Below are 144,179 nucleotides of genomic sequence, written 5' to 3'. Positions count from 1 at the left end.
TGAAGAGCGTGATAAGTAAGTGATAAGTGATAACGTTGCCTCAATACTAAATCAATGCTGACGCTGCGATAAACTTTATTAAAATGTTGCACCGGTGTATATGTCGGCGGCCGATCGTAAGATCAGGCAGATCGTAATGTTCCTGTGTAATGTTTTGACGATAGTGACATTAAACCAATATATAGGTAGGATAGGTCCGTTAGGTTGCTTTAGATGCCCGAAGGGTAAACTGCCCAGAAATAGACTCAGATCCGTCGACTCAGGGAACGGGTCAAAGATTTTCACGTTTCACGATATGCCTGATCTTACGATCGGCCGCCGACATATACACAGCTTTAGACGACAACTGTGCGCGCATGTGTCAGGTGTAGGTCGCACGCGCAGGTCGCGCGCCGCGCCGCGCGTCGACGCGTCGCCGCGGGGGCCGGGATTGTCCCCTGTACCTGCAGCGCGACCTCGCGCGCTTAATTATTTGTTATGATTCCGCGCTAAGATAAAACGTCGTATGGTATGTCCTTGTGTTATAGAAACATACAGTTTTTAGTATAACAAGGCAGTGCTGTAGGTAAGTATGGGTATTGAAATTGATAGGAATGCGCGGTAATAATGCTGTCAAAAGATAATTTATTTTGATATGATTTAATTAGGTACTTTTTTTAGGGTTCCGTACCCAAAGGGTAAAAACGGGACCCTATTACTAAGACTCCGCTGTCCGTCCGTCCGTCCGTCCGTCCGTCCGTCTGTCACCAGGCTGTATCTCACAAACCGTGATAGCTAGATAGTTGAAATTTTTACAGATGATGTATTTCTGTTGCCGCTATAACAACAAATACTAAAAACAGAATAACATAAAGATTTAAGTGGGGCTCCCATACAACAAACGTGATTTTTGACCGAAGTTAAGCAACGTCGGGCGGGGTCAGTACTTGGATGGGTGACCGTTTTTTTGCTTGTTTTGCTCTATTTTTTGTTGATGGTGCGGAACCCTCCGTGCGCGAGTCCGACTCGCACTTGGCCGGTTTTGTAACTGTTCAACTCTCTTCTAGTTCGTGAAGAAATTTATGTTTGTTCAATAATCAATAATGTGCTTATTTACTTCGGAGCTTTTATTTGACTAATCCTGTAATATCTGTTTTTTATCTCTTTTATCTTAACCTCCGGCTACATGATCACTAATCACAAGTTGTAGGTCAAACACAAATAGGTAGGTACCTAAATCTTCTGTAATCTTTTTGATGACAAAGTGACAAAATGTTATGACAAACTGCTAATGTTATCTTATTAAGGCTATTGGCAGCAGCATCTTAGTTCTTATTTACAACATATTACGAGCAAAAAAACCACTTGGCAACGGGCAAACCAGAAGCAGCGGTCAAACCGGTCCACCTGGGATTTAATCGCTGCAATACGCATCGTAAAGTAATCGTGTCTAATGGTCGCGGGCCATAAGAACAAGCTGGTGTACATTATTGTAAACACATGATATAAAATAACAACATGAAATACAAAATGTATTAAAATGTATAAGATAGGACCTATACCTACAGTAAACTTTGTTTCCAGAAAAATATTTGTTGCGATGCGTGGATGTTGCTATTAACCTTTTGGACGCCAATGACCGATATATACACACCGCAGGTCCAACGCCAAAGACGTATTAATCGGTCATAGACCACAGAGCAACATAGACCTAGGTGCATATGCATAAAGTTCAATTTCAGTTTTGACACTTCGGTGACGTGGCGTCTGAGATACAACTTTTGTGTTTGACACGGCGTCGAAAAGGTTAAACGATGTGTGGTCCAGGGAAGACTGGATGGTAAGTACCAGGCCACGGACAAAACCAGCAATGAGATGGAAGGATTCGGTTAAAGCTAGAGGTTGGCTTAAGAATTAAACTTGCTGTTGCATATTTTGTACCTTATAGAACTGCCTTTAAATTGTAATTTGTAATGTGATGAAGTCCGATTACCGAAGAATGCCTGTCCTGCTAAACCAGTTCTGAGGATGTTGTTTGCTGACCTTCGGCCCTGTACCTAACTACTTGGGTAGGTACAGGTGATTTTAATCGCATACCGGTGCGATCAAACGAACCAGTAAATATGTACCTACTTTAAATCGGCCCGAGGCGATCGATTGCGATTGTTAATCACGCGTGGTCACTATCGCGATTGACCTTGGACATATTAATAAATATATTAAAACGGGTCACTCACGTTGTTTAAGTTGAAAATTGCTCGACAACATTTTTTTGACCGTGTAGAAACCCCAGTCCAACGATTTTCCCTAATTATGTGATTGAAAGCGATTGACAGAAATTTTGATTGACACTCTCTCTCCAAAGCAAACGATTGATCGTTTCGCTGTGCCATTGACAATCGCTTTATATTGTTTCATTTTTGTCTATCTTCAATTAGGCAGGGCTAAAGGGAAAGATAAAAAACCTAAAACATTGACACATCGATTGAAAGTGCATCAATCGTACTTCAATCAGGTTTATCTCGTCATACTTGTGTACACCCATCAGTGGCATGACTTTATGAATTAATTCATTTATAATGTGCCCATGCAATTTGGCAGCTCGTTGTACGTACACTCGTAAGTACATCCCGTTGGCTATAGCGATTGGTTACGACTCTCGGTGTCACTTTACCACAGCACTTTACATTAGTTTGAACAAGAACCCGATTTGTATTCGTACGCGCAACATACGTGGAATACAAGTATGTATGTACTTACATATTACTCGTACTCGGGGCTCACCCCGTGCTACTGTTATTAAATAGAGCCAGTACCTACTTGTCTACCTATTTATAAAATCTCACGTGTCCAGTGTTGTGCGGTAATTTCGCAGGCATTTAAATATTGTGATACTCATTCGCGAGGTAACAACAGTGACTAATGATTTACTAGTGCTATTATGATTTACTAGGCAATACCATGCAATACCTATTACTTCTGCAAGTAAGTTGCGGTCGAACCATCCAATTAATTAAACAATTATTTTTTACTCTCGCTGCACTTACTCTTGGCAAATCTGATCACTCCGACGTTTGCCTGCCGATCTGTCAAATACAGTTTAGGCCTCCCGGACATGTTCATTTCATCAGTGGCCTGCTCGGCACTTGATACTTCAACGTTCTTCCTCTCGCGTAACTTTGTAAGTGAGAACTAGTGAGAAGTTAACTGCAGTCGTCAAGTACAGCCGTGCCGGTATTTGACGTCACAACCCGCATGCCCTGCGCAGGGCCAGAGGCCATTGCCCGGGAATCCCCGTTGATGCAACGAAAATGCATATTTGCTCTGTTTGTTTAGGAAGGCAGTGTTAATAAAGTATTCAAGTACTCATTTATTGCTTTACAAATACCTAACTAGCGTATGCTTGCGTATGCATTCTTGACTTAAAACTCATTCAAAGCTCAATAATTGACTAAAGCACAGAAATACTCTTATAACATAGCACTTCAGGAATTTTAAGGAATTAAAACCATTTCTTCTGTCTTCAACACAGCAGTGAAACACTGAATAGGCAATTGCTGAATCAATGAATCACATAATAGTGATTTGATAGGCCTTGTTATATCCATCAGCTGACACTATTAGGGTCAATTAAGATTCTGTGTGTATCGGAAAAAATCTGTAGCCCCATGTGGGTCCGTGCGTCATACAAAGTGATAGTGGCGAAGTGTTGCAATGTTTGACGTTAATCCGTCGCGGATGCAGCTGCAACTGGGTCGCGGATCGCTAACATCGTGTTTGCTTTTGTACAGTCAAGGTTGCCTAATACGTGCATAGATTTTTACGCATGACCGAAATTTCTAGAATTCAAGTTTTGACTGACAGTTAACGTTTGTTGATATAAGTAGGTACTTACCTAATGATTACCCGCTTATTTCTGACTCAGCCAAACTTAATTAAACAAACGCCCAAAACTTTTCTCTCGAAGCTTCGACCTCCGGCAAGGATTACAAGAACCGTTATGACGTGCGACGCTGCAATTGTTGCGTACGCGAACCAGACGGATGTCCGCTCAGCCTAGAAATTCAAGAAATGTTTCACATACACCACTGTGTCATCCCTAATATAACATGGCCCTGAGGTTCGTAACAACTAAGTGAAACGCAGGTGAACCGTTATACTGGTCCTCATAAGTACCTAAGTCGGCAAGATTTGTAAATAGCGAACAAGCACGTGTTGGCAATGGCACCACTTTCACCGAGTTTTTCACTTGGAATTATTTCACCACGATAACTTAACATTGCTCGGACTTTAATAACGGGTTTTTATATTAACCTATTGTTTGGTTGCACTTTTTGTTACCGTTTAAAGTGTCTGTGGTTTACCTGCGTTATCCATTCATTGAGACATTTAAGACTGTCTAAGTATATTCCGTTACCTTTTGCTTAACTAAATAAAATATTATCACTTACCTACATATTAGACTGGCTTTGTTGTTTCTATCAAGAAAGTCGTATAAGCAATAATGTTCACACCAACTATTCTGGAAATTATACACTTTACATAACTGTTTACAAAAAAAACTCCCTGACATAAAGTCAGTCGGGTCAAGCACTTTCGATCCCTTTCCTTACCTACTGGGAAGTGGTGACGATGAAAGGACTAGACTAGATACAGTTGACTCGTAGGTGCACATACCCCGTATTAGGTGCATTCGCTCCGACTGACATACCTACCTATAAGTTAATTATTTAACTGTTACATTTAGTGGTTTAAGTAGATTTAATTACCTATAATAGTAAGTAATGATCTTATGATATTTATTGGCGACCAAACGCATCGCGTTGGCGTCGACGACCTGCGCCGGCGCCGCCCGGACGCGGTCAAGGTCGCGCGATAGCGAGTACATTACAGCCTTACGGTGAAAACATCGTATAGTGAAAACCACATTTAAACAATACTTTACATCGTAATATTTACTCTACTTAGAGCTACCTACTTACAGACTTCATTACTTTTTATGTATGTCAGGCAGATCACAAACTTAACGTTCCTTCGTTAACTATATTCTTTAATAATAAAAAATCATAAAATGAAGTGAATAGATAATCATGCTCGTAAAGTTTGTCATTAAAATATGTATGTCATAATAAATGTCATAACAATTCCTTAGATAAAATGAGTTAAATATGTGTTGTTTTAGATTCTCGATGCATCTAACAATCTACTTTGCAGACAACATGCAGACAACGATTTTTAAGATAACAATCCAGCAACGGCAGCAACTTAAGTAAACTGATCACTTTGTTTTGCAACTGTTGACATTTAATAAATATGTATGTTTAAAACATTTGATGATGCGCGGAACAAGTTTTGTTCACATTAAAATGTTAAAAGTATTCAATTAATTCTGAATTAATTATAATTTAACCAGTTTCTCTTGTTTTGGTAGTACGACCTCGTCTGTTAATTGTAACGGTTCTAATATTCGTTTTTTAAAGATTGGTAATAAGATAATATATTGCGCCTTAAGCCCGCAGACAGGTTATTACGTGATACTGCCGTATTCGAACTTCAAGATATTCACAAGAGACGACACGTACTAGATCCATTCTACATACGTTATAGTTTAGATTTCAACTAGTTCTCTTTTGCAGCGCAATTCGGGCAATCGTGTTAGATATCTATTAGATGTGAATTAGATCTCTAAGTAATATCTTGCGGAAATCGTTCAAGAGTATCTCCAGAATCGCGGAAATGTCAAATTTGACAGGTTAGATCTTAAACATATCGTTATCGTATCTTGGCGATGTCTAAAAGATATATAACAGATGTTTATTACAAAATTCGAATCAGGCCGATAATTTTACTATCAAATCAAATCAAATCGTGGAAGTAGATGAGAGAGAAAAGAGAGGTTCTCTCATTGAGAGTTGATGGAATCTAAAATGACTACATCAATTATTATTAAAAAGTACACGTTGAGGGGTCCCTAAGGGGTCTTAATAAGGTTTTATTACCTATAGCATAATTATCATTACAACAGTGCGTGGCAATACATTAACCTATAAATAGTTTTGGATTCATAGACGCCATGCGAATATTTTCACAAGCTTTACATCGCTCAATCGCCCACTGATTAAGCGCGTTCGTCGGAAGCCGGGAAAACTAAAGGAAGTTTATTCAATAACCATATTGTCCGAAAAACGATTATCATGAAGATATGAGGCACGAGCTAGGCACATGCTTGCTCACCGCGGGAACTCCGCTGCGTCATAGTATCATTACAGGCAGCGCGCCGCGCACGAGCGGTGTAATTGCAATGCCCTGCAATCCCTGCATTATCACTATCAGTATTATCACCGATGTGATGCATTTTCTCACGAACTTATCACAGACAAACTGTCGCGTTAAATTATAATAAAGCGCTCTTTCTGTGTAAGAAGCCATTAGTGGTGGGCACTAATGACTCTTTGTTTCAGGTTACATTCATTGAGACGAGCACATGAATGGACGTAACTTGGGCGTGCGGTGCGGCCGCACTTCATTCATAAAAAAAAGAAAAGGAAAGGTGTATGTTGAAGTGAATACCTACCTTTTATCGTTGTTAAAATTAAATGAGTAGTGGGCATATTTCCATTGTAACACCTCTTTAATACATCAGATTACATACTTAACTTTGTTTATATTTGTAAGCGACCGCTTTTTAATATTACGGAAGTAATAAATTTATATCAAAAGTGTAACTTGCCTATAAAATAGTGTCGGTGGGTACGTAAAGGAAAACTTAAGTATCATATTGCATCATATTTTGGTAACATCTATTACCAACGTATTATTCCATCACTAAGCAGTTTTTTGGGCGGTCTGATTCATTCGCTATAATTTCTTTCTGGTTAGTCACGCTTGTGTGCCTCTGTGCCTGGTACGGATCCTTGTCAAAAGCTTTGACGTTTGTAGTTGGTATGTGGTTGGTATACAGTTCATGTATCAATTTATATATAGTATTTATGTAGTATACCTATAACTAGAGATATCGGTAGGATCCTCTTTGCAGTATAACCGACACGTGTTCGTGCCTGGCGTGTTAAAAAACACTCGAAAATATTTAATTATACAGGGTGAAATATACTAGGTACAATGAACAGGGCCCTTATTCGACATGTACAACTGTCAGATTTCGCGTCATTTGAAATTCAACTGCTGAAGTTCATTTGAAGTTCATCAAGTGCTGAAGTTCATTTGGTACAAACAATAATTTAACAAAAAACAACTTTGTTTTATTATTACTTTAAGGTTTATAATGGTTTGGTTTGGTTGTCACCTAACTGTGGATTGCTAATGTCAAATTTTGACAAGTAATGATTCCAAAGGTAGACTTGGTTCTCTATGACCTTCGGCACCATCTTGGAGTTTTTGACGTGCGAAAGGGTAATTTATAGCAAAGAGTAAAACTTTTTTTTTTCAGTACGTAAGTTTACATGAATTAATGACATCTTGTGAGCGATAGACCAACGAATGCGCTGTAGGCGATGCGGCGGCGAGTAGTGGAACTTACGTGACAATTTCCATCAATCAAAAAGGGACTACATTGCTGATGGTCGATAAAGGCTATTAATAATTGAATTTTAACAGCAAGAATATTGACAAGCGATCTTTTTGTTGAACCCACACCTACACGTCAAATAATGCTTGCTCCACACATTCTCTTATAACGCTCAAAATTGTAAAAAAAATTAAAGAATTTACTCATCACCTCTCTCAACTCAAGCTGCCTATTTCTAATCCACGTTAACAAACCACAAGTTGTACCTTAACACATTTCGTAAACCATATATTCAGAAAAGTCCGTATTTTATTTCTAAGTGGAACATGAATATAGCTGGTCAAGCAGATCTTGACAGTAAAAAAGGCGCGAAATTCAAATTTTCTATGGGACGATATCCCTTCGCGCCTACATTTTTCAAATTTGCCGCCTTTTCTACTGACAAGATCTGCTTGACCAGCTATAGCTTGTATTACCTTTTTGGCATAAAAATAATCTAAATTAGTCAAAATATTTTGACTAAATATTGCACTACTACTACCTACTATATAGGTACCTACCTTAGTAACTTGGTAACTTTGTGTCACCAACTATTTTGATGCTACCTACAAAGAGCATCAAAATAGTTGGTGACTGACAGGTCAGGCTCCGGTCTTGGTAAGTAATGTAGCCAAATACTGGTAAGTAATATAGTCATAAGACCTACTGTATTTGGCTATATTACTTACCAAGACCTAAAAGTACCTATTGTTTAATATGTATCTACACAGAGATGATTTTTAATTAAAGGAAATTAAATACATATATGTTATTCAACTACAAATAAAAAAATTAGATCTATACTTGGTCAACCAGAACTTGACAGTAGAAAAAGGCGGCAAATTTGAAAAATGTAGTTGTAGGCGCGAAGGGATATCGTCCCATAGAAAATTTGAATTTCGCGCCTTTTTTGACTGACAAGATTTGGTTGACCAGCTATATTTCAGTTTACACATTTTTTTTCGTTTAATTTTAATAAAACATTAAAGTTTTTAAGCATTAAACTTTATTTAATTTTCTTCACTATAGATTATTTTCTGATATTCAAGTAGGTATGGTGTTTCAGGTTGGTAACAGGAAATAAGAAAACCACGCTGGTGGTCCACATCTGTAAGTTTAAATATGAAACATGATAAAAACACTTAAATTAAAAACTTAATGTCTTCCCAGCTTTGCTCGAAAACATATAAAAACTCAAAAATGCGCGTTTTCCCAGATATAAAACCTAGCTAGATCGATTTTGCGCCCCCGAAAACCCCCATATAGCAAATTTCATCTAAATCGTTAGAGTCGTTCCCGAGATCCCCGAAATATATATACATATAAATAAATAAATAAATATACAAGAATTGCTCGTTTAAAGGTATAAGATATATATTATTAAAAACTTATAAATAAATTATTTGCCCTAAATCGTGGTAGTGACCTACCAAGTGCGGTAGGGTGCCCAGAAAGGCTGCAGGCTGACCGCTTGCCCCGCTGGATAACAATGCTGATCCGCATCATCAGAAGCATACAGATATAAAGCGCTTTGACAGCTCCTCATAGAGGCAACGCGCGCTAGGCCGCACGCCATAAATCTAAGCTAAAGTCTTAAATTCGAGATCATGAACATGAAATATTTGTTCGCTATAATAGTAAAATCATAGGTCTAATACCTATGATTTTAATATTATAGCGAAAAGTTAGCAGGAGACGGCCGTGCCGTGGTCGTGGTAGGTACAGCATGCGTGGACCAGACAAGCAAACCCTGAATTATTTACCTACCTATTTTACTATACCTTTGTTCACCATTGTGTTCACCTATGTATATTTACTCTTCTTTCCAAGATAATCATTTTTTTTTCAAGATGTAACCCGTATAATCGGGCTGTATAATTTGCCTCAATTTTTTTACACAATGTTGTATGTAATTTTAATTCGATAATTAATGATGTTTTACATATTTATCATATACTATTTTTCCAATTTTTCTTGTATATTACGTTGTTTATTTCGATTGACGTGTTTATTATTTTCGTTACTATGACAGCGGTTTTTTTTTGGCATTTAGCCAGTGTCATGTCGATATAAAAACACTTTAAAAATGCAACGGAAAGGTTGAGTCCTCCATACAATGACATTATTATAACCCAAACAAGAACCATCCAAAGGGGAATGGGGGAAATTGCGATAGGTATTTGCTTCTCTATCACTCTTGCATATCCGAGCGAAATTTAATGGTGGCACATAACGAAATTGGTTTCGCGGAAGGAAACCGTCTTTATTCATCAATGTTATATTTATTAGGAACAAACGTTGACTGCCGACTGTCCTATATATTACACTACTCTTTGCTGCCGACTTCTAGCGCTGGCGGTACACCGCGAAAATCAGTAAAATGCTGCAAATGGTGTTAAAGGTCTGAAAATCGGTACGATTGATCTTTAGGACATTTGAAACAATTTGACCCGAAGCGCCAACAAATAAAAAAAAACGAGAGGAGTTATGACGTCATGATTCTTTTGTATGAAAAAAAAAATTAGAAACCTATCGTGTGTGGTATTCAACGAAAGGGCTTTCTGAGCCAATGCTAAAAATATATCACATCGTTACATTTCAGTCATTTTGTTTAAATTATAATAAAAATAGTTTTCAAAACATACCAAGTTTGGGCTTCTCCAGATACAATACCGTTAATTTTTTTTTGTAAAATATACCTCAAATTATCCGTAATATCCTCATATCTAACCCTAATAAAGCAATTTTGAAATTATTTACATTTAAATTTTTTTTTTAATTTTTCAATTTTACAAAGTGTAATAATAGCCCTGCCGAATATAATGTCCGAATATTATGTCCGAATGAATAAATACGAGTAATAATGTCATTCGGGTAAAATAAGAGTATTGAAACTTGGTTTTTCTACTCCCGTACTTTTATTTGTCATTTAAAGGGTCGTGCACACACCTTTAAACCCCCTATAGTTCTTATCTTATAGTTAGCAGTATCTTTTTGGCACTTTTACGATACTTCGTGTAATCACCACTTAAAAAATATTGTATGGAATACATTGTTGCCAACCTAATTTTAATTGTCATTTCTGACAGACGAGTGAACCATAGACATGTTTTGGTTACTGGTACGATTTTTTTTTTCATCTTTATAGGGCTGTATCTCCTAAACCGTGCGTCGTAGAGCAAAAATAATCAAATTTTCGTTCCCCTTTAAGAAATCCCTAAGTAAGATTTAAAAAACAAAAAAAGAAAAAAAGGAAGAGAAATATTTACAGGGCTGTATCTCCTAAACCGTGCGTCGTAGCGCAAAAGTAATAAAATTTTCGTTCCCCTTAAAAGTCCCACCCACTGAACAACCTATCACATTAGGACATGAAACAATCATCATCATCCATTTTTATTATTATTTCATTGCATTTCAAAGTAAGCGCTTGGTCGTAGAAAAAGTATTGTATGCAACGTTGTTTAACTTTCAAAAAATACTCGTGGCGTCTTTATTAAATTTACTTACTCACGCCACTCGCCTTTTTTGACCTCTCTTAAACAACGGTTGCATAAAATACTACTGCATGTTCCTTTGGTAATATCTAAGCTTTAAGTAAGAAAAAGTTCTAATGAGTGGGGGTGGAGAACTCGGGAGAGGGGGGGCGTTTAAGGTGAGTTTTTTCAGTTAATTCTTTCTTAATTCTTACATAGACAATTTTTACTACGACTTATAGATTCCGAGATATAAGCGACTTTCTGAAAAAAACGTTATATATTAATTTTATGCTTTCTTTTTAAATATTTAATTGAGAGATTCATAATCACACTTTGTAAAACTGAAAAATTAAAAAAAAAACCTAAATGTAAATAATTTCAAAATTGCTTTATTAGGATTAGATATGAGGATATTAAGTATAAAATTTGAGGTATATTTTACAAAACATTTTTTAACGGTATTGTATCTGGAGAAACCCAAACTTGGTATGTTTTGAAAATTATTTATTGTATTATTTAAAAAAAAATACTGAAATGTAATGATGTGATATATTTTTGGAATCGGCTCAGAAAGCCCTTTCGTTTAATACCACACACGATAGGTACAATATTTTTTTAAATTCCATAAAAAAAAAGATGACGTCATAACTCCTCTCGTTTTTTTTATTTGTTGGTGCTTCAGGTCAAATTGTTTCAAATGTTCGTACCGATTTTCATACCTTTAACATCATTTGCAGCATTTTACTGAATTTCTCGGTGTACCGCCAGCGCTATATATATTATACTACTCTTTGCCTTTTCTTTAAACTTTTTTTTGACAAGTTTTCACAGACAATTAAAAATTTGACATTGATACATCAAGGCGGTTTGTTTACAAAGGGGCCTACCGGGAAGTGCGAAAATCGAAACTCAGCTATTTGCCTCTTTATCGCTCGAATATGCAAGAGTGATTGAGAGGTTAGATAACAAAATTTCGAATTTCTGACTGTATTTTTCTTTAAATATTTTCAAATACAATTAAGTTGCGTTGTTTTATCACAAAGTTAAAAAGACTTAAAAGACTACTGTCTGTATCATCACCATCAGATCAGCTCGATGATACCATAAAAATATTGTATTGTCACCCATATTCATGAATCTAGTATTAAACTGGATTGGGCATGAGTGGTGGGGATAACTGACAGAACGGGATAGACTTATGTATCTTTCAGTAGGAGTAGCAGCGAAAGCGCTATTATTGTTTGTCCTTGTCACAGTCTCACATTTTTTTTTATTCCTCACCGTAAATTAGCATGGATGATTGGTCGAATTTATTTGTTGCCCACCATAACAAATAAATTCTACCTATCATAGCGTCGCATTGCGTATGTTTTGTCCCTCACGGCGGCACGCGTAGACCACTTCTATAGGATGACACCTTCTATGCCCATATTACATATTATGTACTTATGTAAATTTTCAGCTTCATTGAACACCCGGGAAGTGGGTCAAATTTAATTTGCATGATTTGATTGGAACCGGGACAGATGAAACTAACTAAAAGCTTGTAAAAATGTGGCTTTCCAATTTCTATTGCAACTTCAGATGAAAACGTCCTTATTGAAGCATAAGGACCCTTAATTTATGGAAAGCCACATACAACAACCAATTCGAGGCTACTAGGCGGCAAAATACGACTCAATACGAGTAGGTAGGTCAAATAAGAGTAATAAAATACGGATTTATATTTGGCCAAATATACTTTATTGTGACAAAGTTATTCTTCCTCGCGTTATCCCGATTTTGCCACGGATCATGAGAACCTATGGTTCGCTTGACAATTAATCCCAAGAATTGGCGTAGGCACTAGTTTTTCCGAAAGCAACTGCCATCTGACCTTCCAACCCAGAGGGTAAACTAGGCCTTATTGGGATCTGTTAGGCTGTTAAAGTTTAAAGTTAGCTACTCGTAAGTCTCGTAACACAACATATAAGTTTCACATTATAACAAAAATTACTTACATATATATTATGTACCGAAACATATTACTTTTCTAAAAAAAGGACTGAAATCTAGTGCTGCGAAGAAACGGTATTTTTGTTCGGCTTTTTTGTTGCTATTTTGGCATATGGATACATGGTAGAAGAAGTAAGTGTATGGAATCCTCCTCCATTTTGCGTGGTCCGACGCACCTGGCCGGGTTTTCGCGATTTTCCGTCAATGTTCAATACCTTATTTCTTACGAACACCTAAAATAATAAGTTTAAAATTAATCTCAATGTCTCCAGTTTGCTGTTCATTCAAACTGACAAAATCCAAATTTCTGAGGCAATATACGACCGCTGTCTTATATAAGCCATTAAATATCAACATGAATAACCCCACGTTGCGTTGTTATAAATTTAATTAAATAAATAATTATTTTATTATTTAATTTATATCAACTAATTAGGCATAGCGTCCAATTTAGAATATGGCACAGGCACTAGTTCTTACGAATTTTACCTTAATTTATTAATCAAAGGACCTAGGTAAAAGTGAGAAGAGGTTGATATGCAGATGCAACCAGCTAGTCGCCGACGCACCGCTTCCCCCGGGATTAGCCCTTAAGCCTGCACCTAACAGACTGGCTCATAGGGGGCTATGAGCTCGCCGTTGCGTCAATTTTCATTTTTAGAAAAAAAACTAGTCTACTAACTACTAACAACACTATCTCTCCCTGTTTCACTGCCATCTAACCCAGAGGACAAAAATATAGCTTATTGTGGCTACTCCGTCTTCCTCATGACTCATGATATTTTACTTCACCATAAAGTAATTGGTGTAATATCAAATGATATTTTTCGCACAAGTTACAAGAAGTTCATTGCTAAGAACCACGACGATTGGTTTAAAATTTAAACTTTATATATAATTTGTTACCTAGTAATTATAATAAATCTGTTTTCTTTTTGACATTTAGTGGTATATGTATTGCTGTATGTTTATTGTCAAGTTTTTTTTAATTCTGGACAATTGTCATATATTCGTTTTCATGATAGATCTACACCAACGCAACTGCATGTCATGTTCTTGCGGTTTATTTTTATAACGCCAAGATCAAAATTTGACTGTTAACTCCATCTTGCGTCGAGTAGAGGAATCAAAAAACTATAGAAAATAGAAATGCAGTTTACTCTATGCCATAGAATCCCCTTTTAAATGTCATAAATCCAAACATGGCGGCCATACCAATAGACAATCAAGTCTAGCGATGAAATGATTTGTTTACATGAGATTCACTGACAGATAATGATCTTTACCTATTCGACAACCCACGATAGTTCAGATTCAAATGAACTTCAACATGCGACGTCAAAATTGGCATGTCGAATAAGGCCCCAGGTTATGTGATTCAATTCGTTAGCACTACAATAGCTTTCTGCTGGACCCAAAGTGGTACAGAAAAGCTCTATCTCTCCTCTCTGTTGCCGAAATAGATCTCAAGGTTTATTTCAAATCCTCTACCTGCGAGGAAAATGAGTAGTATTTCTTCGGGACACAGTTACCTGTGTGGGAATTCACGAAGAATGTCCTCGAATGTGCAATAGTGATACAGTGAATGAAATTTCAAATTCGCGGTAGTCCCGCTGGCATTATCTACACTTTCAGTAAATACTTTTTCACCTCAGCAGCTCGAACAAGGGTACTTTGCTACTTAAAAACAATGAGCAAAATCGCATTTTGCTCACTGAGTGAGACAAAATAAGCAAAATGCGATTTTGCTCACTGTTTTTAAGTAGCAAAGTACCCTTGTTCGAGCTGCTGAGGTGAAAACTTAATTGTTGGTATATCTTAAGAAAACATGAGTAAATAGGTAAGTGATGAAAAAGGAATACATTTTTCGGGTTCTCTAATATGTTCTCACTGCAGTCACTGCTGAGGTGAAAAGTTTTGTGAACTACACGAGATCAAAGTTATTTACATCTCGTGCGCTTTTGAGTCCATTACTACGCTCAAGATTCTAAATTAGAATCTTTAGTATAGAATCTTTCGCTTGCACGGGACTCAAAATAAGCACTCGAAGAAATATCAAACTTTGATCTCTTGTTGTACAAATAACTATTTTGTCACTTGCCAAAATGCATGCTGGACTTTTACATTCTCCGAAGTTGGAGTTTACAGACATGAATAACAAACATATAAAATAAAAAAAATACGGTCGAATTGGTAACCTCCTCCTTTTTTTAAGTCGGTTAAAAATGACTAACATTCCGAGAATATTTTCGGTGACTTGTGGTTACAGTAGGTATTGCAGTATGTAACAGTGTCATAGGGAATTTCAGTATTAACGATCACGTAAGCGTTGGGGGTAGTTGAGTCATTGTAACGGTCTGTTAACGGTAAATTTTATCTTACTCACCAGAAACACTTGCCTAAGAGCCTTGAGTTTACCAGACAGCGAGACAGAACGTCCGGAGATTCCGGAGTGTAGTTACTAGGTATAGCTACACAAGCACAAGCAATATTAAGTACCTACTAAAACATATTAGCAAAGTAATCTGATTCTTGGGGGTAACTCCAGCCAGCAGATCCTGCAAGGACTAGGAAGGGGAGACTACAAGTGGGAGGCGATGTTGATACAAAGTAGCACTAAGTATAAATCAAATAATGCAATGGATTTCTCATTTTTCTTACTATAATTCTAGTGACAGCGGTAAATAGTTGTGGAAAATACACCCTTACCCTCTTGTTCTATGTAGGTGTAAATAGTGTCAACTCTATTTTCGCACGTCGTACAATTCGTCGAACCGTCTCTCTATCAGAAAGAAATAATTAGTCGCGCGCTTCGAGATGTTCCAAATGCAACCGTAAACTCATAGGTATAGAGTTATAAACATAAACAAGTGATGTTGTACCGGGTCACACTATATCATAATAAGGACATATTGTTTTATTGTTATCACTGTTATCAGTTTCCGGTCTGTATTTAGATGGCTGGCGCGCATTCCAAAAACAGTTGATATTTATAATTAGGTCTCTAACATAATGTAGTGACACCCACATTGTGTTTTAATCCAGTGCCAGAAAAAGAGCGCGTAAAAGTAACGGAGCTATCATATAGAGAGGTCGTGTCACACGTGGCGGGGCGGGGAACAAAGAAAAATACGCATAATGTTGTTGCGTACGCAAAAAACAAAGTTTTGTCTGGCAGTTTAGGGGACAACTGAAAGGCAAACGCATCTGGAACAAGTGAATTTCATCTTGGTTCTATCTACTATAACTAGGTAAGTATACAGCTCTCATTTTTAATTCTTGTAGGTTAATACTCGTATGTTTTTCATAAGGTTGGGCCTTGGTTGCCTGATAATAGTGATAATACCTAAATGATATTTGATTTGATTTTGACTGACTGACGTTTTTTGTTTATTTAAACATTGCACAATAAATAACATTCTCTTATAACCTAATTTCGTCCATACATTGTGTTTAAAAATGAGATAAACTACTGTTTTCTTTCAATAAAATCACTTTGTAAAAATTTTTGGTTAAAAGTAGGTATGGAGGAAGGAAGGAAGCAAGCTTGTTTATTCACAATGTTAGCCAAAGCTGGTTTACGTAATTAATATTTTTTTAAAGTTTAATTATAATTGGTAACCGAGAAATATTCAGGCGTACAATATTTGTGCTTGTATTGCTCCCGGACCTCTCACTCATCCACCAATCATCGTTAGCGCCGTTAGCGGTTTTCAAGGTCGTATCAAATTAAAATCAAAACCGCAACGAGTTGTGTAATCTAAATCGGGCTCCTGGATAAAGTATCATTGATATCATTATGAAAGTTTTTATATGCATTAGTTATACATATAATAATTTTACTTATATATTTCTTTCAGTTAACATAATTTATAATTATGGACCTCCAGGTCTTTCTTTTGTTGTATTTTTCTTTTGCAGTACATCTTTTGTATTGCATTTTTGATGTGTTTATGTGACTGTTTGGTTCTCTAAATAAATGAAAAAAAAAGTGTAGAAACCTAATCATATTGACCGACTATTCCAGGAGATCATCGCTCGTCAGAAGTGAACATTAGAATTAGAACGCGTATACATCCATGTTCGTGCCTCACCGTGAATGTGCTGCTACGTCCCGTCATCCGCAGCCTGTGAGAGGCAGATGTGGTCTGTTATGTTATTAGGCTGTATATAATATAAATACATATTTTAAGTCACAATCACAATAGCTAGCTTTTTGCTTACTTTAGCGTGATGCATGTAAAAGAGCGAAGTGACAATAAAACAGTAGGCCTAAATGTTAGGTTCTCGTATTTTTGACGTTTGATAATCTATAGCTACACAAAGTAAATAAGGAAAACGTACTGGTGCTCGACGCGGTCCCAGTACATGTCATCTTGAAATTTAAGCCATTGTCAATAGAGGTGACAGCAGGGTGTCATATATTGGGCACTAGAATGTCGAGCACTCGTACGTTTACCTTAAACAAATGAAAAGCAGATTTTATTAGTTCCAACTTTATAATATTATGTAATCGAGTACGATATTAGATATACTATTAAGAATCTGAAATCATTTACATTGAATAACGGTCGATGTCGCAGAGGTCGATTCGAATTTGACAATTTGTTATGGGTTTGGACTGGTTTTGATACCACCTTGACGATCGTCTTGGTGATTGGCGCGTATTTCACAGTATCTTTCACTTCATTTTGCGTGCACCAATCAGCGTGAGCGATTTTCACCGTCTTATCAAAATAATACATACAAATTATTAAAAAAAAAATTAAATTTGTTGTTATTGCAAGTAGAAACAGTGTCATATACTAAGAAAAGCCTGGCCACTAGATGCTTGGGCCACTTTTTCTTAGTAGGTATATGACATTTATTTCAGTTTAACAAAAGGCACGTATTTAACCGGTTAACTAATTAATCGATTTTGGGTAGTTTAAAAAAATAGAAATGGCTACTAAAATTAATAGTTTGGCAACAAAAACGGAGTCTTAAAATATATCAATATGAGCTGTATTTTAAAGCCGTTACAGCATTTGAATATTTTTAGGCAGGTACCAAGTATTTATTTGGCAACTGAATTAATATATTGGAGACTATTTATGAAGCACGTTTTAAAAAGAAAACTGCTATCTATTAATTCAAAAATGAAGTTCTTTTAAAATATTTTGTTTGGTCATTACACGGTCAACCTAACACGCTCCTCCTCGCTTCGCTCGTCGTCGCACCTATCTGTTGTCTCTAGCAGAACACAGTGGTAACTATTTAAATTAGTAATTAAAAATTTAAAGATCTAATGGTATAATGACAATTAGGCGTTTCATGATTAGAAATTTCGACTATAAGTATACTAACCATTGCGTATTAGTAAATTAATTTGAGGTGTTTTGTGTAAAAAGTGACCAATATTCATTAAATTTAACTGTTTTCGTGTTAAAATACTACCTAGCTGAAAACGATATGCTCAGTTATGATTAGTTGATTACTTAGGCGTGAACAACTAGATGACAACTAAATTTTATGATCGCTTTACAATATTATTTGCCAATTTCTTATTTTAGATGCCAACCTATCACTAAGTTCCCTATAATTTTTTTAGGTGGCTTGATTTTGCTGCCAGTTTTTTTAATAATATGATGCTTATATTTGAGGCTAAAATAATTTTTTTGGCGCCTAAATATTAATGCACAGCCAAATTATATTATTATATGCCCAATGAAAGTTCCTGTTTAATATTTTAGTTGCCCGGTTAATAATAAGCCTTAACAAAATAAGTTCAAAGCCGTTACAAATTGTTAAATCTAAATCGAGCTCACTTTTAATTTTAACACAGTGTGAAAAAATATGACTTTCGTTATCGCATTACTGCCGCGTTTAGAATCAAGGCGCTGTAGGCCTAGCACATGATTGGCGCGACTGTAGGTACCTCGCGGCGACATAGACTACCCGTCTTTTTCTAACTATGTAAATAAAAGAGGGACGGGTAGTCTGTCTCGCCGCGAGATACTGTCGCGCCAATCATGTGCTAGCCCGGCTGATCTCACATTTAAAACTTTCAATCAGTCACTCAATTTATGAAGGAGATTAACGGTGACTCCACCCCCGCCGTGTCAACGCTGCAATAGTTGGTAATGCTGCTGCAGGCGTCATCCGAATGTCAACCTATAGGTACTTACATTTTCTGTTAAAGTCAATATAAAAAATAATGACTCCAAGGCCGATTCGGCCACGGCGACTGCTTCAACTCCGTCGCTGTCTCTGGTGTGCTCGCAAGTGGCTGACGTAGCCGATATAAAAAATAGGCCAGAGCAATATCAGGGATTTAGATAGTAATGGAGCAATTTAGAATAGGTTAAGTTACTCTACTCTACCAGTAGAGTAAAATATATGAAAACTGCCAATAATAGCCATTGGTAAACTCATTCAATTGTTTACCGTTATTTTCGCTAAACTAATTCCAATTTCTAACTGGTGGCCTAGCCAAGATGACAATCAATCGTTGATAGAATATGCCAATCGAAACTTAAACAATGTATGGAAATAAAATAAGTAAAGTCTATTTTTTTATTCGGTAGACTGAAATGACAGTTAATAGTATGAAATGACATTTCATGTTCATACTATTAACTGTCATTTCAGTCTACCGAATAAAAAAACAGACTTTAGTCACTTGACTTTTCGTAGCATCTGTCATCCCGATACACGGAAGAAAGAATGAGCGCGCCGCGGTGTCCCGATACATCTTTTCTTTTAGTTTGTCGATGTACAATTGTCATCTTGGCTAGTCTCCTGGTTTCCAATAATTACAGCTGTTATGCGCTGTGTGGTTGAATTAAAGTGCCTAAGTACCTATAAAAATATTACAGTTTTCGTCCTAACCGGTTTAATAGAAGGAAAAGACTGTTTAGTGAAAACTGTTAGTTAACACGGATCGAATGGATCGATAGTGACCGGTTTAAAAAATAACTGCAGTATGATATACCTAGACGTTAATTTGCCAAATAATGAAATAAGTTTTAGTCAAACATTCGAGACACATGGATAATAATTATCTAGATATAGCTTTCGTGTCGCTAAACGTTTTGCTGACGTGGAATACATAATAAAGGGTGAGGTATTGATGGAATTAAATCAATCTTTGAACAAAAACTCATTTATTACATTTAAGTATTGATACAGCAGTTTACATCGTTGTTTAGAAATGTAGGTATACATCTTAATAAATACAAGAATATTTTGGCAAAAAAAAAATTACAGGCCAATGATAATGAATGACAATAAGTTGTAATCTCGCAGGATAACCAAAATTACCTAGTCTAGTGATAAATCATAAATACTGTCACAAAGCTATAACCTTATTATTCCTACAGACTATGATTTTAAAGGTATTCAATTTTATATATGGACTAATAACAAATAAAAAACACGTAATAATTATATGATGTTGTCAATATTTCCCTTGCCTTAATACGAGATACGAGCCTTTAAATACGCATTTTTTTTTGTAGAAAAATTACATTTTGCTTCTGAAATTTTAGATTAAGTAATTTTTTTTTAATTCTTTGACTGCATGCAGATTTTTCATCAATAAATATAAATATAAAATATAAATATTATAGGACATTCTTACACAAATTGACTAAGCCCCACGGTAAGCTCAAGAAAGCTTGTGTTGTGTTGTGGGTACTCAGACAACGATATATAATATACAAATACTTAAATACATAGAAAACAACCATGACTCAGGAACAAATATCTGTGCTCATCACACAAATAAATGCCCTTACTGGGATTCAAACCCAGGACCGTCGACCGCGGCTTCACAGGCAGGGTCACTACCCACTAGGCCAGACCGGTCGTCAAATACCTACCGTCCGTGTGTGTTCCTTTATTTAAATTAATTTTAAACTATTGATTCCATGACATATTCCATACTATAGACAGACAGACGAATGGACAAACTTTGTAAGTGTTCCGTTTGTTACCCTTCGGGTCCGAAACCCTGAAAAAATATTTTTTGTTCATATTTTAGTAAAATAACCACAAAGTATATTTGAGAAGAACAAGTCAGTCTGTAATTTGGCAAATAGAAATTAAAAACGGATTTTTTTTATTTATTTCGCAAACAGTAAGCATTTCGGCCATAATATTCAGTAAAATTATGTCTAATAATAATACAAATAAACGTGCATAAGAATATTTGAATTTCAGCCAGCGACGATTTTACTATGGGATTCCGGCGAGGCCCTTTCTAAGCGAGTACCGTAAGGTCGGGGTACTTTAGCCCTTACAAGGTTACCTTGTCCACCCATGAAAACCCATTTATTGAAATAATATATTCTTAAAAACGACACTAAACGCTTAAACAAAAACAGATTAATCACATAATGCCGTTTTTAACCTTGGAGGCTAAATTACTGCGACCTTACGGTAAACTTTGCACACCTCATTACAGAAAACAATACAAATACATAATACAGAAAAGAAGAGGTCAAACAACAGGCAGTCTTATCGCTAAAAAGCCTACTATACCTATTATACCTACATAGGTACTTATGCAAAAGGTTTGTTCGCTAGCATCATCGTGCCTACACACTTCACTTTATCTTGCTTTGCTTTATTGATTCAGCTCGCACCATGTGAGTCTCATAAATAGCTACTTGTATCAATAAGTATAAAATAAAATAATTATATAGAGAATAACTAAGACGCTAATTGTTTCTTTTTTTTCTGTTATAATGACGCCTCTAAGTGTTTTGCTATAATGCATGATGATGATGCGCTGTTTGCTCCTGGTTTTAAGATACATATTATTAGAATCCAGATGTTGGGAGTACAAGCTACAAGTTCTCCAGGATGACTCAAGACATTGAAGAATAATTACTCTGGCGAGCGCTATAAATCACAACGTTGCGATAGAGCAGTGGTTCCTAACCTTTTCAGTCCCGTCACCCCTATGACTTACTAGGGAACCTGATTTTACCCCTCCTCCCAATGGTAATAAAAAAATAAAACGTGTATGTTTGTTGTATTGTTATATTAGGTTAGCTTATTACCCCCGTAAAATACCAGTTTTACCCCCACGGGGGTAATTACCCCAAGGTTAGGAACCACTGCGATAGAGGCAAGACAACGCTTTAAAGGTAGGTAGGTATTATGTAATAAGGGTGCTGATAACTAGGGGCTCGATTCGGATTTTGTAATAGACATCTATTAGATATCTTTTAGACATCGCCAAGATACGATAACGATATGTTTAAGATCTAACCTGTCAAATTTGACATTTCCGCGATTTTGGAGATACTCTTGAATGATTTCCACAAGATATTACTTAGAGATCTAATTCACATCTAATAGATATCTAACACGATCTATCGTAAAAGTGACATTGGTTGTCCGAATTGCGCTGCAAAAGAGAACTAGTTGAAATCTAAACTATAACGTATCTAGAATGGATCTAGTACGTGTCGTCTCTTGTGAATATCTTGAAGTTCGAATACGGCAGTACCTATAGCTACCAAAAGCAAGTAAGTTTTACTGATTGAATACCTACCAAAACCAAAGTAAAATTATAAAGTTCATATTCTAAAGAAACCATAACAGTGAAAAGTATGTAAAAGTCCTATTTATTTTTAATTATTTGCATTTTATTAATGTATTTACTCACATCATTTGTCCTGTCACGTTTCAAATATAAATAGTTAACAAAATGAAGATATAAAATAGGTACCGTTATTTCATACGTTCAGAAAGAACTAAACACAAACAATACCCTTATTTGATTAGACTCAAGACAGGCAAAATTTGGAAAAACATAACCATGTAAGTAAATACCTACCTACCTAAGGGCTAAATAGTAGTTTTAATTTAAATGTCAAAGATATATTTTACCTTTAACCATTTTAAAATTTCACAAGTTTATCTTGAATCTTGAATGCCTTTACAAATATTTAAAAATGCGTCACTTGAACGTTACATATTACATACGATCTTCGCACATTTACTATTACAGACGAATACAACTCATGAAAAGTTTGCCGAAAGTAATTGAAACAATTATTTTGTTGAAGTATTTAACCTGAATGTACTATAAATTGTACATTTCAAAAACAAATACACACAGAAGAAAACCATACTCAAGTGAAATATTTCACTCTGAGACATTCACCATAACAGTAAGTATGCACAGATGCACGTTTACACTGCAGATAAACAAAACTCATACAAAATGTATCAACAACAAAAACAACCTGAACAAGAAAAAATACCTTAAACACGTTTTATACAATATCATAAATATACGAAATATAGGTAGGTACGTTACTTACGTCAAACTGACGACACTTACGACAAAATCCTGTTCACACCAGATTTTCACGCGGTGATTCAAAAGAAAAATATTTAAATCATATATTATTACATACTAAGCTGATATTATAAATAAAATAAAAATAATTCGGGTCAATATTATGTTTGCAAACCTGGCGGCGAAATGATTCAGTCTGCAAGCATTCATTATAATACTTACTTATGATCAAGTTTTAATAAAATAAAAAGATGCGCACTACGATGTGATCCTGGGCTATAACGTGTGTGAATTATGGATCGATGGCGCGTGGACTCTCAACTCAACGTCAATTTCTCAAGTAAAACGTCGTATCGACCAGTAATTATGTTGTTCAAACGACTTTACAGATTTATTGTAAACGTCGTCGTGGGAAGCCGCGTGCCCATCGATGGCAATTAAGTTGCGGCTTCTATGATGCAACGTTACAGAATAAATCATAAATATGTATAACTTGCTACTTGCTCATAATGTTTGTCAACAATAAGTTACAATTAAATCCAAAAAGAAGGGATTAAAAATTTAGGTACTTTTTTAAATAGATCATAAAGAATAATTAAGAATTAACAATGCAATTTACTTCAAAAATGAAAATCAAATCGGCTTCTAATAAAATATTTAAATTGTGAGAGACGATATACTTTCTGGGTAGTTACAGTACAAACACGTGTAAGATAAGTCTAACCTCAGTGTGGCGACACTTTAGAATTCTATTTTTTACGCTATCGTGAGTATCGTATGATCTTTCAACAGTGCATGTCAATATTAATTACACATTTTACCTCTACTATTTTACGTTTATTGCATACTATCCTACCTACACTATCGCATTGAGTAGCTAATTAACAATATACAGTGTGTATCAACTCTTGAAATTAAATAAATCAATAATTATTTATAATATAATAGTGTCTTCAGCTACTTCGTCAACGTCTGGATGTATTTTAAAACCATTATACGCGATACAATCCGATTGCATAGTTTTATTTAATCACTTATACATATAAAAAATAGTTTTGGGACGAGTATTTTAATGGGTTTTAGTTTGAACAAATCAGTCAGTCTTTGGTGTCAACCAGACGGCTGAGCGTCGTTCGCTATTCTTTTTATCGTAATCATATCTCATCTTAGTACGACTTGAGACTTTTTGGAAGCAGGCGGTTTTGTCTAAGTACAAGCTGCACAAATAAACTAGGTATGGTTTATCGTTCTGTATCATTTTCGCGGAACGTTGGCACTTGGGAAATCCTAAGTGTAATGAATGAGCACCAACTCATTGAGAACGCGTGAACTGCAGCCACAAAATTTGCGTTTTCTTAGTATCGACTAATGTATTATATAGTAGACTATAGAGTAACATGTGTTATAACAATGGCGACGCGAGTTCAATAAAAGGCTCTGACCAAAATAGGTGTGCACTGATCACTTGATCAGGCACATAAAATTTACATTGAATATGTAACTAAAATCTACTAATCATATTAGTACTTGATGTAGTATGGTTCTTTACTTAAATTTAATTGACATAATGCCAAATCGTATTCTCCGCCAGTCAACCATAGGGCCATACAGATATATGTATATGATAGTTGTATCTAAACTGAAATATATTATTCATAATAAATATGTGATGTCCCACGGGTAAAGGTACCTTATGGCGGTTGGCGCTTACGCTAGTATTAACGCCGCTCCAATATTATTGTGGCGCTATGCAACGTAAGCGCCTTTTACCGTGGAACGTCACATATATTTAGAGAGCCATAATAATTTTGCAACGTTTACGTAAAATATTTATCATAATTCATGCAACTTTAGAACAAACAACATGAACGCGCCTCTGATGAAACTCTCTGCACTTCATTTTTGCGGGACTTAACTTTTCAATAACTAAATATTTTGTTTGATAGTGAAATAGATTGATTATTATTAGTGTTGAAATCGTCATTAAGTAACTCATTAAAAAAAGGAACCGATTTTACATAACAACTTTTTGTTTAGTTCGTGTTCAACGAACTAAACAAAAAAAATGTTATGTTACTCGTTGATATGGTTAGAATGTTTATTTTCGATTCTCTTTTCGTGCTTAAAAATCCGAAAATCCTTGAATGTTTCGAAAATTGTATGCCAAGGGGTGTAACGCTTAATGGGGTGACAGCAAAACGCCTCGGATGTCTGAGCCATAGGTATATGGCTCGACAGTACAGGACAGGCATGAGTACAGGAGAAACTAAGCAAAAACAAATGGTTAATAGGGCGAAGACCACCCATACGATACATTTATCGCGGCCCCCTTTAGCACTTACCACTAATTGTCAGTCATCGAGACAGGTAATATGAATGATTGCATTGCAAGTCACTCGTTACCAGTATTCTAATAACTTGAGTTTATTATCTGTGGTGAGGTATATTACGGTAATAAAACATGTTCGACTAATCTATTTAAATGCGATAGTGTAGGTAGCGACTAGGGGACTTAACTGGCCATTGTACCTTATTACGAGGAGATAAGGAATGATAATAAATTGTTTTGTACAACAAGAGCATAGCCTCAGCTAAAGAGTCATGGTGTAGGTCAGGTAGGCAAGTTACAAAGGGGTCTTAGACAATATACCGATATAAAAAGGATATCCTTTATCTTACCTGACATTACGGTAACTTTTGCCGAAAATTCATTCAGTTATATGCGATGAATTAATCTAACCTACTAACTAATATAATATAAACAATACAATACACAAATATATTTTTTTTTTCATTGAAATTTGCTTCTATGTGTTTAAATTGAAGCAAGTCATTGACCGCGTTGAGCGTTACATAACAACTGTCGTGTCGGTCATTATGTTGCCATGTTTACCTTAACGAGTCTCGACTCGTTCGCGTCGATCGAAATATTACTATTCCCTACCTTATATGTAGTTGTCAAAACAACTTTTTAGTCTATTCCCCAAAAAAGCATTTGTGCATACACGCAGTTTTTTTTGTGGCACTTTTTCGATACTTCGTATAATTACCACTTAAAAAATATTGTATGAAATAGGTAAATTGTTGCCTACCTTATTTTAAATTTTTTAAATGTCATCTCTGACAAATAAGTGAACCATAGACATGTTTTTAATTTCATTCATTCTTTTCCCACCCGTACCCTCCATTCTTTGCTACTAGGTACTTGAATGTTATTGTGGTTGTCGAATAAAAACTTATCTTTTGTGTTAAAAAACAGTGTGTCTTTCAAGTTAAAATGGATGAAGACGAAATTTAAACTTATAGTGTCTACTCTACGCCTGAAGAAATATCAGATAGGCTGATAGGCCAACAAGTCATGACATGAAAAATGCTTTTTTGGGGAATAGACTAAAGACTTGTCTTGACAACTATAAGGTAGGGTTTTAAAGATGTGTGCACGACCCTTTATACAATTTTATTGTGACAAATAAAAGTACAGGAGTAGAAAAAAAATACGCAACCCTCTTCTTCCTCCTCTCCATCTTTAGGGTTATAATAGGTATTTACGAGCATATGAAAAAAGTGTACATTATGATTATCTCTGTTTATTTTCCACTTGATTTATAAGGGACTCTACCAAACTAGAATAGGTACAGAATATACGCGAATTAGACCTGCGATACTTATTCAACCCAGAGCACCCACAAAATAAGGTAAAGGGCCCCAAGTTCGTGTTAGTACGTTATTTCGTTAGTTTTGTTTCTGGCGCAAATAATAAGGAATTCAAGTATTGTTTATTTAAATTATACATATGAAAAAAATCTGTATTATTTAATCTCTTCAATAAAATAATAACCAATATTTTAGTGATTAAACTGAGAGTAATACGACGGTCGAAACTATCAGACGGCCGCGAACAGCTGTGTTATATGCGTGCACTTTTTTTAGGCGTAAGGTGCGCGCTCTCACTTGTTAAGCTTATAGGAAGGAAAAGCTAAACCCATTCGAATAAAAGTTTTTGGGAGTGTTTCTGTGGGTTCCTTAGTAATTGATTTGATAAGAAAAAATATTGAATATATGCATAGAAATACCTTAAAATTGCAATAAATCAACTCACGAAATAGCGGTCATTTTATTTTTCGTGTGTCTCCTATTTCGTGCCACTAACGAATCAAGGATTTTCTAGATACATTTTGAGTGCTTGTTTTTAAATAGAACAACGAAGATAATTAAAAAAATAAATTAGAAAACAATTAATGTATTTTATGAAGTTTCGTATGAGCGAAATTCGGTATATGTTTTTTTCACTAGAATTCTCATAAAACGAGTTTGAATGTGACCCGAGTTTAAATTTTTAAGGTATATTCCACGTATATTCTCATATTAACTACTAGCACAATTTTATTTATAATTCAATTTATTTGATTTATTTTTGTGTATGTTTATATAACTGGTCAACCAAATCTTGTCAGTAAAAAAAGGCGCGAAATTCAAATTTTCTATGGGACGATATCCCTTCGCGCGTACATTTTTCAAATTTGCCGCCTTTTTCTACTGTCAAGATCTGGTTAACCAAGTATATTTAACGTATAAGATAGTTAATTTTTTTTCTGTATTTTTATTTTTTGAATTTTTATTTTTATTTTTTTAATTTTTTTTTATTTATATAGTTCGGCTTTTAATCAAGTAATAAAGTATCCATATGGTTTACGAAGTCTTAATTCAACTATTAAAGACGACGAGTACAAAAAACTTTAAGCTAGCTCTCAATATTTAACATTTTTTTTATATTATTATTAATTTGACCTTACAATTACTGGTAAGTAGGTAAGACCGTTAAATAATTAAAATGATTATCAGCAAATTATCACCAATTACTCTAAGAAAACTTTATTCCGAAACAGGGGACACGAATTCACGAACTTAGGAGCTGAGCTAAATTTGTATCACGAAATGGGAGCCAAATAAGAGGTTCACGAAAAAATTCATATAAAAATAAGTTTCAACTAAAACCCTATAGTTCATACATTAAATTATTAACAAAGAACTCAAAAGCTTTCAAGGTATTGATATGCTTAGTAATATTTAAAAAAAATGCTTAGTAATATACAAACTCTCAAGAGCCTTAACCTGCCGAAACAGGGGCCCTTTACCTTATGTGTGAAATCGACAGATGAAAAGCGAGCCTCTTTTACAAGACAGCTATGAATTCAATGAAGAATATTATAGTTCTTAGCAGTTATGTTGTAACTTCAACCCTAATTATGAAATTATTTCTTGGTCAACTTATATCACGAATTAGAGCTTCTAGTACCTAATATTTTCTGATGTAAATGCTACCAACAAATACAAGATCCTGCATTGAATTAATTAACAGAATTGATCTTGATTTCGATTTTATTTTATTTTTCCTTTGAAGAATAATTGATTAGAATGATTAGGTACATATTTGTCATTATATTAGCTAATATATACCTAGCGTATGTAGCTAACATCAGGTGAACTTTTCAGCTTGGGATGGCGACGTTACAAAAACTTCACCTGATATTAGCCACCTGCTTAACATTCTTAAAATAATAAATACCTAGAACAGAAACATTCAAGTTCGCTTCAAATTTAAATTACATTCTAAGTCACACATTAATATTTCTTAAGTTTTATAAAGACTCACTTTTGGTTAACCAATCAGCTCTCTTTTAACATTTAGTATTTAGGTAGTACAAATAATATGAATGTCTTAATTAGGTCCCTTAGATCTCTTTAAAGCGAATAGTTAGTTGGGATTCTAGCAGCGTCTGTGATTGGTTTACCATACCATTACGAAGGATGTTCACGCTTATAAAGTCCAGAAAAAATCCAACTGGTTTTATTAACACATGGTTTACGATCACATTTTGAGCGAAACACGTATTAGCACTTTCACCGAAAAGTAAACTTATATTAACACCATTTTACGAAAGAATTAGTCTAAATTTGAGCGTGAATCGAGCGTAGACCGACTTGCGTACGTCCGCTCTATAACCCGTCAGCAGCGGACTGGCTTTAGAGGGGGGAAGGGAAGGCGCAGTTTTGGCGCCATCTCTTTGAAACTACATTCGACAAGTCTCCAGTTCATATAAAGCACCTGTCCCTCCAAGTCTCGTATTATTCTCAAGCGAGACTCCGCTTCGCCTGTAACGGCAGCTATTAGCCTAAGCTAACTCATATCGTACTAAAGTATATTCAATATGTCTAGTGAAAAATTCATTTTTATCGCGTCGGTGTGCGTGGTGGCGATATTCGTCAGCAGATCAACGGCAGGACCGGCGCCAAAGGTTGTCAACATTGAGGACGTCCTAAACCGGACTGTCTGTCCCTTCAAAGTGGACATCGACATAAACGAGGATCGAGTGCCGCGGCGGATAAAAATGATACGCTGCGCCGAGCAACCCAACCACTGGTGCAGGGCGAACGCGATTCCCGACCACGAATGCTGTCATCACAAGCACTCCAACCACGAGATGGAATGTGTGGAAGTGCGGGACAAGGCGCTAGTGTACTACAAGAGCTCAGATCGGACGGACTACATGGACGTGACAGTGGGCTGCACCTGTATGATAGGGACGGTGAACACAGTGCACGCGGGATCATAGGGCCTCCGCCGCGGCCGGCGCCGACACCGCCGCTGCCGCGCTCTGCACATGGTACAGAGTTCCTATTCGCACTCTCGCAAATGCAGTCGGCGACATAAGACTAAAAAAATCGTGACAAAATCATGAAAACAGTGCGTGATATCAGTGGATGATAAATAAGGTAGAGGACCAGTCAAAGCAGCTACTTTTAATTAAATATGTCAAAACAATTTGGTGCCTACAAAGTGACACTGAATCCACCTAGGTAGTTTAAATGAGTTTTAGTTAATTTTAAAATGTAATTGAAAGCGCAAAAACATGTTTTATCTTGTTTTTTTTTCAGTATATTTCCGTAAGTTTTATTTAACGACCGCTGTGAAACAATTTAATTTATTTGAGTATTGAAATTGTACATAGGCTGAGAATGAAGTGAACGCTTGTTTGTCCGAATGTGTCGGTAATTTATTTATTTATTAATTAACTAGGACAATTTTATGGTTGTGATTTAAATGGACTTGGCCGCGGTCTAGCGAAGTATACATAGGATTCATGTGAGGTTGCTTAATTTATTAAAAGTATTATGTTAGAGTATTAAATTATTGTTATGTTTGTAAGTTAGGTGAGTGTTAAGTGTGTTGTTAGTCAGCTAGTGTGAAGTTGTAATTGTGACCAGTGAACTCGCAGGCCGAGCCAAAGTCCAGATGCCCTTTTTATAAGATTATTGTAATAGGAATAATAAATTGTTTTTTTACCAAACTATATTTTCTTACATTTCTTACCTGCACCATTTCTCCACCGTAGCCAACTTTTCCTTGTGAAAAAAAACTTTATATTATTAAAAGATCAACTGACTCAAAGGTTGAAAAATATCATTTGGAAATGCTATATTTTATTAGTTAGTGGGATTCATTTTAAATAAAATCAAGAAAATGTTTGACCAAGTTGGCAATATGGACAAAAGCAAGAGGATAAAATCATTTTACAAAGTTGAACCTAAAATGGCCATCCGCTTATTAGATAAATTGTTATTTAATAATCACTGGGTAGTTCCAAGTGGTAAGATCATATAGTTTTTAATCGTCTTTTAAGATTATACGTCAGTCATCTGCAAGTGTGCTAAACTATCAAAAATAAAAATAAATCAATGAAAAAGTAATGGTTTCATCGTCATCGCAATGCATTAATCGTTCTCATCTACTTATAGGTATTATTATATGAATTAGCCAGATTTCTCTTAGTATGAGAGTTCTTTACTAGTTTTAAGTACGTTGCCTATAAACGGCAGGTACTGTGCCATAAGGGCAGCTGAAAACACCGCAGTTTTTCAAGGGTAGTATTAACTACCCCTAATTACTATTTCACAACAGTTGTTCTGATATTGATTTTAAAGATGCCGGTCAGCTACATGATTCACCAACACATGAGTCACGCTCTCTCGCAGTTACAACTGGCGCGAGTCAGAACTACGGACGAAGTCATTAAATATCGCTAGTCACTAAAGTTTAAAATGTAACGTCTCAAAAATATGTACGTAGATATTGGTATGTAAGCTAATACAATACAATACAAATACTCTTTATTGCACACCTCAATAAAAGAAGACAATACAAAAGAAAACAGAAATACAAGCAGAGGTAAACAACAGGCGGTCTTATCGCTAAAAAGCGATCTCATCCAGACAACTTTTGGGTAGCGGAAATTAATAAATTTACATATATCAGTAGGTGTTGCAAATGCAATGAAAGAAACCTATCACTAAATACATCGAAAACAGACAAATTACCATGGGCACCTTGCCGAGGGGCCTAGGGTTAGAAGGTAGGTTTTAGGGTTTTTTTTTTATTAGGTTTAGTTTTAGTTATTTTATTTTATAAGGTACTTAAGTATTAAGTTTGTACTATTTACGTTAAATAAACGTTTTGTTAACCATGCAAATATGTAAAAATAAACAAAGTAAAAATACATTACAATACATACTCATATAAGTATATAATATCTGGGTGACGTGAAGAAATACACCCCAAAAAAAGAAAGTAAAAATGAACAAAATAAAGAAATTGTGGGCCCGATTCGGATTTTGAAATAGACATCTACTAGATATCTTTTAGACGTCACCAAGATACGATAACGATATGTTTAAGATCTAACCTGTCAAATTTGACATTTTTGCGCGATTCTGGAGATACTCTTGAACGATTTCCACAAGATATGACATCCCAATTCACATTTAATAGATATCTAACTCTATCTAACGTAAAAGTGACATGGTTGCCCGAATTGCGCTGCAAAAGAGAACTAGTTGATATCTAAACTATAACGTATCTAGAATGGACCTAGTACTTGTCGTCTCTTGTGAATATCTTGAAGTTCGAATACGGCAGTGTGTATGTAAAATGTTGCCAAGACGTGACCGCCATATGGCTCGCAGCGTCAAAAAGTTATCAGATCTCATGTAGAGCCAAGCTTCTAACTTCACAAACTCTACACCTTAATCAAAATATGTGGCGTGGCCATTTCGTTACTACAAGAACTATTGTAACTACCTATAACCAGGGCCGAATTAACCCTAAGGCAGAGTAGGCAACTGCCTATGGGCCCCGCCTCGGCTAGGGGGCCCCGGCGGCCCCGAGCTCGTAAAAAAAATATTTGTTCCAAATAGCCAAAATTTATTAAACAAAATTATGGTAGGTACCTATACTCATACCTAATGTCCAATATCAGTTTCTCAGACACAGAAACATTACATGATTATGAACCTAAATTATGTTATTTTATAGCTTTTAAAGTCTGTAATGTCGAGCTCGAATTTCAGGCTCTCGAAGGCCTAAAACCTCATCAATGGAAAGTCAGTAATGTGGAGATTGCTGAGCTCGACCTTCAGCCTCACTTTTTACATCAATTTTTGGTTTGTCTTCCAAATTTCCTCTTCGTCAGCTTAGCCTTTGGCCTCGCTGCGCCAAGCTCGGCCTGCGGCCTCGCTTTTTAATACAATGGATATTGGTTGGCGTCTGTAATCTAGCTGAGCTTATCCTGAAACACAGCTTTGACCTCGCATGAAAGCACGCTTCACCTGGGGAACTACGGATTTTTAGGCCCGGCCCGGCCTTTTTAACACGCTTTCACAAAAAATTTCGCGCTCGCTGCGCTCGCGTTTTTTGCTGCTTTTCAGGTTGACTCTGTACCTACATGCTAGCTGGACTGGTGAATGAAGTGTCATTTAAAAATGGAGTCTATATTATTAGGTTCATTTTAATCATGTGGCTCGGCGTAATATGGTCTTATGGTCGGACGATCGCTGTTCAGCCTGGCAAAATATTTAACTACCTACCTATTGAGAAAAAAAGGGCTCACCCCACACTTGACGCAAAAAGGAATCGGCAAAAACTGATAGAAAAAAGCTTTATGTCCACGCAATAAGAGCGAAAACGACACCGCTCGGCATATTCGGATGCCTCAGCTGAAGGTTGAAATTAAAATCGCAAACTTACATACTTGTACTGAACAACTGAATTTACTGTAAGGGGGCCCCCAGCATTGCACTGCCTAGGGGCCCCGACATGCCTAATCCGGCCCTGCCTATAACAGAAAAAGTAATGAACATTGAGTACGAGGGGTGTTCAAAATATTCTCGGTATGAGAATGAAAACAAACAAGTACGAAAAGTTTGATATTTTTATTTTTCAATATACTCCCCCCTATGTTCATACACTTAAAAGATCGATCAATTATTTTTTTTAATCCTGCATAAAAATATTTTTTATCTTTGGTGTAAAAATGCTCCTCCACTGCCGCCTTCAATGCTTCATCATCGGAAAATTTATTTCCACGCAGATCCTTTTTAAGATTGGGGAACAAAAAGAAGTCGCTGGGGGCTAAGTCCGGACTATACGGTGGGTGAGTAACAGTTTCAAACCCACATTCAACAATAGCTGCCTTGGCAATATGAGCAGTATGGACGGGGGCGTTGTCATGCAGAAGCATAACACCTTTGGTTAACTTTCCTCGCCTCTTTTCTTTGATTGCATCCTTTATAGGTTATAGGTTATAGGTATTCGCGGGCTTGGTTTCCGCAACTCGACGTCATATTATTGCGCCTATTTTGCGTGATAGGTTGGCGGCCTATTCCTGCCAACCCAGCTCTACCAGGAAGCCTAGCAGACCCTTGACGTTGCCGACGACTTCTGGGAGCGACCCCGGTGAGCCGAGGTGTTGTGCCCGGTATTCTGCCACCCCTGGGCATTCGAGAATGACGTGGGCGGCTGTCTCCTCTGCCTCCATGCACGCCCTGCAGAGGGGGCTATCTGTAACACGTAGGGTTAGTAGGTGTTTGTTAAATGAGGCGTGGCCGGTTATGGCCCCAGCTATAAGCCGGAGCTGTGGTCTCTTCAGCTGTCGCGGCCTCCGTGACAGATTGGGGTTGAGTGTCGGGAGGGCTTCCTTCGCCTGCCTGCAGGTGCCTAGGTTAGACCAGTATTGTTGGTGTTTTACCTTGGTGTTATGACGCAGCATGTTCCGGAGCCAGGCAAATGGCAGAGGTATAATTGGCTCAGGTCCTGCCACCTTCAGTTCCGAGCCACCTCTCGCCAGGATGTCGGCTGCATCGTTACCTCGTGAGTTGCTGTGTCCTTTGATCCACTGCAGAGTTACGCCATTGGTGGTACATACCTCTGACAGAGCTTTGTGGCATTCGTAAATTAGCCCTGAAGTGAGAGTATAACTTTGTAGAGCTTGCAGTACTGATCGACTATCAGAGAGTATGCGGATGGGGTAGTCCAATACTTCCCTTGAGACGATTGCGTGTGCTGCCATTATGATGCCCATACATTCCGCCTGGAAGACTGTGTTATGGGCACCAAGTGGTGTTGAGATGTGTATGTTTAGGTCCTCTGAGAAAACCCCAGCGCCAGTGCCTGACCTTGTCTTTGATCCGTCCGTGAAGATTCTCAGCTCCCTTGGGTTGAGTCCTTCATGGGGTTCTTCATGTAATTGTATTTTGTATTTCTTGTCAAAGACGAACTGCTTGGGTATCCTGTCAGTCACCGCTTCTATGAGCGGTTCCCTACCTATGGCCTCGTAGAGGATTTCGGTGTGTGGCACCCTAGGCGGTCTCCAGAGATTAGATTTTTTAAGACGTACCGCCGCAGCTAGCGCTTCCTGTTGTATAAAGAGGTGCAGCGGCGGCAGGCCCAGTAAGGCTTCCAGGGCCGCGGTTGGTGTTGTCCTCATGCAGCCCGTTGTCGCCATACAGGCCAGCCTCTGGAGTCGTTGTAGTTTAGCCTCAACTGTGGATAGTTTGGTGCGTGGCCACCATACTATCGCTCCGTAGCTTATTATTGGTCTTATAACTGCCTGGTAAAGCCATAGAGTTAGCCTGGGAGTTAATCCCCAGGTTCTACCCACCATTCTACGACATTGCCAGAACGCGACTGTAGCTTTGTCAATTTTGCCATTTAAGTGATTACTCCAATTTAGCTTGTTGTCAAGTATTACCCCTAAATACTTTACCTCTGCAGATAGTTGGAGTTCTGTATTGAACAGTTTGGGAAGGCGGTAGTTTCCCAAATTGCGTTTGTTGGTGAACATTACCAGCTCCGTCTTGTGGGGATTGACTGTGAGTTCGTTGTTGATGCACCAGCGCTCCACGATGGCTAGTGCAGAGCGGGTAACGTCGCATACCGTACCTGTGTGGTTGCCGCTCGTTAGTATCACTATATCGTCAGCATAGCCGATTGTGTAGTAGCGATTGTTGTTTAGTGCCGTGATTAGGTCGTTCACTACTAGGTTCCATAGAAGTGGCGATAGAACGCCCCCTTGGGGGCATCCCTTTGCCACTGATGCCTGCTGTGTCTCGCCTGTCCCAAGTTTTATGACCCTCTGGCTCAACATGTTGTTTATCCACTGGGTCATAACTGTATTCGCTCCATGTCTTACCAGTGCTGCTGCAATGCTGCTGAACCTAGTCCCGTCGAAGGCCCCTTCTATATCTATAAAGGTTCCTAAGCACATGGACCTGCTTTTAATCGCCACCTCAATTTTGCTTACCACTGCATGTAGTGCCGATTCTGTAGACTTGCCAGGGCTGTAGGCATGTTGGTTGGGATGTAGGGGCACGTTACTCAGCACCCTCTCCCTCAGATACCTGTCGCACAACCTCTCCAATGTTTTAAGCATGAAGGAGGTCAGGCTGATGGGCCTGAAGGATTTGGGATCCGAGTAGTCGCTTTTACCTGGTTTCGGTATGAAGATGACTTTGACCTCTCTCCACCGCTTTGGCACGTACCTGTGAGCCAGACAGGCGCGCAGAACGGTGGTCAGCTTCAGAGTGAGATGCCTACCGCCCCATTTTAGAAGCGCAGGGAAGATCCCATCCATTCCTGGAGATTTGAAGGAGTCAAAGCTGTTTATGGCCCATTGCGTGCGCTGTGGGCTGATTACCTCGTGTGTCTCTAGCCACTCGTCCTCCGACGGAGTGGTCTCCTCTGCCTCCCAACTTACTGGGTGCGATATCACGCAGTCCGGGAAGTGTGTTTGCACCAGGACCCGTTCCGCCTCCTCCGGTGAGTTGGTGAGAGAGCTGTCAGGCTTACGCAGGGATCCCAAGGTTATGGTTGAGTTGTTGGAGAGGACCTTCCTTACCCTGTTAGCCTGCATGGTGGTTTCAATGTCTGTACAGAATTTGCGCCAGGAGTTTGTGCTCCTGTACCTGAGTCGTTTCTTGTACTTGGCCTTTGTGGACTTGTAGTTATCCCAGTCCTCATCAGTGCCAGTGTTCATTGCTCTGTTTAGTTGTCTCCTCATCTTACCCCTGAGTCTCTCCAGCTCAGGTCCCCACCAGTTGCTCTTCCTTCCACTGCTTGTTGATGGGGTGGTTAAGGGACATGCCTGATGGTAGCACTCCAAGATGGTGTTTGTGAGGGCGCTTACCTGTTCTTCTATTTCAGCTGTGCCTAGTATCTCCAGGGGACACTCCTGCTGTTCTAGTATTGTGTTTAGTCGCAGGGTATAGAGATCGCGGTTGGTCCTGCGTGGGTCCCTTCTAGGCTCAGCTGTGAGTGTTTTTACCTGAATGTCGAATCGAATCCACCTGTGGTCTGAGCACGACACCTCCTCCGATACATGCCAGCCTGTGATGTGCTTCGATGCTTCTTCAGATGATAGGGTCAGGTCAATGATTGTCCTGCTACGTCTGTTTATGAATGTCGGTTCCGAACCTGTGTTAAGGAGGTTAAGGTTTGTAGTAAATAGGTACTCGACAAGCTTCTTACCTCTCTCGTTACCTGTTTCCATGCCCCATAGGGGGTGATGAGCGTTCGAGTCGGTTGCCACGATGAGTTCGAGCCCCTCCTCTTCGCAGTAGTTGACCAGCCTTGTCATGTCATGCGGTGGTGGGTCGTCCGCCTCCGGCATATACACAGAGGCTACGACCATCTTCTGCAGGCTGGTGTCTTGCGCGCCGTGCAGCCTTATGGCGCACACATCTCTAGAACAGAAGCTCGTTAGAGGTTGCACATGTAAATCTTTAGTTGTGTATATGCAGGCCCGGGGATTATCCGGACCCAAGTAGACTGTTAGCTTACCTCCTAAGTTACGGAGACCGCAGACAGAGCCTCTTCTGACCCACGGTTCCTGGATCAGGATTACGGCTGTAGTGTTGACCTCCAACCACTTCCGGATCTGAGCCGTCGCCGTTTCGCTGTGGTGGAGGTTGACTTGGAGGAACTTACCAATTGGCGAAGGGAGCTCCTCCACAAGGATCACCCTCCTCCGCCGACATCGGCTCCTCCCCCTCCTTGCCGATGGCCAGCTTACCTAGCCCCTGCGCGCATTCCCCTTCACTCTCCGAGGAGTCACGAAGAAGTTCTTCTTCGTCCTTCTCGGAGACGGAATGAGACTGCACTGGGGCTTGCGACTCAGGCTCCTGGACTACTTCCACAGGTGCCTGTGTCGCCGGGTGAGTGTCCATGGGCTCGGCAGGTGTATCAGCTGCACTGTCGGTGTCGACAGCGCTGCTGGGGGGCGGTTGCTCCCTGAATTTCCCCCGTGCCCCCTCAAACTTCACGTACACCGAGCCCAGCATAAAGCCGAGCCGGCGTCCGCGGTCTACCAAGGGCTGCACGACTGTCTCCGGCACACTGACGACAGCGAACGTTTCCGTTCCCTGCACCTCTCGCCGGTTGAGCAGCCAGCGGTCTATTTCCGCCCACGGGTTCTGGTACCGGAGAGCTCGGCCTACCTCGCCAAAGTCCTCCCAGACACCCGGGAACAGGATCCCGCAGCGTACCCTTCTGGGCACCTCGCTCTGGCGCTTGACTACCACCTTCTCCCCCTTGTCGAGGGTGATGGTAGCCACGCTGCGCTTGAGCCACACCAGTGTAGCCTGGTTCTCGCACCACAGTCTCAGGGAGCCGTTAGCCCATACAGGCTTGCCCCTGAAGAGTGGGCCTACGGGAAGGCTTGCAGTGGGTTGTCTAGCTTCCTGCGAGAGCAGGGCTAGCAGTTGCCTCTGGACCTCATCCGACTGCTGTGAGGTCAGGTGACCCGAGGTGGCAGTGGTCACCGCCACCAGCAGGTCAGCCTTTGCAGCCTCTGCGTAGTCGGCAGGGGGGGTTTCTCCAGGCAGTCCAGTCCTCTGCCTCTTAGGCTCGCCTCTGGGAGATATGGTCTCGTCAAGACGAGCCCTCTTGGCAGAAGACTGGGCTCCCTGCTTACTCTCCCCCTTGGTCTTGGCCTTCACCCTCTTTTCCTGGGGAGGGGCACGGTTCGCTGCTGGTGACCCAGCTGCTGCCTGCGCCTGGCCTTTCCCAGGGGCGCCTGGACGGTGTTGTTGAGAGCGGCTTGCCTCTCTCTTCGCCTCCGTCTCTGCTTCCTGTTAAGCTTGTGCGGCTTAGCCGCAGCTGTAACAGGGGGAGGCGGGGGTACAGGAGTTGTCACCCGTTTATCGGGCTTCCATCTCCGCGCCTTCCTGGACACTTGTACGGTCCATCCCGCCTCCAGCTGAGCAGAAACGGGGTCCAGCACCGGTTCCATCACTAGGGTCTGCTCCGTGGCAGGGGGCTTACCCCCTGGCGGAACAGCACCTGTGGATGTCCCCGGTGTTGGCAGTAGGGCCTGGCGCTGCGGCACCGGGCCCCCTGGTCTGGGTGTCAGCGCAACAGGTATGCGTGCCTTCGGTTTCCCGGCGGCTCTTCCTCCTGTTGCGGCCTGCCCCTTGCGAGGCGGTACTGTCGAGCCAGCTCCGCCCCGGGGCCGGTGTGTATTGTGTGTGTGTCTGTTTGTAGTGGTGCCTGGCAGGGTTGCCTGAGCCTCCCTGTAGGCACGTGTTGAGGAGGGGGGAACTGTCGGGACAGCTCCTGCTCCGTGTTGTGTTGTGTGTTGTTGTGTGTGGGTGGAGGTTACCGGAACAGCCGAAACTGCCCCGTTACCCTCCGGTGTTGGGGTACCTTCCAGTACCCGCGGGGTTTGGGATCTTATATCATCCATGTTGTTGTTTGTGTAATTTTCACCTCTCGAGCTTCCCACCCTCCATGGAGCCCGCACCTTTGGGGATGTCACTTTGGACACCAGGACTACCCAAGAGGTATAGGTGTGTTGAGGTGAGACTCATGCGCGACATCGGGAGCTGCAGACACGTGGCTGAGAGAGACGATCCTATCTCCCCCAGTGGTTCCACGCGCCCTTGCCCCGTCAGCATGGCTGAGCCCCTGGCATCCTCCCAGAGGACGCCCCTCCCCACACCTCGCCTGCGGACCGTACCACCTCGACCGTACGGGACGCGTGTCCAATACCCTGCAGTGGCTAGTTGCAGGGCCACCGTTTCGCCGGAAATTCGGACCAAAAAGGACATATTGGCCTACAGGGGATAACTAACCCCGACCCCCTGCAGGCCTCGGCCCCCAGGACTCCTGCATCCCCGCTTACGGCGCTCTACTGCGCAGGACTTACGCAGGCAGGTGAGTGTAGTCCGCCTAAGTCACCTACACCTTAGGCGGAACCGGGAGGTCCGTATAGCATAGCTAGCAATATGACCGAAATCCTATTGCTAGCCATGTCATACAGACACTCCAGAGTGTGTCATACCCCGCTCGGGTTTTTAGGTCCTCATGGGTTATGACGGAGGTCCGCATAGCATAGCTAGCAAATTGATCGGGATCATATTGCTAGCCACGCCGTACAGGACTCTCCAGAGTGTGTCGTACCCCACTCGGGTTTTTAGGTCCTCATGGGTTACGACGTCGCCTTCATACTCAGCTACTGGTGGTCCGGGGCAGATGGAATGTGCGACGCCCGACCGACCACCAGCATTACCAGGGTGTACGACCCACCCCACAAGTGGGATGGGTTCGTCCATGGCCTGCGGCGGCAGAGCCATAGACGACGGGGACGTGTATGATAGACTTGAGGGGGTAGGCATTGTGAGCCCAGCGTCGCACACCTGAACTACGTACCTACCCCCACCTACACCCCCTTGCATCCTTTAATTGACGTAGAATGTTAGCGTAGTACTGTCCTGTGATATTTACACCTTTTTCTTTATAATCGATCAGTAATACTCCTTCACAATCCCAAAATATCGTGGCCATGACCTTGCCAGCTGAAGGGATGACCTTGAACTTCTTGGGATGAGCTGAACCCTTAATGTGCCACTGCATGGACTCTTGTTTACTCTCTGGGTCATAATGATGAACCCAGATTTCATCTCCAGTAACTATTCTTTGCAGCACCTCATCAGGATTTTCACCGCACAGGTCAATAAAATCGGAACAACAAGCTACACGCATGTCTTTTTGAAGCCGAGTCAGCATTCGCGGAACCCATCTTGCACTTTTGACATATTAAGATGGTCATGGATAATATCATGTACGGTACCAATAGAGAGATTGGTTACTTGTGCTATAGATTTTACCTTCACTCGACCATCTTCCAATATAAGTTTTTCCACTTTATCAATATTTTCTTGTGAAGTAGCTACTACAGGCCGGCCAGGTCTAGGGTCGTCTTCAACACTCTCCCTTCCACGTTTAAACTCGCTTGACCACTTTTGAATGGTAGATAAAGAAGGAGCAGACTCACGGTAAACACAATCCATTTCCTCTTTTATGGTTTTTTGATTTTTACCCTGTTTTGTCAAGAATTTTATCACGCATCGATGTTCTAATTTAGTTAACATTGTCAATTCCCACATGATGTTCATGTTTGTTCAGCAATTGCAGAAAAACAAAAGAACATCTCGGTTCGAATTATACTTTTTTTTAATGTCAATGAATAAACCTTAGCGGCCAGTAACGAAAGAAATTTTAGAAGAGGTTGTAAGATATCAATACCGAGAATATTTTGAACGCCCCTCGTACATTTTTCACCCATGTGAGTGGAGCAAAACTGCCAAGCCACGTATTTTAACTAAAGGTGTAAAGTTTGTGAAGTTAGGGCGTGTAGAGGCATGTAGTTGTTTGAGTTTGTATCATGTGTGTGGTTGTAGTTTTTCGTGCAGTTGTGGCGTGATAAAATATCAGTTTTTACCATGTTTACTCGTACCTTAAAAACTTGTCAATTTCAGGGGCCTTACCATGATGTCTTTTTGCGATTCTGTAACTGAATTGCTAAGGGATGGAGTTATGGGATTTATGTAGCTCCGTCCTTTAGCAATTCAGTTTAGGTCCTAAACAGAATCGCAATAAGACATCATGGTAAGGCCCTAGAACGCGATTTTGTGTCGCGTAGGGCGGTTATTCACAAAGCTGACCGAACGCAGCCCAAATGGTAGACCAGTAGACATCTGTATCAAATTAACCGGAGTTGTTATGAATTTAAAGCTCAAACTACACTGACGATGAACGCAAAGTCAAGAACCGATAGGTATATCGAATAACGTGTAAATACATAAGGCAATCGTAGTACGCATCGACCACGTCTTACTACGCCACTTTGATAGCCGCTTGTATTCGTTGGAGAAGGGCAATTTGTTTAGCAATACGACATCGATATTGCTTTCTATCATCCATAATTTAGAGAAAAACCGGCTGCCACATAATACTTATAAAACCTTGTAATCTTTCAAAGAGTTTTCATTGAAGTAAGATGCAAGACTTAAAGGTAGATTCCGAAGTTAGCACCGACTCTCATGGCACTCATGATTTGAGCCCTTCGCCAAGTTGGTGACTTCGACGACTATTTTTTTTATTAAAACACTTACGGGTACTTACCATTTAACTTTTGGTTCCAAGCTGTCCCGTATATCAGAAACTCCTCGATCTTCTGATGCGCCCGGTGCACATCAAACGCATTTCAAAGGCACAGGGACATCAATAGCACTTTTACACACTATCACTGTTTTAACAACACCAATAACATTTTAACTCACTTATCTATCATGTAGCTACTCTCTAAGAAACTTTAACGGTTGTTGCTCGTGTTTATTTAATTTATCTTGTGTAGGTGTATTTATTAAACATTTGGTTGGGAAAATGGAACTTCCTCTTCATTGGTATCCTGTAGGCGCGGGTCGAAACTGCTTTCCACATCGCTGTAGACCTATACCCGTTTGTGTAATTAAATACGAGTATGTGCGTTCCCTAAACCTTAAAAATAACATAAATAACTAATAGGTACAACGACGTTGGCCAGAGTATTTTAACTGCTGAAAAACACTTCAATTGAAACATTTAACTAAAATAGCCGGACGATTGCAAAAATTACAACTACCTCCAGTACACTAGGCCTCCTCTGGCATCAACAGTACACTGCCCAAAGAGGGGAGCGGGGCGATTTTATACTGCACAACGATGAGTGTACCGAGGTCACCGGGTGAGACATCCCCAGTACGGTTACCATCAGTTTGTCACTGACATAAACGCCGTCTAGAACGTAATTTACTTTCTATACATCTCGTTTGCACTAATATGCGAGTGCGAGCGAGATGTATAGAAAGTAAATTACGTTCTCGACGGCGTTTATGTCAGTGACAAACTGATGGTAACCGGTCTACCTACATAGGTCGTCGCCCATCCCCAGTAAAACAGGCGCCGCCTCTAACGCATGTGTCACCGCGAGGGCCACTCGGCGCATACACTCACAGATCACGATTTCAGTTACTTAGTTTCCTGTTTTTGCCATTGCAGCGTTCACAACAAGTTGCAACGAACGTTACGAGTATGAGGTATGCTCAAAATTGAGTGTGAGCGAGAATGGGTTCCGAAATACCCATCGGACTTACAATGAAAAGAATAATATACCAGACGAAAACTACTGATCACTTTGAGTGAGTATTGAAAAAGTTTTTAGCGTACCAATTTGTTAGGGCAGGATATTTGTAAGTACGATGATATCCACTATCCACCCAAGCGTGTCCGCCGACGGCGGCAGTCGCACAATTGGGTAGTCATAAAAATTGTTATTTGCATGGGTCGAGGTTCTAAAACTCCGGCAACAAGACTCGCAATAAATATTTGTATAGTAAAGCGATCACCGATGACTTGCGTGGTTAGTGATACGGTTGCTAAGCCACCGGACCTGTAGACGAGGTGACTGACAGCAAATTGCGCGCTTGTCTGCCTCGTGACCTTCGAGCTGCTCAAGGGCTCCTAATCAGGTCACCCGGGTTCCGTAGTTACTGACTAACTGCCTTAATACATATCTAATAATTTAATGGATTTAAGTGCACTATGAAATAATGTTAGGTTAGGTTAGGGTTCCGCTAGCCAGACAAGAGTTTACATAATGCCTAGTTCAACTGGTATTTTAACGCGCCGCATGCCTAAAAAGTTAAGCTGCTTGGTAATTAATGTTTTTTTTTCTTTCTTGTTTGTCGACTGGTATTTTCTAAAGTTCAAATAACGAATCTAGACCCTCTCAAATTGTATTGTATTTTAATATCCATGGCTAAAACACCTATAGGTAATCCAATTTACGTTCAAGTAGAAGTTATAATCTATCTAATACCTTTAAACGAGCAATTCTTGTTTATTTATATATATATATATATATATATATATATATTTCGGGCATCTCGGAAACGGCCCTAACGATTTCGATGAAATTTGCTATATGGGGGTTTTTGGGGGCGAAAAATCGATCTAGCTAGGTCTTATCTCTGGGAAAACGCGCATTTTCGAGTTTTTTTATGTTTTCCGAGCGAAGCTCGGTCACCCAGATATTTATAATGGAGGCAAGCGGACAAGTCGGCCATCCCTACAACGTAGTATCAGGATTTATTTAACCTTTTCGACGCCGTGTCAAACACAAAAGCTGTCACGCTGACGCCACGTCACCGAAGTGTCAAAACCGAGATTGAACTTTATGCATATGCACGTAGGTCTATGTTATTCTGTGATATGTGACCGATTAATCGGTCTTTGGCGTTGAACCTACGGTGCGGATATATCGGTCATTGGCGTCCAAAAGGTTAAACTCTACCTATGTTACTTAATATCAGACTTTTTTTTAAATCTCTATGTAACTTAGTAATACATAATATGTATGTTTAATTCTAGAAATAGTTCGAAAAGTGTATAATGTGTGTAATACAAGTGTACTAATTTTATGATACTGACTACATATGTATTAACAGTATAAGTGTCTTGGCTGTAGCTGTAAACTTATACTTAGTGTTTGCCTGAATAAAGTATAAAGTGGCGATGCAAGAAGGCTGATATAGAAGGAAGCTTAATATAGTATTTAATGTCCCTCATAGGGTCATCATTATCAGCATAGGATTTTAAACGATTATATTACCAGCCATATTCGAACTTTAAGATACGTCAAATATGAGAGTGACGTTTTTCAAAGAAATACTTCTCTTGACATTTGTTTGACACTGACATTTCCGATCCATATCGTTTCAATATACTATATTTGACGTATCTTAAAGTTCGAATATGGCGCCGCTGTAGTCTGTAACCCGCTGCGCGCGCGCCTACGCCGTAGCGCATCGGCTGCGTAGCATCGACGTATGAAAATAAAACACTGCAAATCAGGAGCAGAATCCGAATTTAAAAAATCTGAAAATGATTTGATGTTGATTTGGTGTTTTTTTCGATCTATTTGCACGTAATCTACTCGGTACTCGACGACTGGCGCATAACCCGTATGGAGAGGTATCTAATGCAAGAATCACTCTCGAAGCGACAGTCATAATGAGAGAAAAGAATTAATAACTGAATAAGACAGAGGAAAATTAACCTATATACCTTTTCTAGTTAAACACAAAAAAATCTTTACTATCGACAGGTGTTACTAGAATACCTAAGAACGATCAATCTCATCTTGGCGGCATGACAACCAGGAGCAATACAAACCCCCCATAATTACATATTACAACAGGATACGCAATTACTTGACGATGTTGATGAAATAATGATAATGATATAATCGCAGTGATAACAAAATAATACAAATAAGCGCGTATAAAATGCAACATATAATTTAACCACGAGGCCAATTCAAACTAACATTTTGAGAATAAAATGATATTTAAATGTTACAATTTCGTTATTAATCGCCAGTACGTCTTGCTTCCGCCAATACACCTAGGTACAGACAGGTACGAGCGAATGCTCGCGCGAATGATACCTAACTAAATATGTAACATAATTTATATAACATTTTGATGTAAAATTTGCGTCCGAATTGGCATTCGTATATTTTTTAAGAGCGCTCCCACAAGGAAAGTCGAAATAATGCAAAATTGATGATATTCCTCGATGACATTCAGTACTTTACGCTCATTATTAGAAATAATGAGTACTTGTTCCAGTAAAAGCGTCTTCTTATCTTTAGGAATTACTTTGTAAATATTAGAAAAAGGACTTATTAAATTAGTAATGATTTTTTTTCTGATGGTCGTTTCCGAAAAACCACGTCTAGTACTGAATTGTCAGCTCGTATTTGTAAATGTTGAGAAGTTTACTCTGGTAAAGCTGGCTATTTTGTATTACTAATACCCTGTACTTTAGGAATTACTTTTGACATTTTTCCTAAATACCTTTGAGAAAGAGAAAATCGAAGAAAAACAAACTCAATTTTCTCTCCGAAACAAGTGTCAATTCCTACGAAATTCTACTTAATATCGAAGTCATTTTCATACTCAAGCAATCTGCAGCGTTTGCTTATACTGTTGGTATACATTAGTGTTTATGAAATTCTCCTATAATTTTTTGGCAATTTTTTGAAAACCTCTCTAATATTACCGATGACGCGCGGTCGTGAGCTCAGTGCCGCGGCAGAGCTTGTAGAGGTAGGACGTGTGTCGGTCGGCTCCGCACGTTTACAACGGCGTCGACGAGGTTTTTTATCGTTGTGTGCGGCAGGCGCCGTGTAAAATGCTATACTGTGTGCGTGACGCTGCGTGTAAACGGCGACTGAGAAACTTTGATCCTACTACTGTGTATTTGGTTTTATATAGTATAGTAATGCAACCGGACCGCATTAAAAATATTTGTAATGACCTGATATTTTATAGGTACTAAATGAAAAAAATGGCTGAATACAAATGTTTTTAATGACATCTCAGAATATACATATATAGGTCCACATTCACAGTATAGGAGTATAGGTCTGATGATGGAGCTGGAAGGTGGTCACCGGTACTAATCAAACATGTAACTAAACCACTTTGCGTTTGGGCTCGTTTGATTCCTCTCAACGAGATTTTTGACACAAGATAGAACTCAGGGTCTGATGATGGAGCTGGAAGGTGGTCAACGGTACCAGTCAACCACGCAACTAAACCACTTCGTGTTTGGGCTCGTTTGATTCCTCTCAACGAGATCTTTGACACAAGATAGAACTCAGGGTCTGATGATGGAGCTGGAAGGTGGTCAACGGTGCCAGTCAACCACGCAACTAAACCACTACGTGTTTGGGTTCGTTTGATTCCTCTCAACGAGATCTTTGACACAAGATAGAACTCAGGGTCTGATGATGGAGCTGGAAGGTGGTCAACGGTACCAGTCAACCACGCAACTAAACCACTTCGTGTTTGGGCTCGTTTGATTCCTTTCAACGAGACCTTTGACACAAGATAGAACTCAGGGTCTGATGATGGAGCTGGAAGGTGGTCAACGGTACCAGTCAACCACGCAACTAAACCACTACGTGTTTGGGTTCGTTTGATTCCTCTCAACGAGATCTTTGACACAAGATAGAACTCAGGGTCTGATGATGGAGCTGGAAGGTGGTCAACGGTACCAGTCAACCACGCAACTAAACCACTTCGTGTTTGGGCTCGTTTGATTCCTTTCAACGAGATCTTTGACACAAGATAGAACTCAATGGAGCTGGAAGGTGGTCAACGGTACCAGTCAACCACGCAACTAAACCACTTCGTGTTTGGGCTCGTTTGATTCCTTTCAACGAGACCTTTGACACAAGATAGAACTCAAGGTCTGATGATAGAGCTGGAAGGTGGTCAACGGTACCAGTCAACCATGCAACTAAACCACTTCGTGTTTGGGCTCGTTTGATTCGTCTCAACAAGATCTTTGACACAAGAGAGTACTGAGGGTCTGATGATGGAGCTGGAAGGTGGTCAACGGTACCAGTCAACCACGCAACTAAACCACTTCGTGTTTGGGCTCGTTTGATTACTCTCAACGAGATCTTTGACACAAGATAGAACTCAGGGTCTGATGATGGAGCTGGAAGGTGGTCAACGGTACCAGTCAACCACGCAACTAAACCACTTCGTGTTTGGGCTCGTTTGATTACTCTCAACGAGATCTTTAACACAAGATAGAAGTCAGGGTCTGATCACGGAGCTGGAAGGTGGTCAACGGTACCAGTCAACCACGCAACTAAACCACTTCGTGTTTGGGCTCGTTTGATTACTCTCAACGAGATCTTTGACACAAAATAGAACTCAGGGTCTGATGATGGAGCTGGAAGGTGGTCACTGGTACCAGTCAACCATGCAACTAAGCCACTACGTGTTTGGGCTCGTTTGATTTGTCTCAACAAGATCTTTGACACAACATAGTACTCACAGGGTCTGATGATGCAGCTGGAAGGTGGTCATCCCAGACACGAAGTGGTTTAGTTGCATGGTTGACTGGTACCGGTGACCACCATTCAGCTCCATGGCATCAGACCCTCAGTACTATCTTGTGTCAAAGATCTTGTTGAGACGAATCAAACAAGCCCAAACACGAAGTGGTTTAGTTGCATGGTTGACTGGTACCGGTGACCACCTTCCAGCTCCATTATCAGACTCTGAGTACTATCTTGTATCAAAAATCTTGTTGAGACGAATCAAACGAGCTCAAACACGAAATGGTTTAGTTGCATGCTTGACTGGTACCGGTGACCACCTTCCAGCATCATCATCAGACCCTGAGTCCTATCTTGTGTCAAAGATCTTGTTGAAATGAATAAAACGAGCCCAAACACGAAGTGGTTTAGTTGCATGGTTTACTGGTACCGGTGACCACCTTCCAGCTCCATCATCAGACCCTGAGTATCACCTAGTGTCCAAGATCTTGTTGAGACGAATCAAACAAGCTCAAACACGAAGTGGTTTAGGGGTCATCCATTAATTACGTCACACGTTTAGGGGAAAGGAGGGGGTCAAGAAAATGTGACATGTTGTGACATGGGGGAGGGGGGAGTCACAAACATTGTGATGTCACTTTAACCTCATCAGTAACCGAAAATTAATGTATATTTTTTTATTCGCTGTACAGTTAAATAATGAGATTTTGGATGTAACTTTCGTTGTGTTATAAAATTACTAATATTTATATATCAAAAATATTTTTTTATTAAAAAAAATATGCCGACTTAATATTGTCGATTTCGTTGAAAACAAAATTGCCTAAAATGTGACGTCACACCAGGGAGGTGGGGTTTGCAAAATGTGACCAAGTGTAACAAGGACGGGAGGGGTAAAAAAACCTAGAAATTCGTGTGACGTAATTAATGGATGATCCCTTAGTTGCATGGCTGACTGGTACCGGTGACCACCTTCCAGCTCTATCAGCAGACTCTAAGTCATATCTTGTGCCAAAGATCTTGTTGAAATGAATAAAACGAGCCCAAACACGAAGTGGTTTAGTTGCATGGTTTACTGGTACCGGTGACCACCTTCCAGCTCCATCATCAGACCCTGAGTATCACCTAGTGTCCAAGATCTTGTTGAGACGAATAAAACGAGCTCAAACACGAAGTGGTTTAGTTGCGTGGTTGACTGGTACCGGTGCCCACCTTCCAGCTCCATCATCAGACCCTGAGTCATATCTTGTGTCAAAGATCTTGTTGAAATGAATCAAACGAGCCCAAACACGAAGTGGTTTAGTTGCATGGTTGACTGGTACCGGTGACTACCTTCCAGCTCCATCATCAGACCCTGAGTATCACCTAGTGCCAAAGATCTTGTTGAGACGAATCAAACGAGCCTAATCATGTTACTACATGGTTGATTGGTATCCGTGGCCACCTTCATCATCATCATCAGGCTTCATCATCAGATGCTTAGTACCAGCTCGTTTCTAAACCCTCGTTGATACAAATTAAAGGTTTTATTATATAGCTAAAATAGTTTCACTATACAAACTATACCATATGCAATGACGAAAAATGAAAATAAGCGAGTACCTAAGTACTTACGTATGATTTCTTTTTAGTAATAATGACCTACATAAGTATGTATATTTGCACTGGATTTAGTATTTTCGTACTAAATAACATTTTTAGGACTTTGATATTAAAGTACAGTTAGTGTTGTTATGGTTGATTTCAATATGCTTCACGATCGGATCAAGAATGTTTAATCCATCATTGTAGTGCGACCGAGGGAAAATGCGGTGGAACGGATCGGCGTACTGAGCTCGCTGGGCCTGCCGCAGCACGTAAAATACCTAAACTCGCTCATCCCCGAAATGTAATAGCACTCTTAATCGAATGACATTTGATCAATATAATAAGTCTTATTAAACAAAATTACAACCTCACCGATTTTAAGAATAAGTTGTGCTCTATTTCAAGGCCAATCACGAGCATACTCTTCACTCACGTGAATTGTACACCAACGCACTTTTACAACCTACATTTGTGTGACTAATTTAACTATTTGTGGGAATAGTAAGTACTCAAAACGCCTATAAAACAGCCTACCGACGATACGCGTAGCGCGCTACGCAGTTCGTAGCAGACGCTAGACGGCGCCCCCCGTGGTCTGATCTCACCGCTGGTATTGGCGGACTCATAACTCAACTACCGCACAAAAATCACGGTTTAATATTATTTAATAATATTCTATAATATAATATTATAGACGGTTAAATTAGCAATAACAATAATCTCTAGCTATATCTTTTCTTTATACTTGTCGACAGGTGCGTGCCAATTTGGTTGTTGCGAGATAATTATGAAATAGTGTACATAATACCTGCCTTATTGTTTTTATAAGTAAAATATAAGGACACCTAAAATAAATAAATCGTATCGCAAATAATAATCGAGATTCTCCAAATACGGTTTTTCCGTATTCCCAATGAATGCGACAAAACCGCCAAGAAACGTTAAGTCCATCTAAAGCTTTGGATTCCTCCGAAAACGGTGCCGTCATATGACGGCCGTCATATAGCGGCAGCAAAAGACGGCCGTCTTTACGGTGGCGACATGTGGAAAGTACCACGGCGTCATAACACACCGTCATCCACCAAGGTCAAAGCGGCAAATTTAAAAAATGTAGGCGCGATGGGATAACGTCCCATAGAAAATTTGAATTTCGCGCCTTTTCCTACTGACAAGATTTGCTTGATCATCTATAATTTACTTGGAGGATGAAATATCATCAGAAGAGGAAAATAATCGTAGTACGTGTCACCTCCCACTACCTACTTACTTACTTACCATACTATACTAACCCTAATATAAACCCCCCCTTTAGATTTACCCTTAGAATATGGCCATGTGATTTAGTCGTGATCGTCTAGTCTAGCGTTAGGACCCCTCGAAGTGAACCGCGGTACCCTAGGTTCTTTAATGAGTATCAGCTAAATTTTGGACTCTGATTTTATTTACAATTACCTGGACTTTGGGAAAAATATATTATGAAATTGGAAGCACATTTATTATGATGTTAACGAGTAACTTACTAGAATAATTTATTAAAATACAGAAATAGTACTGAAAGTTACCAGAATTTATTATTGTAATGTAAATGTTGTTATATTTTACTTCAAATAATGTTATTTAGGTAAATGCAGCATATATGATAATACTAATATAAAAGAAATATATTTGGTAAAATGAGTTTAAAAATGGGGTTGGTAAAAGCCTGCTACAATCTATTAAGCCTCCGGGATAACATATGAGTAGCACTCCTGGGGTAAGCCCATTTACACCCTAGCATTTCAAGTTAATATTATTATCTACCAGCTTCTATTCGAAATATGCTACCCATACGCTCGATGCAGGATTGGGGGCTCCTAGTCCAATCAGCAAGGTCAATTGGAACTCCTACCCTACTCTTTAGCCAGACGGGCTATGACCAACACTTCGGAACCTATGCGTGCCTAGATGACTATGAAGAGAAGTGTCAAAGTATCCATCAGTCATCAAAATTACTATTCTTTTTTATTTCAAAAACTAGGGATGCGAATCCCATTTCCATTCCCCAGAACTAAAATATAAACTGTATTTCTAGTTTTTTAGAAGTATGAACGAAGTACTAAGTGTATTTGTTAAACTATATACTAAATTTTATGAGACTGAAATATCAAGATGAGCATTATTTCACTCAAATCATCCTTTGGATTACTCTTGCCTGCCAAAGGTTCCCTAAAACAGCTAGTCGTCGATTTTCTATCTCCGAATAGACTGTGTTCCTAATCCCAACTTGATATTTATGATTTTATTGTGTAAATACCTTAGAAACATGATTGTAATACTCAGTACCTCGTCTTTACACCAGAAAACCAGAATTTCATAAATAAAAATAGAGATAAGATTTTACGTTAATTATTTTCCCCAAATAATTTAAATATTGGAAGATCTAAGCAATTCAAACCCTATACCTATTTACGCACAATTTTAGTATAGCGAGACCGTAGTTGGAAGTCCCTTAAGAAGAAAATTACATCAGTTTTACAGACCAAGACTAAAACGAACTCTAAATTCCGAATAATTAGTGTGTGAATTTACCCTAAACCTACCCTTGTCCCTACTCTAGTATAACCAAAGCACAGTTCGTACTTACCATCGACCTGGTACTTTGGAATATACGCAAGTGTATCCCTACTAAGAAGCTGTAAGAGTTCGGCGAGCGATTCCGAGAATGCAACCTAACAGCTCGTGGACTTGTCTCCCCCCATGGCGGGTTGCACAAAGGCAGGGTGGCAACATGGGTAAGACAGGGCCCTATTATGTATACTAGTAGTTCGCCCCGAACTGAGAACTCGCGGTTAACCAAAAATTATATAGCGATTGACTTTGTTGCACCTACTTAGGTATGTACTCGTATAGTGCGACATAAAATAATAGAAAATAAATGAGGACGCCACTTTCTACGTAACTGTCACATTTTTGACGTAAAATGCTTATACATGGCAACCTTGGAGGATACAACTAAACGGAGTAGCCATTAACAGGCTTTCCCCTCTGTCGAAAATAGGCGGCCAACGGTCATACACAATGTATGGACTGACGTTTATCTGACATGGCTATTTTTACGTTACGCATACATTTGACGTTCCCCTCCCCCGCAAAAATCGGCAGACTGTTTTGTACAGAAAATTAGAGACATGGCGTCTCCGTTTGATTATATCCTCCAAGATGGCAACAATTTACTATGGACATTTTTGAGTTCCATTTTATTTAATTTCAACTATTTTATGTCGCTCTATAGGCGGCAATGGATCAAAGATCGCGTGGATTTATTGCAAGGTCTGTGGAGCCCTTAACTGATTGATTTAAGCAAAGAGTAGTATGTATAATATAGTTGGCCAAGCAGATCTTGTCAGTAGAAAAAATGTAGACGCGAAGGGATATGGTCGCATAGAAAATTTGAGTTTCGCGCCTTTTTCTACTGACAAGATTTGCTTTTTTGCATCAATTTTGAAGCGCCATTTACAAGTTTAGCGTTAAGTAATATAGATGGCGCTATTTTTTCGAATAAAGGGCTTCGTATACGGCTGTCCCTCCCCTGGATTTAAGTCACCACCATAGAGATTAAAATAAACTGTATCTGTGCTAAGCCGAAATATTTCCTGTCAAATGTCAAATACATATGTTATGTTTATTCTAATTTATTTTTATCTTGCTAATTATTTCAAAATGGTAAATTTAAAAACGATATTATAAAAGTGTAAGTCGAGCACTTTCATTTGATACTAAACTCGACCATGTTTCTTGCAAAAAAATGACCAGAATAGCAAGACCTCTCACAAACAGCTTTTTGGCCTTCTAAGCTCTTCTAGCTCAATAACCTCTTGATCGGGCCTGCTCATAATTTAATGACTAAAATATAATGCCCTCGACTACACGTTTACCCAATTTCATTTAAATTAGAACAAATTTACTTAAGTTATTGAGTATCAAACTATCTTCTGACAGTTCAGCTTAAAAACATCGAAATGCCGAGACGTGCCGCTAGCCAGCCGCGTGTTCAAAGTCGAATGTAAGAACTTCGCTTCGCTTCGCTTCGCTTCGCTCGCTCGTTCGATAAGTGGTATAAATAAATATATTTAATATACGAAGCCTCCAAATACTGTAGATTTCAAATGGGCCCAGATTACTCCGGATGATGCGCACGTGACACCCCCATTATTCATCTAACAGCTGGACATTGGAGAGCTAAGGAGGGAGACGTTTTTCATCTTCTATGTTGGTAAAGAGAAGGTGCCAAGATAACCCTCATCTTGGAGCAAAAAGACTCCTAGACAGCTCACATTTAACACCGCAAGGGGTGAGCGGTCCAGTCGGACAAACAGTCAGTCCAAACAATGATCTGGTTTTAAACTATATAGCAAAAGACCCCATAGTAAAACACTAAAATAACTAGGTTCAATTTTACGAACCAAACTACTCACAAAAACAAACTAACTAAACACAGAAGTGAAATTCCCTTAAACACCGCTATCTAAGTTCAGTTTTATGACGATATTGTCCCCACAAAACCAAACACAGACACGCTTTCCAAGTCCCTGTTATGCAACGATATTGTCCCTGCATAACGTGACGGCACTTAGAAAACCACAGTGTAGAAAACTTCACTATAACTACACACAGTAGCAAAGAATCCCCGCAATGGCCTAAGTTCAGTTTTACGACGATATTGTCCCCGCAAAACCAAACACAGACACAATTTCCAAGTTCCTGTTATGCAACGATATTGTCCCTGCATAACGTGGCGGCACTTAGAAAAACACTGCATAGGAAACTTCACTATATTTAAATCCCGTACTCGGTAACAAAGAATCTCCACAAAAGTCTAAGATCAGCTTTACGACGATATTGTCCCCGTAAAACCAAACACAGACACCATTTCCACGCTTAAATTCACCAGGATAATTCCAAGCGAAAACAAACATAGTAACAGTAGTAGAGGAACTTTGCTCACCGAATATTAAACGCCCGAGAACCAGAGTCACTGCTAGCCGATGGTTGAAGAATGAATGAATACCGGCGGTCCGCTCCTGCCTTTTATACTCTTTTACTGGCGACATACTGGCGACATACTGGCGACATACTGGCGACATAACGGCGACATAATGGCGACATACTGGCGACATAACGGCGACATAACGGCGACATGACGGCGACATACAGGCGACATAACGGCGACATACTGGCGACATAATGGCGACATACTGGCGACATAACGGCGACATACTGGCGACTGGCGACACAATGGCGACATACTGGCGACATAATGGCGACATACTGGGACAAACATTAATCAGAAAGTACCAGGATACCATGACTGAGGAAGAGGTTATTTGCCCCGTACCTATTAGCGATATGCAACCGACGACCAGTGATTTATTAAGACAAATGTTTACCAAAAGTACCAGGCTACCATAACCGAGGAAGAGGTCAAAAGTCGTAAAGTTCGATGCTACCAAGATCTATCCATTTCAAGCTTGCGTCTTAGAGAAAGACGGAGATATTCTCAATGACGTCTACGCACACATTCACAGGCAATAGTCGGGTAGTCAGTTTGAGTAGACTAAATTATAATAAAAGGGAACGCTTTATGGCCCCTCTACACGCACGAACCTGCAAGTGTTATTTTACTTTGAGATACTTTCAGCCTCTTTCCGAAAAACACTCCTGTGTGGAAGTATTTTACGTTCACCAGTAGCAAACATACTCAAAACATAGCGGGAAGTTTAAAATCTTAGGCGTTTTGGACTGTTTGTATTAACTCTGTACTAGGAGTTCAGACTTCAATACGACCGAACGTCACGCTGTCAATGTCACTGTCATTCTAATGCCAAAAGTTCACATATTTGGGTTAGTTTCAACATCTAAATAGCAAAAAATTTATAGTGGGTTATATATTTAATGAAACCACAAGTGATGAAATACGAAACGTGCACTTCAAGTTGTAATTGTGACATTATTCATTAGAATCATGCATGAAATACGCGACTGAAAGGGATTTTAGTATTCAAGGTATTTCTTTCTAGTTTGTGTGTTTTGTAATGAACAAATTAGGTTAATGTAATAGGCATACGACCAGTCACATCCGGAATCATTTATTCAAATCTCGTGTCATTTATTCAAAATGGCGTCACCGCTATCTAATAAAACGTTCACGAAACTATCGACAAGGTCATGACGGCCGTCATCTTACGTTACGTTGACAATCAACGTAACGTAACGCCGTCTAGGAAACCGCGCCATCTTGTTTACATAGACAACGTTCTAGTGACGTCAGTCAACGCTATATAGCGGCCGTAATATGACGGCACCGTTTTCGGAGGAATCCAAAGCTTAAAGCTTTGGATTCCTCCGAAAACGGTGCCGTCATATGACGGCCGTCATATAGCGGCAGCAAAAGACGGCCATCTTTACGGTGGCGACATGTGGAAAGTACCACGGCGTCATAACACACCGTCATCCACCAAGGTCAAAGCGGCAAATTTGAAAAATGTAGGCGCGATGGGATAACGTCCCATAGAAAATTTGAATTTCGCGCCTTTTCCTACTGACAAGATTTGCTTGATCATCTATAATTTACTTGGAGGATGAAATATCATCAGAAGAGGAAAATAATCGTAGTACGGAATCATTTATTCAAATCTCGTGTCATTTATTCAAAATGGCGTCACCGCTATCTAATAAAACGTTCACGAAACTATCGACAAGGTCATGACGGCCGTCATCTTACGTTACGTTGACAGTCAACGTAACGTAACGCCGTCTAGGAAACCGCGCCATCTTGTTTACATAGACAACGTTCTAGTGACGTCAGTCAACGCTATATAGCGGCCGTAATATGACGGCACCGTTTTCGGAGGAATCCAAAGCTTAACTCAGCATCGACTTGGACGTGGCATGTGGAAGTTCCATCAAAAACGTCAATATTTTCATAGTAATTTGAACATACGGGAATGCGGCAATGCATCTTTCGTCCAGAAGAATAATGCAATTGCGGTAGATAAAGTATAACGTCAGAAGCGGTTTACTCATACTGTCCAGTATAATTCACATAAAAAAAAATTGGCAGCCGAGTCGTAACTTTTAAACGTTAGAAAGATATTTTTTTCAGGCAAGCTTGTATCCTCCCAAACCCAAAATTGTGTGATAAATAGGTACGGATATATTTTGTGTTTTCATCGTCTAGTGGATATACCTGTACCTACTACCTACCTTGTTCTAGGCCACGGCAAAGTTCAAGGGCGCGCCCGCTCAACCCCATTCAATGCCCTACATCCCCCCTCCCAGGATCCTCGAACAACATCCCCGAATCACAATCAGAAGCCTCTGTCTAAAGCCAATTACATACATTACATTAGGATAATGGTCGTAATAAAGCTAAGTGTTGTTTAGATACTTTGTTTTCATAGTTTTCTTATCCTTAGGTAGGTTAGTTTTACCATTCAAATAGCGGAGGTTATTCGACGTTAGTACACCTACCTATTGAACTTTCGGTAGGTTCGGAAATATTAATTTGAAATTTTGGCAATTTTCCTTGAGTCGATAATTTTTTTGTGCCCAAAAATCACGCGAGATTTGAACTAAAAAGACTGTATTTTTTCTGAAATGTACATTTTGTTGTTAAAATGATTCATTAATAAATACCGCCATGTTGGCTTTGAAATGCAGAGGTGACTTTGAATTTTTTTTTGCCATATCCTCCTAAGGCCCAGTCATACAAACATCCAAAATTTGCCACTGAAATTTGAACCTAAACTGTAAGAAATAGAGTTGAATTTGCATTGTTTGAAAATTGAACGAAACAAAGGAAAAGCAACTCTGTTCCAATTGAACATGGTTTAAATTATATCAAACTGAATAGGTACTATATGTGGGACCTTGGGCCTTAGGAGGCTATTATATACTTAATAATTTTAACGCATGATTTTTGGTAGTACCTAGATAATAACTAGTGACCCAAACAGCCCGGAGGACCCAGGACCATATTACGATGCGTTCGAGTGTGCCGAGCATGCTGGTCTAGATGTCTCATCAGCTTCCACCGACGTAAAGCCTGCATGCCATCACGGTATTTCCCACAATAATCGCCCGCTATTTTCCTGCCTCGATAGGAGTGACGATTACGCTGGTGTGGTGTAATAACCAAACATCTAGTGTCGAAATTGTTTATTATCAACTTTCTTTTACAACATATAACAATAATTTTAAAATCGTATCAAAAATATGCACTCATGCAAAATACAACCGTATTAATTGAAATATTATTGTCCTAATAATATTCCAGTAAGGCACCGTATATCAAAGTACATATTTCAAATACTTACAAAATGTAAGTACATGCAGGCGTGTCTCACTCCGCGATTTCGTCGCTTTGCTACAGGTAGCTAAAAGTACATCCGTTCGGCCCCAATTTTGAGGAAAGCCATAAGCCGCGCGTGGCGCTGTCGCCACCTAGCGGCCATATCTGTGCTGATCGTAACAGACGCGTTTTGTTAGAGAGTGAGTCTTCTGTACTTAGTACTATTATTTATTCTGTGGTACATGATACTTATCGCGCATTATTTATTTAACGCATATTATGTCAGGTATGTAATAGAAAATCTTTAGACCCGCATAAGTTTAATATTATATCATTGCGTACATTACCTGTACTATATAGTCAGTTCTCTGATATTAATCTCAGTGAGCAGCTATTACCTAGGTACACTTACATTTTCTCATTAGGTACATTTTATTAAAATATAATTTTCATTTGATGATGAAGTGTTTAATTAGTAACAGGACTTGTGTTCTTTTAACATACAACGAATTTCCTAAGAAGTAGGAACTCATAACATATTAATAACAAATGGTCTTAACTTTTGTTACATTTGATATTTGTCCACAATATACTTATATGGTGGATAGTTTCGTATGCCTAGCGAATTTAAGCTAAGTATATGCCAAATTGAGCAATCATAGGAGTTATTCTAGTGCCTGGTTGGGGTTCGAAGCTGGCGGCGTCAGTGACATGGGCAGGCTGCCATCGCTCCTACACGATTAAATCAAAAGGCCTTTTTATTTATCGGTTCAGAGACATAAAATATTAAATGCAATATTTATTAAGCAAAAAAGCAAGTTTTCTTTCAGATTTCAAGTCCAACTTTCCTTCTTACATAACCGGGGTACGATATTAAGCTACAGTGACATATATTCGCACAGAGAAGATAGTATTTAATAGATACTCGTATCTGAACAAGAAGATGTGTTTAGAGATTCTTAAGTAGGTATATTTTGCTAATTAGTTCGATTAAATTCAAGTAGTTTTGTATATTAAAAAGATCTAGTGAACTTACCGTTGCGGACTTGATGGACGATGCACGTCGGCGCGTACGCTAATCATGCCGCCTCTGTGGGAAACACGCACTTTATCATAGGTACTTACCTAGTCAGCAGCGGAGGTGGCTAAGCGGGCGAGGTGTTAATCAAAATAACCTACCGGGTGTAAGTAAAGCAGTTTTGTTGGCATTGACGTATATCTCAGGACGGGCCTTACGGGCACTAAAATGGTACTAGTTCAGCGGTGTCACTCACGAATTCGAGCCAATCGTGCAGTCTAACGCAACTAGTTGCGACCAATCGCGCGCGTGATGCAAACTCATCAACCAATCGCGTGTAGCGGTGTCACACCGCTGTACTGGCCCCATTCATGCCCCATTGTTATTGCCCGTAAGGCCAGTCCTGAGATATACGTCAATTTTTGTTGGTATTTTTAACACCTCGCCTGCCCATCTACTTCTGATACTGACTATAAGTACATCGTACGAGTACGAAGCAAGGTTGTTTATGAAAAAATAACCTAAATCAGATTTATTTACTTTCTTCTTTTTTGTGTTCTTAACCCTTAAATGCATGATTTTTTCTGTTTGCCCGAAATTAATATATGTGTTACGTAATTGTTTGCTGATTATGGAAAAAATGGTAAAAAAAATATAACATCGATTTTCACTGCGAAATCAGTGTTAGAAGTTGCATAGGCTAAATCATATTTATGTAAATATATAATTTTCAGTAAGAGATATATGATAAATACTACTATCATCAGAAAGGTACACTATTTGTGATACACCTATGATAGAGTTTTTAAATATAAAATAATTACTAAACCCAAAAAAACATACAATATCACATACTAAAAATCATCAAATTATGAATTTTTTCAAATTTTCTGACATATCGTCTTAAAACGAATGTAATTTTTATAAATTAAAATATTGCGTAAATTTATATAAAAAATCGGAAACCGGATTAGTTTTTCTTATGATATCACTCATTGTCATTTATTTCGGATAGCTGCATATTGAGCCACGGACCATCAAATATACGATGCATATATACATCATTATGCATTTAAGGGTAAAATGCTACCAGATTAACTCTAAAAGTTCACTTGCAACGTGACGTTATTTGGCAAAAGGTCGCCACATTGTCGATTTCTCATTGAATTTTATAGCGCCATTGGCGCTTTAATGAATAGAAATAGTATAGTTATTTTTTTCTTAAAAATGATGCGTGTTTTCTTGTTTTGATAAGCTAAATACCAGACTTGTTACGATGCGTAGGTACGACATGTTTAGATGATTCATTTTGGAGCTGCTTATACCAGGCGGCCTTGAGTGCGACCTTTTTTCCACGAGACCGTTATGCATGACACTCAGGACATAAAATGCGAACCGACACAAATATAATATTGCAGTCAGAATATTGACTAAAGCAGAGCACTTCGCGAGCTGTAACCGAAAGATACACCTGTTTCACACGCTAGTCCGTACCTACCCTACCTATTAAACTCTACTTGACTTGCATGTTATGTTAATGGTTTTGTATTGTTTACTAGGTAAAGTTTGACATTGTAATAAAGGGTTTTTTTTTAGCTTTAAGTTTGCATGCCATATTTAGGCTAAACATGTGATACTAAATTAATTTACTTTTGACATCTGTATGCAATTACCATGTTTAAGCAAATAAATATTTCTATTTCTATTTGTTACTGTAAAATGATTGCAATAGGTCCACATTCTCTATTAATTTTATGCTCATCAGACAACATGCTGTTTTGATGGAAATGAACAGCGGGAAAGCGTGAAAAAACTAAAACGGTGATTATTTTGGACGTTAAATAATGAGTAATGTACCTACGTGACTTTAAATGCAGGTTGAGATTAATCATAACGTAATCACTCAGATGATGCCACTGAATGGGATGTCAGCTATTGCATTAATTAAAATTGAATTTAAAAATTTGTTAATTTAATTGCAACATACTGCTTATATTTTATTTGTGAACAATATAGTATGTATTAGTAATCTCAATTGCTTCGACCCACGCACGTGAATTCTGTAATGTGTTACGAATACAACATTCTTATGCAAATATTTAGTTCCAGGAAGGATTTTTGAAATAGGTAGGAACTTAAGGACTTACCTGATGCATTAGAAAATCCGTATTAATAAACCAGTACCGAGTCTTTTCGGAAGAATTCTTAGAACCTTAGTAGCTAGGGGGGCATACCCATTACTGATCAATAAGATATCAGTTATCAATGAAAACTTGTTCAAAATTTAGCAAAGTGACCACATACATACTTGCGTATCGACTTTCATGGTGACTTGTAGCGAAATACAATGGCGCCTAAAGTTATAGTGTTTAAATAATTAGCTATAGATATATTAGGATAATAGTTACCCGTTCTCGTCCTGCGAATCCGTGTCGCTGTCCATACGCATACGCTTGGGTTTGGGTAATACAGCCACGCCCGCAGTATTGCCACCACGCTTGTATTGCACCCCAGCCCGCCGCGGCCTTAATGCTTGTTCATACTCGAGTAACTCCCGATCGACATCTGCTCTGGCGATTACTACAGCTCGACGTGTCACCTCTGCTACTACGGTTTGTTCTGAGCTTTGAACTTCAATTTCAGACATTAGTGAACTCTTCATTGTGGTTGCGTTTGAATTTCGTCCGTATGCGATCACGCCTAGACGACGCCTCAAAGGTCGAGGCTTCAAAGGTGCTATAATACCAATATTTTGTTCATGATCATCGCTTTCTTTCGAAGACTCTAGTGAGTGGTCAAGTCTGGTAGTATTTGCGGATTCGCGCATTTTGTTTCGTCTGTATTCGACCACGCCTAGATGTCGCCTTGGAGCCAAAGATCCTAAACTTTGATCGGAGATGCGAACGCTCCGGTCCGGAGAGGTGAATGAGTCGTCAGTTCTGGTAATCTTCGCGTTCCGTCTGAATTCGACTACTCCCGCTTGCGTACGTCGCCTTCTTGGTGCTAACGACCCCAAATTTTTCTCTAATTTATTAGAGCTACGTTGTGGAGAAGTTGGTGTATTGTCATCTTCAGATGTGGACGAGTTTGCTGAACAGTTATCTTTGTCAGCAGCAAGCTTAGGAGCACAAATTGTGGCGTTGATGTCTTTGTCAACTAACAAACTTTTCTCAATATTGGATTCATCTGCTGTCGAATTCTCGTTCACAGTAGCCTTTGGAGCGCGAGTGGTGACATTCAGACCTCTAGCGATTGTATCCGAGGCATCACTCCCCTCATTGAACAAAGAACTGAGTTTTTTAACGAGCTCATCGTCATCTTCTTGTTTCTCTTTCCTTTTTTGGCCGCGAATCGTGACAGTAGTTATAACGGCCTCTTCCGAGACAGATCCATTTGATGAATCCTCGCTGGACATAGAACTTCGTTTTGTAAGTTCACCCGCATCTGGTCTCTCGCCGTACTTCTGTCCGCGAATTGTAACATTCCCATGTTTGACGCCCGTGTCCGAAGCAGAATTGTTTTGAGAACCGTCGCTGGTAAAGCTTCGTTTTTTCAATTGGGCTACATCGTAAACGTGTTTTTCAGTACACCTCTTATTCTGGCCACGAATTGTAACATTAGTGTTTTTGAAGGTCGTATCCGAAACAGAATCACTTCGTGATTCCTCACTATCTTCATTCAGAGTAGGATTGAGGTTTTTATTGAATTTAGAAGCATCGGCGTATCTGTTTTGACCGCGTCTAGTGACGTTTATGTTTTCAATAGTTCTATTGGAATTGTGGGATGCATCGCTTTCGTAATTGGAATAAGATATAACTTTTTCGACTACTTCGGAGGAATCACTTACTTGCCACTCGGCATTAGAAACATTAGCATCTTTAGTGTCCGAAGTAGTGTTCTTACGAGAAATATCGCTCTCCTTCAAAGGTTTCTCAAGTTCCGTCGCAATGTTTTGCCTCTGGACAGACCGTTTTGTAATATTCTCATCTCTGGTATCCGAAGTTGAATCCTTGCGAGATGTATCACTCTCTCCTTTAGAGGGTGAAGTTCCTTTGCCAACTTCGGATGTGTCACTTTCATGTCTGATGATTCTCTTCGTAACATTTACGCCTCTTATGGGACCGTCTGACGAATCCTTACGGGACGTCTCGCTTTCTTTAGACGGGGAAGTTACCTGGTCTGCCGGTTTGGATCTTTTTGCGCCGCCTAATTCGCAATTTGAATCCTTGCGAGAAGTGTCACTCTTGGTCGGGGAAGGATTCTCAAGAACAGAAGCATCGCTATCTTGTTCGAACTCGGAGGCTCGGACCAGTCGGCGGCTGCGACGCGCGGGAGTGGGCGTGAGGCGGGGCGTGCCCTCGTCGATGGAGAGCGAGGGCGTGGTCGCGGGGGTGGGGGTGCGCGAGGCGCGGCGGATGCGCGGCAGGCTCGTGCGCCGGTGGGAGACGGGCAGGCGCAGGCGTCGACGTTTGCGACTGATACATAAGAGGTTATTACAATTTGGTCTGGGACTGAAACCCGTGAGCCTGAGGTGTCTGTTAGATTTAACCATACATTTATTAATTAACGATATTCAGAATATATAAAAAATTCTATAAAAACTGAATATTGTTTGAAAAACTTTGTCCTTCCTCGATTGTTTTATTACCTTACTCCTTAGGGGTTAAAATTATTTAGAGACCTCGAACCCAGGGTATTTTAAAAGGGGTTAGACCTTAAGCATATTAAGGTGAACAATATATTCATCGGCATCGTAATTAGGTGTAGGTATAATAAACTTTATTAGTGACGGTAATAATATTTATTTATAATACGTGTCTTTGTAATTCTCTTCTATTAGGTAGATACTAGATACCCATGAACCGATTGTTTTCCCATGTGCACTCAAATAATTAGAAAACGAAAAACTTGAAATAAATAACATGACAAAAAATATTACAATTGCAAAAAAATATGTAAGTACCTAAACACCAAACCGAGGACAAAAAATATATCTAAAGTTCTAAACAATCAAAATTAATAGTAACTAACAGCGGTGTCTCAGGTGAAACTGCTTGTAAACGTTACTTTGGTCTGTCGAAGCTGATCTAGCACTTACAAAAATTTGTATGCACATTCATATTTACCTACGTTTAATATTTTTGGGAGAGATACCAACCAACTACGATTCAGAAAGTGCAGGAAGTCAGAATCTATTTCTTTTGACGAGAGTTTTAGGCGTTAGGTCAGCTTAATCTGACTGACCAAAGTAACGATTGTGCCGAGCGACATCGCCTAAAACAAAAGTATAAAGTAAGGGCCATTACATTTCCCACTAAATTAGAAATAAAGTACTACACAACTCGACCTATTTTGTCAATAAATAAGCTTGCATCTATCTACAAATATAATCTACAAAGCCAGAAAAGGTATGTACTATTTACATGCTAGCTATAACTACTATTCTACTGTACTTACGAGGCTTACCTGTCGATTATTCTTGTTTTTTTTTAAGACAAATTCGTCATTCCTTAGCGTGATTCGAACCACTTATTTTTTACGCATTTCAGATAATTGGCCTTAAACACATTGGAGTGCCGGGAACCCGCTCGGCGGGCGGGCCGTAGTAGTTTTCCCTTACAAAGCGGGAAAACGCTGGGATCGGCTACGAGCGTAGCGCTACGAAAACGTTGGCTAAGCGGGTTGTCTGTTCCAGGGATGTTGCGGATGCAGATTTTTTGACATCCGCGGATGCGGATGCGGATATTTGAAGGCTCACATCCGCGGATGCGGATGTCAAGATTAGGTACTTAGAAAACGTCAAATATTACATTTTTAGTATTTTTTTATAAAAAAAAACGAAACTCAGTATTTGAGCAAGAATATAGGTGCGTTATATTTAATAAACAATAACTTTGCCGACTTTTCTGGATCTAGACGATTTCGTTATAGGTAATGACGAAATTACCTAGCACTTACGCCGCCGCTAAGACGTTCCTGTACCGACTTGTTCGACATCCGCATCCGCATAAGCTCCGCATCGATTTTATGCGGATGCGGATGCAGATGCGGATGTTGAAAATAATGCGGAAGTTCCGCGGTTGCGGATGCGGATGCGGATGTTCGCAACATCCCTGGTCTGTTCGTAGGTACTTTTACGATATTTTCTCGTGTTACGGCTACGCTCGCAGCGCTCGACTTGCGCTATCACTGAACGTGTTAACACTTTCAATGCCAAGCGCCCCATCTCCAATACAACATGAACACACATACGTGTTCTTGGCAGGGAATGTGTTAAGTCGAATAATTATCCCTGTTGAAGACTTCTAAAATCGTGAAGTTATAAACGCCATTTACATTATGAATACATACCTATATGTATATTCACTAAGACGCGGTATTTTTTTAGGGTTCCGTACCCAAAGGGTAAAAATGGGACCCTATTACTAAGGCTCCGCTGTCCGTCCGTCTGTCTGTCTGTTACCAGGCGGTATCGGTATCTCATGAACCGTCGTGACAGCTAGACAGTTGAAATTTTCACAGATGATGTATTTCTGTTGCCGCTATAACAAACAAATACTAAAAACAAAATAAAATATATATTTAAGTGGGGCTCCCACACCCTCCTAAGGCCCAGCCATACAAACGAACCACCCAAAATTGCCACTGAAATTTGAACCTAAACTGTAGGAAATAGAGTTGATATTGCGTTGTTTGAAAATTGAACGAATCAAAGCAAAAGCGACTCTGTTCCAATTGAACATGGTTTAAATTACATCGAACTGATAATAGAGGTAGGACCTTGGGCCTTAGGAGGATAGAACAAACGTGATTTTTTGCCATTTTTTGCGTAATGGTACGGAACCCTTCGTGTGCGAGTCCGACTCGCACTTGGCCGGTTTTTTCGTTTGTTTTGAGTTGACACCGCGTTTGGAAATTTGCCAGTTTTTACCTAATCTAGGAAGGGAAGCCCGTCAAAAAAGTAAAGTCATTACGATTAGTCATCGTTGGGCTGTTGACTTTACTCGTGTAACTCGTGTGAAAATGCTGAAGTACCGAACAATGAGTCTTATCTGGTCGATTTAAGGTGTAAGTTGTGGTTTCTGTTCTAGATATAAGCGGCTGGGGTAGCCCGTGCCCGCGGGCGGGGTAATTTGGCAGTTTGACTCATGGTGCTACAGAGAGTAACTAACTGGTAACTAATGATTCTTAGTTCTCGACTTTATGTTTATGCCACAAAGGTTTAAAACCTTTTTGGGTCACAATTTGTCACATTCTAATTTGTAAAAGGTACATTTAGTTTCCTAAATTCCCACTCAGAAAAAAACGTTAGAAATATTATATCAGTTTTCAAAGCATATATCTGTAAAGGTCGTTTTTCTTACATGGAATGGAACATATCATAGGATCAATAATTTAATTTCTCTAATACATAGGTACATACCCTGTTATTTCTGCATATTTTAGATGATCTGGGCCGATTGCATAATAAACTACAACTAATATTACAAGCGGAACTCCTTTTTTAATTAGTGAAATTAGAAAAGGAGTTCCGCTTGTAATATTAGTTGTAGTTTGTTATGCAATCGGCCCCTGATCAGGAGCCTGTTGCATGAAACTTGTAACGCAAGTATGCCTCTTTTATACTTTTTTTTTTTCATTTTTTTAACACTTGTACCTATTGCAAGATTTACAAGTAACAAGTACTCGGGCAGCGGACTCCTTGGAATGTCTAGAAAAACTTAGCAACTAGTTTTCCCGAACTGTGTATATCGGAAAAATCAATACTGGAAATTCTTACCTTGCCCAGCAAATGTATCATCTCATCAGGGTTGGTAGGACAAAAAAACACACAAAGTATATCAAAACTCGTTTATTATAAAAATATATTAATTAGGTACGCTAACGTTAATTTTAATAAAAACAGTCAACGGATGCCGCAATGGGCCCGCTCAGAGGCCGTGCCTTATGTTTGCGAGTTAGGTCGTCGGACAATAATGAACGATGTTAATTGAGAATTCTCAGAGCCATTTGGGTCGCCTTTCGAATTTACATTGTCGGTTATAGGCGTCAGCACTGGCGCCCAAAAGTGATTTACACTATTTATATACTATAAGTTCAGTGTGAACTTTTATTTATAATTTCAAGGTCGACAGAAAATACGAGCAATATTCGTTGTCAAAGTGAAACGACAGCGATTGACCAAACACTCCCCTAGAACCTAAGATAGACCTTGTGTCAGTGACATATAGTGAAGCTAATGTTACAGTTTGATGGCCCGAATCGTGGTCAGACTTTTCACATTTGGACAAACTGAATTAGCGGTAGACATCAGGGATGTTGCGAATATCCGCATCCGCAACCGCGGAACTTCCGCATTATTTTCAACACCCGCATCTGCATCCGCATCCGCATAAAATCAATGCGGAGTTTAATGCGGATGTGGAACAGGTCGGTACAGGAACGTCTTAGCATCGGCGTAAGTGCTAGACTGCTAGGATTACCTAGCTTGACTGCTCATTTCTAGCAAATAGAAATGAGCAGTCAAGCGTGAATGGGACTTAATGTACGGAACCCTTGGAATGCGTGTCCGACTCGCACTTGGCCGGTTTTTTGAAATAAAAATTACTAAAATGTAATATTTGACGTTTTTTATATACCTATCTTGACATCCGCATCCGCGGATGTGAGCCTTTAAAAATCCGCATCCGCGGATGTCAAAAAATCGGCATCCGCAACATCCCTGGTAGACATCACTGGCTGGCGACTGACTCATATTAAATGTAACTAACACATCTTTCTTTAACTATATCTTACCCAACAAATTAATACAAGGCATTTCAACTCGCGCTCGTGTTCGCTGCGTAAATAGATCTATTAAGTTCTTCATGTTGAATATGTCAGCTGACTGTACTCTTCTGAAGCCGGACGACTTCCGCCTCTGAACAGGATACTATGCGGCTAACTACTCTATTCTACACTAACTAAACTAACTAACAAATAACTTCATCGAATCCCCCATGATTGTGTTTAGTTTAATAAGGCCCCTTTTCATACATAAGTCATAATAAATATGTTATATTTACAAATGTATACATTTTGGCAGATGTCAGTGTAGATTTAAAACATTTATGTATAAATTTTACATTATTACATACATAGTATATTTGACATGTTACATGTAGTTAAAATATGATTGATATCAGTGTAGTATCATCTTAAGTCACAGCGTATTTTTGTACTTTTTAATAAGAAACCATTTGTAAAGGCATTTTTCCATCGGCAAGGCGAAAAAAAGAGCCAGTTGTTTCCTAATCCTTTCTCATTATTTAGTTACTTACATATTTTAATTGTAATTTTATACAGTTATAAAAACACGAAAGACTTTCGGCACCATATTTAACAACTATGGATATGACGGTAAAAGGGTAAAATCACGACTAACGAATAATAGTTATTTTCGATACAAGTGCGAAAAAGAGGAAATTCGAAACGAGTGGCGATAAATTAAAACACGACCGAAGGGAATGTTTTAAATCGACACGAGTTGCGAATTACCTATTCGCACTTGTATCGAACAACGTTTTACAGTACATATGGCACTTTAAAGTTTCGACATACGCACGAAAAGTGCTATTTTACGCACTAGTGCGGAAAAGTAGCCTTATATGTACTGTAAAAATACATTTCGCATTTGCGTCGCCGTTGGAAAAGCACTTGATTGTTACGCTAGGACTTAGGAGGCATTTTCTGGAGCATATATAGCCACAGCATTACTTAAATACATCATAATGAATATATAATGTCGGTGTTTGATGTGGGGCTCGATGGCTAACTACAATAGTAGTGGCGCTCACCCGGCCTGCTCGCCGTCAGAGTCGTTGTGTTCATCACCCTCTTCTTCCGCGTCTTGACCTCCTGTGGAGTAAACAAAGGATTAGGAATGTTAGGATGTCTTCAAGAATTGTTTTCTTTTTTTAGGGTTCCGTACCTAAAGGGTAAAAACGGGACCCTATTACTAAGACTCCGCTGTCCGTCCGTCCGTCCGTCCGTCTGTCACCAGGCTGTATCTCACGAACCGTGATAGCTAGACAGTGAAATTTTCACAGATGTATTTTTGTTGCCGCTATAACAACAAATACTAAAAACAGAATAAAATAAAGATTTAAGTGGGGCTCCTATACAACAAACGTGATTTTTTACCGAAGTTAAGCAACGTCGGGCGGGGTCAGTACTTGGATGGATGACCGTTTTTTTGCTTGTTTTGCTCTATTTTTTGTTGATGGTGTGGAACCCTCCGTGCGCGAGTCCGACTCGCACTTGGCCGGTTTTTTAACATTAATGTTTAAGAATTGGGTAGAATAGTAGTCTATTCTAAACAAAAAATATATCATGGTCGTTCATTAAATCCATATTTTTATACAAGATTGTTGGTTATCTGAAAAGGACGAATGCACAAACTCAAGGTTAAGTAGAAGACCACCTATGAGTTGTTTAAGTTTCCTGACATGGCGAGGGAATCGATGCCACACCAGTAATCCTAAGTGATTGGCGCGGGTACGCAAGCATATCCACGTAGGCACGCAGTAAGGAATATATGAATGTTGCACGGATTCCGCACTGCGAGAACAGGAAACGGTCTAAAGCTTTGGTTTCCTCCGAAAGCGGTGCCGTCATATAGCGGCCGTCTCCATACAAATACTACGACATCCATATTTAGCCGTATTATTTAGTATGGAGACGGCCGCTATATGACGGCACCGCTATCCTAGGAAAACCGATCTTAAGGGTCGGTTGCTCCACACTGTTTGCCTTCGTTAAAGAGTTCGCAAAATTTTATTATATGGAGAGTTTCATAGTAAATCGCCGCGGCGCGCCGGCTGACGTTGATCAGTCTGTCAAGTAAGGATGGTGCAACTGGCATTAAGAATGTAATTGGGAATGTAGACCACAGACAATCCAACCTCTAAACATAGCATAGTCGCGCTACCGGCGCTACCCCCTCTGCCACACATACGGTAGCGTTAAGCTTTGGATTCCTCCGAAAACGGTGCCGTCATATTACGGCCGCTATATAGCGTTGACTGACGTCACTAGAACGTTGTCTATGTAAACAAGATGGCGCGGTTTCCTAGACGGCGTTACGTTACGTTGACTGTCAACGTAACGTAAGATGACGGCCATCATGACCTTGTCGATAGTTTCGTGAACGTTTTATTAGATAGCGGTGACGCCATTTTGGAATAAATGACACGAGATTTGAATAAATGATTCCGTACTACGATTATTTTCCTTGTCTGATGATATTTCATCCTCCAAGTGAATTATAGATGATCAAGCAAATCTTGTCAGTAGGAAAAGGCGCGAAATTCAAATTTTCTATGGGACGTTATCCCATCGCGCCTACATTTTTCAAATTTGCCGCTTTGACCTTGGTGGATGACGGTGTGTTATGACGCCGTGGTACTTTCCACATGTCGCCACCGTAAAGACGGCCGTCTTTTGAGGCCGCTATATGACGGCCGTCATATGACGGCACCGTTTTCGGAGGAATCCAAAGCTTTACTCCATCTTCGAGTCAATCCCATGCCGTGATTGGTTTTTGAACGGGCCAATCACGGCACGGGATTCGCTCACCTCGTCCCCCCGCACCCCCGTATTTTTGGCAGCATCGGTTTCATGAAAGAATTGGCCTAAGCTCAGTCTAGAGGTTGGATTGTCAGTGATGTAGACACAGGAGATTTAACTTGTCCGATCCTGCGACCCGAAAACTAATTTTGTCGTTGTCTCCCAGTATGGCTCACATTTGAGCCACTGGGAGTTGAAGTGGGAGGTTTTGAAAATCGTGGGAAATCTGGAAAATTTATTTACGGCTCATATTTGAGCCCTTGGGATATGACAGGTTAAGAGAGCTTACTATTTTTCCTAGCGTAGTGCCTCCTGGCCGGAGGCGGGCGCTCGTCCTGCGCGTCGGTGAGCAGCGAGCCACGGTAAGTCTGCAGCGGCGCCCACTCCTCGCCCCAGCCCGCGCCCGCGGAGATCTTCGCGTCCAGGAACTGTACGAACGAGGTTTTATAATAAGTGTAGCTAGCGGTAATCGAGTCACAAACATCATTGAGTTTCGCTAAACAAATATAATTAGAACGCGGGCATTGACGTATATATCTCAAGTCAGGCCTGGCCTTACGGACATGGGGCCAGTACAGCGGTGTGACACCGCTACGACGCGATTGGCTGATGAGTTCGCATCACGCGCGCGCGTTGGAACTAGTTGCGTTAGACTGCACGATTGGCTCGAACTCGTGAGTGACACCGCTGAACTACTAGCATTTTTACTGCACGTAAGGCCAGTCCTGAGATATATGTCAATGAACGCGGGCGGTTTAAAACCTCATAAGACTAAACAGGACAATTCATAAGACTTGTAGAGAGATCTTACTAATCTTTTCACATCGTAATCTCGTCGACTCGTAGTTTTATTTTCTAGATCAACGCAGTAAGCTGCTTACATCACTTATGCGTCTGTACGCATAAGTGATGTAAGCAAGATGCGTTGTGACACAACCAAACCAAACGAACAAACATCAACCGGAGACCAAAAACTTATAAAATTGTATAGGCACCATCTTGAGAATGATAGGGGAAAAAACCACACTGTCCCATAATGCTCCACTGTGAGGGACTACATTCCCCTTCAAGTGTGATACAATGGTAGCTGTTAGTTTGCTTATAGTTTTCCTACCACTGTAATATCTATGTGTAAATTTATAATGTATATATGTTCTGTTTTATGTGTAATGCTTGCTTGTATGTTTGTGCTGTATATCTATCTTTGTGCTGTGTGTAAACCACGCGAAATAAATATTTTCGATTTTTTTTTATACATCTTCATACAATTTTGGAAAGTATACCTTAAGCACGTGTCGCTTGTCCTGCCGTAGCAGCTTGTTGGACAGCTCTGCCAGGGGCTCCAGGAACAGCAGGTTCCGCGGCTCGAGCGCCGCGAAGCCCACGCCGGCGCGGTGCAGCGCTGTCAGCGCTTCACGGTTCTTCACGGCGTCCAGCCCGAACATCACCGAGAAACGCTTCGCTAACTCCTGCAACACGTATTTGTCATTATTAATTATCGCCAAACAAAATGGAAACTCACTTCAAAGGATAGCAGAGGGTCGTTTAAAGTAGCTCCTATAGATGCCAAGGTGAAAGGACGATTACGTTGGTACGGGCAGGGGGGTGTCACTCCGCAGTTTAGGTACATTTGGCCGGCGCGCCCATCAGACAGGCGTATAGCAGTGGGCTGCCGCTCGGCGTGCACGATAGTCGTGTCACGTGGCGCTCGCGCAAAATTGAAAATACACAATGGCTTCGAAACTTACTCCGCGAGAATCAGATATGCTATTTTCGAATAAAACATGTATGTTTACATAATCAACGTTTGTAATTCCTACATATTTATCTTAAAAACAATAAATCAGTGGGTATAGGTATAAAAACTTGTCAAGTGATAACCCCGTGCCGACACTCACAGCTTGGTCATAAAACTGCGGCGCGCAAAGGAGATTCACGGTTCGTGCGCGGTTATAAGTTTCAATTTTGCTTGCAGGCGGCGATATAGGTGTAATTTTATACCTAAACCTGACTTTTGTGAAGGGGTGAATTTTCTGTACGGTAGTACTATTAGTTATTCTGTGGTACGGGCACGTAATGAGGCGTCAAGAAACTCATCCCATAAAACGGGTCCTCAACCTCCCAGAACAGCCGAAGGGAAAAGGCAGGCCACCTTCTACATGGTGGTCTAACGTGCAAAGAGAGATCCAGAAGCAGAACATTAACCCACAGACAACCCGAAATAGAATTCTTTGGCGCAAATGTACGGGAAGACCCGACCCCAGATAAACTGGGATAAGGGTAGGACAAAGAAGAAAGGATAGCAGTTACTTCGACAGCATACGCTATAACAATTATGATGCTTGGCGGTAAGCGCACACGCTTAGGCCACGTACATACTTGCGGTTGCAAAAATGGCGGAGCGCCATAATTCCATACTTGGTTAACCTTTCGTATGTGTTGTGATCAAAGATCGTGGGTTCAAACCTCAGTGATGCCGTATAGAGCAGAAAAAATCGTTTTCGAATTGTCACCGTTGCATCCGCAAACGCGTATGAGCCCAAGTGTAAGGCCTGAGTGGACGATCGAGTTGGGCGTGCAGCGGGGCGGGCGGCGTGCATGTTAAACAAATGCAAACGTATAGGAGCGGCCTTAAGCTTTGGATTCCTCCGAAAACGGTGCCGTCATATTACGGCCGCTATATAGCGTTGACTGACGTCACTAGAACGTTGTCTATGTAAACAAGATGTCGCGGTTTCCTAGACGGCGTTACGTTACGTTGATTGTCAACGTAACGTAAGATGACGGCCGTCATGACCTTGTCGATAGTTTCGTGAACGTTTTATTAGATAGCGGTGACGCCATTTTGAATAAATGACACGAGATTTGAATAAATGATTCCGTACTACGATTATTTTCCTCTTCTGATGATATTTCATCCTCCAAGTAAATTATAGATGATCAAGCAAATCTTGTCAGTAGGAAAAGGCGCGAAATTCAAATTTTCTATGGGACGTTATCCCATCGCGCCTACATTTTTCAAATTTGCCGCTTTGACGTTGGTGGATGACGGTGTGTTATGACGCCGTGGTACTTTCCACATGTCGCCACCGTAAAGACGGCCGTCTTTTGCTGCCGCTATATGACGGCCGTCATATGACGGCACCGTTTTCGGAGGAATCCAAAGCTTTAGTGCACGCTGCTCAAATTACTTGTGAGCCCGACGCCACGCTGCACGCCCCGCCGAACGCTCCGCTTCGAGCGTCAACTCAGGCCTTACACCAGGGGTTCTTTTCTTGGTGTACATGAGGTTCAAAGTTCACCTTGAGCTCCAATAGTTCTGGCAGCTGCCGATGTGGCGTGGCGTGCCGCTGCAGCATGGTGGTATAGAGCGCCTGCATGGCGAGCTGCATGGTTAGCGCGCACGACAGCTTGTTGATCTCGCGCGCCTTAGACAGCGTCGCCTTGATTATGTCGCCGTAGTCGTTGTAGCACTGGAACAGAACCAAGCGTTAAGCTTTGGATTCCTCCGAAAGCGGTGCCGTCATATAGCGGCCGTCTCCATACAAATACTACGACATCCATATTTAGCCGTATTATTTAGTATGGAGACGGCCGCTATATGACGGCACCGCTTTCGGAGGAATCCAAAGCTTAAGGGATCATTTAGACGGCGCGCGAACTCGCATGCGGTTTTAGTTACATTGCGAACCATTGGGGTTACAAAAATTCAGCCGACCGATCAAATACCGCAATATAATGAAAATCGCATGCGAGTTATCGCACCGTGTAAATGAGCCCTTAGAATATCATCTCATTCGAAAAACACGGCAAGATAAGGTCTCGAACAAAGTTGACTAACGTCGACGATAAATGCAGTGCCCAGCCGCTCGTTAGGAGAGGACAATATCTCGTCTCGACAAAAATGGTGTACGAAATAATCAAAATCTACATGTTCCTAATACAATTCTAAATTTTGTAGTAATGTCTGTTGGTCAACATTTTTAGTGCGCCCTGCAGAACAATCCTTTTTAGAACAAAATTTCGTTACCATATTAATGAATTGCACTTAATGCTTAAAACTTCTTAACCTTTGGGTACACATAATACTTAGAACGTAGTAAATCGAAACGTTTGATTGATGCCTACTACTTAGTTGCCAGCGGTTTTTACCTGTCTAATGGAAGTATCTGTTTCTTATTATTTAAGTATTCAACATACCTTAATGTAAGTATGTGGAAGAAGCGCTGGTGGCCTAGCGGTAAGAGCGTGCGACTTGCAATCCGGAGGTCGCGGGTTCGAACCCCGGCTCGTACCAATGAGTTTTTCGGAACTTATGTACGAAATATCATTTGATATTTACCAGTCGCTTTTCGGTGAAGGAAAACATCGTGAGGAAACCGGACTAATCCCAATACGGGCCTAGTTTACCCTCTGGGTTGGAAGGTCAGATGGCAGTCGCTTTCGTAAAACTAGTGCCCACGCCAATTACTGGGATTAGTTGCCAAGCGGACCCCAGGCTCCCATGAGCCGTGGCAAAATGCCGGGACAACGCGAGGAAGATGATGATTCAACATACCTTAATGTAGTGCTTGAACACGTCGGCGGCTCTTCGTATCGGCGTCACATTATACACGATGAGCTTGCAGTACGCCGCCAGGAAGTTACGCCTTTTGTGCAACTCCTCGATTCGTCTCTCGTCTTGACCATCTGCAATACGAATGTGGTTAGAATATGCGGAGAATCTATCATGAGGGTTACACTCGACAGGCGAAGCAACCGAAAGTAGACCTTATTTTTAAAGCTATACGTTGCAGATTAGAGGCCGTCGGAAGAAATTAGTACGTTTGAGAATATACTGAAGGAAAATTAAAGTGCGCTTTCCATAAAGTCATACAACAAATTGCACACGTTTACAAAACATAAAACAAAGTGTTTTTTATGGAAAGTACACCTTAAGTGCAGAAAAAACAGCACAAAGGCCCTAGTACCATTTTGGCTGAATGAAAAAGTAAGTAATGCCTTCTACGAGTTGGGTTCCCCATAGATTATTTTTTGAAATCTGCATCTTAGTGTAAATGTAACGATGACGAGTGTAAACCTCTAGAAAAAAGAAAAAAAATGTTAAAAAGAAACGAGAAAAGAAACCATCCACTAGCTATAAAACCACCAATGAAGTGAGTCGCTCGGCGCATTCAGTGTACTACGTTAGTCATGCATTGCATCGCTACTAGAGCTCTCGGGTAAAGGTTACACGCAATACGGTTCTGGCCTCGAATGTCCAATTCCTTAAATGTCCATTTTCCTCGAATGTCTAATTTCCCGAATGTCCATTTGCTCGAAGGTCCAATTCCCGGAATGTCCATTTGCTCAAAGGTCCAATTCCCGGAATGTCCATTTGCTCAAAGGTCCAATTCCCGGAATGTCCATTTGCTCGAAGGTCTAATTCCCGGAACCAAGAGTACCCGTGCAACGATATTGTGTACGCGGACGAATAACTCTACAAAACAGGATTATTTGTTAAAATACTCCGTGTATGCTCTAAAATTTTAGTACTGTTTGTGTGACACTAAACAAAAACTTGAAACCGCCCGAGAGCCCTACCACGAGCTACCTACGAGCGCACCCCAATAACCTCTTGTTAAACTCAGAAAAGCTTGACTGTGACACTCCCGGACCTATGTCCAAGGTCGATCTTACTAGAGCCATGACAATGACGCAACTAAAACGAGTACACGCACAAAACATGCTCAAATAATAACAAAACTGTGTAACGCTCCGAGACCGCTCGCGATGCGGCTGACGGCGGTCGCGCGCGGGCTCGGGCGCGAAGCGGGCGCGACAATTTTCCCTTAGTAATGTCATGTCACCACACCGTCCGCTCCGGAGACAAAAATATGCATTATTGCGCGGCGACACCGACCCGGCCCGACTACCGACCGACCTAGCTCACACAACTCGCTCGACAAGCGACGCGGTAAGTTTGCATGAGACGAAGACCCGAATCTTAGGGCCTACCGCGAACCACGTTCGACGTGTTGCCTCCCTGTCACACTTACGTACGAATTCACAAGTGCGACAGAGAGGCAACACGTCGGACGTGATTCGCGGTAGGCCCTCTGGATACGACGCTCCGCGGACGGCGTCCGCCGGGGTGCACCCGGGGCATTACTAAGGTAAAATGCGCCGTCGGTGATGACCGCGAGTGGTGCTTACCGGAGTGGCGCGCGAAGTCCGCGACACGACAGGACGCGACATGCAACCAAACACGCTCCGTTACGCGCCGCTCCGACCGCTCTAGCGCCAGCCCTACCACTCCTAGACGGCACCGTTGTGTCATAGAGAAAAAAAAAACATAGAGTGCTCACTCCATACATCAGTTCAGACTATTAATTTCAGTGTCTACATCTAGCATCGAGTAGCGGAACTATCAGTACTGCTACTTGACAATAGATGTAGCACCGACCGGAAAGTCTTATCTCAACAGCATAAGACTTTCCGGTCGGTGCTACATCTATTGTCAAGTAGCAGTACTGATAGTTCCGCTACTCGATGCTAGATGCTAATAGTCTTTTTGGTACTAAAACTGATGTATGGAGTGAGCAATCTATGTATTTTTTTCTCTATGGTTGTGTTGACCCGTGTACCCGTGTATTCGGTCACAGTCGTGCGTTGGGACACAACTAGACATTTGTAAACCATATTCGAGGTATAGAATCCTAGGGTTGCACCCACCCACGTTTGGAGTGTGACGGGCACTAGCGAAGAAACGGGTACCCATCCGTTCTTGAACCTATAGCCTTTAGTCAATATCAAAGGTAGAATATATGGTTTTAGTCATTAGACACGTACGTACTTTTAATGTTGACTACCAGCAGTTTCTATAGGTTTACAAATGTCACTCTAATGTAAAGTTTAAGAACAGGGTACACGGGTATTTGTTGAATCTAGTCAAAACCGATACGTAACACCATAGACATGTTTTGTTCAAACCAAGACTATCAGAGGCGCTAGAGTAGTCGGTCGGTAGCTGCGGCGTCCATGTCCACAGTCGCTTGTACACTTTTCCAACGAAAATAATGCATATTTTTTCTCCACAGGTGTTTGTCGGGTTAACTATACCGTAGCGAAACACTGAAATCTAACGCGATCATTTGCTAGTAATAAAATTATATTGTTTTAGATCAGCACATGATTACGTTAATTATTTTGCCGACATTTAAAACCCTTGAAAGAAACAGACAGTTTTTGTAGAAGAGATTCAGAAACCAGTGCAGTTACCCTCGTACGTACAGTCAGCAGCGAATATACGTACATGTTTATAAATATTTATAAAAGTCCCCTTGGTGGTGGTTAACCTTTGGCTCGTATAGAATATCGGCTGCCAACTGTACGATGCTATCGAAACCGGTAAGGCGCAGTTTTTTAAGGATCCATTCGACCAATCAGATCAAATTAGTTTCGTCATTTCTTGATTTTTAGGGTCATCACACTAGCGTTTTTTGAGCGTCGGCGTCAGGTCAGCGCTATGGAAAATGGCATCGCTGCGCAATTGCGCCAACGTTGCGTCGAGCAGCAGCCATAGTGGACTAAACGCCGACGCTCGGGAGACGCTAGTGTGAGGTGGTCCTAATGATTGTAGTCGAACGGATATTTATAAAGCCGCCCCTCATTAAACTCAACCAATTTGCAACCGTCGTTCCCATACTCAACACTGTGCATATTCTTTTATCCCAAAAATTACCCTTCATTTAATTTTCCATTCAACACACACATAACGTATTATGTTTGTATAAATTTCGAGTCACATTCCTTTTGATATCATTATTTAGGTTTTTTAAAAAAATTGTACGTTTGTTGTTCTCCATATGTAATCATGTTCATTATAAGTGAGCTATATTTTTCATAAAAAATATCTGTATCCACATAGGTCGCTTAAAACTATCTGAACACGAATCCTTTACCAATGTGTTCGCTCCAATATATGAGTGGATTAACTATTTCTTGTTGTTTGACTCGAGTAACTCTTTGCCAGAAAAAAATTGTAACACTTTGTGAATTTATAAATTTATGGTGTTTAAAATAGACCCAGTAGAGCTATAGACGAGTAGAGAGTGGCTGTCTCTGTCATGAATAACGCCATCCACCATACACGCAATCTTCTTGTAAACAAGAAAAATTCGATCCACCTGACAGCGACGTCTAGCTATAGTAAGAAAGGCGCAGAGCTCGGGATGTGTTTATGCAAGACGTGTTATTACCGTAGTTGTGCTGCACGAACACGAACTCCTGTATGAAGTCGTTTAGCAGGTCGCAGAGCTCCGGGTCGGGCTCTAGGACTAGCGGGCGCAGCGCAGGCGAGCCGCGCGAACCCAGTTGCTCCGCGAAGAAGATCAGCAGGTCGCAGAGTGATGTGTACGCCTAGAGGTTGCACACATTAGTGACGTCATAGAGAAAAAAATACATAGAGTGCTCACTCCATACATCAGTTCAGACTATTAATTTCAGTGTTTACATCTAGCATCGAGTAGCGGAACTATCAGTACTGCTACTTAACAATAGATGTAGCACCGACCGGAAAGTCTTATCTCAACAGCATAAGACTTTCCGGTCGGTGCTACATCTATTGTCAAGTAGCAGTACTGATAGTTCCGCTACTCGATGCTAGATGCTAATAGTCTTTTTGGTACTAAAACTGATGTATGGAGTGAGCACTCTTATGTATTTTTTTCTCTATGGTGACGTGTACAACGTGGATTTAATTTTATAGTTTTTCGCAGATAAGAAAGAAATAAAGAATTTTAGGTGCTAGATTATTTAGTGTGAGGATAGTGGTCATAATACTGAAAATAATATGTATAGAAAAGTAAAAAAAAGCCCAAAACCTGCCCTAAACTCTGGAGTCATGAAGCAGCGGCTCCTAATGTCCACAAGTAAAACTTGGTGATTAAAATGGTTTGACTGATCGGGGCGCTAAGTCACCAAATTGTGTAGGAGTATTTATTCGGTTAAACTTTGGATTCCTCCCAAAGCGGTGCCGTGATAAAGCGGCCGTCATATAGCGACCGCAAAAAGACAGCCGTTTTTAAGATAAAAGATAAGATAAAAGATAATGAAATAAGAAAATGGACGACCTTGATTTAGCTTTAATAATTTACTTGGAGGATGAAATATCATCAGAAGAGGAAAATAATCGTAGTACGGAAGATCATTTATTCAAATCTCGTGATACAGAAGGTGCATTTGAGATTTTAGTACAAAATGGCTTCACCGCTATCTAATAAAACGTTCACGAAACTATCGACACCGTCATGACGGCCGTCATGCAAATGGCGGCACCGCTTTTTGACGTTACGGTGTCAATCACCGCCCTCTAGGAAACCGCGCCATTTGCTTTACATAGACACCGTTCTAGTGACGTCATTCACCGCTATATTACGGCACCGCTTTCGTAGAAAACCAGAGCTTTAAAGAAACGTGACATTTTAGTTCCAAAAAACGCGCTGCTCGGGCGCATGCAGCGACCACAGCATAGAGTACGGCATGCCGTCTGTCGTAAAACTACTCATTCACGCTCGCGTGATCGAAGGTAGGGTGAGAGAGATAGAGAGACGAGTCGGATCGTCTAGTATAGCTAGGGTTGCCAGATCGAAAGACGCTATTATCGGGAATTCATATCAATTTTTCGCGATTTTGGGACTAAAGTCGGGGAAAAAAAACATTCAAATTAAAATAATTGTATCAGAAACAACGATATTTTACATTATTGGCACAGTGGCACTACGTCAGCTGCTCTGCCCATAGAGTGTGTGCGGAAAGAGAAGAGTCGTGGAATGTATGGGGCCCAATACATTCCACGACTCTTTTCTTTCCACACAGACTCTAGACGTTTTTATATAAAAATAGTATAAATTATTAGAGATCTTGAACAAACAAAAAAAATGTCTTCTCATTATCTACCTATATTATCATTTATCATACTTTTAATTAGGTATCAATAATAATAAAAAAATTTAACTAATTTATTTCTTAGTTTGCCCTTGCCACATGTATTTTATGTTACTTTTTACCGACTTTACAATTTTTTCGCCTTTTTCACTATTTAACGTGAAGCTGTTTTTCGGGACAATTTTCACTTTGTCGGGAATCGGGAACGCATGCTACAAATCGGGAGAATCCCGCCAAATCCCGACCATCTGGCAACCCTAAGTATAGCGCACCTCCTCCCTCAGCTGCGGCTCGACGCCCCTGGCCACGATGTCCTTGCATAGCGCGGCGTACTGCTGCAAGCGCTCGCGCAGCGCCGCCGCGCCCGCCTCCACGCTGCCCGCGCCCGCGCCCGCGCCGCCCGCGCGCTGCTCCAGCTCGTGCAGCGACCACAGCACCGAGTAGAACAGACACCGCACCACGTACACCAGCGCCTGATACACAACTACACGGTTAAGGTGTCTATGAGACTCATTCAAACCAGGGATGTTGCGGATGCCGATTTTTTGACATCCGCGGAGGCGGATTTTTAAAGGCTCACATCCGCGGATGCGGATGTCAAGATAGTACCATAAAAAACGTCAAATATTACATTTTAGTAAATTTTTTTTTCAAAAAACCCGCCAAGTGCGAGTCGGACTCGCGTTCCAAGGGTTCCGTACATTAAGTCCCACTCACGCTTGACTGCTCATTTCTAATAGGGTTTTTTGGTTAATGACTAAATTACCTAGCAGTCTAGCACTTACGCCGATGCTAAGACGGTCCTGTACCGACCTGTTCCACATCCGCATCCGCATTAAATCCGCTTCGATTTTATGCGGATGCGGATGCGGATGTTGAAAATAATGCGGAAGTTCCGCGGTTGCGGATGCGGATACGGATATTCGCAACATCCCTGATTCAAACCTATTGGTTGCTAGCTTATATCAGTAAAAACTCCGTCTTTCAATATTGGAAGCCAGAGGAAAAAATCGAAATTTACAATCCCATGGAAGTATTATCCTTCAGTTTACATGAACCCTTGATACCTAAATACCTTGCAACTTTAAATGTAAACCACAAACCTGCGCTGGCATCTCATTGGGCTTGAGGCACTTGGGTAGATCTTCGAAGAGGGAGTCCCAAATGTTGGTGTTGTTCAGATCGTGGCACATGTACATGATTGACACCTTGCGAAGTGAATTCACTACGTTGAATGTCTCGTCCGCATCTGGCTCTTCACCCTGCAAGAGGTTACTTGTTGTATTATTAGGTAATAACGAAGATGTGCCTTAAGCTTTGGATTCCTCCGAAAACGGTGCCGTCATATGACGGCCGTCATATAGCGGCCGCAAAAGACGGCCGTCTTTACGGTGGCGACATGTGGAAAGTACCACGGCGTCATAACACACCGTCATCCACCAAGGTCAAAGCGGCAAATTTGAAAAATGTAGGCGCGATGGGATAACTTCCCATAGAAAATTTGGTTGATCATCTATAATTTACTTGGAGGATGAAATATCATCAGAAGAGGAAATTAATCGTAGTACAGAATCATTTATTCAAATCTCGTGTCATTTATTCAAAATGGCGTCACCGCTATCTAATAAAACGTTCACGAAACTATCGACACCGTCATGACGGCCGTCATCTTACGTTACGTTGACAATCAACGTAACGTAACGCCGTCTAGGAAACCGCGCCATCTTGTTTACATAGACAACGTTCTAGTGACGTCAGTCAACGCTATATAGCGGCCGTAATATGACGGCACCGTTTTCGGAGGAATCCAAAGCTTTAGGCCTTCAGTTAAATGTACTCAGGTCAAGTAATTCAGACGCGTGGCCTAGGAGTTATGAGGGCGTAAGCCTATAACGCTGATGACGCTGGTGTGTAACCAGATTTGAGCACTATACTCGGAGGATTTCGGCTTCGTTTTGTGCGCCCAAGTGTTTCAGTCGTGCCAGTAACTGACTGAGCGCTAAGAGTAACCAACAGTGTAACTCACCCCTTGCTGTAAAGCTTTGGATTCCTCCGAAAACGGTGCCGTCATATGACGGCCGTCATATAGCGGCAGCAAAAGACGGCCGTCTTTACGGTGGCGACATGTGGAAAGTACCACGGCGTCATAACACACCGTCATCCACCAAGGTCAAAGCGGCAAATTTGAAAAATGTAGGCGCGATGGGATAACGTCCCATAGAAAATTTGAATTTCGCGCCTTTTCCTACTGACAAGATTTGCTTGATCATCTTGGAGGATGAAATATCATCAGAAGACGAAAATAATCGTAGTACGGAATCATTTATTCAAATCTCGTGTCATTTATTCAAAATGGCGTCACCGCTATGTAATAAAATGTTCACGAAACTATCGACACCCTCATGACGGCCGTCATCTTACGTTACGTTGACAATCAACGTAACGTAACGCCGTCTAGGAAACCGCGCCATCTTGTTTACATAGACAACGTTCTAGTGACGTCAGTCAACGCTATATAGCCGCCGTAATATGACGGCACCGTTTTCGGAGGAATCCAAAGCTTTAGGCCTTCAGTTAAATGTACTCAGGTCAAGTAATTCAGACGCGTGGCCTAGGAGTTATGAGGGCGTAAGCCTATAACGCTGATGACGCTGGTGTGTAACCAGATTTGAGCACTATACTCGGAGGATTTCGGCTTCGTTTTGTGCATCCAAGTGTTTCAGTCGTGCCAGTAACTGACTGAGCGCTAAGAGTAACCAACAGTGTAACTCACCCCTTGCTGTAACGAGCGATACTTGTCAATAGCCTCCTTGTATCTTTTGACGCACATGTCCGTGATGGTTGCTCTGGCGACAGCCTGCGGCGCCTTCGGCCTCGCAGAGGTACTCCAGGGTGCGGCCGCACGTCTCGAGGCCCCGTTTTGTGTATCAACGATGTCTTTCAGTCGTGCGAGTGGCCGATACTTTCTAACAGTAAACAGTGTAGAATAACTCACCCCTTGCTGTAACGAGCGATACTCGTCAATAGCCTCCTTGTATCTGTTGACGCACATGTCCGTGATGGTTGCTCTGGCGACAGCCCATTGCCTGGCCGCGGCGCCTTCGGCCTCGCAGAGGTACTCCAGGGTGCGGCCGCACGTCTCGAGGCCCCGTTTTGTGTATCAACGATGTCTTTCAGTCGTGCGAGTGGCCGATACTTTCTAACAGTAACCAGTGTAGAATAACTCACCCCTTGCTGTAACGAGCGATACTCGTCGATAGCCTCCTTGTATCTGTTGACGCACATGTCCGTGATGGTTGCTCTGGCGACAGCGCACTGCCTGGCCGCGGCGCCTTCGGCCTCGCAGAGGTACTCGAGGGTGCGGCCGGCGGTCTCCAGGACTTCGGCCTCGGTCTGCGCGCCCACGATGTCTTTTAGTCGTGCAAGCAGCTCGCGGAGCGCCGTTTCCTGTCGAAACAATCAGCTGTTTAATGATAACGTGATAAGTGATAACATTGGAATAATTATGGACAAAAACCGAAATCATGAAATGTGGCTATTGAAAATAAGGGATTTTAATTGATTATGACATTTACAGTAAACTTCACTACATAGTATAAAACAAAGTCGCTTCCCGCAGTCTGTCCGTCTGTATGCTTAGATCTTTAAAACTACGCAACGGATTTTGATGCGGTTTTTTTTAATAGATAGTGATTCAAGAGGAAGGTTTATGTATAATTTGTTAACCCGTGCGAAGCCGGGGCGGGTCGCTAGTAACTTATAAAGCACTATCAAATCAAGTAATAATAAAATTTTCTAGGTATTACACCATTATACATTCTGCAACTTGTTTTCAACTATTTTTTCACGCTTTCTCGCGTTTAAAGTCGGTCTATCTAGGTCTCAACTGCTGGGGCCTGCTACCTGCTGCATTAGACTAGGTCTCACCTGTCTAGCCGTACAGTAGAGCGACCGCTCAAAGTGCATAGGGATAGCGACCAAGTTGGCCAGTTTCTCCGCGTCGGCGCCGAACTTGTCGAGCAGCGCGGGCAGCACGGCGATGAAGTGCTGCGTGAGGCGCGCGCGGTCGTCCGCCACCGCCTTGGCTTGTTCCTTGCTGGGTGCTGCCACGTGTTTGCGTGATGCCCCGCGGCCGACCGGAGGCTCGCCTGTAGGTAAATAACCAGTCAGCAATACGCATACAATGCCGCTAACTTTACACTGATCACACTTCCGCTATTACTAAAATCAGCGGTCGGCAACCTGCGGCCCGCGAGCCTCCCTGGCTATTTTGTATGTAATATTGACAAACGACAATGTTTGCCTATGTACTGCCTATCGGGGTCCCGTTGTTTCCTATAAAGTTTTAAGTCATAATGTATTGTTTCTCAGATTACCCACTGCCCACTGCCTATCCTGTGCCATAAATTTGTGTTTTGTGTTTTGTACAATAAAGAGTTTATACATACATACATACATACGACAATGTTTGATAAAGTCATTAATATTAACAAAGTGCGGCCCGCGTCTACTTCGTTAACTATTATGTGCTGCTAAAAGGTTGCCGACCGCTGGCTTAAATAAGCGTTTACGTTACGCCTGAAATAAACGACGATTAAGGCGACGAGGCGAATGATTAAGTACCATGCAACGGCTCGTCTACCCATCCGCGGTCTGAATAGACAACGCGCGCATTAGTTGTCATAGCCACCAGCGTCTCCTTCTCTTCATCGTGTATCTGATTCCCTCGCTGCACCGTGCCACCATGTACAGCTCAATTTGGCTCGGTTATTGGTTTTTTCCCTCTGTCTATGAACTGTATATAGCCGATGATTATTTTAGCTTTCTACATAGTGGATTCGCTATTTTACAACAAATATAGATTCTTATAAATTGACATTAATGTAATTTATTAAATTATACAACGGGACTTAATCGCGTATCTAAGTTTTAAGATTTACCAAGCGGATAAACAAGACCAAGTGCGGGTAGTTCGAAAAACTCGCGCGGTTAGACGATGCTGATGTCAACTTAAGCCAGTCTTCTCCGAGACCACGGGGACAACGCCGTCCTCGAAACGTCGGGGTTAATCTTAAAACTTAGATACGCGATTAAGTCCCGTTGTATAATTTAATAATGTGTAAAAATCGTGAAAGTTTAAATCAGTGTTATTAATGTAATTTGTACTGTAATCATATATTGTGAAATAAATAAATCTAATCTAATACTGACCAGAAGCAGCTTGGCGTACGCAGCAGACCATCAGCTCTATGAGCGAGGACTCCTGTCGGTTGTCAAGTGCTTCTTCTCCGGGACCAGGTTCCTCTAGCAGTAGGTCCGTCATGCATTCCCAGTCTTTCATCATTGGGTTAGACTCGATCAACGAGTCTACTAGGTAAGCGCCGTGTTCGTGTAACTAAACAAAATTTATTTGGGATTACGAACGATAAAGTTAAGGTCATTTCCTAGTGTTACCGTCAAATATCAAATATCAAATATCAACATTTATTCAGCAAATAGGCCACAAGGGCACTTTTACACGTCAATATGGAATTTACATACAGCAAAAAAAAAACACATCAATAATTATAAAATACAACTAAGCCGTAAATATCGTGCCGTAGCCGTAAAAGCCGTGTTCGAGAGAACACAATCATTGCTGTGGACCATAGAGAATAGACTTGATAAGACATGACCCTTTCTTTAAAACTCACAGACAAGACATCCTCTAGACTGAGCATAGTAACGCTACCCCCTCTGCCACTCATACGGTAGATTTACTCCATCTTCGAGTCAATCCCGTGCCGTGATTGGTCCGTGTCTTTGAACGGACCAATCACGGCACGGGATTCGCTCACCTCGTCCCCCCGCACCCCCGTATTTTTGGCAGCATCGGTTTCATGAAATAATTGCTTTAAACTCAGTCTAGAGGATTCCTAGTCTATGTTAAAACTATATTAGAAGGCAAGATCGAAGCTAGAAGAGGAAGACCACAAGCAAGGCTATACACAACAACTAAAAGCAAAGGCAAATGTCGTGTCTTACAGGGACCTAAAGAACCTGGCCGAGGACCGTGTAAACTGGCGCATACTCCACCGACAAGTGCCATGCTCTTATAGCGTTATTCAATATCTGGGTGACCGAGCTTCGCTCGGAAAACATATAATAACTCGGAAATGCGCGTTTTCCCAGAGATAAGACCTAGCTAGATCGATTTTTCGCCCCCGAAAACCCCTATATACCAAATTTCATCGAAATCGTTAGAGCCGTTTCCGAGATCCCCGAAATATAATAAATAAGTAAGTAAATAAATAAACAAGAATTGCTCGTTTAAAGGTATTAGATAAACGGCTGCTAACTTAATCAGTTGATGATCGTCGTTTGTTTCTATCTGTCGTTATGCCATAGAGAGGGAAAAACGACGATCATCAGCTTATTAACTTAGACGTTTATGAATAATGTGCAACCCACAGTATTGCTCCACAAAAGTTAAGTGGGGTGTGAATGCATCTCATGTTAAGGCCTGTCTCCATATTGCGCGGCAAACTATCGAACATTGGCTCGCGAGGCAGCCGCGCGCAATGGATACCGGGTTGGCTCGCGAGCCAACGCGATCTGATCGAGTTGGGCGAGCCAACCCGGTATCCATTGCGCGCGGCTGCCTCGCGAGCCAATGTTCGATAGTTTGCCGCGCAATATGGAGACTAGAGATGCACCGGATATCCGGTTACTATCCGGTATCCGGCCTATATTTTAGTATCCGGCCGGATACCGGATAGTGACCTACTATCCGGCCGGATACCGGATAGTATAATTAACACATTTTGGGGTAAAAAATGGAATCTAGAAAACAGTCACGTCTTAATGCTAACGACACAGTAGATAGAAATGAATACGTAACCAATGTCACACAATACACTTATTTGTTTACACAAAAATACGCGCGCGCACTTGTAACTATAAACGAACTTACTACGTAATGACAAGATAAAACTCGTTACGATCCTAGAAATGTGTCCGCGCGAACGTTTACTACGAAACAGGTAGAAACTTGCACTACGCGCACCTGCAAAACTCAAAATATAGGTATAGTTCCGCCGGCCGAATATCCGGCGGCCGGATACCGGATATTCGGCCAGTGTCCAGGCCGGATATCCGGTATCCGGCCAAACAACTATCCGTTGCATCTCTAATGGAGACGGGCCTTTAGGTACTGACCTCGGACTCTATAAAGAACTGCACCAAGTCCCGGATGAGCGGCGTGTTGGGCAGGCGCTCCTTCCCGCGGCGCGAGCGCGGCGGCGCGGCGGGCGGCGGCTCGGCGCGGAACAGGCGCACGTTCAGGAACTCACCCGCCGCCGCCGCCACCTGCCGCGTCGACGAGTACACTAGCTCGTACACGTTCTCGCAGTCCTTGTCCGTCAGCACGTCCGGGTGCATCCTGGGAATACAACCCAAGTTAATACCCCCTCATTTTTAGGGTTCCGTACCCAAAGGGTAAAAAGCGGCCAAGTGCGAGTCGGACTCGCCCATGAAGGGTTCCGTATTTAGGCGATTTATGACGTATAAAAAAAAACGACTTACTAGATCTCGTTCAAACCAATTTTCGGTGGAAGTTTACATGGTAATGTACATCATATATTTTTTTTAGTTTTATCACTCTCTTATTTTAGAAGTTACAGGGGGACACACATTTTACCACTTTGGAAGTGTCTCTCGCGCAAACTATTCAGTTTAGAAAAAAATGATATTAGAAACCTCAATATCATTTTTGAAGACCTATCCATAGATACCCCACACGTATAGGTTTGATGAAAAAAAATTTTTTGAGTTTCAATTCGAAGTATGGGGAACCCCAAAAATTTATTGTTTTTTTTTCTATTTTTGTGTGAAAATCTTAATGCGGTTCACAGAATACATCTACTTACCAAGTTTCAACAGTATAGTTCTTATAGTTTCGGAGAAAAGTGGCTGTGACATACGGACGGACAGACAGACGGACAGACGGACAGACGGACAGACAGACAGACAGACATGACGAATCTATAAGAGTTCCGTTTTTTGCCATTTGGCTACGGAACCCTAAAAACGGGACCCTATTACTAAGACTCCGCTGTCCGTCCGTCCGTCTGTCACCAGGCTGTATCTCACGAACCGTGATAGCTAGACAGTTGAAATTTTCACAGATGTATTTCTGTTGCCGCTATAACAAGAAATACTAAAAACAGAATAAAATAAAGATTTAAGTGGGGCTCCCATATAACAAACGTGATTTTTGACCGAAGTTAAGCAACGTCGGGCGGGGTCAGTACTTGGATGGGTGACCCTTTTTTGCTTGTTTTGCTCTATTTTTTGTTGATGGTGCGGAACCCTCCGTGCGCGAGTCCGACTCGCACTTGGCCGGTTTTTTAAAATACACGCAGATGATTACGACAAAAGTACATTGAGAAGTGGCGTATGCGCCGCTAGCGCACCATTTGCGACTCGGCTACTGCAACCGTTGTAATACATGCTGAAGTATCAAGTCTTTCGCAAACAGGCGCAGATCGAACGCGTTCTCCAGGTTTAGACGCACCTGCTTGGTATTAAGATGGCGATGTTATCTATGACAAAATTTGTTTGGCTAAATCAGAAGCCTTCAGGAGGCATGACACTATTAAGTTCTTGGAAGATTGGCAGTCGTTTTTGTAACAAAAAAATCGTAACACCATAATCACCGGGCTCATTTACGATGTGAACGAGAAAATGCTAAAATAAGGATGAAATAGGTAGTAAAATATTTATCTTATAAAATTAATAGAATATAAGATCAAAAAACTAACTTGAGAATGGCAATAACAAGTCGCACGGCGTGCACGGCCACGTCTGTTTCTTTGTCTAACGACATAGCGACGATGCGATCTTTGAACTTGCTGGTAAAAAGCTCCAGCTTGCCCTTGAGTTCTTCACACTCGTACAAGGGCTGTAGGGCTTGGAGGCAGCGGAGACGGACTTCGCCCACCTACAACACAAAAATACATCAAAATAGACGAGATAGACCAGTGTAGTTACTTCAATTGAAGGGATGTTTACAAAAACAACATAACTGCTTAGAGCGGTTGACACTTTTTTAAGAACATTGTTAATCGTTTCAGGTGTCAACCAGTGTAGTCAGTTATGTTGTTTTTGTAAACATCCCTTCAATTATAGGTCATGCAATTTAAAGGGCATGGAACAAATGATGTATGCATTAACCCTTCGAGTCCCAGCCACAGACAATGCTCAAAAGCTGTCTGTCTGGCTTTTAACTTTTCATACATTTTGTATGAAATCGTGTGTGCTAGTGTGTGTGTAGACTGAAACGCAACTTTTCTGCCGATGCGATAGAATGACCGCGGCACTTTAAAGATAAATTATGAAACATGGAGCCGAGTTTCGTGTCTATACCCGACGTCTTGTTGAATGTGAAATCGCACTATAGTGCAATTGCAATACCTATACAACACAAATCCTAATGGCTATAATGTCAGTAATGGACATACCTTGTCATGCAAAGTCCACCCAATGTACTTGAGATAGAGATCGTCGAGGAAATGCGCCGGGAACTTCTCCATCCAGATGCCTATCTCAGCCATCGTGATGGCTCTGATGTCCGGCAGAGTGTCTCTGCAAATAACGTTATTGTTGTAACTACAGACTACACTAACATTTGAAAATCGTAATTTTCTCAAACGGACGTGCCTTTTTCAGAAAATACTGGTTTACCTTTATAGAAGTAACAATGCAACAGACCACCATGTACTCTTTGCGTTGGCGCGAACTTTGAATCATGAAAGTCAAAAAGTGTTACATACAACCAAATAGAAATGATTGAACAAACTCATTGTTTAACAAGCTTTGAGTTACAGACAAGACTATACCCTTTTAATAAGACCGGCCTGCTCGGACCGCGCTTACTTCATACACCTCAGCAGAATGCTATAACAGAAAGGATGAATACAATAGTGAAGATTACAAAGTATGTTACCTGTATCGATGCACGAACACGGACTTGAACATGTAGGACAGCATGTTCTTAATCTCTTCCATGTTTTCTTCTAACTCCTGTCGCTTCGCCACCAGCACCTAAGAAACAAAGCGATTTATTATTTTGCCCTTTCTGTACCGTCAATACTGTCAATAGACTTTACTCTACTAAAGTGTCATTCTATGAAAACTATGAAAAAAAAACTGCCATATTGAAATTGTCTCTGAAAGATGAATTTACTAGTGACTTTTGTTTCATTTTTTTTACAATTTCCATAGAATCACACTTTAACTACTGGATATAGGTTTTGCATTCTTCAAGTCCTATCTTCATATCAGTTTCCCGTTGCCCATATATCTGTCCTTAAAATCTTAGAGTGGGTTTTGGGATGTGCTGATCTGTTTCGCTCAGTTTAGTATTTAAATAAAAGGAACAACAGTCAAAATATGATAAAAAAGTACTAACCTCGAGCCTCTCGCTCGCACGCTTATCGCGCGCCTTGAGCCGCTCCGCCTCGTACTGACGTAAGCAGTTGTCGCAGTTCACAGATGTTAGTAAAGCCACGTCCACAAGTGCCGTCATTAGCTTCATCACTGTAACAATGATCAGGATTAAGGCTCTTTTAAGTTTATAAAACTCTCCTCATTAGACCAAGCTGGAGATTATTCCTTGTAAAGGTAACATTGATACTTTTCTGTCAGCAGAAAACCTTTGGAACCAGGTAAGTAAGGTACATATAATATGTAGAATTTGTAGAAAACGTTCAAGCAGTCAGATTATGCTTGCACGGTATGTATATGATATTCTGACAAGAGAAATCCTCCTTTTTCCTAATGCAAACTTAAGCCTGACCTTGTTTAAGTATTTTTCAAGCTCATTACACAAGCTCATTTTTTTTTTTGAGGAAAAAATCATTAAACTAACCTGCAAGTGTAGCAGTGTGTCTGAACGCTCTGACTTGCGAATCAGACAAGCCAGTGAGCAAAGAGATGATGTTATCCATGAGGTACTGGTCATAGATGATGGAGTACTGGCACATCTTCACCAGTGTCTGGATAAACTCGCAGAAATTCGCCCGGAACTTCTTCCATGTCTGTCCTGACATGATTAGAGGATATTCTCCACTTTCCTGGACAAGAATTGCTGAATTAGGAAATTACAAACCTAACCTTAGTATATATTTTTATTGAATTTTACAATAACTGACAAAAACTAAATCTTAAAACCTAACCTAACTAAACCTAACTAAATAAGTAGGTAACTTAAGTTAACTTAACTATACAACTGTATGCAGGTATGTTGTAGACTGTACAAAAACATGAAATTAATCTATTCTCTTCTGTTCACCTTTGCCATTCTCTCATGTCCGAGGACTGTGACCACCATAATATTCCTCCATGAAACATGATTCCATGCGATGTATTGAGCTATGAGCTCTCATAATGGTGTCACACCACTTGGTAGCTATTAGTACCATTTGAGTGTAATCCTATAAATCCTGTTAATAATATAATTACCTCATCAAACTCCTGGGTCATCTTCTTGATGATGAGAGTATGGTCCATCTGAGCCATGTCGGGAGTCACCTTCCCCCGACAGCCGGAAGAGTTGATAAAGAACTGCATAAGCTGCACCAGTGCATGCTCACGGTTGCTCTTGTACTGCTCAATCCACAAGTCCACCACTTGCTGCAAAAGCGCAAAATAATATGAACTCCTCAACCCAAACTCAGTACCTACCCAAGGTATTGTTGTATTATACTTACAAGTACACAGACAATGGAAGTAGTCAGTCAGTATACATATTCTATTTTTTAGTAAGAGCAAACATGAAACCTGGAGTTATCTTTATCTTTTTCTTTTTTGGACATTATAAGAAACAATAACAATATAACTTACATTGATTGCAGTCTTATTGAAGCGAAGTATATTGTAAAGGCTGTTCTCATCATCTCCAGGAAGTAACATTGGTGGAGGTGAATAAGATGGCGGAGGCGGCGCGCCCCGCCCTCGGCCACGACCACGGCCCCCGCGCCCGCGCCGGGGCCGCAGCGGCGGCGGCGGCGGCGACTCCGCCAGCCGCCCTACGTAGCCCCCGTCTCCACCGCGCCCACGGCTTCTTGTGACACGCTTAGTAGGCGCTGGGGAGGGTGACCGCATATCATCTTCCTCATGATGAGAATCTTCTTCCTCCCGTGGCGGCTCAACGGCAGTCGAGTTCGCCACCGTCCCGACGTTGAACCCTGAGTAGTTGACATTGGGCGTCTCCGGCTCATGTACAGACTGCCCCCCGTAGTCAGTCATGGGAGTAGCCGGGGTCATGGGATTCACGTACTCCGGTGGAGGATCATCCATCCGGATACGTTTCCCGCCACGGCGATGCATGGTGATGTTGTGCGTTACGCCAAACCAAGATTCTTGTTACTTGTGGAAATCACTACATGTTATTCAGCATAAACGAACACTGCTCACTTTACAAAGCGGTATTGACCGTATTGAAAATTTTATTGATTTTAGAAAGAAACAGTAAACGCAGGCAGACGCTTTCACACAAGACAGTGCAAGACAGCCATAACAAAAAAAAAACAAAGTCGACTCTACTCATGACATTCCACATGCTTTTTTTAACAGCAACTTTACCCCATTGTCTATGCTACTAACAGTGTTTACAGACGGCCGCACCAGACCGCGAGCGTGGTGGTCCGGCGCTCGTCCCATCGTGTGTATTTTTCGTTCGTTAGTGTAAAGGTGATCCGCCGTACGTTCATTAAGGACGCAGCTATAAGTGAGAGCGAAAAAGATATCTTTTGAGCGCACCAAGTTTGCGGTCCGGTGCACCCGTCTGTAATGGCTTTAAGATTAGCTTTGATTTTCAAGTTCAATGACATCACTATTTTTGCTCTCTAGCAACACAATCAGTGAGCTGTCACATTTCCGTTCGGATTGGGTGATTCTTGGATATTGCTCATTTTTCCTACAAATAAGCGTAAAATAACATAAAAATGGCCAAGAAGACTTACGATTTATTGTTCAAACTGCTCCTCATCGGCGACTCTGGCGTGGGAAAAACTTGCATTTTATTTAGGTTTTCGGACAATCATTTCACGACTACTTTTATTTCCACTATCGGTATGAACCATTTTTCTATCTACTAAAAATATCCAACTGTTGTATAAATTTTCATCGCTTCTTACGACCTAGCAGCAACCTATACAAACACATTAAAAGTGAAGTGAATAAGAGACATTAAATCTGTATTAATTTAAATCCATTTCTTGGTGTTCTTAAGAAAATAGTAAATCGCTGCCGATTCATTCTGTATTCCGTTCCACAGGTATCGACTTCAAAATAAAGACAGTGGAGCTGCGGGGTAAGAAGATAAAGCTGCAGATCTGGGACACGGCGGGGCAGGAGCGCTTCCACACAATCACGACGTCGTACTATCGCGGCGCCATGGGCATCATGCTTGTATACGACATCACCAACGAGAAAACATTTGATGACATCGTCAAGTGGCTCAGAAACATAGACGAGGTAATACATTGTAATTAACTCTGTTATTAAAGTTAGAGACCTTCAGGTATCCTTAACTTCAGGTAGATGGAACAATCAAAGTTGCTCTATGCCCATATAAGGCTGATCAAAATTGTAGACGATAAACTGAGCTTAGGAACTCGCAGGCATTGCAGTGAAATTGAATGTCATCCCTAGTTGCCTCTAAATATTTTTGATATTTGAATTTAAACATTGTTGATATTTACTGACACTAAAAGTGCCTTGATTTTATGTAGTTGAAAAACCCAACCTATATAATTCTGGATGGACTCCAAATTAGGACAAATCTGGGAAAATCATATGTAAAAAGCTCCAATCTCAAACGGCTTTTTTACCTGCTGAATACCTACTTTTTTTACCAGAGATAGGGCAGCCAAGTATATTTATTCAGTGTTTTTTGTTTGCACATATAAGTAACACAAATTGTTGTGAAAACCAAACAAGTATCATTATGTGTTTTAAGATATAAATAGACAGTTCTCCTTAATACAACACATTTCTTCATATCAGATATATTGTATCTTATGATTCAAATTACCACAAATTACTAGTATTATTATGTCACTATTATGTGATGACTAGGCAGTAATTTGTCGATGGTTTTCCTAGACAGTTGCATCTCTGGTACTTGCCTACTGTGTTATCTTTCCCGCTTGCTACCTTGATAATGAGTGGACGCCTACTGCTGACCTTATACACTATGAGATAAACATAATCTGTTTGCTTTTGTTTGTTTTGTTTTGTTTTGCTGATTGCTTCTGGGGGCCGATTTTTGAATTTCGATCGCTCGATTTCGTCACTCGAAAATTGGTGGGAAACGGCGAAATGCTAATTTTTGAAATACGAGTGATAGAAATTGGGAATCTAGTGGTATTGACCACTCGTTTTCAATTCTATTAGTAGAATTTATATTCCTAGTAGTGGAGATATTACTAAACGAAATACACGAAATCAAGCGGTCACATTTCAAAAATCGGCCCCCTGTTTAATGTCAAAATGCATTATTAAGCTTCTTTCATTTTATGTTCTAATCAACTTTTTTTGTCTATGAGAAGGGTGATTTTAGCAGTCTTTACGTTTTTCCATCGGTATTTTTTGTGTCATTTGTTCTGCTGTACTGAAGTACGTAACCGATTACATAAATATTGTACTAAGCAGATGTGTCTGTTTAATAATTATTAGGTAATTTCATGTCTAAGCTTTACGTAACCGATTTTCGTTAAGGAGGTGACATTCGATAAATTTTTATCAGTCATGACGCAGATACATTTTTAACCAACTTTGAAAATGGTGGAGGTATTTCTTCCACTCTGTTTAAAACTTGTCTTTTACCTGAGCACCCCACTGCATCTGAAATGTCCAAAGTTGTGGCCAGCACTCGCGGCAAACTCACGGCACATCTGCCTCTAGATCTGAATGCATCTCAACAACCAAGTTTGACCATAATATAATGTGTGTAATTGTGCACTCTACATGTGTCTATAACTGTTCCAGCATGCAAATGAGGATGTGGAGAAGATGATCCTTGGCAACAAATGCGATATGGAGGAGAAGCGTGTTGTCAGCAAGGAGCGTGGAGAGGCGGTAAGTATCCTTTTGTAAATTAACAGTTCTATTAAATATACTTATAATGAGTCAATCACATAATATGTTTTGGTCGAATTTCGCTAGATGTATGTATTATCTAGGGAAAGGAAAGTTTTGATACTTGAGTACTTGTTTCTTGTGAAAGTTAAACATGCTAAAAATAGGTTTTTAAATTCACTCCAAATATATTACTAGCTAGTGCTGATAACAAGTCCTTTACACACATTTTTCCTGTCAACAAGTCTAAAATCTGCGTGTTGACTGATAATACATCGCGCAGTAAGTACCTAGGACGTAGTTTAGCGTTTAGCTTTTATATACACTACTTATAACTTATAAGAGTGGAAAAAGCAGTAGTCTCTAAGAATGAATAATATTTTATTAAATGTTATAAAACTGTCGGCTTCATGCCAAAAGCTAGAGTGAATAAAATTGTAAAGATCTTATTACTTTGTCGAATTTAATCAAATGTGATATGTTCGGAACACATCAATCTGCCGACATCCCAACAATGATGAAGCATGCATTAACAACCATGCTAATAGGCAAAGCAAAGCTAGAATAATTAGCGTTCCGCACAACGCGTTTTGGTAGCGACCTATATTATATTAACGCAGATAATTTTACTAAATCGTATCTCATGTTGATGTTGAATTGAAAAGTTAACTTTATTCCATGCGGAATAAGGACCATTTTAGGTATTAGATATGGTTGATTCTGACAGAGAATGACGCATAGTGATGTGAAATATTTGGTTAAAACAAAACGTTTTTTTTTTGGATTATACTCGTAGGACGTAATCTAATCTCCTGTCATCTAATAGGTAAAGCCTCATGTTGTTAATAAAATCAAGGTCAAACAAGCTGCCCCCAAACTTTCAAACATATCGATCGACTTCGTTTTCATAACTTTGGCTGTGGATCACAGTTAATCGTAGGTATGCGTGCCTATGACGTGATATACGTGGTTAAACACGTTTGACTCTATTTATGTGCTAAAATCTTCATTAGTGTCTTACCTCACTCCGCCCACAGAGGGCGTAGAGGACATTGCCTATTCTCATTACTTGTATCCGTGATATAAACAATAATGCCTCAAGTATGCGGGCGCTAGAGAAGGCCAAATTAATTGCCCCACTTATCGGCACTGCCGCACTTTGATTGATGCCCTAATGATGGTAAATGATTTATTGATTACAATTACAACACTCCTATGCGATATGCCCTTAAAGTTAAATAAAGCATCAAAAAGTTTTAAAGTAGCCGATTGTCATAATTCACTCATTAAAAGTAGCAAAGGTCTCAAGATCGTTTTTACGTAGCGGTAGGAAATCATAGATTAGTGTCAGGCCCTATACAAGATTTATAATACCCTATGTTAAAGTGTTCGTTAAAGTGTTATACGATTGAGCAAGTCATTAGAGTTAGACGATTTGCACTACATTAAAGATTAGCTCAATTATTACCTGTTTTATTGTCAGTTGCTATGCATGACATAATCTGCCTAATTACACATTTACAGTTTCTGGATTTTATCGACCGTGCAGCAGCATTTTTTTGTATTGATCATGCATGTACAAAAACGTATGATGCGTTAATGTTATCATGTGTACATGCAAACTTATATTTGGTATAGGTTATTTGAAGGAGACTTAACAATTACCTATACATTATACAACTTGGGCGTGGTTAGATAACAAAATGTTTCTAGGGATTTTTTATTTATTTTGGTCTTTGCATAAGATAAGCTATCGGGCTCTCTTAGGATTTTGCCGATTGAACTACCTGTAACTCCGGTATTAAAAGGTTTAAAGTTAACTAGTGTGCTTTTCAAATACACCCAATCATTGATGACTTTCAGCTAGCCAAGGGTTGATGGCACAGAAGCTACTTCTCGGGTGAAGTGATGCCAGCTTGTATATCAAATGATGAAAAGTTAAATTTGCTCATCACTCATCAGCCCCTTTTATCCTGCAGATAGCGCGCGAGCACAGCATTCGCTTCATGGAAACTTCGGCAAAAGCTAACATCAACATCGAACGCGCCTTCTCCGAGCTGGCAGAGGCTATCCTCGACAAAACTGCCGGCCGTGGCACTGACAGGTGAGTTTTTTTTTTTAAATAGCTCCAATGAATAAAATAGAAGGCGAACATTGAAGGAAACGTTTCTTGCGATTTTATGTACCAAAAAATCCGCTTCTGATTAATATTTATTTGAAACGCTATTTTTAAAACGACTTGTTTCATTTAAACAGCGACGCCGCCCGTATCGCAGTGGAGCGCCGGCCGTCGCGCGCGCCGCAGCAGCGCGCCTGCTGCACGTAGGGCGCCCGCACGAGGCCGCCGCCCGCGTCGGGAGGCCGCGAGGCCGAGAGGCCGAGGGTGGTGAAGTGGCCAAGGACCGCGCACCCGGATAGTTATGAACGACATTTTGGTGGCCCCAAAACTACATCGCCGTTCCTACAGTGGGTTCGTTTGAGGGACAGTACAAGTCTTAGGTTATAAATGTATAGTTGTGACATTTGTTTTCTGTAATAATAAATAAAAAACCGGCCAAGTGCGAGTCGGACTCGCGCACGGAGGGTTCCGCACCATCAACAAAAAATAGAGCAAAACAAGCAAAAAAACGGTCACCCATCCAAGTACTGACCCCGCCCGACGTTGCTTAACTTCGGTCAAAAATCACGTTTGTTGTATAGGAGCCCCACTTAAAATTTTATTTTATTCTGTTTTTAGTATTTGTTGTTATAGCGGCAACAGAAATACATCATCTGTGAAAATTTCAACTGTCTAGCTATCACGGTTCGTGAGATACACCCTGGTGACAGACGGACGGACGGACGGACGGACAGCGGAGTCTTAGTAATAGGGTCCCGTTTTTACCCTTTGGGTACGGAACCCTAAAAAATTAGGAAACATTTCATGGTTGAAAATCGAGCTTGAACACGAAAATAATGTCTACTAATATTTTTCCGGACACTTGTACCGTTCCTGAAATGAGATTCGGAAACGAGCAATTTATTTTCAAAGTATAAACAGTTTTGTAAACACTATAGGCCACTTTAAAATAGTAAAAAGTGCAGAAGGCGGTCAGACAGTAGCTTTCGATAATATTTATATGTAACTGTATAGGTAATGCTTCGTTATGTTAAGGTAGGGATGGCCAACCTGTCAAATTCAGGTCAGTTTATTATGTCCATATAATTTTGGTGGCCGGTAATGTTCACTTTTTTTTTAAGTTTAAAATGGTTGAGCATCCCTACATTAGAGCTTGCATATAGCGAGTGGTCGTCTAGTCGCACTTCGGTGCCGGGCTTATTTGGAAGCGGTCGCTTGGTTTGGTGTTAGGTTTGTCATGTTTTAAATTGATATAGGCGAATGGTCTGAAATATAAACTTTACTAACAGCAACACATTTAAATGACTATTACCAACAAAATCTTATCGGTAAGGGACGTTGGGATAATTTTCATGCCTTAGGTGTGCATATATATCGTCAATTTAGTGTGTTGTTGAAGAAATCAAAAGCGCTTTTTTTATCAAAATAGTCTCGCACTGGCTTGCGTTTTGTGCTTAATTTTTTTGGGTTTCAGTTAGGTTGTCAAAACAATGCACATTTATTTTAGTACCTACTTATAGCCTAAACAAGCCGCTTCGTAAAGTAAATATCATAATATTGTACGGTGTTAGATGGTTAAGGTTTCTCGACTACAATCTCTGCAACATGACGATCTGTCTGTACATAATCGCTGGAAATTGCACTTTATGTCAATCGTTTAAGGTTCATATCGGAGGCGAAACGATTGTATAAGAATAACACGCATATGTTTTAGATTTTTCTATGCTATCAATTATTAGTCTTAAATTCTACCTTGTTGTTGTGTATACTATGTGTACGTCAAGCGAGAGGATGTGAATATTGCTCGCGTTTTCGGCTATGTGGATGTGCAGATAAAAAGGACCTTACGTACTGTTACTTAAAGGCTTTTTTACCTGGACAAACACATAATGTTAAGATTTATTTGGTTAGTTATTAAAGTTTCGAAATGTGTATATTGTGCAATAAATAATCAGTAGCTTGAAAGGTATTGTATCTCCATAAAATCAATACTGAGCTATAAGTTTTAAGTAAAACGTGAAACCGAGTACAGTCAGCAACTAAAGTATCTACACTAAACAAATTGATAAAGATTATCTGCAGATGATATTACCGAAGTTGAATGTACTTAAATTTGAAACCAATGTAAACGTGCCTAATACTTTTACAAGTTGTCTGAACACTACTCACGAAAAGCAGATCATTTGTTTTGGCAAACCAATACATTTAAAACTGTTTTTAAGGCATTTTATGTATCTTTAATGCCTATAATTATTTATAGGTACTTCTCTGTATGAAAATAAAAAGAACATCTAGAAAAACGACTTGCTTTTTCGTTTTTAAAAGCTGGGCAAATCCGAGGTAATCTGCGTGGGCCATGGCCGGATGTGGCGGTTAAGGTCAAAATTGTCAGTAAAATGATGAGATTTCATGCATATTTTACTTATTACTTAACTTATGTTAGTATCGGACCAAGCCTTAACTTTTGTTTTGTCGTGGCTGGTCTTGTCTTGCTTGTTACTTAATGCAGTGAAATCAACATGTGAAAGTGGCTAAGACACTAGGCTGAAATCAATACACGTTTTATATTTTTACAAATATTAGGGACTTTAAAAATAGACGAGGGTTGTACCTTTTTGGGATTGTAGCGACTAACGCATTGATATAGAATAAAGAACTGGATACCCAACCAGCCGCAAAAAATGGCCCCACAAAAGTGATGTTAAAACAGATCACGCATTACTTTTTCGTTTAGTCTTGTTTGAAACGCTCAAATGTGAAGTTGTCAACAATTACGAAATGTGCCGTCGAAATATGTAAAAATAACAATGATAAAACAAGGAAAAAGGATGGAATGTATTTCTTTCGGTTAGTTCTTGGGATAGCATTACATAATTTATGCCCTTACATAAAGCGCTATGGAAAATAACGTTGCTGCGCAGTTGCGTCGACGTCGCATCGAGCAGGGCCATAGAGTTGTAGACGCCGACGCTCGAAAGACGCTAGATGTGGGGTGGCCCTATAATGTTAATTGCGTTGTGGTATAATTTTGAGATGTTGAGCGGCGCCCATATTTTTACAAACGAAGATACCCGGCCCTTAATGAACTATTTTTAAGCTGATTTTAGCAATAAGATTAGAAGATGTCGATAGAGTGTTCCATATATAGATAAGATACCTACCTATTCTCTGTATGTATCGGTACCTATTATTAACGTCTAGTGTCTGGCCACTTATTAGAGTAATCGTAACATATCTCAGAAGCAATAGTGCGCGTGAGTTAGCGTTAGATCAAGGATAACTGAAAGTCGGTTGTTTAAAACACTGCTATTTAAAATTATGGCTTATTACAGCGTCTTTACGTCATCATTTTGAATGTCAAGGTTATGAATTTTATTGTCTTTATTTTTATCTTATGAGATTGTATAGGTTTACGTATATATGTCGGCGGCCGATCGTAAGATCAGGCATATCGTGAAATTCCTAGGCATATCGTGAAACGTGAAAATCTTTGACCCGTTCCCTGAGTCGACGGAGCCCCGCTACGCGGGCTCCTATTTCTCGGCAGTTTGCCCTTCGGGCATCTAAAGCAACCTAACGAACCTATCCTACCTATATATTGGTTTAATGTCACTATCGTCAAAACATTACACAGGAACATTACGATCTGCCTGATCTTACGATCGGCCGCCGACATATACATAGCAACGCTTTCTCTGACTACTTAAATTATGTCTGCACGAAAATGCTTTTAGAACGATCAGTAAAGTAATTCTGTAAGGTATGTTTGACACGTTTATGGAATGAATAAAACCTGACATTATTTATAAATTTATTTCCATATTGTGGTTGATGTAAGTTTCAAAATAGCATAATTATTCAATTTGTCTTACCATACCCCAACCTCGAAATATTCTGTCAACAGCAAAATTAACACATAAGTGTAGAAAAATCTGCACGCAGAATATAATTTGCGCTGAGGGCCTATCGCGAACACCAAAGTTAGCAAATTGCGGGCATCTGTCTCTGACACTGATTGCGGCTAAATTGGAGTAAAAGAGAAATATGCCCGCAATTTACGAACTTCGGTGTTCGCGGTAGGCCCTCGGATCATATTAAAAATATTAGGAGTTACTTTTGCTGCTGACTCTACCGTTAAGAAATGCGTGTTATACATTAGGGTGAAGTATCAAATATTTGATCTTATTTTCTATCGTGCGAACTTTATGTACCTAACAATTCAGAACTTTCAGCTATTGCAAAACTAATTATAGGTATGTAAACTTAGAATTCGCTCGATAAAAAATCGAATGGAAATTTTGACATGTCGGCGTCGGCCCATCGCACCTTAAAGTCCTATTTTATCGTACGGTGTATGTGTCGTCGGTTTTTACCTGCTTTTATAAATAAACATGCTGATGTATATTATGTTCATATTAAACTACCTATCGTAATTAGTTGTATTATTTATATCGATCTTCATCCCTGGGGGCCTAGCCAAAGATAATCGTTAGCAAAAAACAAAACGAGACGATGTGATGAGACGATATATTTGGCCATATTGGCTGTCTGGAAGCTAGACTACCTTATTAGGATTGTTTCTGTTATTACTTACAGCACCAGCAGCAGCAGCAGCTGTTATCTTTGAGACAGGGGCATTTTGAAATTTTTAAGTTAGGATTTTTTTAACTATTTTTCACATGTTTTTCACGGACCCATATCCGTTAGTAATAGTGATTAGTGAAACAATAACATTAATATTGACCTAATTTTTACAAACTTATCTTGAAAACAACATTAGTACCGTCCTTCTAATACCTACACACAAACACGATTTTACAGTCAATAAATTAACTCTTGTGTCTTTTATATAAAGTTCAAAATCCAACATTAATTTAGTGGTGACTCGTTTGAGAATAGAGCATTGAGTCCCATTAACTAATTCCTTGATTTAAACAATAGTTGTTTATTATGGCATTTTAGAATGGTTCCAAAACGTGATAACTAAATAGGTTTATCGATGATATAGTACGTTAGTTCATTGACTTGTTAGGGTGGGGGTTATCAGGGGTCGCGTGGCCGGGAGTGGACTGAGCATCGTCAGTGTCTCGGGCGTTACGTTTCTGAGTTTGTCAGTGATCGGTCTTTCGGAGCTATGATGGGGACTCTAAGCTGGATAGTGCTTTCGGCTTGCCTGCACTTAGCGGCCTTTTCTGATCGTAAGTGCATGTTATTTGTTAAGTAATATTTTTACATTGTGATTCGCATACGTAATCGATTTATAGGTACTTAAGTAGGACAGTTTATTAATAACAGTTCTAATTTCTATTCAAGCAAAGTCAACGGGACTAATTTTTAGTGTACCGCACAAAACTTTGTTCGCGGTACACTTATTCTCATAACGGATTAACCGATTTTGTTGGTTTTCGGAATCTTGATAGACCATTGCATTTTTTAGATACATTTCAACTCCCTGACACTGAAAATTTGACCAGCAGCGGCGGCTTTTAAGATTTATGTATGATAATTTGAATTCCAGCTGGCTGCGTAATCGACCTATCCTGCCGGGAATGTATCCCAGACAACATGCCTCACGTATCCTCACACCGCGCCGTTACCGGCGCCGTACGCCTGTCGTCCGGCGAGCAAGTCAGCCTCGTCTGCCGCGGCAGCAAGTTCCTGACCTGGCCGCTGCAGCATACGGTGCTGGCTGTGTGTGAGGGAGGCAGATACAGAGTGCAGATTGATAATACGTTGCGGCATTTGTTGGAGTTGGGCTGCCAGGAGAATATCTTTGAGGACGTGCTTCATCATGTAAGTTTAATTGCAGTGTTTTTTTCTTCACTTATTAAAGTTCTAAATATTAAATGAATCGCAGAGTTTCATGTTTCTTAACTGCTCAGCCAAAATAAACATGAAACTCTGCGATTCATTTAATATTTAGAACTTTATTAAATGAAAAACAAAAAAAAGTTATGCGAAGTATCAACGAGCTCAACGTAACTGTTACCTATTTGTTATTTACATTGAAGTGTTTTTCATTTCGTACATTTTATTTATGATAAGTGGGCGTTTTTTTTTTGTTGTCCCAAACACTTTTTTTTTAATTTGGGATTTTTTATGTTATTTCTACTCAGAATCACGAGTTCTTTCTATCCTAATAGGAGAAAAAAGTCTCCCAAGGTTTTTATTTCCATTCCGTTGCCATTTTTCATAGACTTTGTATGGCGATCACGGAATGGAAAGATCGAAAAATGTATGGAAATTTTGGGACACTTTTTTCTCCTATTAGGATCAAAAGAGCTCGTGACTCTGAGTAGAAATACTAGAAATAACATAAAAAAATCCCAAATTTGAAAAAAGTGTAGGGGACTACTTTCATTGAAGTGTTTTTCATTTCTTAATACATTTTATTTATGATAAACTAAGTACGTATTACCTAATTGGCAGGTGGATCACTGCGCGCCGCCGTATCAGGGCCGCGCCTACCAATCTCCAGGCGCTCGCGGCGCGCGCCATCTAGCAGCGCTGTGCTACGACTCCGACCGAGCCATACCACTAGCGGCGCGTGCCGCCGCCACCGGCCCTGCGCTACCACCTCATAGGGAACAGGTAACTACTTACCCTAAGCACCGAGTACCTACAGTGACAGAGTCATCATCATCATCATCATCCTGTCGACTGGGGTTGTACTAGTTATTGAGAGCGACGATCGTGAGCTCTTAGGTGGCTGACGTAGCCTATCTTTGCAGTGAATGTACGACCCGCACTCACCGCAGGTCAGCACCCCTCCGACAAAATTGTAGTTGATGACCGCAGGTGGTCGGGCCTTTAACTCGTCACGCTTTGCGTAGAGTTTCACTCGTCTCTCCAGTACAGACAGTGACAGAGTATTGAAATGCCATCATAAACGTCTAATATAAAAATATAATGTTGATAGAGCACTAAGCACCTTGGAGGATACAACTAAACGGAGTAGCCATTAACAGGCTTTCCCCTCTGTCGAAAATAGGCGGCCAACGGTCATACACAATGTATGTACTGACGTTTATCTGACATGGCTATTTTTACGTTACGCATACATTTGACGTTCCCCTCCCCCGCAAAAATCGGCAGACTGTTTTGTACAGAAAATTACAGACATGGCGTCTCCGAAGCTAAGCACAGACGGACTCGGGCGCTAGCATTCTATATACCTACTTCCTGTGAATAATCACATCACAAATTAAATTCCAGGACGCGCCGCGCAGTCTCCTAGGCAACTTCAACCAGATGTTCGACACCCGCACCCGCACCGACACCGACCAACTCTACTCCGACGAGAAACGCCTCAACAAGCGCGTCAGAGAAATCCTCAGACATGACCCCATATCGCTCTCTGATCAGGAACTTACCTCGGCTACCCTACTATCCCCACATTACTTCGATGATCAAGATACGCGCGTAGCGGACTTCCCTTCGAATCGTATAGCAGCCTGGCGAGGTATCGCGCATGGAAACTTAAGGCATTTACATAAGGATGTTTCTGAAGTTCTACGTCACGCTAGAGCCAATAGTTCTCAGCTTGACGTTTGGACAGGAACGCACGATATCATGTCGTTCCGTGCCGATTCTAAACGAGTCGAATTATTTTTGAAGCCTGGACGCTTTCCTGTTCCTAAGTATTTGTGGACATTAGTCCATGATCCTAGTCAGAACAAGGCTATAGCTGTTGTAGTTTTGAACGATCCTTTTGTAGCTGTGAGCGAGATTCGTTCTTCAGTGTTTTGTGAAAGTATGTGCGCGCGAGCGTCCTGGTTAAAATCGCTTCTACGTAACCGGAATTATGAGAGTCCCGTGTATGGATTGGTATTCTGTTGTAATGTACACGACTTTAGTAATGTGGTCACTGAGATGCCCAAGGCGGTAGTAGCGAACGTTCCTAAAGGAATTGATGGCTTGTTGACAGATTATCCTAATGTTTAAGTAATATACAAATATAGGTAATAAACTGCATTTCAATATATACTCTCTGACCGAAAAATAATTATGACCAGACTTCAGAAAGGCCTTATTATAGTAGGTAGTTAAATAACCAAAATCTTTACGTTTGTATATATTTGGATAAATAGGTAGGTTTGATTGGCAATTTGTCATTGAAGAGCACTAGTCATTAATAAACAATTTTTATAGGAACGTCACTATTTTGCGAATATTTGTCTAATGAAAAAAAATAGTAGTTTATGCAACAGTGATATAATAAGGGTTCTTAAAATTCAAGGGTCGAAGTTACAAAACGAGACGTAGTCGAGTTTTGTAAAAAAAGACCCGAGAATTTTAAGAACCAATTATGAGCTGTTGCATACATTACTTTTTCTATGACAGCTGCAGCAAAAAAAAAGAGTTATTATTAAAAAAAAAGAGTTATTATTTAAAAAAAATTGAGTTATTATTTAATAAAAAAAAGAGTTATTATTGTAAATGAAAACATACCTCTTTCAATCAAGATGATCGGAACTTGTATCTTTAAAAAAAATAAAGCAGTTGTATTATACTCATAAGATGACTGCTAGCAGTCATCTTATGAGCCTATAGACAAATCATTCAAATGACATTGCTTTAGATATCACTGTCAGTCATTTAATTGACACATTTAAGTGCTGGAGTAGAAAAAGATATTAAAAGAAGTGTTTTATTAAAAATATCATTACAGTACAGATGTTTTATTGTAATATAACCCAGACCTTAGTCCTTCTCCGCGATGGCCGTCAGGTGTCTCTCGATCTCGGTCTCCGAGAGCACACTGTAACAAGAAATTTATAAATTACCTCCAAGGCACATCTGCAGTTACAGGTTACATTACAGTGACAGTTTGTGCACTATATCCTGAGAGAGACAGAGAATATCTCTTAACTTAGTGTGCCGCTTGGCAAAAGCCTCTTCTAGCTCTTTCCACCGTAGCACAGATTATATAATAGTTCTTACGAACAGATACTTATCTCTCAAAGAAAACGCAAATACCTACCGTTTTGATACCTACACAAAAATACAATGGAGTGACCTTCAACGCGCCGCTTCCCGCACCGCGCGCGCCGGCACAACGCTAGGGTTGCCGATGCTTAGAAATGATTTTACAAATAAGTAGGTACCTACTTAAACTGTATGTTCTATAGAAGATACCTACCTAAAATATAAATATTTTTTTTACTTATTAAAGGGTATATATTCATATTCATAAATCAATTACAAATTTAAGACATAAAAATACAAAGTCCAAAATTATTCAACAAATAATTATTAGTTTTAATTGTCCAGTTCGCATTAGAACTTGCCATATAAAATCATAGCGTACAATAACTATACATGAGTAAGATAAGTTGCAATTAGTTATTATAATATTCCGTTTATGCGTTTTATTCCGACAAGTGATTGCGAAACATTTTAAAAGGTCATATCTCCCTGCAGTAACCGCAGTGTTTACGCCGTTTTATAAGCTACTTATATTGTGAATGTCTATATTTATCTATATTATACTTTTCCTATCTATCCTTGGAGGATACAACTAAACGGAGTAGCCATTAACAGGCTTTCCCCTCTGTCGAAAATAGGCGGCCAACGGTCATACACAATGTATGGACTGACGTTTATCTGACATGGCTATTTTTACGTTACGCATACATTTGACGTTCCCCTCCCCCGCAAAAATCGGCAGACTGTTTTGTACAGAAAATTACAGACATGGCGTCTCCGTTTGATTATATCCTCCAAGTATCTATCGGAAGAGCAAAAACGGTTTATTTTATTAATTTTGTTGTTTCTGCATCCATCGACACTACAAGCTGTGTTATTTGTTCGCGAAGAAGACATTTCTTTCGCATACAATTTGGCATATACGAGCGCGCGGCGACGGGACGTGCGTGCGTGAGCGCGCGTGGCAACCAACTGGCTTGCTTTTCTACCGTGAACGGGAACAGATTCGTAGGTATAAAACCGAGCTCGCGCGGAGAGTTCCATAGGCCTGACCGTAGTCTGTCATGGGCCATTATCCTACTTGAAACAAGGCACAAAGAATTATTTGACTTATATTGACCGGGATATGAACCGTGATTACCTTTTGTATTGTTGTTGTTGTGTGAAGGTAATCACGGTTCATATATATCCCGGTCGATATAAGTCTAGTGAAATTAACGTGAATCATTCAAAACTGTTAAAGAATAGGGATGATGACACATGTTGAATTTTATAACAAAATCTAGTAAAATAGATAGCAAACGAGCAATTTATCACAATAATGTGGATATTAAAATAAAATATTGAAAAATTACAAAATCACAGGACCTAAGTTTCAAAATTTAAGTTTTTTTCAACTTCCAAAAACGATAAAAGTAAGGGTACCATTCGATTCCTTACATTTCATCCAAAATAATTAATATTGTATAGCAACTATATTATACATAAACGCAATATTTCACCGACAAAAACGCAATTTTCTTGTTTTGTCCATACTACAAGATGGGCGATGACGTCACGGCCTCTGGCCGTTTTGTATAGGGCGTTTCGCGAGTGAAGTGCGACTGTCGGACTTTGACTACGATTTCTGACTTTTGTGTTACTTTAATGCAATGGGTCCCATATAGACATTTGATCCTAAAAATACCATATAAAAAATTAGTCATGTAGCCTATTACTTACTGGAAGTCGGGGTTATCCTTAGTGACGATGCCAACCTCAATCTCATTCGCCCTGAAGTCCACCGAAAGCACCTGCAACAGAACGTATACCACCGTTTAACTGAGGCGACTGGGTTTTACCAACTTATGATGTTCAGCTACAGACTGCTTTGAAGGCTTGGGTGCACAGGGCTGATTTGTATTATGTAAGTCATAAAGAGAAGTTTATATAACAAGTGTTAGTCCCTAAACTCAGGTACCTTATACTGTAAAGTCATCACTCAACTCCTTTACCTGTGATAAGTGGCAAACCTATAATTTGTCCATTTCATTTTAACCATTTCGGTGCGGATGGCACGACAGGCGTGCCATCATATTCTATGACGTAAGGTGCCACCTGTCGTCACCAAAAGTTTTCGAAATTGGAACATGCAACGAAACGTTAAAAAAAATAATACCAGAGCCAGCAGACATAGCCATAACATAGACCCCTAGCACATGAATGGCGTGACAGTATCTCGCTGTGAGATAGACTACCCGACTTTTTCTAACTACGTTAATAAAAGAGGGATGGGTAGTTCACCTCGCCGCGGGATGCTGTCGCGCCAATCATGTGCTAGCCCGGTAGCCTTTGTATAATCATAGAAACTGACCTGGCTAAGACAGGCAATGGCCAGCTGAATGGTATCATCGGTGGGCAGATCAGCTCTTTTCTTCAGTTTCTTCTCGAGGTACGCGCCCGCGTCCGTAGCCTTGGCTCCCGCTGCGCACGCCTTGTATGAACAGTAGTAGCCTGACGGGTCAGTCTTGTAGACCACTGGGCCGGTCTCAGGGTCGTAGGCAATCAGCATCATGCCTGCGGATAGATGTAGGTCTCAGAAATGTGCAACTTTAAATTTTCATCTAGCAAAACATATAAATCCACATCAATGCATGAAGTTAAGTAATATTGATTGATGATTAAAAATGTTTTTTTTTATGTACGTGACACTCACTGACTATATAACATAGGGATACAGGTAAATTGCTTGAGTTGATGGCTTCACACTGTAATAAATTACTTACTGCAGCCAAGCGGTCGCATCTCCGCGTTTTGCGTGTACACCTGACTGATGTCAGCGATGCGGCGACAGAGTGTTGCGGCTGGGACATCGCAGCCATATTTGTAGCGCCAGTTGGCTGCCTCGTAGCGGGCGCGCTGCACTTGGGACTTGCTGTCAGCTGTGAACAAGTAACAGCAATATAGGCCTGAGCAGGGAAGAATAATGGCTTACAAAACATTTGATTAAATAAAGTACTCTGTGTAATCTCATGTAACTTTGGTATTTCACTTTTTGTATATGAATTTGCATGCATCATAAGGTTGTTAGATGCAGTAAATTCAGATAAAATGAAAATGACAGTGGCATACATTAAATGTATGCATGTCTCAACTTGCTATACAGCCTATAAGCTTAATTGCAGAGCCTTTTGTCTTAAAACAGAGTCTGGAGATGTTAAAAGCTAAATTTTAAAATATTGTAGCTGCAACCACCTGGCATTTCATGCTGGGTTTCAATTAACTTCTAAATTAACTATTGTGGATCAAAAAATCAAAGGTTTTCAATAATCTAAATTACTGTTAAAAGAGACAGACAATAACTAAAATGAAATTTTTTCACAAAATTATTACAAAAAGAAGTAGTAGTAGTACTTCTTAGTAAGTCCAAAGAATGTTTATTATTGCCAATATAGGCACTACAAATGTAGATGAGTAAGGAATAGTATAACATTTGTGCATGATCTCCTCACCAATCATGCCAGTCATAACACATCCAATTTTCTCAGTAAGAGCAAACAGATGTGTGACGGAGGCAGGGTCCAGCAGGCGGTCGGGAACCTTGCGCTGCGCCGCCACCACCGCCGCGTCAGTGCCGCGTAGAGCCACGGACGTTAAACCGCCCTGGTTGATTGCTTTCAATGCATACTCTGAAACACATAATCGGTTGTCTGTTTTATAATCCGGGCAACATAATTAGACAGACATTAAGGATTAATTGAACCTAGAACTAAGGAAGCACTGTCAAGAAAGCGGACTTTGTTGGCGCAATATAATAACCTGCAAGTCAGCTTATAATATATTCAAAAACATTAGCTACACCGACAGGATCATACTGCAGAGTATTTGGGTAAATTATTTAAATACTTTCTTGACTACGATGAGGAAGAAACGCTGCAGAATAATATATACTAACTAGAACTAGAGTAAGAAGAGTCCTTCCAGGTTGTAGACTGAAAAGTTGATATACTTACCAACTTGATAAAGTCTTCCTTCCGGGGAGAAGATAGTAATGTGCCTATCAAAACCTGCGCTGCTTTCGCGTGCCATTATGTTTTTACAACAGTTTTCTTTCTAATATGTACAGTTTTTAGGCAAAATTACTTTTTGTTTGACAGCCGCTTTGCAATGACAAACGAAACGCTTCAATTTTCCCTTTCTCATCGCCGGTTTACAGAGTGCCTACTCATGACGGCTTACTAACCAATAGTAAAATTAGTATGCTTACAATACGGTAGGTCGACCAATCACTGGCCAATACAGGTTATACAGGTCAAAAGCATTGCGGCGATGGAAACAAACCAACTATGATGAGGGCATGCTCCAAAACGTAATGCAGTATGTTATGGAGGAAGTATATCATTTATTATAATTATGTTAATGGCGTTTATAGTAAACGATTTATATACATATTTTATTAGTAAACTTATATTATGCGTGCCTTTAAAGTCTTTAAAGCAACAGCACAATTTTTTTTTTTAACATGGTATCATTTTTTAGAAATCCGTTAAAATCCGATTTGATTTCGGACTTCACTCGCTCTGTCTTGTCTATGTCCTCAGTTGAAGTTTGGGCGGTTGACGGGAAGGTTGTGTGATTTTGAGTTTTGATTTGGATTTTGTTTCGTAGTCTTATTTCGTTTATTTTCCTGGTTATCAAATAAAATAGTTACAACTTATATTTACTTAGACGCTAGTAGTAAATACATATTTTTGTGAGTGCTGTAAACGTAGTAACTTGACGGCAAAATGCAAGAAACCGTTACAACCTCGACGGAGCGTAAATCTTTGTTGTCTTCGTTCCTGGACGTCCTGGAGGCGCAAGGCAAAGCAGCCCAGGCGGAGCGGCAGCTCCAGGAGGAACGCTACAGGCGCCGTACGCAAAGGATCTACGAATACCACGGTCAGACCCTGTTTTGGTCCCATATTGCAATAACATTCGTCGCACGTTATCACTAGCTCATCGCACTATCAGTATTTAGGAATTATATTTGCATAGCATTAACATCGTTTTTTAGCAATAACTAATTAGTAAATTATGTATAATTTGCTTCCTAGTTCTTAATATTTACTAGGTTTATTGATGCTACATGGGTTTCTTTTTAAATTAAACTGTATGCAATTCTAGTAAAGAATTCTATTTAGAATAACAGATCAAGAATTTGGTTACTATAACAGTGGAATTGTGTATATTTATAGATCATAAATCTTTTTTGTGGCTCTTACTACCTTAAAAATAAGCTTTACTGTTACATTACAATGGGTAAATATTTTCCTGTAGATAATAACATTTTTTTCTGTAGTAATAACACTTACATTTTAATGGGACCCCTAAAAATTGTGAACACAATATTGTTAGTGGACATAAATACTAAAAAACTTGTATTGATGTATTCTAGTGTCTAACTAAATGCTTGGAAAACCTGAGTTACATTTCAAATTATTGTAATATATAGCAGATAAATTTGGTTAATTACAAAATTCTCACATACAAAGTGTTGGTACCTAAATAGGAAAAGCAAATGCTTTTCATAATAAATTATAGATTGTTTGCAAGTTTAATTATCTAATAATTATAATTTGTGTACAGACCGACAACGGCGCGAGGTAGTAGAGCTTCGCCGCTGTCTGGACTATGTGTCTCAACATGCCCATGTCCTGGAAACGGTGCTACGCGGAGCAGGCACCGCTGGCAGTGATGAGGTAAGTTTTGGAACTTGGTCATCATTATCACTCATGCCCATTGCTGGGCACAGGCGGCGGATTGGACCTTGACACAGCTTTGAATTTCTTTGCAGACATATACTCCAATATTTCGGGCATAGGTACATAAGTTTCTTGAAGCCAATGACTTTGGTACGAGCTGGTGAATGTGTTTCATTTCAACCCATGATATTTGAAAGCCACATGCCTTATCAATTATCACTCAGCTCAGCTACTCTTCAATTTTCAGAGAGAATTTATTTCAGAATCAAAATTATATAAAAAGATTTACGCGACAACAGCTTTTCTCGATTGTCTCCAATTCACTATAGTAGAACTACGATTTGAAATCACTTATTAAAGTCTGTCAGAGCCTTACCTTAACTTCCACAATACATTTTGAAACCATTGTTCAGGTCCCACTGAGTACTCACTTGGTCAAGCAAGCGGCGGGTCTCCAGCGCTGCATGGCGCAATGTGTCGCCAACGCGGCAACTATACGCTCCGCACTTGCTTCTACCCACCAGCCTGTTATGGATGCCATGCTCGCTAAAATGGTGAGTACCTTTTTCAGGTCCCTCGAACGCTCGCTTTCTCAAGCAAATACTCAAAAAAAACCGGCAAAGTGCGAGTCGGACTCGCGCACGGAGTCGCGAACAAAAAATAGAGCAAAAAAATCGTGTTGGTTGTATGGGAGCCCCCTTAAATATTTATTTTATTTTTAGTATTTGTTGTTATAGCGGCATAAGAGATACATAATTTGTGAAAATTTCAACTGTCTAGCTATCGCGGTTCATGAGATACAGCCTGGTGACAGACGGACGGACGGACGGACAGCGAAGTCTTAGTAATAGGGTCCCGTTTTTTACCCTTTGGGTACGGAACCCTAAAAAGCAGGTAAAAATGTCGCAAACGTGCCGTCCGTAAAACATAGACACGACACGATCCGTAAGCGATTTGTTTCTTATGTTTATTGTTTATCTTCCTAATTTAGGTCCTAGAAGAGACATCAAGATGAGTTAGACGATGTTGTTATCGTTGGCAGTACTTTAGATCTTTCATTGACAATTTTATGGGCTTAACGTACGAATCGTTAAAATGTAAGCCCACTGCAACGGATGCACATAAAAAATGTATAGGTAAATAGGTACATTACCAACCTATTGTTGGAGAGTCTTGAGGTTGTCTTGAGACTCGAGAGTTTAAGTAGTTTTTAAGATCTGGGACTTGTGTACGACTCGGAATGTTTTCCAGGGTCGAAATATTTACATTTCACGGATAGAGTAAAGATTTCTAAAGTAACAAAGATCGTAAAATCACACAACTAAAATCCTAAAGCTCCCAACTATGACCAAAAACTAAATAATAGAATTAATAGGTGTCTTCGTTCAGGCGTGACTATTATTTGAACTTCGTAGTTCTAATGTAAAATATTATTTATAAATGGAAGAAATAACTTTGGCAAAACCTAAAAGAACTTTTAATTGATATTGGTACTTAATTATCTATTGAACTAGTGGACCATAGTTGTAGTATTGGATTATAGTTGGGTGGTTTAACTTTTGGTATGTTGCCTAGTTCAAAGCCGTTCATATTGATATTTTGTCATTCGAAATATTTTCGATTTATTATACATTTCGAAAGTGGATTGCTCGACTCGTGAGTAGGTATAGTGTAGGTACCTACTATACAATACATAGTTCCATAGGTTGCTTCATGATTTGCTCCTTACTTTCCGGCCTTTGTCGTACAAAATATGGCTCTATTAAATTTGAATACTTACACCTACTTCTTTTATTAACGGAACCACTTTAACAATACTTTGATGACGACGCGTTTTTATGAACTTTCATAGACGGGTTTAATGGATTAACCTACAACGCAGGTTAAAACCAGTAAATGGGCGCAATAAACTTTTTAATGGACGATTAAACTGTTGTTGACTATTGATATTTCCTTCCCCAATCAAAAAGCAAAACGAGTTGCCTGCCGCAACAAATACCCTTAATTTTTTTATTTATCATTAGTTATTTCATGTTAATTTATCAAGTCAAAGTTTCACAAATCAGATACAAGTCATGTCGAGATTAAAAATGTCACATGACAACATATTTTCTAATCCATTTTCAGTGGGAAAGTTTTTCACTACGTCAGGGTTGATATGACCGGCGATAATCAGGCGCATTGACCCTTCCGCGGCCAGCTAATTTAATTTACCCTTCTTACCCCAAATGTTGTATCCTAACAGGCGAATACCGTCAAATATGCCTTTCAGTCGCAGAGCTGTTCAAAGAACCCCATTACCGTGATTGCTCCGCAACAATAAGTAATTATAAGCCTCGTGTTAAGCTAAAGGGGTGTAACTTCTAACCCGTTCATCGCTACGAACAATATTTCAATATTTCCATGCCACTTCTTTCTTAAACAGCGTTCTAGATTTGATGACAATCGTAGCAGTGTCATCGTTATACCATTAGGAAACATGTCAACGTCAGCAATTTACATTCAAAGATAACTTTTAAACCCTTGCCGAATGGCTTAAATACATATAAAAATATTGCATATTACATATTTAGATTTATTTTTATTTGTTATTTAACGTATTTTTGAACTGGTTACTTTAACAACACCTAGTTTTGAGATCTAATTTATATTATACGTCGAAATGAGGTTTGCCATTGGCATGCCGAGACAAGGGTACGTTCTATTTCTTCTCCAGGTTTAACTTGTAAAGTAACAAAGATAACAAGTATCCAATATGAAAGGCGATCGATCAGCATTGAACGCCTGAACGGGTTAATGACAGCACGTAGGTGTTTAGTAATTACGAGCTGGTGTGTAATCAGGCGTGGGCCTTTTCTCGCTCGATTACCGATTGTCTCCGGTTCCCACAAGACAGAAATGGCGACACGTCAAACAATCTTTATTACCACTATTTTACCCAGTTAGATATCTATAAGATTGTAAAATGTATGTACAAACCAGCATGGGGACTAGGAAATTCAGCCCATACTTGCGTGCAACAGAATAATCTAACTACACAGCTGTACTGTGAAGTTTGTGGCCGATTAGGTACTACTTTTGTCTTTTTACAAACTGATTGTATTCAAAAGGCGGACTGTACTGCTCCATAGATAATATGCTCTACCAGTGATTCAGTGAATCTAGTATTCTATTTAGACCTACTCGGTAAGGTGTTTTTGTAACCGACTTGTAAACAATTCACTAGTTAGGTACTTGTGGTGCTATATACAAACTTGCAAGCTCATTCTTAACAGTTCCGGGTGTTCAAGGGCTACCGACAAAAACCATTCGTCGCTCCACTCCAACCAAATTGCGCCCGCTCGTTATCCGGTAATGACATCCACTAATGACCCCTTAAGATCCTAAACTTGGCCTCAGCCGTGGGAATATTGGACTATGAAACGTAAAGTAGGTACAGTATTTACAGGTAGGTTGTAGTTGCACAAAAAGTTTTTTAAAAACATGCTCAGAATTTTAATCCTCGTGATCACGATGATGATATTGTTATCACCTCTAATAAACCGGTACATGTACATACATATGTACCTAGTCACAGCGACAATCACATAATAAGATCGGCGGATTTTATATTGACGGCCACTGTGACGAGGTACGAAATGGTAGGTACATAAATAAAATTTCTTGGCTGTATGAAAAAAAATGTAGCTACATATAAATTTTACTGAAAATGTAAATCATAAAATTGAGCGCTAATTGGTATAACCTTTAGTTTTTGACGGTTATTTCCACTCGTGTGTTTCCTGTTTACCTGGAAAAAGTCACGGCGGGTCTTTGCGTGACATTTTCAATTCTCATTGAATGCGTTCTCGGGTCAACTCAGCCACCCTTGAAAATGTTAATTGGACCTAGATTCAGCGTTTAAAAAATATAATTTCAATGTGATAGAAATTTTATATTCAATATGGATAGCAGCAGCACCTTAGCGCATTCTTATACAAAAATTCCAGTTGTGTTTTCCCGACAGAAACACGGCGTTTTTGGTAGACCACAACCCGAAAATAACCAAATCTCAGCTTAAAAAGCTGATGGACGTAGGTTCATATACAGACGTGTGTGTCGGGGGTTGTTTGCCTTTAATTCATATTTAAGCCGAGCGTCGGCTAACGACCTGCAAACACGTCAACACGTCCTTAGACTTGAAATTTTATTCTCATGGACAACATAAAGTAAACTTGATACCTTTCTGTCTACAGGTACTTATATTTATTTGCTATAAGTTCTTAGATTATTTTGATTAGAGAAAAAAAGAGTAACTTTTCAATTATTCCACGACGATAAGTAAAATCCTTTAAAAATAGAACTCCAAAGCGGATAGAAAAAGCTTACCTTTTTCAATTAAAATAAAAAGCGGTCAAGTGCGAGTCGGACTCGCCCATGAAGGGTTCCGTATTTAGGAGATTTTGACGTATTAAAAAAAAACTACTAACTAGAACTCGTTCAAACCAATTTTCGGTGGAAGTTTACATGGTAATGTACATCATATATTTTTTTTAGTTTTATCATTCTCTTATTTTAGAAGTTACAGGGGGGGGGACACATTTTACCACTTTGGAAGTGTCTCTCGCGCAAACCATTCAGTTTAGAAAAAAATTATATTAGAAACCTCAATATCATTTTTGAAGACCTATCCATAGTAAGATATGAGCGCCGCGCCGGCGCGCCGCCGCCGCCGACAAAATTTTCGCGCCGCCGTCGCCGACGCTGCGTTATCGGCGTGGCATCGGCGTGACCTTGGTAGTCACTACTACTTTCGGAATTAGATAATATATTTTTAATCGAGTTTAGATCATTAACGGCGCCACTTCAAATAGTTTAGAGGCATTCAAAGGGTATTTTAGGCCCATTTAATTCAAAAATATCGAAGGCAAATGCAAACTTATCTGTCTAGTAACCGCGCTACTAGTCTTGGGGAAACGAAATTATTTAATATAAATTTTAACATCAATATACTTGTAATAAACATACTGATTTCCTTCCATTTTTATTGTGGAACGTTCTACATTACAATTTATAGATTGTATATACAGGGTGCTTCATGTAACAGGAGCAATAAATTAAACTAAAGGCTGTACTCCTCAAACTGACCAACATTTGTTCAGCAACTTTTAAAAATTATGAATCATTTAGACTTCCTCTTTTTCATACAAAATAAATATTGCCTTCAATGTACGCTGACATCAGTGTGTTTGACGTTGCTTGTATTTAAACATAACAAAATTTGCAATAATTTGCGTCTTAGAATAAACTTTAAAGTGTAATAAAAATCAAAACATGAGTTATTTTCAAAAGTTGCTGAACAAATGTTGGTCAGTTTGAGGAGTACAGCCTACAGCTTAATTAATAAATGTTTGGAGCTCAACTTTCGACCTGTTTTAAAACGCTTGAGCATTGGTCCTTATCCGATCTTAGCTCCATTGCAGCTCGGCCTTTGTCGTCGCACGAATGCGCCCGCAGGAAAGCTCCAGATCTTTAACACTATGGCTTCAGTCTTTATCGGCCTGCGCCCTCGCTCTGCTCTCTTGCAGCTCGGCCTCGCACAGAAGCGCGCCGCAATTGTCGCTCCAGGCGTTCGGCCGTCAGCCAAACTTACACTTGGCGTTCGTTTCTTAGCTGTATGCTTACCTGCAGCTCATCCTCTGGCCTCGCATTGGGAGGCGTCGAAATCAAGTCTTCGGTGTTACATGGAGCTCGGCGTTGGGCCTCACTTTTTGACATAAATCTGTTTTGTTGAATCGATATTGGTTAATGACGGAGCTCGATTTTCTTTGGACTGTCGACAAGACGTTTCCCTGATACAGTCAATCCGCAATTTTTAACTGAGCACAAAAGGGCCTCGCTATATAAGATCTTCCGGCCAGAGCCTCGCCAAGATGCCGCGCGATACAGCTTATCCACAGTTTATACGATATCAATTTTTTTCGTACCATTATTCAATAAATTATCCTTGAAAATAAAAAATGCATTTATTTCATAGCTTTCTTACAGCAAAAACATGTTTTTTCGGTAAAATTTTGGTTTGAATTCTATTTTCATTAATCGAAGGTGTTTCAAGGCCACGCCGCCGATTCGCCGCCGCCGCCGACCAATTTTGACCGGCGCGCCGCCGCCGGCTATATGCCTATCGGCGCTCATATCTAATCCATAGATACCCCACACGTATGGGTTTGATGAAAAAAATTTTTTTGAGTTTCAGTTCTAAGTATGGGGAACCCCCAAAATTTATTGTTTTTTTTTCTATTTTTGTGTGAAAATCTTAATGCGGTTCACAGAATACATCTACTTACCAAGTTTCAACAGTATAGTTCTTATAGTTTCGGAAAAAAGTGGCTGTGACATACGGACGGACAGACAGACAATCACGATTTTCGTCAAAAAATATCTAATATTCGCCAAGGACGATCCCATAACGATTATATAGCCAATAATATCCGCCGCCTTATAAATTATGCATGCCATTTATATAGTTTAAAGCAAGTTCAAGTGGTTATCGACGTATCGAGGCGTCCTCAAAAATTAGTAACCATGAGCGCTATTCGAAGTTTACAAATTCGTTGTACAAATGTTATAAATGCGAAAGTAATTAAGTAGTTTGTAGTTATTATATTATATGTATATGTATTTATTTATGTATGTATATATAAGTATGTGTATGTATTGTATATGTATTTTTATTTTGTTTATTTTTATTTGCATGGTAATTTGTCTGTTTTTGATGTATTTAGTGATAGGTTTCTTTCATTGCATTTGCAACACCTACTGACATATGTAAATTTATTAATTTCCGCTACCCAAAGGTTGTCTGGAAGAGATCGCTTTTTAGCGATAAGACCGCCTGTTGATTACCTCTGCTTGTATTTCTGTTTTCTTTTGTATTGTCTTCTTTTATTGAGGTGTGCAATAAAGAGTATTTGTATTGTATTGTAGTCTGTATATTGCCTCTTCACGCTTAAACCGCTAGATTTAAAAGAAAATTGGAGTCCCGGGGACATGGGATTGGGATGGGATATTTTTTATTATCACAATATTATTATCTTGTACGCAGACGAAGCCATGGGCAGAAGCTAGTTATTGATATGTTGTATTATTACTCGTAGCGCATCTCAGTCGCAACGATATACATATAAGATGAAATGCTTGACTGATGATGATGATGATGATGATGGCATGAATGATGTGGCTGCCTCCATGTGTACGCATTTTCACCTTTTTTCACTGGAATAAAGTGAAAATGTGTATAACTTGTTTATGACACCGTGACTGTAGGTACAAGTAACTCACGCATCCGTGTCATCGATTACAGTTTTAAGGCCGCCCCGTGAACTAGAATCGGCGATGATGACTGTGCTTGTTATCACGTCACCAAAGTATACACTTTCTACATTATTTGACAGGATCTTTATGTCCAGTCATACCTATAATGAGACTGCGATTTTGATGGTAGGAGCGTAAATGCAAGTTTACTCGTAGAGATTTCTTTAGCCCTCTGGCAAAACGGTTGTTTTCTTCATGCATATTTGCGGTTCGGTATTTTTTCTGGTAAAAGATGTTTTACTTACTTACTAATCTTGCATTTAAATAAATTAATATTTAGGGACAATCTTACACAGATTGATAGCCCCAAACTACTTAAGCAAAGCTTGTGCTATACGTACTAGGCGATGATATACATACTTAGATAAATAGATAAGAACAGATAGTCGTGATAAACCCACAAATAAATGCCCTTACCGGGATTCAAACCCGAGACCTCCTGCTTAGTAGGCAGTCACTATTCTAGTCTCTAGACTAGTACCTACATACATATAAATATATTATCGTCGTGAACATTTTATCAAAATTCACGATCTGGATGCCGTAGTCCTTACCGAAATGATCTCTCCCCTCGCGCCGTCGTAACGACGGCCATAAAAGCAACATGTTTATGTATGTCCCGGCCCGCAACCTACATCGGCACAGGCTTGTCTTGTCTCGGTTTCCGGATTTCCAGACGCATCCGGATTTAAACCAGGATCCGTTTTCCGGAGGGGCTTTGAAAGTTATAGCTCCAGAGATCTGTGGTTGGTCACAACTAGCAGGCCAGTTAATCTAAAATATCTGATATTTGAAGATAGAAGCTTTGTTCTAATATTATCAAATATCAATATCAAATATCAACAGGGGTCGGACAAAAAGTGCGGATGACTTCAAACCACTTATAGTATGACTTCAAATAGTATTTTTGATTTTCATAAACAATTATCACTTATCATTTATCAACCTCTTTATTAAACGATATCGCCACTTGAAATGAGTAAGTACGTTTTTGACTGACACATTGTCAATCAGATGAACAATAAATTGACTTCGTTATTGTTTAGCTATTGTATCTTCACGATTATATTTAGCTAAAATTTAGCTATAAAAGTATAATAACATCAAATTATCTTTTTTATTTTTACTAATCTTACCTACTGTTCCCACTTTTGACTATTAAACCTATTTATCTGAGGATCCCACAGCCTTGTTCTAAGTGTTCTAACTAATTTCAAATAATTATACCTTATGGTAACAAGTTTCGTGAAATTTATTTTATTCACTACATCACCCTACCACCTGTATTATTAATTCCATGGATTTATTTACGATTATTTTGTTACTTTATTAATACTACTTTGTTACTACATGTCACACGGAAGTTTAAATACAAACTCAAACATCATCCTGTGTGCAAGATTACGTCATTTTTACGTCATCCGCACTTTTTGTCCGACCCCTGCTCATGTGTATTGTTGACTACCTAGGTAGTTTATGACACATTATGTAGTTTGAGTAACCCTTTTTGAGACTTGTGACCTCGGAACTAACGTTCAGACGCAGCCAGACAATTGGCCATTAGTCGCCTCGCCCGATACATCCCTTTATTGACCTCCGTTTGAAAGGTAAATTGATCGGTGATACGATCGGTGTCGTGTTTGGGTGCCAGCTAATTGGATCCGTGTTAATTATCCGTGTATGAACTGTATGAGTAATAAACTGACTCCTTCATTACGGTGGGTTCGTTTGGCAAATCCATTTGGTCGCGGGTTGTGTGGTATAGATAGCCGCCCAAAGTCCTATATAAAGTCCTAGAGAAGATTCTAATTCGGGATAAGTAGCAGTAGTATTAATTAGTGAAATCTCAGTTTCTGTACATCTTATTCATTATATCATTATACATCAATCATTATATCGTATTTTTCAGATATTCCATTTTAAAGCGCCTGTCTTCGCGCTTCATTCCATGTCTGTCGGCCCATTGGCAACTACATTCAGTTTACGACGGCTTTTTGACGAATGTCATCCATCCATCTTATGGGTACTTTCGTTTTTAGGGTTTTTCTTCACTGCACTGTTTATAATTTATTTTTTAAATTGATTACGCTAATACGCTCTGTCCTGTTTGGGTGCGATGCGAGCTAATTGGGTCCACGTTAATTGCCCGTGTCACCCGTGTGTCACCGTGTGGGGGTCACAAGACATTGACCGTCCGATACTGAAACTTTAATTATCCTTTAGCCGCACACACACAACCAAAACGAACCAACTCAAATGCAATTTTGTCTGAGAAATGTCTTTAAAGTGAAAACTTCTTTAGCGGCGCTGTGCACTTTTTGAGGTGGGGAAAAAATGTTAAACTCGAGACAGCGTAAGACGGTCACGTGACCTGATCAAAAAACTGTTACATGTAATGTCATTGAGTTTTTCTTTATTGATTTAAATACCATCTAGTGAGTTTCTCTCTAACTGGTATTAATATAACTCGAATACTAACAGTGGTGTGCTTAGGGGTTTCAAGTAATTAACGCTAACGCTGATGGCGTTAACCTCAATTATACATAGTGCATTTTGCACTAGTCATTGAATTTTCACTTCTGCCGGCACTCCCTGAGTGCAACCCGTTGGTTTTTTTTTGTCTTTTATTGTCCTCCAAATGTTGAATACCTAAAGGTAATTAATTTACACTATGACACGAACGTAAACAAATACAGAGAACGCATATTATCATCGTAGTAATTAAACTGTTCATTACCACCGATACATTTTGACGCATAAAAACTCACTGCGTTATTTGCGGATTTTTTTTTCTGTGTGAACACGCTATACCTAACATTACTATGCGATAATCTAATTCGCTACGTTGTATTGTAGGTCGATCCGATTACCGATTAGTTGTACCTAATCTCGTATGATTACAATCGATTTGTAACACGGTAAGATAACGCGTGTGAACTTTTACTCTATCTATTTCAGCGTGTAATGAAGAGCTTTTCTCTTGCTATTTTCTACAACTTTGTCCAAGAACTAACGTATACACATATTAGATTTTCTATACAGCAAACATTGAATGCGAGAGAATATTGTTTGATATTAAATCATAAATGACCGTTAAAGCGTCTCGTCGCGACTTAGAGGTCACTGCACTTCTCTTGCATACTATTCCTTACAGTATATTTTATTTATTCCGTTATTGTATGATGACTGTGAGAAAATTGACAAAATATCATGTGCTGTTCATAGGTTAGCACAATGGTATTCCAAATGTTAGGATAGAAGTACTTTGTAGCGTACGAAAACACCGCGAGGTTCAACGATCACACATCCTATCTTATTTAACCAAAGTATTCGTTATTTTTGGTGTTGGCGCGAACAATGTCAATAAAACCATTGTGGAACTATCTTTATCTTTAAGTAAAGTTGTGTTTTGTTATTTAAGACTTATTGTGGTTAAGGTAGTGTTAAACTTTGAGTTAAAGCACATTGGCTCAACTTATACAATATACCTACAATTAAAAATTGTATTTGATAAATCTGCTACCTACTGTTCTCCCAAAGCTAATGGGGCATCGCACTCCAGACAATTAATTTTCCAATTACTACACTTTCCAAATTAAGTAATCACTCCTTGAGTCTCGAAAACATTGTGATTGGGAGTTCAAAAGGTCGCTGCCCTGTAGCGGACGGTGATCGAATCACGCGCTTTGACAATTAGGTGACATTAGCCAATTGAAGGCAATTCTAATTAACACGGTCTCTACCGGTGACCCTTTGCCGTCACCACTGCTGTAGGACATCTACGCAAGCATAGGTACCTATATTACCTACCTAGGTTTATTAGGTTTAGTTGGTGTATTTTTACTAGCTGATAGATGGGGATTCCAAATAGAATTGTATTGTTTTTTTACAAAATTCATGTAGCCCAGCGGTCGGCAACCCGCGGCCTGTGAACCTGTCACTTGCGGCCCGCGAGCCTCCCTGGCTATTTTGTATGTAATATTGACAAACGACAATGTCTAGTCTAGTCATAAATATTAACAAAGTTCGGCCCGCGTCAACTTCGTTAACTACTATGTGGCCCTTGGCTGCTAAAAGGTTGCCGACCGCTGATGTAGCCCTTACCGAATTTTAGTTCAATAATGATGTTGGTACATATTTATCATTATAATATAAGATGTTTGAATTAATTGGTAGATAATGATTGATATTAAACTATCATAACAAGAGGGCCTTCCGCGAACTTCGAAAATAGAAATTTCGTTATCTGTCCCTCTATCGTTCTTACTTCTTACATATCTATAAAAAACATATCCATATGAAAACAATAATACTATAAATATTGTTTTTATAGAGCTCATCACTGCTCTCACGTATCAATCGGAAACAATTAGCGAACACAAACACAATTGAAAGCAGTAGAGGATATCCTGCTCGAACAAAACATCGACTCGGGCGCATCATTATCGTGAACACAGTGAAAGTTTATCGCTTTAAAATCGCTGCGGTAATTCGCATTCGCGACCGCTATTACGGTTGCGCCGTTGCGCGTGATGCGTCTACGCAACGTTGGCTGCAGCGTGCATTTGAAATATGTTTAATTGTTTAGTTACTACAAAAGGTTGTCTCTTTCAAAGGGACTGACGTCGGAGGAGGGTTAGTTGTAGGATAGAATAGTATATTGTAAGTTTTTTTTGCTTTAAGCAGATGCGGAGGACATTGCGTGCTGTGGAAGTTAATAATCACTTTGAAATATTAGCAACAGTTATTATAAGTAAAAGGGTAGTTGTTGAGGAGCAAAACAATTCGCCAGCGTGACATCAATTTTAGTTCACCGGCATGACCAATCGTTAGGTAGGAAACACGGATGTCCTGCGTTCAGTGCTCTCAAACAGGGATGTTGCGTGAAAATGTTGTTATCCTCGCCTTGTAAACTTTGCTGCTTACCAGATCATTGTGGTAGTCATCGAGGTCAAAGGTAAACACACCTCTGGTGAATACGTCACGTTAATGAAGAAATATACCGCGTAATTTATTATAAAAGGAATTCTATAATTTCCTACCCTCAAGGGAAAAAGTTGGTTGGCACGAGACCGCTCGGTGTAATTGCATAAGTCATGATCATGAATTCACACAACTCCCATTCGTTGCATCGCTCAGTGTCGCCGACCCGTCTGTCTAAGTCTGCAGTCGTATGCTGTCTCGAATGCCAGGACATTCATATTTTATACTTACTAACTCTCATTTTATGCTAATAACGCTTTTACGACTGAAAATTGGATTGCATTTTTATCTAATTGCATTCTAGACTTTTATGCGCAACTTAACGTTTTTCTGTGCAGTTAATATGAATTTTATAGTTTGTTAGCTGCTAAGTCATGCATTTATTGCTCTTTGAACTATAAAATGTCATGTATTTTATAATTTACAACCTTTATGTTCCCCTAATACGTGCATGCAGCGCACGCAAGCCTTATTGAATCAAACACGCAGAAATGATACGAACGTAGATAACTCATAACTATTGGGAGCGCTACTGAAACACGGATGAAACGCTCTTACGCAACCCTCGCGGCTTGAATATTAATTTACTTACAAAGCCACAGAGTAGGTCACTTGCAGTTTCATTGTGAAACTGATATTTCAGCCTGCTATTGAAGACTTACCCACGGTAAGCAGTGGTCGTATTGACCTAGCAACTGACCCTGACCAAATGGTGATTTTACACGGAACGGGACTTTATGAGGCATTTAAAATCCTAATGCAACCTTAATTGCCTGAAGCTTGCCATTTTAGTTTATTATTTTGACAAAACGATACCTTTACAACTCGAGAGTTTTTATAGTGATGTTTCGAACACTGAAAAAAAAATTAGCCGAACTCATTGAGTATTTAGAAAACAACTGAACTTAAATAATAAATAAATAAAATAAATGTTGATACAACCGATTTTGATGTTACATGCCGACCTGTTACTGACCTGACCAAAATATTTTGTTACTGTTATGCAAACATTACTTTCAGTGAAGGCGTTTTTATGTTTAAAATTACAGGAAGACTAATCAATGTGGCGCGGTAATCGTGAAAGTCAATAAATCTTTAAATCAATTGTTTATGCCAACACTCATGTCTGCCAATTCATGTTGATGAATTTTTTTAATAAGTATTTTAAGTTTGCGCATTTGTAAATGCGCCACGCGAAATACGTTCAAGAAAATATGAAAAAGCCTTATGGTGTTGAGGATAGTGTAGGGTTTGTACGACGGATCCGAAATATATGGGAAGATCTGCGGATCCGGATCCAGATCCGGATAATTTCATACATTCCGGATCCGGATTGCAAACCTTGCAAATTTCGAGAGGTCCATAGGTACTTCACCCGCTGACTATACAATTTCTGTCTAGTGTTGTTGAACTATCGGCATTCAATTACTCATCTTTAGCTTCCGGAGCGAGCGTGTCCACATTGTCTGTGATTGGTCGCGCCGCCGGATCGTGACATTAAGAGCATGGGCTGTTAGCCCCATCGCTGTCCCTGACCACTAAATCGAGACCTCAGAGTCGTAAGAACTACTCTCAATTCGGGTTCATACAGACACTACAGACGGTACAGACAGCCGGTGTCGGGTCCCTGTGGACTCGATAGGGTAGGAAGGACAAGGACGGTGCTCTAGGTTACAGATATTCCACTTTAGTGAATTGCTGAAGCTCTTAATGTAATTGATTGCCTATTAGTCATTAAGTGTCATGGTGGGTGAGTTAGATCATTACTTGTGTGTTACTGTGTTATGGAAAAATTGCTCGTAACATATTCATATTACTGTAATATTCTCCTTGTATACGTATTGTTCCGCATCCGCATCTTTCTTATAATTTTATTCAGGCTGCTTATTTAAGTTTCGTAGCTCGGAATTTTCCATCTTAACATTCACATTTTCTTCTTTATTTTTTACCATCGTTGTACCTACTAATATATTTAAGTAGGACAGCGTTGACATGTCAGAGTAACTGCTTGCCCAGAGTCCAGTGGCAGCGCCATAATCATGCCTGGTGTGCAGGCCTAAGCTGCTGGCTTGCCTATTTTTAAGACCTGTAGGACTTATTCTACAGGATTACGCGTTACTCCCTCAAATGAGACAAGCCGGTGGGAATCGAGTTCTTTGAACGACCCTTCACTGCTGTGCTGTGTCCTTGGGGGCTATAGTGTTTTAAGTTTGTTCGCTTATATTTGCTTTAAAGGCTTTTTATCTTTATTCCCAATAAGATGGCACAGATGTAAACTAAACAGATAGTGTAGAATTGTAATAGATAGTACTTGCAAGCCGGTGATTGCGTATCAATCAACCGGTAATTAAACACAGCGATTAGCGACGGCCACCGACCCCGTGCGGTTTGCAATTTTAAACCAATTCAATGAATTGAGCTCGAGGTGATTGTCGCTGTTGTTATCTTTGTTTTGTTCATATGCATCTGCCATGTGCCAAAATCAATATTATACGTAATATGTTCTTTACTTAGATATTATACATAATATCTAAGTAAAGTACATATTACGTTTCTGTAAATAAAGTTAGGGTAGACTAGCGTCTTCATATCAGCTGAAAGATTTGCACCGCTGTGCATAGACTTCTCTCGAGGGTCTACAAAATTACCGGTCGTGCATGGCCCTTCATCCTTGCGATCTTAAGATGTTTCTTACTGCTTTCTCGTTTCGCTGTCGCTACTACACCACTTAAGAACATTTCTGCCCCAGCTGCCATGTTGTACTTGTACGAGCCACGCTCACTGCTGGACACAAGCATTATTAATTGTAAAATTAGAAACGCCCTGATTTTTTATATGAATAAGGAATGGCTTACTATTAGTTAACTTCTCCAAAACACTCTACGACTACGCTACGATCATGAATAAAATTCACAAACGGGCATGGACGTCTAGACTATTACGCTTCCGTATGCAATACACGAGACTTATATGACGTCCGCGTCTATTGTTGCGATGCATCGACCGTTTCAGTATGAAATTACAAGATATACTGTTAGTGAACTTTATCTTGTTGATGTAAGGTTGAAAATTGGGAATTTAACTGTTGTACAACGAGAGTGCAAGTGGCTGCGGTCACTGACGTAACATAGCCGCACGCGCCGCTTTGCGAAACCGACGAAGTGCATATTAGTCATCCGTCGACGGGAGCTAGTTTCGAGGTAGACAGATTCACATTCGAGTTTTAGGGTTCCGTAGCACAAAAGATAAAACGGAACTGTTATAAGTTCACTCATCTCATCTGGTCATAGGATCTGTCGGTTCCGTCACTCCCAAGGGGATGTCCGATTTTCTCGGGCCTGAAACTCGTTAAAACTTTCATATTGGTTCGAGATGTGTTGGTACGTGACCAATCTTCCCTTTACTCCCAAATAAAAAATTTACATGTCAAAGTATATTTATGATTATTATGGTACCTAATCCTAAACTGCTTAACAATTATGTAATGCTTTTTAACTGTAGCCACCAATATTTTTGTTCCAATTGGCTATATTAAAGATGATATGAAATATTCGGACAACATAGCAATAAATATTTGATTGAAGGGCCCAATGTATTTAATTGCGTTCGATGGCACGCGATACTGTAAAGTAAACGAATATACCTACCTATAGTCGGATTATTCCTATTTGCGTTATTTGACACATGTCACTCACAACAGCAATACAACGTAAAATGTCTTGCACATCGAAATCACAAAGGAAGACAATTGCACTGCGAACGTTTACGTTCTACGTCATTTTTTAATTTAGGGTTGGCCGGACACCACCGTTATGAATCGGTAGTCGTCTAAGTAAATCGATATAAATTTTTCATTTTAGGTCGCAACAAAGCATTATTAAATTTATTTATTTTCTTATTATTTATTAACCATATAATTCTAGCTTTATTTAAATCTCAAATAAAAATTCATTAAACGTCACACACAATTCAATACCTTAGTCTAGGTGCCATCCAATCGTAATCGCTTGCTGTGACACTCGATTTGGGTTAGTTACATCTCTATAAACGCCAGTCATAATGTGTCAAATAATGCAAATAATCCGTCTATAGTTCTGACTTATGAGGTTGATGTGTCAAACCCTCAATCACTTAAGCGCTAAGAGAAGCAGGCAGCAGCTTATTTCTCAACACGGAACCATCGTATATTCGTTAGACTCTCACTTGACGCTTCACAGTAGCACGACAATCAGTGCGCGCGGCAAAAAGTGTCACAATAAAACGATAGACAAAAGAAGGCACAATAGCGGATAATGTGTGGATTTGCATGTAATGGCCGCTTTCTAATGGGCGCCTTTGTGCGCTGATGGCGGTGAAAGTACAGGACCACGCGTGGGCGCCCTATAGGTATTACGTTTTCATAAAGCTTACCTACCGTTTAATAGTAGGATATTTGTGTAAAGGTAGCGTACCTATACAATATAGCGGAATATAATCGGTCGTATATTATGTATTGTATAGCAGGCCAAATAGGGAATTATCATAGTAGTAATAGTAATCACATTATCCATGCGGGGAAGGTCAAAATAGCCGTCGCAAATATTTTATTTTCTGGCCCATACTGTAAGCCCTTGATAATCGTTTGTCCTTATCCGTCATTTTGATATTTGTGTTTATTATAAAGGGACAGAATTTATCATAGGTTTGGTTTGCTAAGTTTCATGAATAAGAGGGTACCTAAATATTTTCCCTGATTACGGTTTTAACTGCAGCTACTTATTGGTTTAAATACTTATTGTCACTCGAATACACCTCACAACCTCGCTAAAGTTAGATTTGAAAATTTAGGTAGGTACTTGTTTCATTTACGTCCTTTAATTACATTGTCACAGAAGTAAGCTTCATTAATTTTCTTTTGTAAGGAAATGGAAATGTCCCTCCTGGGTCCCAGCAAACAAGCCGCTCTGAATTATAACTTCGCTCTGACCCAGGACGTATTTAGGCGAATAAGATGGGATTAGGGGAAAGTAGGTCGCACGGCGATAGCGTATCGCTTGTATCGCGACACCGAATTCGCGATGCGATAACAATGTTTGCTCTTACCCTGAGCTCAATTTATCACCAAAACATGGCCATTGTTTAGCACGAAATCAATACTATGTTACAGATAGCATGGTTTTTGTATTTTCAACTTGAAATTCTCGTCGGCCGTCGCTGGAAATATCAGAAATTTTATTAGATATGAACCTGGTTGCTCCTGGCATTTCGTCATATGATCGAATTCGTGACATCTCTATGATATCCTAAAATTTAATCAAACTTCCTAACGTACTTTTTACACACTACTTTACTACACTTATAATTTAGCGCAATTCGAAAACAATGGAAATGAGTGACGTTCTATAATAAAAATAATAATTATAAAGGGACCCGTTTTCATAGCTCTTGCGTGTATTTTTTTTATAACACGAAATAACTTTTTGAACGCCGTCCCTGAAGCTGTAAAGCGGTTAGGTCTAGTCTGGTTCTAGACACTTTCATAACCAGTTTAAGCGGCGCACTAGAAAGGCACTAACTAGCAAAATCACTCGTTCCAACTAGTTGAGCAAACAGTTGGTTTTGCCAGAGTCTTGTGAATAAAGAAGACTGACTATCCCCAGACAACCTACATTTTGCTGAAGATGACATTAAATATTATTTTTAAATTTAAGTTATTTGCGTATGTAAACTGCTATTTATAATTTCAAAACTTAGACTTGTCTGACGGCCATAATAGTCACAAAAGTAGATTCAAACCAAAAAAATAACACCTAGTGTTAATATATTTTTTAATCCTTTCTAAGTCTTCAGTACCTAGATGTCGTCCTTAAATAAGAATAATATAATATGACAGCGGAGCGGACCGAGGTTGGCCGTCTTCAATATTTACTAGTCTCTGGTTTTTCTAAGTGTGCATTATGCTGCCGGCACATGTCAAGTGAATACCTACTTGAATAGACACGGTGTGATTGATTGACGATTGGAGTCAACGCCAACTTTTCACGGTCGTGATGAAATGAGAAATTCGTTCTGCAACCGCTTTTTAGGGTTCCGTAGCCAAATGGCAAAAAACTGAACCCTTATAGATTCGTCATGTCTGTCTGTCTGTCCGTCTGTCCGTCCGTATTTCACAGTCACTTTTCTCCGAAACTATAAGAACTATACTGTTGAAACTTGGTAAGTAGATGTATTCTGTGAACCGCATTAAGATTTTCACACAAAAATAAAAAAAAAACAATAAATTGTTGGGGTTCCCCATACTTAGAACTGAAACTAAATTTTTTTTTTCATCAAACCATACGTGTGGGGTATCTATGGATAGGTCTTCAAAAATGATATTGAGGTTTCTAATATCATTTTTTTCTAAACTGAATAGTTTGCGCGAGAGACACTTCCAAAGTGGTAAAATGTGTCCCCCCCCCCCCCCCGTAACTTCTAAAATAACAGAATGATAAAACTAAAAAAAATATATGATGTACATTACCATGTAAACTTACACCGAAAATTGGTTTGAACGAGATCTAGTAAGTAGTTTTTTTTAATACGTCATAAATCGCCTAAATACGGAACCCTTCATGGGCGAGTCCGACTCGCACTTGGCCGCTTTTCTTTAATACGCATGTGGATTTCTTGTCCACACTGCACGGCTAGCACATGATTACCCGCGGGATAGCTCGCGCCGCGAGAGACGGCAGTCGCCCGTCACAAATTTCTATCTCTATCTGTCAATTCCTCGATTTTGGCAGCACGAGTTCGCACATCGAGAAAAGAGTTCCACGAGAGAGAGCCATCCCGCGCGCGACTTAGCCAATGTGGCCATTTATACATGGAACAAACTTTTCATTCGTGGCAACACTGAATCGGTAAAATAATAATCGGATAAGTAATGAATAGTCAGCCTTAGAAACGGAGCGTCCCTAGTCACGATAACTTTGTCTCTTTCTCGCAGTATGAAGAATAAGAAATAGCAAATATTATTTTTAAGTCGAAAATGTCAGTGTCAATACTGTCAATCAAAATTTGATTCGCTTTGTCGTTACAAGTTGGGATATATTATTATAATTATCTAAAGATTACCTACCTAATCATTAAAATACAACTCCTTACGAATAATTGGCGTTTTGTTAAAAGTTTTGGCTAACAAAATACCATCTTTACGAAGAAGTCAAGTTGTAAGTACGTACACAATTCAATCTTCATAAAGCTCTTTTCCGTTGTCTTTTGCAAAAAAATTACATTCCTTTTAAATCTTATTTACAGACTAAATATCTTATGCTAATCCCCGACATATCTCCCTTATGGCTTCGAAGATAGATTGAATGATAATCATGCACAAGCCTGTCATCAAACACGGAGGTATTCTCTACACCTAAGCATGCTGCTGCTAACCGCAGCCCTCCTGCCATCACGGAGGACATAGAAGGGCTCAAGTTGGGAACCTACTCCGTGCAAGGACAGTCGAGTGTTGATAACACTTCTCAAATAATGTGACTTTTAAATAAATACTACCAAAAACTTTAAATGATTTTATTTACTTTGACCTTTTTGAGATAGGTACTCTAGAGGAGAGAGGTAGATTTAAGTACGATTCGTCGGAGTCGGAGCGCATTTCACATTTGTATGCCCAAAGCCGCTCGGATGGCTCCGGACGGATTCTATCGCTTCTGCCACACATTATGTAATAGGTACACTGAAAAAGCACTCCGGCGCGGCCCAACTCTAGCCGGTCGGTGGGAATCGTAACTTAAGGATTAGGCTAGTACCAACTCGTACACTACAAAGTAAGTATTACGGCTGTGGTCTTCTGTGAGGTGGAGGTTGAGTTGAGCTGCCAGATTCATTATTTGCATTCTTTGTGGAATGATGTTTCACAAAATTTCGTCTAAATCGGTTCGGCGGATTAAGCGTCAAGAGGTAGCATATAGTCAGCAGCAATAGTTGCTAAGCGGGCGAGGTGTTCAAAATTACCTTGACGCGCTCTTATTCTCTTAACAATAAAGTCGCGTCAAGATCATTTTGAACACCTCGCCCGCTTAGCAACTATTGCTGCTGACTGTACATAGGTACATATTTACTTTTGCATTTACTTATTATAAGTAAGGTTGATCGCAATATTCAGGTCGGGATTGTGTTGTTTATATCCCGCAATGAATGGAAACACCTAAGGAGCGACATAATATAGGTTGTCAACAATAATTGCATGTAAAAATACGCGTGTAAGTAAATATAACGGGTTAGCACTGATTGATAGCACGTAATTGTTTCGCGGATTAGCAATGTACTATTTTTGTATCAATTATTTATGTTTCTATTAATTATCCCCCAGTCAATTCGCCACCAAAGGTTTGCTTTGTTGATGAGGTCGTGGTCGTACAATCTTAGGCTTAGATTTTTTTCTGTCGGATTTTCGTTTAACTTAAGAGAACGAACAAGTCATTGTGAAAAAATATAATCATTTTGATATTAATGGCATGATCATGAAACTCAAGATTCAAATTATACTTAAACAAAAAAGTGTTGTAGTATGAAATAAATATAAAATATGGAAAATTATCTTTCTTTTAGAACAAAAGTCAACAAAACTTCGACCAAATGCGCTTGTCGCGACCCTCTAGCCTCGAAGACAATTTCTCTCATTTTGACGTTCAAACGCGGGACATTTTGTCTCCCATAGTACACTCGTGCTACGATTTTTGAGAGTATCCCGCGTGGAACTGTCAAACGACAAAATTATGTCGCTTTGACATTTGTCCGCGAGACAGCGGGTTGTCGCGCGGTTCTTATGCTACCGATTCGCGAGAGAGCTCTATGTCGCGGCATTTTCTCGCCTGTCGACTGTCGCGCCCATCATGTGCTAGCCGTGCTGATGTCAATACGTCTGAATACGTGTTTAACCGTCGTGTATATAGCTATAGTATTCGGCATGTTTTTTTACTTTCATTTTCGAATGGTTAGATCGCGAAGTTTTATACGGAGCAGCCATTTTTTTGCGTGATATAGGTATTGTATACTATAGTAAAAATTGTTAATTATGACCTTTATATTCAACTCGCTTTATACAGTAACGTCTAAACGGTGTTTTATAATGTTTTAGTCTACGAGGCACCGACGATAATATATCTGACAAGCGCAAAGCTCCTAAGCCTAAGTTACAGATCTGACGGGGAAATTGCTATTCTAACAAACATCTTTTCTAGCCAAGAAACAAAATACACCATGATCTATCTCCACCAATTTGTTTTTTAAATATATATTATGCCCCAACTATTAGGTCGGTAACTGTTGTTAATATTAGACATATGACTGCAGTGTCGGATGTCAGATTGGCCTTGAGATCGATGTAAGTTCCTTTTTCCGTCGCTAGACATCTGTTTTCAGGGCCTTGAGTCTACCAAGTTTACTGCCCGCCTGAGCTCTCTAAATAAATTAGGTCCCATCTTTTATTTATGAGTCACCCAGGCCTACCTTTGACCTCTTTACGCATTCACTGGAGAATATTTTGCTATTTGTCGTCGGAAATGTCGGAATACATTTTTTATTAATAAAGAAGACTTTTGGATATTAGCCTTTTGAACTTGTTACTTTGTTTTTCAATTTAAATAAGGACTTAGGTCTGTTCTTAATTTAGACCCGATTTTTCAGTTACCATTTAACTCGTCCGATAACTATTCCAAAGAATTAAGTTATGAGAATGACGTACGAGAATCGTGTTATCAATGGAATAAATCCTATCCTATCCCGTCTGTTTAACTGGGGACTGAAAATTCTGATGTGTTGCATTTGTACGCTTGGTTTGTTTTTGCGGATAATCGCATATTAAGTTGCATAGAGTATTTTTCGAAACATTTCAAGGAAATGAAAAGATTTAAAGTTATTCTTATTATATTATTCAGTACCTTTTTGGGTAACATTTGGCGCTCACATAGTGAAATGATCTGTGACAGGAAACGACAGATCTTTTTTTTTTGTCTAAGACAGCCTAGAAAACTGTTCATGGCTTGATAGTCCCAACGGTTTACCATTAAGTTTGTCTCCTAGAAACGTTGTCCGAGAGGAGGTCACATCTACCAATCGTAGCGGCATCAATTTCGCCGCTAAGAGTCGAGTAATTAAAGATTGGCCTCATTTAATTCCGCGAACTTCAATTTAGACGCAGACTCGGCCAGTGCGCAACCTTGCGCCTGACCTGACCGTGTATCCTCATTTCTCTCCGAGAGTCTAACAAACTGCCCAGGGATTTTTAACATGGAGCTCCGTAAATATGCCTTCAACATCATCAGAGCGATCATATGTGCAAATAGGCATGTGCCTGCGCGCGGATGTCCGCGGGAACCAGATCCGGACACACCTTTGCAAACTATGCATATACGTATGGCCCATTTTTCCTGGTTTGCCTATTAGTTTGACTCCTGACTGCGCCTCGAAACGCAGACAGTGCCCGTTCACAGCTCAAGTGGCCGCAATACGCTGATCCCTTAATCCTTTAAGAACGAAATATATCCGTTTATACGCGGCTTATAGAGATTATGGTTAAAGGCATCCTCTGTTTAGTTATGCAGTCAATAGGTTAGTAGTTTGTAAGTCTTGTAATAAACCTAAACATGCCTGCACGGCTAGCACATGATTACCCGCGGGATAGCTCGCGCCGCGAGAGACGGCAGTCGCCCGTCACAAATTTCTATCTCTATCTGTCAATTCCTCGATTTTGGCAGCACGAGTTCGCACATCGAGAAAAGAGTTCCACGAGAGAGAGCCATCCCGCGCGCGACTTAGCCAATGTGGCCATTTATACATGGAACAAACTTTTCATTCGTGGCAACACTGAATCGGTAAAATAATAATCGGATAAGTAATGAATAGTCAGCCTTAGAAACGGAGCGTCCCTAGTCACGATAACTTTGTCTCTTTCTCGCAGTATGAAGAATAAGAAATAGCAAATATTATTTTTAAGTCGAAAATGTCAGTGTCAATACTGTCAATCAAAATTTGATTCGCTTTGTCGTTACAAGTTGGGATATATTATTATAATTATCTAAAGATTACCTACCTAATCATTAAAATACAACTCCTTACGAATAATTGGCGTTTTGTTAAAAGTTTTGGCTAACAAAATACCATCTTTACGAAGAAGTCAAGTTGTAAGTACGTACACAATTCAATCTTCATAAAGCTCTTTTCCGTTGTCTTTTGCAAAAAAATTACATTCCTTTTAAATCTTATTTACAGACTAAATATCTTATGCTAATCCCCGACATATCTCCCTTATGGCTTCGAAGATAGATTGAATGATAATCATGCACAAGCCTGTCATCAAACACGGAGGTATTCTCTACACCTAAGCATGCTGCTGCTAACCGCAGCCCTCCTGCCATCACGGAGGACATAGAAGGGCTCAAGTTGGGAACCTACTCCGTGCAAGGACAGTCGAGTGTTGATAACACTTCTCAAATAATGTGACTTTTAAATAAATACTACCAAAAACTTTAAATGATTTTATTTACTTTGACCTTTTTGAGATAGGTACTCTAGAGGAGAGAGGTAGATTTAAGTACGATTCGTCGGAGTCGGAGCGCATTTCACATTTGTATGCCCAAAGCCGCTCGGATGGCTCCGGACGGATTCTATCGCTTCTGCCACACATTATGTAATAGGTACACTGAAAAAGCACTCCGGCGCGGCCCAACTCTAGCCGGTCGGTGGGAATCGTAACTTAAGGATTAGGCTAGTACCAACTCGTACACTACAAAGTAAGTATTACGGCTGTGGTCTTCTGTGAGGTGGAGGTTGAGTTGAGCTGCCAGATTCATTATTTGCATTCTTTGTGGAATGATGTTTCACAAAATTTCGTCTAAATCGGTTCGGCGGATTAAGCGTCAAGAGGTAGCATATAGTCAGCAGCAATAGTTGCTAAGCGGGCGAGGTGTTCAAAATTACCTTGACGCGCTCTTATTCTCTTAACAATAAAGTCGCGTCAAGATCATTTTGAACACCTCGCCCGCTTAGCAACTATTGCTGCTGACTGTACATAGGTACATATTTACTTTTGCATTTACTTATTATAAGTAAGGTTGATCGCAATATTCAGGTCGGGATTGTGTTGTTTATATCCCGCAATGAATGGAAACACCTAAGGAGCGACATAATATAGGTTGTCAACAATAATTGCATGTAAAAATACGCGTGTAAGTAAATATAACGGGTTAGCACTGATTGATAGCACGTAATTGTTTCGCGGATTAGCAATGTACTATTTTTGTATCAATTATTTATGTTTCTATTAATTATCCCCCAGTCAATTCGCCACCAAAGGTTTGCTTTGTTGATGAGGTCGTGGTCGTACAATCTTAGGCTTAGATTTTTTTCTGTCGGATTTTCGTTTAACTTAAGAGAACGAACAAGTCATTGTGAAAAAATATAATCATTTTGATATTAATGGCATGATCATGAAACTCAAGATTCAAATTATACTTAAACAAAAAAGTGTTGTAGTATGAAATAAATATAAAATATGGAAAATTATCTTTCTTTTAGAACAAAAGTCAACAAAACTTCGACCAAATGCGCTTGTCGCGACCCTCTAGCCTCGAAGACAATTTCTCTCATTTTGACGTTCAAACGCGGGACATTTTGTCTCCCATAGTACACTCGTGCTACGATTTTTGAGAGTATCCCGCGTGGAACTGTCAAACGACAAAATTATGTCGCTTTGACATTTGTCCGCGAGACAGCGGGTTGTCGCGCGGTTCTTATGCTACCGATTCGCGAGAGAGCTCTATGTCGCGGCATTTTCTCGCCTGTCGACTGTCGCGCCCATCATGTGCTAGCCGTGCTGATCGAAAAAAAACTGACTTGGGTTTTATTTATAGCGTATTACTTATTGTATGGTTAAGTTTTTGTTATTTTCTGCCGTAGAAATATCAGACGCTACTTTTGATCCCATCTCATGTACATATATATCTGACCATTCGTAATCGGTATTGCGATTTCATTTTCTACGAATGATTCAGTGTGTTTTTGTCTCGTGAGAAGTACCACAGGCTACGGCTCATTGTGCGACCCTGATGAGGTGTGGATGTGGGCGCCAGGGTCCCGCTGCGCGTGCGGCGCGTAGGCGACAACTTACTTTCTGCTCTCATTAGCCAATTGTACCGGCCCCATTAATCCACCTAATGTCTCGTTCTTAATTCAATAATTCACACTTAAACTTCCATAACTCACTTAGCCCGTCCGTTCCGCAATGAACAAATCAGCCGCTTTTCTCACGCGAAAATAAAAGTCATCGACGATTGTGCGTGCGTTTCGTTTCACTTTCCAATCGACGATTGTGCGAGCGAAAGCCTTGGAGGCTGGTTCGGACAGGATAGCACTCCCACATAGAACAATGAACGCCGAGTAACATAACAATAACAAAACAATAGACCTCGAGAAATATTACTTGTAGATATGTCGATTGTTTAGTGCTATGAATCAAATTCCCAGCATTGGACTGGAGAGCTATTCTTTTTTGTTTTATGGAGAAACATAAAGGGTCAATAGAAACGGCGGATACTTCTTAATTTTTTGAATATTGTAAATTTGCAGCCATCACCCGTTGGTGCCTAAGACAACTAAGAGTGTAGGTACATACCTCTTACTAGGTATATAGTAGGTATATACTCTTTATTGTACAAAACACAAATTTATGGCACAGGATAGGCAGTACAAAGCGAACTTATCCCTTTAAGGGATTTCTTCCAGTTAACCTTTACTACTACTACTAGGTACTGAGAGTACTGAGACACATGCCTACAGATACCGACCTGAGATAGCCCATGAATACTTATATGTTATTATTCATTTAGAGAGATTCTTAGTGATACATGCTGAACGCATAAACTTGAACATCTAATCCACCTACTATTACGAAGGCCACAAACCAATCCCGTAAGTCCTGTATAATGTAGCGATGATAACATTGGTTCCGCGGGGGCGATGAGCTACCGCCGTACCACGTAAGTACGTATCCCTATCTAGTGTAGGCACCAGTCCAATGGCATTCTGACCTACAGCATACTACATTACTTCATATAGGAATGCTGAATTATTTTCAAGTGACGTTCTATCTACGCGAACCTAAGCCCTAACAGGAACTCTCTTGCCATAGGGAAACCATTTTCGCATTGACGTAACGTCCACAAACGGTCCGATAAGCGTTGCTGTAATAGCAATGATAGGAGTTCCGCGGAGGCGGCGGGTCACTCCGGTGCACCGTTCGCGGCCGTGACCGTCACGTCACGGCTATATTTACGCGGCGCGCGCGCCGGTCTCTAAGGGCTCGCTATTTTCGCCACGTCGCTGATTCGATAGAAAAAGACGAGGTACCGTTATAGATGGATGTAAATAGCGCGTTTACAGCATTGTAACATCTACCCATTTTAACATGGAAGTCCCGTCTGTCTGTGTGAACTCATTGGTGACCTATGTCCCCAAATTCGGTACATACTACTTTGACATTATCGTGATAAAGGAAGTTATGTGAGCATAAGGTGCACTTACGCTATTTTGATATGCTCATGCTCATACTCATGCTGGCAAGTAGTATTTTCAGCAGCATCTAGTAGCATCAGCAATGTCTCTTCAGAAGATATAGGTAAATTCGCAGACTTTTTAATTTCTCCACCTTGTTCATTAGATAATTGCATCCACTAGTTATTCGTAGGTTTCAGGCTTCGTTCAGGGTATTCGAAACGGTATACCTCTCATTAAAGTATCTATCTACAGGAAAATGGAATCAACACAGTCTGTACTTTATATCTTGTGTGTATATTAAAATGTTATGTGCATTTGAATTGGCTTTTATACGTATAATTAATGCGAAACTTGTAGGCGGATCATATGTCATTCATAATTAATTTTAAGGGTCAAAGGAATCTACTCCAAAATAACATTATATATGATGATGCAACACCGCCACAAGTTATCGGCTTTGCCCGAAGGTTGACTGGTAGAGAATACCTTGTAGCATTAAGTCCGCCTTTTGTGCGTTTGTGTTTTTCTTTTATGCAATAAACATTGAATAAATAAATATTCAAACTATATTATTGTCGGTAACGCGAGATTTAGCCATTTTCCACATTTCAGAACACGATGTATTCATATTTATGAGAATCGTTTGTTTACCCTCGCCTTATTATCGCCCGTTAGCGAAAATCGATGCGGTGATTTCATCCGCAGTTCCGGTGATCGTATCAACAATATTTGACGTGATGAACTGATGAATACGCGAATTTCCTTGTAAACGCGTCGATCACGCAACACTGCTCATTACTGCTTATTAGGACTGCGTGTCTGTCCGAGTTGATTATATTCACGAGATGGTCTTAATTAGAATGTTGGGTGTTAAGTTCTTCACTTTAAAACTGACTTTACATAGATACCTACGAATCAGACGTCCATCAGCAGCAGACTACAAAAAAGTCGCTAGACGTGAAAAGTCTGTGCGGGGCGACTACCGCCTAGCTGTCAGCTTTGGTATGTACTGTAGCTCAAGACGCTCGTCTAATATATCATAATTAACATTATGAAAGATATGGCGTGAAAATTTATGACATACTCGCCTTTACAAAAAAGATTCTGTCAGATATTTTTGCACTCTTCGTCGTGCAAAATATAGTTTTAACTGATTGTATCTGTATGTTCTAATGCGTGATTTGAGTCATAGTGGAGCTCCCATACAACACGGAAGGGCGGCGATAAGGCTTCCCTACGTTAGGTTAGTCCCGTATCGGGTGTCTTGTACAGTCGGCAGCAGCTGATGTAACGGGAATTTACTCGAATAAGACTCTTTTGCCTGGAAGATAAGGCGAATTGTTTATAAATATGATCTGTTAATATTATTTTTAATTGTCCATGCACCAGCACCACCATTGACTTGTCTGTCGCTTCAGCGTCAACGCAAGAAATATCCTCTTATACCTAATTTACGGTTGTATGTCCGACACAGTCAGCTGTTTATTTTTCTTTCATAAAATGTATTAGGACTCCTAATATCCTACTTTAAATTAGGAGTTTCAAAAACTGCCAATAAAAGGCCAAGGAAAGAAATACCTGGAGATTGCTTCGCCAACAAGAGCGCAGCTTTTCTAATGATGATGAAGGCTTGTGCAGATATTTTGAACATGTTTATATGTGTAGGAACTTCTGCTATTCACTGTACACTTGTACAGTCGAGTTCACAAACCGCGTCACACGCCAACTCTTGCAACCCAACCTTATTGTCAGTGTCGTAGAGGCGTGTAAATATATTTTTGGAATGTTTGGCTTGTAAAGATGTTCGTGAACTCGACCGTACCTACAGATAGCGAACCCGTATCGTATGCTCGTTAACACTTCGTCCCGTCGCGACTGAAACTGTAGGTATCCAATCGTTGCATAAATATTTACGAAAAGTACGAAGACCTTGTTCTATACGTTGCCAATGTTGCCATAAAAACGATTTAAAATGTAAGCGCTCTTACATTAGTGTGTACCTACCAACTTTTAGAAATTGAAAGTGAGTTTTAATCTCTAACATCCATATCAATATTTAAACATAAATGTCACTTTCAAAATAGTTCTCATTTTTTTAAAGAACTCGTCGTAGGTACCCAAATTAAGTTTGTCCTGAATTGAGAGCGTAGGTAATAAGCTCTTGAATAAAGCTTTAATTGGTTTTAAAAACCAGGTTAATTGTATCCAATTCTTAATTGAAACAATTGACATGTGAATCGCTCGCCTAAGGTCACTGTCTGCTTTCACGGCCTAAGACAATAGGAGGTCGCGAGCCCACACCAGATTCAAACAAAGACCGTATTAAACTGACCACGTGTAGACCTTATCTTGTTGGAATTAAGATCCAAGATTGATCAAGGTGACTTTGTGGTACACAAGGTAATCGTCCCCTGCAGTAATTGATTAATCCAGCGTGATCTCATTGACCTGCGGTGGTATCTAAAAGTAGCGGGCTCGCAGGTCGTGAGACTGTGTCGCATGTCAGTGTTGATGGACTGGGAAAATATTAGTTGTTTAGATTTTTGTCAAATATGTATTTAAATTATTAAGTTTTTTAGGAAGTCACCAGACGGAGACTTTATTGTAAACCTTAGATTTCCTTGTGCGTTGGTTGTTGACGAAAGTTTTCTGTGCCGCTTTTTGTTTTCCTAATGTTAGTACCCGTACCTAAAATTAAGGACACTATGAATTTAATGAGTTGATCACCGCTGGCTTGGTCACCTGGAGAGGATGGGGGAGGATCGTGCTGTGAGAAGAGCGTATGTGGGGCGCCCGGGTGGAAAACGTCCTTCTGGGCGTCCCAGATACCGCTGGAGTGACGAAGCGCAAAAAGACCTGTCCGCCCTCGGAGTACCCAACTGGCGCGAAGTGGCACAGAATAGGGCAGAGTGGCGCTCTCTTGTGTCAGAGGCCAAGATCCTCTTTGGGTCACTGAGCCAGTGATGTATGTATGAATTTAATGAATAACGTATCACATAGGTACATATTAGTGACAAAATGGTAAAACATGGTCGTTGTTTGTCCTCAGGAAGCAGAGTTGCGGTCGTGGACGGCGTTCCTGCACCGAGCTGTCGACGCCACCTACAACTCCGAGATCGTCATAGACAACCTGCACAATATGATCGGTGAGTCCTCTAAACACTTTCAGAGACACACCTGTACCTGCGTGCGTAACACAATTTTCTCTCTTCATCCGACATTCATTTGCTGAGATTCTTGCATTAGGTATAAAAATGAAGTTAGCACATCAGGATGGGCTTTTGAGAAGAAATGACGATAGACTATAACTAACATGTCAGCTTCTTATTTTCTTAAGACGAGACAGGTAGTTCTTGTTTCCGATTACATGTCAAAATTAGTTGTGATTTATCTACATATAGCTATTCGACGCGTCAACTTGCAAAGCAGTAAAATAAAAAAAATAAAAAGTGTCCCAACCCAGACATCACCTGGAATACTGACGAATTCCTTGACTAATTAACACAATGTAAACAAATAAATCGATAGATAGATTCTTATAGTTCGGTGCACCTTTGCCTCATTAATCACAAGATTAGTGATGCTGTCAATAGAAATTGACACTTGGACATATATGAAATCTCACGCTGTCTTGTACCGTATTCGTCAAGAATGGCCGCGCCGAGCCATCAACGCGGCTTAAATGAATGAGCATCACCCAAGACAGCTGTCACTTTCTCCAACTTCGTGATGACAGTGGATCTTCTAAGGTCATTATTATTTGTTAGATTTAAAAGAAAAGTCTGAACTCGCGCACGCACTTAATTGCGGTCTAAGTCACATGTACTTACTTCAACCGGTATAGCTTTAGTTTAGGTTCGACTGAATTCTATCAGAAAGTTTTTGGAGAACTACTTTTTGCAAGCGTCCATAGACTGCTAGCATGAATGAACCATTTTCTTAGAATTTTGTGCCAAGTTCACCTAATTATACCCTATGTCTCCGTGTCAGCGCCCGTGAAGGTTAAAAGAATTAAAACGAGTTATTATCGAGCGTCACGTCCTGTGGTGTGGGCACCGGGTTTATCGTCGCCATATTCCGCCGCTTTATGACTTTCGTCGCCACCCAGAAATCGGTTTATGAGTGAAAAGCGCTGTTAAAAACTAAGAGCAAACTGATACCCGCTTTTTAACGAAGGATGTTTTCGACTTAAGCGCCCTACTTAATCAGTTAATTCGATACTTAAACTAGGTATTCATTATTGGTAGGTGATACTTTGACCATCTTTGTTTAGTTCATTTGATATTTAGTATCGTCGTATTACCAACTTAATACAACTTACTTAACTTATGACAGTTATGACTTATTGTAAATCAAACACATTTCAGAAATACATTTGCCTTTTGAAACATGAGGATTGTTACATTTGCAGGACTCTAGGTATGTAACGAAAGATACGACGATTTCGACTGCATTTTTTCTCTATAACAGCTCTTACATTCGTGAGAAGATGAAATAGGAAATAGGTAGATGCTCGAATAGGTATCAGAATTATAAAGAGTATGTTGTTTTGCAGCGGAGCAGCGTCGCTATGTGCGCGATGTAACATCAAGCAGCGTGTTCACGGCGCTATGCGCAGAGGCGGACGCTGAAGCGAGTGCGAGCGAGACCGCGAGCGCGGGTACGGGTGCGGAAGCGGAAACGGAAGCTGAAGCAGATCGCACGCCGCGCTCTCCTCTCGAGCGCCGCCCGCCTTCCTCTTGCAGCACGCCTTTGCACAACTAGGGAGTAACATGTTTCAAAGAGTATCATACTATCTTTCTCCACTGTTGCCGTGCCGGCGACAAAAATGATGCATTAACTCCCCGGGCACAAAACACCGCGCTGCATCGTCGAAACATCCGCCAAAAACAATTGAATATTTATGGCCATAAAATAAGGCTACTCAACCCGGCGCACGCTACGCACGAATGCGAGAAGTTTGGACAAACCCATGAAAATTGTCTAAACGAGTGTAGAGTGCGCTGCTATGGAAGTGTTGATCTTATTTTCCGTGCGGCGCGAGTTACCGAAAAACACTTCCGCCTGTACTCG

At 40.0% G+C, this 144,179-nt stretch overlaps 6 protein-coding genes across 6 annotated transcripts; 4 read left to right on the top strand and 2 right to left on the bottom strand.

Annotated features, from left to right (window-relative positions):
- Positions 1 to 29,452: 29,452 nt before the first annotated feature.
- On the top strand, positions 29,453 to 30,091 carry LOC134652233 (uncharacterized). Its single transcript, XM_063507403.1, has one exon. The coding sequence runs from the start codon at positions 29,521 to 29,523 to the stop codon at positions 29,923 to 29,925; it is 405 nt and encodes a 134-aa protein (XP_063363473.1). The 5' UTR covers positions 29,453 to 29,520; the 3' UTR covers positions 29,926 to 30,091.
- Positions 30,092 to 61,221: 31,130 nt separating this feature from the next.
- LOC134652337 (cohesin subunit SA-1) lies at positions 61,222 to 92,888 on the bottom strand. Its single transcript, XM_063507509.1, has 20 exons — positions 92,235 to 92,888; positions 91,854 to 92,024; positions 91,261 to 91,465; positions 90,802 to 90,929; positions 90,337 to 90,434; positions 89,852 to 89,975; positions 89,153 to 89,331; positions 87,549 to 87,771; positions 85,563 to 85,746; positions 84,279 to 84,499; positions 83,580 to 83,798; positions 81,455 to 81,613; positions 80,624 to 80,824; positions 78,665 to 78,824; positions 74,983 to 75,113; positions 73,727 to 73,897; positions 71,708 to 71,893; positions 70,714 to 70,852; positions 68,654 to 68,714; positions 61,222 to 63,292 (listed from the first exon to the last, which is right to left on the bottom strand). The coding sequence occupies exons 1-20, from the start codon at positions 92,718 to 92,720 to the stop codon at positions 61,222 to 61,224; spliced, it is 5,517 nt and encodes a 1,838-aa protein (XP_063363579.1). The 5' UTR covers positions 92,721 to 92,888.
- Positions 92,889 to 93,236: 348 nt separating this feature from the next.
- LOC134652232 (ras-related protein Rab-10) lies at positions 93,237 to 98,019 on the top strand. Its single transcript, XM_063507402.1, has 5 exons — positions 93,237 to 93,464; positions 93,670 to 93,869; positions 95,385 to 95,474; positions 97,454 to 97,578; positions 97,731 to 98,019. Exons 1-5 carry the CDS (start codon positions 93,338 to 93,340, stop codon positions 97,798 to 97,800), a joined length of 612 nt encoding a protein of 203 aa, XP_063363472.1. The 5' UTR covers positions 93,237 to 93,337; the 3' UTR covers positions 97,801 to 98,019.
- A 4,709-nt stretch (positions 98,020 to 102,728) lies between these two features.
- Positions 102,729 to 105,706, top strand: LOC134652090 (uncharacterized). Its single transcript, XM_063507254.1, has 4 exons — positions 102,729 to 102,791; positions 103,112 to 103,386; positions 104,023 to 104,184; positions 104,809 to 105,706. The coding sequence occupies exons 1-4, from the start codon at positions 102,731 to 102,733 to the stop codon at positions 105,535 to 105,537; spliced, it is 1,227 nt and encodes a 408-aa protein (XP_063363324.1). The 5' UTR covers positions 102,729 to 102,730; the 3' UTR covers positions 105,538 to 105,706.
- Positions 105,707 to 106,233: 527 nt separating this feature from the next.
- On the bottom strand, positions 106,234 to 110,733 carry LOC134652504 (proteasome subunit alpha type-6-like). The gene is made up of 6 exons (XM_063507697.1): positions 110,514 to 110,733; positions 110,013 to 110,189; positions 109,287 to 109,442; positions 108,875 to 109,077; positions 108,244 to 108,314; positions 106,234 to 106,354 (listed from the first exon to the last, which is right to left on the bottom strand). Exons 1-6 carry the CDS (start codon positions 110,587 to 110,589, stop codon positions 106,297 to 106,299), a joined length of 741 nt encoding a protein of 246 aa, XP_063363767.1. The 5' UTR covers positions 110,590 to 110,733; the 3' UTR covers positions 106,234 to 106,296.
- A 359-nt stretch (positions 110,734 to 111,092) lies between these two features.
- On the top strand, positions 111,093 to 143,904 carry LOC134652113 (uncharacterized). The gene is made up of 5 exons (XM_063507280.1): positions 111,093 to 111,441; positions 112,129 to 112,241; positions 112,658 to 112,798; positions 142,156 to 142,252; positions 143,662 to 143,904. The coding sequence occupies exons 1-5, from the start codon at positions 111,288 to 111,290 to the stop codon at positions 143,868 to 143,870; spliced, it is 714 nt and encodes a 237-aa protein (XP_063363350.1). The 5' UTR covers positions 111,093 to 111,287; the 3' UTR covers positions 143,871 to 143,904.
- The last annotated feature ends 275 nt before the right edge of the window (positions 143,905 to 144,179 follow it).

The sequence above is a fragment of the Cydia amplana genome, chromosome 11, assembly GCF_948474715.1.
Source record: "Cydia amplana chromosome 11, ilCydAmpl1.1, whole genome shotgun sequence".
Lineage (NCBI taxonomy): Eukaryota > Metazoa > Arthropoda > Insecta > Lepidoptera > Tortricidae > Cydia > Cydia amplana.
The sequence above is the reverse complement of the archived record's forward strand: the minus strand, read 5'-3'. Positions and strand labels throughout refer to the sequence as shown.

Coding starts and splice junctions, on each gene's coding strand:
- LOC134652233 (XM_063507403.1), top strand. CDS start 29,521: ATGTCTAGTGAAAAATTCATTTTTATCGCGTCGGTGTGCGTGGTGGCG.
- LOC134652337 (XM_063507509.1), bottom strand. CDS start 92,720: ATGCATCGCCGTGGCGGGAAACGTATCCGGATGGATGATCCTCCACCG. Junction 83,799..84,278: donor TCTACTGTACGGCTAGACAG/GTGAGACCTAGT, acceptor TTGTTTCGACAG/GAAACGGCGCTCCGCGAGCT. Junction 70,853..71,707: donor ACAAGCGACACGTGCTTAAG/GTATACTTTCCA, acceptor TCGTTCGTACAG/TTCCTGGACGCGAAGATCTC.
- LOC134652232 (XM_063507402.1), top strand. CDS start 93,338: ATGGCCAAGAAGACTTACGATTTATTGTTCAAACTGCTCCTCATCGGC. Junction 93,465..93,669: donor TACTTTTATTTCCACTATCG/GTATGAACCATT, acceptor TCCGTTCCACAG/GTATCGACTTCAAAATAAAG. Junction 93,870..95,384: donor GGCTCAGAAACATAGACGAG/GTAATACATTGT, acceptor TAACTGTTCCAG/CATGCAAATGAGGATGTGGA.
- LOC134652090 (XM_063507254.1), top strand. CDS start 102,731: ATGGGGACTCTAAGCTGGATAGTGCTTTCGGCTTGCCTGCACTTAGCG. Junction 103,387..104,022: donor TTGAGGACGTGCTTCATCAT/GTAAGTTTAATT, acceptor CCTAATTGGCAG/GTGGATCACTGCGCGCCGCC. Junction 104,185..104,808: donor TACCACCTCATAGGGAACAG/GTAACTACTTAC, acceptor ATTAAATTCCAG/GACGCGCCGCGCAGTCTCCT.
- LOC134652504 (XM_063507697.1), bottom strand. CDS start 110,589: ATGGCACGCGAAAGCAGCGCAGGTTTTGATAGGCACATTACTATCTTC. Junction 110,190..110,513: donor AGGAAGACTTTATCAAGTTG/GTAAGTATATCA, acceptor TATGTGTTTCAG/AGTATGCATTGAAAGCAATC. Junction 109,443..110,012: donor TGTTATGACTGGCATGATTG/GTGAGGAGATCA, acceptor ACTTGTTCACAG/CTGACAGCAAGTCCCAAGTG.
- LOC134652113 (XM_063507280.1), top strand. CDS start 111,288: ATGCAAGAAACCGTTACAACCTCGACGGAGCGTAAATCTTTGTTGTCT. Junction 112,242..112,657: donor GCACCGCTGGCAGTGATGAG/GTAAGTTTTGGA, acceptor ACCATTGTTCAG/GTCCCACTGAGTACTCACTT. Junction 112,799..142,155: donor ATGCCATGCTCGCTAAAATG/GTGAGTACCTTT, acceptor GTTTGTCCTCAG/GAAGCAGAGTTGCGGTCGTG.